Source organism: Falco cherrug, chromosome 7 (assembly GCF_023634085.1).
Source record: "Falco cherrug isolate bFalChe1 chromosome 7, bFalChe1.pri, whole genome shotgun sequence".
NCBI classification, from domain to species: Eukaryota; Metazoa; Chordata; class Aves; order Falconiformes; family Falconidae; genus Falco; species Falco cherrug.
This window is the reverse complement of record NC_073703.1, coordinates 34,925,767-35,055,353: the sequence shown is the minus strand read 5'-3', so window position 1 is coordinate 35,055,353 and position 129,587 is coordinate 34,925,767. Positions and strand designations below refer to the sequence as shown.

Below are 129,587 nucleotides of genomic sequence, written 5' to 3'. Positions count from 1 at the left end.
TGCAAAGGGCACCGGCAGGCATCTGAGCAGGACTGCCCGGCTTCTGGAAAACGATTCCTGGGGCAGAAGAGGTATCAAGCACACAAAGTCCCCAGGAACCAGGTCAGCATCTTGCTGCTCCATGTGTTCTTCAGGACACCCATCCGCTCCTCCCAGGAGCTGGGATGTTTTAGCGCTCGCAGAGGTGATTCACAAAGCCAACTGCAAACTAGAAAACCTTATGTCAGGAAGAAATCACAAGGCATCCTAACCAGAAACATATTTGGGGAATGAGTCAGTGAAGGGGGAAGCAAGAAGAAAGTTGCACCCTTTTACTTGATGAAAAAAGCATATGGCAACAGCCAATATTGTGAACAACATTCCCCACTCCAGCAACAGAGCCAAAAAGAAAATTCATGACTCAACCATTGCATTTCATCCAAATCTGAAGAAAAAACCTCGTTCAGGAGGAATATCTTCAAGGAGAGTCAGCAAGAACTGATTTAGCTGGTTAATTAACTAAATTGTTTGGAGAGTGTAAAATTATTTTGCAGAAGCTTTTAGGCTCATTTGAAAGCCCTGATTTAAACACAGCTTAGACTGGAGAAGCAAGTGCACTCTGCAGACATAGATAATGCACAAAATATATTCATCTGTGCTCGCAGACACACACAGTTCCTCCTGATACCACTGAACACACTCGGGAGGACCTTAATGCTTACCCAGAAACAGCTTGCATCCAGAGCTCCTGCTTCCCCCAGCGGGCTGTGAATATGTCACCATAAATCATAAATCCAAGGAGGCCAGGAATGCCATCGCGATTATGAAATAGAACTAAGAAATTGGCAAAACATTTACTGCAAAATCCATACAACTCTGATTTTCTTTGGTAGCTGGAATAAAAGAGTAGGATGCACTGCAGAATGCAGGACTGACATGGGCTGCAGATATTTCAGGCACTGTCACTTGCTAAGGCTACTCAGAATCCAAATTTGCTGCGGAGAGAGGCAGTCTGAAGCAGCGAGTCCTAGAGATTTTTTTCCCAAGACTTTGTGGTTGCAGATGTCAAAGCTGTAACCCTCGGTCAGCCCTGTGACTTGGGAAAGAAAATTAATAATCCCTAGAAAGCTGCTTGGCAATAATGGGTGGGAACCTATTGCCTGCAGGAGGTCGGGCAAGACACATAGGTCCCTCCTCACTTAAGCCACCCATCAGATGCGAAGGCTCGTGCTGCCCTGGCATGGAACTGCAGCCCAGCTGCTCTGTAGAGGCTGCCCACGAAAAATGGGCTGGAGAGTATGCACCAGATGATCCCCAGGACCAGGACAGGCTCAGAAAATTGTTTCAGTTCCCTGGAGACACATGTGTACGCCATGGGCTCGGCTCCTGGGAGGTGCCACCCCAGCAGGCAGGACACAGGGTGCCTTGCAGGACTGTCCACAGGCTGAGCGTGGTCACTGGGGCTGTTCAACACCACCAGGACAAGCCTTGCGATAGCAGTGCTTTGGGTGAGCAGCAGCACCTAAGCTCATGTGTGCTCATGGTGAGTATACGGGGATCATTCATCAGAATAAGAGGATGCTGAGGGCAGGCACAGGACAGAGCTCCTGGTGGGAGGAAGGATCCGTAGTTCTCGTCCCACTCACTGCCATCCGCCTTGCGCCCACGTCTCCTGGTGGGAGCATCAAGCTACAACATGTGTTGAACATGTGCTGGCTGATATGCATCAGGCTGTTTGTTCCACAGGCTGCCAAGCTTTGCCTTGATTTCATCAGTGCTTCTCCTGCCTGGTTTTTTCTTCCCCCTCCTTCCCGCCCCCCCCAGATGCAGATGTGGTCTCTCCAACATGAAGGAGATCGCAGGTTTCTTTCGTGACAGCAGGGCATGCATCGCTGGAAGGAATGTTTCTATCCTCTTCCCTTTTCTGCAACCACCACAAAGCAGCCTCACCTCCCTCCCTTTCCCCTGCTGGTTTTTAATACTCTAGCTTTACAGGAAAAATAAAAAAAACCCCTACACTCAATTGCATGCAAGGGGCAGTCTGGTAAGCATAAAGGAGAAACGCTGAGGAGTGTGCCAAGAGACACAACTGTCCCATCTTAGCATCGTGCTTTGTAAACACAGAATATTCAGCTGTCATTTCAGTGGAAGCCTCTCCTGCAAAGCACACAAAGCTGAACACCAGTGCCACGGCCCAGCTGTTTAAAGATTCCCTTTCCAACTATCTTACCGTACACAAAGCGCGGAGATTAATGGAGGGCCCTTCACAGTCCAGTAGCTGTAAAACTGATGGGGGAAATATTGGTGAGACGTAGCGGTGGCATCGGGGGGTGCACGTGGGTAAGCCACCAGCTGGGGGATAAATGGTGTTTGTTTTGGAAGTGGTCTGTCCTCCTTTGCAAATAAGTCTAACCATTTCCTTACTGAAAGTGCACCTAGCAATGCTGAAAGTACATGAAGTTATTTTTAAAGTATTGGTGACTTCAAAGGAATTATGAATGTGAAAATTTCTGACAATTCCTGCGGTATTAAACATGATGGAAAGTTACCAGAGTGGGACACTGATGTTTTTAGACTGAAAAAATGCATGCTCCTCATTTGGCCCTTCAGCTCAACAGCATGGGAGCGGGGTGAACAGGTGGGAAGATAAAACATCTCTGCACATTCTGCAGGGCTCTTCTCATTTTGCAGAGCTTTTTGCCATTTTGCATTTTCACGCTGACTTACAAGGAGAAGCACCTACCCGGCAGCTGGCGGCGCAGCCTGCCTCTGCCCAGCGGGACTCGCAGTGCCAAACCCCGTGGAGGGGGAAGCCCGCTCCCCCCTCACCCGCTGCCTTGCCCAGCACCGGTCAGCCTGGCACCCAGGTTTCCCAAGCACCACCGCCCTGAGACCATAGCCACTTATACCAGCTCAGCTCATCTGCCTTTTGCTCTTTTCTTTTTCTTTTTTCTGCTCATCAACCATTCACCATTGCCTTTTCCACTGTTGAGGATCATGGAAATTGTCTTCATGCCCAGCCTGCTGGGTCCTTATCCTACAAAACCTGAATATTTGAAGCCCAAAACCCCCAGTGCATGTTAGTGACTCAGTTCTGAAAACACAAGCTGTGAAAATATGCCATGTGGTCCATCAACCTCTCTCTGGTAGCAGCACAAACTCATTTTCAGTTTTGGGTAGGTGTGAGAGACAGCAGTAGGTGGAAAGATACCACAATTTCAAAACCAGCAGAGCTGCTCTCCTTTCCCCCTTCCTGTGGCTTCGGCTTCCAACTGTTCTGGGCTTTGCAGGCAGAGGAATATGAACAGAAAACCAGAATTCAACCCTCTGCTTGCTGAGAGGCTGTTGGGCATCATCTGGAGCACAGGGCAGCACATGGAGGCCAACACGGATCACAGCATGATCTCTCTGCTTGAGAGATCCAAGGGTTCAGTGCTGGCCATCTCAGTGCCAAAGCCTTTTATTCCCCCACCTAATCCATGCTGCTCACTTAATCCATGTTATAGATATTCACCTAAGAAAAGGCAGGAAGAGCAACAAGCACTAAAGGCACTCAGAACATGATCCAGCACCATCGAAGTCAAGGGAAGACCTCTGTTTCACCCAGGGTGGGATTTGGCTGTCAGGGAAGTAGCATAGGCAGGACCACGCAGGTAGCTGGAGGTGGTTCGCCACGTTACCAGGGGTATCATACCAGCGAGAAAAAAATCTGGATTCATAAGGCACTGGGTAATGTTAATTTCTAATTGAAACAGCTGTGAGTTCAAAACCCCGGCTTAAAGGAGTCTTCTTATAAACTGAACAAAGTAGTGAAACCCAAAAGCCTGAAATACTTCAGCACAAACATGCTTGAAAATCCTGTTTTAAAAAGGAAATCAAGGATCTCCTGTATCGAGGGGTATGATGAAATGGTGAGACCCTTTAACTAGCTGCTCTTTAAGTACAAAGTATGGGACCACTCCAAGATAGGATGCTGGCATTCAAGAAGATACTGAAAGAGCCATAAAACCAGCAAGAACAACAAATTGGATGGGGGGTCCTTGGAGCTTGAGCATCTGGTCAGGGCTGAGGTCTGTAGAGGAGTTTGCGCTTCCCCTCTCCCATGTCCATGCTTACAGTCAACGAGGCACCAGGGAATGGGCAGAGTAGCTGGAAGAAATGGTATTTTATTTAAGAAACAAAGAGAGAATTTAATCCATGGCAGCTGCCCACAGAATCGTCAAATGAAAACCCTCTCTTTGGATAAAGCATTGAGGATTTCAAAACCACAAGAAATCGCTCCTGGGACATCTCATGTTTGCGGGGAACTCACTGACTTTTCACTCTCAAAGGGACAGGGTTGGCCAAGGTCTGCTAGTCCAGGGCTGCTGCAACTGCAGCTGGGGAGACCGGGCATTTTCAGGGAAAAGGCTGATGTTGGAATTTGCTTTCCAACGGGACCAGAGAGCACTGACCTCCAGGGTGTCCTGAAACTTTGATAGGCAGGCGTTTCCCTCCACGGATTAGGGCTTCTCCTCTTATTCCTTGGATGTCAACACACCGTGAGCTGTGCGTGCAGTTTTAAGTGCTTCTGCGACGACATGCAGAGAAACACAAAACATTGTGTTTCTATAGCAAAGCCTGGCTCAAACAGGCCTCCAGGGATGCAGGAGAAACCCAAAGAGCAAGGAACCGGCCTTGGGAGATGCCAGCTCGCCAACATGCCAAAATTCATTGACAATGACAGAAAATGCTTTGTCAGTCCCAGAGTTAAGCTGACTGATGGCAGCAACCACAGAAGACACCAACGCAGTGAGACAGAACGTGCAAACCCATCCTGAAAGCTAAACACATCCAGCTGGGCTTTGCTAACACTAAGCTTTGCTGAGAAGTCTTGGGGATCACAATGGTAATAGGTGTCTCCTGGGTCTCAAAGTTTCCCTTAAAGTCTCGAGGATGCACAGGCACGAAGCAAGCTTCAGTTCCAGTGAACAGAAAACAAAGCAGGAATGAAAACCTAACACCTCAGAAGGGGCTTGAGTACAAGGGGCAAGAGATAAGCTGCACTAAGAAGTACCTACGGAAGAGGGAGGGAAAAACTAAACAAAGAAAAAGTTTTTTTTTTGGTGGAAAATCATTACTATATGCAGATCAAACATGGAATGCAAGAAAAAGGTTAGGCTGAAGTCCATCCAATAAACCAGAAAATGGGATTGTCACATGGGTGACATTTAAAAAAAAAAAAAAAAGAAAAAGAAAAAGGATTTTAAAGCTTTTCACAAGATAGGCAAAGACAATAGGCACAGACTCTGGGGAAGCAATGAAAAGGGGTCACTACAATTGCAGATGGAGCGCAGCCAGGATGATAATGCTTGGAAAACTGAAAATAACAGTACATGTGGCAGTCTGTTACTGGGTCTTGGTGCATAAAAGCTTACTGATGGTCACTGAAGACGTACAGCAGAGACTGGGGAGATGACCTTGTAGAACACCATAGGTCAATCGCCTGCAGTCCGAATTCCATAGCAAAATGATGTGTGGAGGCAGAAACCTAATCTCCAAGCTAGTAACAGAAAAACGGGGAACAATGAATTTCAAATAAACTTGCTGGGCAGAGGGCACACAAATATACATTAACTATCTAACTGCAAACAGTTGACACAGTGATTCATGAACTCACCTTGAAAAAAAAATCAATCCCTACCAGTTTAGCTACAGGCAGAGGCAGCTCGACTGACAAGCGGCACGGGAAACAAGCACCAGGACCGCAGAAAACCATAAAGGAAGATGTGGCAACCAGGCGTAATGCATGTACGAGAACGTGAAACACGTTCCAGTTCAGCCTAACAATACTAATTAGGAAAGGAGATAAGATAATTGAAGTTGGCCAGCTAGACTACCACGGTGAAATAAAGCAAAGGGCCTCTGACTCCAGAAACACTGGCAATAAAAGCAGAGAGAGCGCATGTACAGGAGAAAGGGAGGCTGCATTAGAACCGTGACATTATAATTAGGAGCAAAGGGATGGAATTTGGGGGGGAGGAGAAATAAAAAAAATAATGAAGCTGATTATCTGCAAAAATGGCCTCATAGCAAAAAAACTGTGTCAAATTTTGACTAAAGTACTCAAGGACAAGTTTCAGAAAACAGCTCACAGCTCAGTATCAGTCAGAAGACTGACAGCAGCGCAGTGCATTTCCCTTATCTTGGTTTCTGAAGAAAAAACACCAGTCAACACAGCTTATAAAACTAAACATCATTCTTGAAGAAGAAAACAAGTCAGTAATTGGAAGCCAGGACATTCCAGCTCTATTTTATGCCACAGACCATCTGACCAGAAAGTTTTAAGCATGAAATTTCAACTCTAGCATGCAGAGACGTGACCCTACTTGAATCTGTGTTATCCTGCAGAATAAAAATGCAGCAACTCTTTTTCTAACTTGAAAAATTAACTTTCAAATAGTATTTCATCTTTTTGGGAGGATAAGAGCTCTTCTTTTGAGGATTAAAAAGATGAAAGTCTGCCCACAGCATGCTTACCATCTCTGTGTACACTTCAGAATAAATCTCCACTTATTCTTTTGAGGTGTTTTATGTTTGCAATTAAGCTTGGAGATTAGTAGATGCTCCATGAAGTTACAAATTAGAACATCATCATAAACAAACACGTCTGTTAACTCAGGGGAAAATGCAATGCAATGAACAGACATCAGTCCTTATTATCCCTTCTCCTACCAGCAATACGGTTGACGTCTCAGCTCTACCCTCTCCTCGATTTACCAAGGGGCATGTACAGAAAAGTAGGATCTCACCCCTTATAAGGAGAGCAGTCAGCAAGTACCAGCACGTTCTGATGCAAGGGGAACAGCTATTCCATCAATCTGCAACATGTTCTGGACAACAGAAGTTTACACAGACCACAAGAATTATAGGAATTAACTCCATTTTGTTTACAGTAAAAAGAGATCTAGTGGAGATCCAGTAGTGTAAGGGGGTAACGCAGCAGGGACAGGTCCAACTCAATGGACTGATATGCAAACCATGCACATTTGGAAATGTTTTGCACGTTCTAAATATAAAAGGAGATTCTCCTTTTATGTTTGAGTTCTTCTAATTAGGAAGAGCTGATTAAACAACTTATCTGAGAAGGCACTAATGTAAACAAAAGCCTGTTTTCTGGAGCAGAGGTGTCAAGCTTCCTTCTCTTAGAGGGTTATTTTAATTTTTTATGCTTGTTCATCAACTAAGGTAAACATGTCAGGCAGGCGAGTTCCAATTCACCGAAGCCAGATGGATTTTTTCAGATCCACACTAAAGCAATGTCCTTTACACATCTCAACATCTGTGCTGGGTACGGGCTCACTGCATTTACAGGAGGGCTGCTTCTGTCATCTTCTTCCCTTCCCATTCCCCTCCACTCCTCCCTTACCTTTTTCTTTGCCTCCCCCCCCCCCCTTCATTATTATTCCTAAATCCATAACCCATAACCCCAACATACAAACATACAGGCCTAGCTCCCAATTCCTTCCCCACTGCACCACGGACCAGGGAAATGAGCAACAGCCCAAGCAATATTATTCCAGAGAGGAGCCACTCTCTTCCCCCAGAATTTCAGAAAACGACACCTGGGTGGTTTCCACATCTCAGAGCCACGGGCTGAGGCTCTCTGCTGGTGTGGGCTGATGTTGCCACATCTGTTTACACCGAGAACACCGCTATTCACCAACACCGCAGCCCGGTATCTTTTTTTTTTTTTTTTTTAAACAAAAGTTTAGATTCTACAGCTTCTGCATACGTCACACATATCATAAATACCTCAGCCAGAGGCAGCTCAGAGGCCATATATCTGACGCTGCTACTCCAGAGCCTTCCACATTGTTTTAAAATCTCAGCAATGACCTTTTAGTGTTTCATTTGGAGATTATTTCCTTTCATCACAACACTTCTCCCTTGACTTCTCCTGAAATACTTTCAGATACAAACCTATTCTAAGCTGTCAGGCCTCATCAAGTTTACTTTACACTGCTCTCTCTCCTCTTGATAAGATCCCTGCGCATAAATATACATATACACATGTTTTCATACAAACATGCACGCACACATTATACATTTAATAATGGTATGCAAAAGACAGCTGGATTCTCTGCAAACCAAGTCTAACGTGAGGTCAAAACTTTCATGTGCCTGAGAAACACTTGGGACCTAGAAAGCAAAGGCAGTTACTTATCTTTGAGAAGAATGTGACTGATGTCATTTGTGTGAAACCACAAATATTTATTTTTAATGAAAAAATACTTAAAGTGTGCCACAGTGTCATATATTCATTTGAATAGTAGTACAAAGATATGTATTTCTGAGAAAAAGTCTTAACACTGTAGAAAATAAATGTGGTTCTTAAATTATGTCAAAAGAAACCAGTAAAAAAACTAATGTTTTAAACACTGGAATAAAACGAAACAATTAAGAGATAACAATAAATTATAATTACAGTATTTCAAATATTTGCTTCATGCTTTTTTCAGCATTAGTTTCTAAATGTGTCACATACAATACGCCCTCAGAAGCCAACAGTCAGAATGGTCTTTCAATGGTACTGCGGATAATAGGATGTGGAGCTGAATAAACTCCTAGAAAAATGACACCACCGTTTGTTATTTACTGATACATAAATCATCAGAACATGGCAGTTTTAGGTTTGTACCTAACATATATTTTTGTTAATGAAAATTTAGTTGTTTTTTTTTTTAATCAACTAACCTTTTATACTTCAATGAACTAAACAGCAATTGTGGTCATTAACAAGTATGTCACCCAAGCACACTGCACAATCGTGCTTACGGGATGCTACACGTTGTATTGGCTTTTTATACAGTCAAAGTTAACATGAATTTGGAATAATTTCAAGTCTAATTAAGCACTGCAAAATGTTTAAAACCGTAAATGTTTTTAAATACAAACCATTTTTGCTTTTTAGAAATAGGAAAAAATCCAAACATGCATTTAAACCTGAAACCTCCATGCCACATATACTGTAGATGAACAGTAAAACATCAGTTTTGTGCCATTTATTTTAAAATTTCTTTTCCCGTCCCCAGTCAAAATTCAAATAGCATCTAAATTTGATTTGTCTGTATTTTATTGGTCGTCTTTGTACATGAAGGTTAGAAGGAAAAGAGCAATATCCAGAGATGACCAATAAGCAGTGTGCGATGTGACTGCAGACCAGTATCTGCTCTCCACGAGACCTTCCCTGAGCTCGAAATCGATCCTGTGCTCCAGTTCCACTAGAAATTGAACAAGAAACAAAAACGGTGTTAGAACTGTCTGTCAGCAAAAGGGAAACACTAGTACGTTTTTCCATCAACTTTGGGTTCTAATTCCACTTGTATACAAAATGCACATAATATCTCCATCTTTAACAGTGCACTCATCTAAATCAACTGTCATTTTTAATAATAACATACAAACATTTTGATGCACGTGCATTTAGCACAAACCTGACCTAAGAATGGTTCTTAGTTCAGGAAAAAAACCCCAAACAACTAAACCTAAAGCTTGGAAAAAGCCATTATTTTTTAAAGCAGCTGTTTTCTTTAGAGTAACTACATAAATACATTTATTTATACTCCTAATGATGACTACACAGAAGTATCCAGCAAATGCTGAGGCCTCATTAGGAAACACTGATGTTCAGAAGGTGGATACTCAGAACCTTCTGAAATAAAAGGACTGCTCGCATTTTCAGTGGCTATACAAGGGGACTACACCCAGTATTACAAGGGCTTTCGTCCCTACACAGCACTAGCCCTTTTAATTTCCAGATTATTCCAAATATATTTCAGCAGTTATCCTTTCATTTCAATGGCTGCTTTGATTAATACCACATTCAAAGCAATTTTCACTGCATGTTTAACTGGGCCAATGGCTAACCTACTGTTACGGCACTTTAGCGGTTAGAAAATCTCTACAAGGAGCAATAGAATGAAAAGGACAAAACTAAAAGCCTGCTTAGCTCCAAAAGCCAAAACCCCATATTGAGTAAAAAATGCAGTCATTTATCAAAGCCAATTGCAAGGAATTTTAATTCTTGGCCCAAAGAGCACATAAAGGGAGCATCGCACCAGCGCTGCTGCAGCAGTCGTGACACAGCGGCGCGCAGGGAGTGACATGCCCTTCTCTTTTCACTGCAGCATCACACCGCTTTGGGAATGCAGCGAGGAGAGGGAGTCAGAGACTTCAGATACCAGGAGACAACTGCAGCCATTTCCACTAAGACGCCTATATTAAAAAAAAACAGTCACTCCGCAGGAAGGACGCCCTGAATGACTCTGTCTCCCTCTGACAAGAGGCCGTTACAGGAGCCTGGGAGGCAGCCAAACCCCACCACAAGCCGAGCGGCCGCCCTCTCAGAAGCAAATACTTTGGCCACGGATTGCATCATTCAGTTTGCAGCCTCGCTGGCCTCTGCTCCACGTTCTCCTTCTATGGATCAGGGATGGGCTTTCAGGAAAGAGGGACACAGGAACTGTGCAGAAGGCCCTTGACATGCCAGCCCCTCTCAAAAGGACCTCATCGGCAGCTCCACAACATTCACTGTCATGCCACTCTCATTCTCCTCCAGTTTAAAACAGAGTCTCTGTCCTCAAATACTGACTCAGACAGGTTATCTGTTGAAATTAGCAGTGATGAATGGACAGCAGTCTATCATGTGAATGCTATCACAAGATACTTGTGACTCCTTAGATTGCAAAAAACCCTGCCTTGCAACAGTGCCGATGAGATGTTTAGAAAGAAAGTAAAGTATGAATTTCTGTAAAGGAAGTACCTACGCTTTCTCAAAAAAACAGCTGCTAAAATTGCACTTTCTGTTCTGGGTGGTTCAGATCAGGACAAGGCAGCTCCTGTTTCCAGTTATATGTGCCTTTAAATCCAGATTGCTTCAGAACTGCCAGTGTACAGGGAAATTTAAATAAAACCTTTTATGATAAATGGTGAGTGGGATTCTTTGCAGCAATTATATTGCTTTTCCTAGTGGGAGTCTAGAAACTACTGATATGCAAATTTCATTAGCCAAAACTCATACATGAATATATATATGGTGTACAAGTATGTACAAACACATATACAGATAAACCTTCCTTAAGAGGAAAAAAAAAAGATTAAAGGGAGAACTAAGAGTCGGTCCTTGGACGGTCTTAAGAGATTCAAAAAACAGGAACAGATTCAATATTTATCATTTTAGAGCAAAAGAACAGAACTAAATAGCGGCATATGTTGGTATGGTATTTCCAGCCTCCTACAACATACAGATGCAGCCCACTAAAGGTCCCGTTTCCACGGGTTTGTAAGGTGGACTCATCACTAACCTATGGGTTCGAGAAAGCCCGAGCTGCTGTGCGGGAAAGGTGGCGCCCCAACAGTTGTGGTCTTCTTGTCGTCCCCCTCGGTTCCTTCTTTTCCTGGCTCGAGTGTCTGTGTGGTGGCTGTACCAGATCGACCAAGTCTTGAGAAAAGCATCCCGCCGAGGCCCTTCCCGATACTTGCTGCTCCTGCATTCAGTACAGAAGAAAAAAAACCACAAAACCCAAGCACAAGGGCAGCTAAATTAAACTGCAAATTAAAGTCACTATAGCACCCATAAATTAGAGTTGAGTGACAAACGGAAGAAAAGACTATTCATGTTTTTCAAGGGTAGGAACAGCTTATCTGACTTAAGTGTACGCTGTTTATCTTCAGATTAATCTAGTGTACAAGCAAAAACTGTGATTTGGAAACTAGTTAGGAGAAAAAAAATACAGAACGCTTCTGCAGCAAGAAAACTGGTACTTTTAAGGATATGTTGTAATTCTTCTTTCATAAAAGAATCTAAGACTAAGACAAAACCATTTTATAACAACATTAGTATCTCCTGCACATACGAATCCCATCAGAAGATGCAAGACATTCCTCTCATTAAGGGTCCTTATATTGACATCACCCGTACAGACATTTAGAAATGCTGTATCGTCCTTTAAAAGGACTCTTTTGGTTGCTCAGGAGGAGGGCAAAAGTTAAGAACAGATGTGATGTTTTCTCCTGACTTTGCTGCCACCTTATGGACGAGACATTAAAGTTACCATAGTAACAGCAAAAAGCAACCCTGCTTTGAAATACCACATGCTTCTACTTAAGGACTAAACTGGTTTTATATACTTTACTTGTTTGATTGGGAAGATTCCTGGCACTAGCCTTCTTCCAAATCCCACATAGAGAGCTAAAGAAAAGCCTTGAGTCAACAAAAACTGCAAGCGCATGCTCAAATATAAGCTCTAGTGAAAGTGAATTTAAGCTCACTTAAACCAGGGCTTATTTTGAATCAGAAAGCCAGAAGAGGACAGACTTCGTATTAAAACAGCCTGAATTTCCTATTGTAAAATCATGAGTTAAATGTAACTAATCACTTAATTTTTCTATTTGCCAATACCAGAAAATGTAGTCACAAAACAAGCTTTAATTTTTTTCCCCCCCATGAAGCAGAGTGGAAACTATTAAACCACCAGGATGTTACTTCAGTAAGGCAGACAACAACAAGGCAGCAACAGCATCAACTCCCTGACTGCATCCCCTCCCCACAAGCCTGGACTCCAGTGTACGTAAACTGTCTTTTCTTCAAAGTAAAGGTCAGTTGGGATCAATACAAGCCATGCAACTATACAGCACAACCTGAAACAGCCAGGAATAGCTTGTTTATGGTTACACCTCCAACACCACACCATGGAGCAGTGAAGCTCTACAAGAAGATCCTATATAAAAGAAAGGACATAAAGAACAATTACCTAATATACTTGCTTTGCCTAGGCTTGTTATAGACTCCCCGTAGTGGGGTCGAGCCATGACTGGTGAAGCACTTGGGCTTGGTACAGTTGAAACACTTTCGCCATCAGTAACTGAGGTAGGTTCTTTTGTTGGGTTGAGAAAACATGGCTTCATATGCTCATAAGGTAGAGGGTTTGCAGTGTTGTACCAGTGGATCTGGACAGGTGAAATGTTGCTGTAGTGTTTCAGAATCAAAGGTTCTAACCTATAGGCCTGCAAGAGAAAAAAAATAAATCCTGTGTTGAGACCAAAAAATTATATTGCCTTCGCATAGAGAGTCCTCTCCAACCTCAAATCCAAAATATCTGTAATGAGTGAACCCTAAAAAGTGACAGAATGGTGGTGTTATGATCTTGTTCACTTTTATTTTCACAGCCTGGAAGATCTGTTAACTGCCCGGTTGCGTGTGCATTCACTTTTGCACAGTTCTCGGGAGCACTTCTACTACACGTTGTTATGAACACACAAGTTACTGTTAACAGATGTTTATTATGCATTGACAGAGCAAGTTTTATATACAGTTAAGCCGATTCAACACAACAGAGGGAGGAACTGGCTATGTAAACATTGTTTAATTACTCTTCTTTGATCCCTGTGCAAATAGCAAACTGGTGTATTTATTAAAAAAAATCATTTTCTATTAATTATTTATTTTTGTTTTCTTTGATGTAGAAAAGTATCTGCACTTCTTTATCTTAAAACTAAGTAAAGTTACTATTTGTGGGGTGGGACCACAGATGGTAGTCTGAGCAATCGTCCTAGACACTGCAGGAAAATTCTGGTTTTGGAGTAGCTGGACCTGAACAAGATCTCGAGATGAGTAGAACCAGTGTGTTTGGACTGAAGTCTGAATAATGCTTGGATTCAGGCAGAGTTTAAACACAAAAGTATCCCCAAATTACTGTTCTACATAGGCATGAAATTCCAAATCAAGCTTGCCATCAAAGAAGTTGCCAATGTGAGGCAGATCAAAGTCCCAACACCCTGCCTCTGATCACAGTGAACACTGGCTGCCTATGGAAGCGTGCAAGGACAGGGTGAAGCCGTACCAACATTGCCCTCCAAAGCATTACCCCCCACCCTCTAACAACCTGTGGCCCAGGACCCGTTAAGAAAAAAACATTGCTTTTCTACAGTATCCTGTAAACTGCTTCTAAAGCCTTTTTTAACAGCAGTAGGATCTTTGGACAGATGACGTTTAATGGAATTCACTAAGTTAAACACAAGCTGGAGCTTGACTGAGAAGGACTTTTTCTTATGTCTTTGCAAAAAATGAAAAAGCAGAGTCATCTCAAATCTTATGCTTACTAATATGAAAAGAGAATCAAAGTATATGGTATTTAAGGCAATTATTTATGGGAACTATTATTCTACAGTTACAAACCCCAAGACATTTTATGATAATCATTAACAAATAGTCCTGTGCTGGAACATACTTGTGTTGATTCACACACTTTGAAGATCACACATTATCACACAGCTGATGCTTAAAAACAGTCAAGGTAAAAGCTTGCAACTGCAATTAAAACTCACCACTGGATCTGTTGGATGAAAAATATTCAGTAAGCGGTTACAAATTGTTCTGGGCAGAATATGGTCTTGACTACCACTGTTTCCTGGACGGATGCCACGCAATGCCAAAAACACTGCTAATGGAGATCCCATACAGAAGAAATTCTCAACCTAAGGAGAGATTTCATCCACATTAATAAGGATGGAAATAATGCTTTCTAACATGGCTGGATTTAACTTCTTTCAACTGATTTCCCACTTTCAACTGACAGCCTTGTACAGTATTAGTATGTCAAAAAGCGGAAGACCACTATAACAGACGTACTGTAATATGAAGGTTAAGTTTCCCCTTTCCCTTTGCTGTGACATGAGAGTTGCATGTTGCGGTGCTACGTAGTTGTAGAACTGAAAACCAAGTAAGAAATCTGAAGTGAACGAGGTCTACCAAAACTGGAAAGGCTGGAGCAAGAAGAATTTGGAAGATACTAATGAAATGTGATGAGTTTCGCAAGACTGAAGTCTGATTTCTCATGAAACTTCCCAAAGCTTACCACACCTCCTTAATCTTACCCTCAACAAACAGTCCATGATTTGTTTTGCTATACACACCCATCAAGAAAGCAGAAATGCAAGCTATACTTGGTATTTAAAGTCTTATCTGATCTTAAATGTCTTTTCCAGCCTCAGCGATTCTAGGATTCTATTAGAGACATGATTTAGTGGTGGGCTTGGCAGTGCTGGGTTAATGGTTGGACTCGACGAACCTAAAGGTCTTTTCCAACCTAAATGATCCTATGAGTCTATGACTAAAGACAACCTAGAGAATGCTTACAGCAGTCACACACACATACAAGCCGGTGTTACATACAACCTCTTAAAAACACCTAGTGTTAAAATGAACAGAATGGTGCTTGTCAGAGGTGCCACCACTCACACGCTAGGAACCACTACCCAGGAACAGCACACTGAGAGACTCTGCAGGCTGGCTTACATTACCCAAAGCTACTGCGACTTTGGTCTAAAAGGACTGCCTCCAACAGTGACAGGCGACTGAGTACACCTGAACTGCGACCGCTAACCCATCCAACAAAGGTTACAGAACATGTATCGGTGGTAACAACTTTTGGTCACTGTCAACCTGCGGACAGGATTCAACACTGACCTAGAGGTGAATGGCTTCATATCACAGCATCACAGTATGGTCAGGGCTGGAAGGGACCTCTGGAGCTCACCCAGCCCACCCCCTGCTCAAGCAGGGTCTCCTAGAGCGGGCTGCACAGCCCAGGCGGGTTTGGATGTCTCCAGAGAAGGAGACCCCACCGCCTCTCTGGGCGGCCCGGCCCAGCGCTCCGGCACCCTCACGGTAAAGACGTTTTTCCTCACATTCAGGTGGAACTCCCCGTGTTGCAGCGTGTGCCCGTTGCCCCTTGTCCTGGCGCTGGGCACCGCTGGAAAGAGCCTGGCCCCGTCCTCTTGGCGCTCGCCCCTAAGATATTTGTAGGCATTGATGAGATCCCCTCTCAGTCTTCTCTCCAGGCTCAACAGCCCCAGCTCTCGCCTGTCCTCACCAGGGAGATGCTCCCGTCCCCTCATCATCTTTGTAGCCTCCGCTGGCCCCTCTCCAGCAGTTCTCTGTCTCTCTAGAATTGGTTTTCCATTACCCATCCTCAGACATTATCTCCTAGAAACATCAAACGTAAAACTCTGTAGTCAAAAATATTTTCATGTCAGAATTAATTTTTAACCTATGAAAAACTAACTTTACCATTATCAGACCTTCACTGCAACTTTCCCCATAGCAGTGCCCACTTTACAGGGCACTACAACTGAGCAACTCCTAGGCTGCTGCTACTTAACCAGCAAGAGAAATTGCTGCATTCTTGCTAAGTGCGTGTGGAGGATACTTGGGATTCCCATGTGCCTTCCCTATATGTCAGCACATGGAGCGCGGGTGTAGAAATAATGGTCCGTTTCATCTATCAGATTCCAGCACTGCACAAAACATTCCTCCTCCTCTGACTTGGCACTGGTACCCCACCTCTTCCTTCCAAAAGAATGCATAAGCCCCAATTTTGTGGAAAAAAAATAATCTAGGTCTTCAGCAAAAGCTATTCAATGTCTTATGCTGCAAAGCACTGCTCTGTCATGTAGACTGTCACTCTAGCGCAAAGCTGCTTTGTTATCATCAAGCTCTGCACAGAGCCTTACATTTTTGCAGGCTGGACAAAAAGCTTTCTCTTCTTCAAATACAATAGAAACAGATATGCACAATGCAATCCTTTACACTGAGTAAGTGACCTCTAACCCAGTCCACCTGATACTCCTGTACCGAGCATGTGAAATACAATTACAGTTTTTCTGCTTCAGAAAGAAACCAGAAAGCGACTGCCAGCTTACGCTTGCTACCAGATGCTTAAAAGATGTTTTCATGAATTCATCTTAGGCAAGCACAGACTAAAAAGGCAGGCAAAAATCTCAAAAGGCAAACCGTTTCTGTGGTTACATGGTGCATGACTTTTGCTCCAGCATTTCTACTGAGGAACACTAGATTGAGTGTCCACAGACAGATGCTTTATTTTTGGAGGACACTGTAAGCGTTTGAAGAGCTGGAAGACCATGTTGAAAGGCTTGAAAATACATAGTAAGGAACAAAGTACTGACTGGTGGGTACCTTAACAGGTAGCACCAGACCAATACCAAAGCAGTGAACACTAAGAACTCAAAATTTTAAGTCTTCCAAATTCAAGTCCTTTACATTGCAGCCATTATACTCTCTGCGCTGTTGCAAAGTGTCAGAAGACTGCCGTCTGACGAAACCTACTGGGAATAGAGGACTAAAATCCTTCTAGAAAACATTTATTAATTTTGGTGGTTTTCCTTGAAGCAGGAGTGGGACACTTCACATATACACCTGCAAACATTTAACAACAAAGACGACATGTTTCAGAACATGACCTTTCAGGATAGCATTATTTTTCCTAGTTATGATTCAGAAATAGAAGACTTATGAATTTACTTGTATTTTAAGCAGAAAGAGTCATCCATTCAACTTAAGACTGCAGTATTTTCAGAATTTTAAAAAAATAAATAAAGCTGAATGAGACAACAGAAGTGAGACAGCACAGCTCTTCTGTGCGTAGGTTGTGTGTGGGACAAACGAACAAGGTTTAGTGGTGATGTTGAAATAGAAGACACAGAAGGTGATTACAATTTACATTTCCGTGCTGCCTTTCAGCCTGGAAGATCCCAAATATTCTCTCAGAGCAAGGAAATACAGACCTCTGCAGCAGCCACTACCTGCCCCAGCACTCGGGAATGCTCTGCAGCCTGAGCAGACAAAGGGAACAGAGACTTACACCAGTATTACACGGGGACTTTAACTGGACAGTTGTGTGTTGAACTACTACGGCACATTTCTGCATTCAGTTTAAAGGCTTCCTCCTCTCAGGTAAGGCTGCATGTCAGCATCCCATTAAGCTCTCATAATTCTTGTACATGTGGTAAATCACTAGTGTCTTACAAATAATTTGTGATAGTTGTTATCAACATTGACATCACTGTCAGCTGATGCTACATAGAAACCACAAGGTTGTTTCTGTAACCCTGGGTGAATGAGAAGGGCTAAGAAATCCTGAAGCACTTTGGGCCAGCACCTTGCCAAGTCCAGATTTAAATGAATCTCCATCTCAGTACTAGGGAGCAACTGAAGTATGTCCTGCTCTCCTCCTCCCTACTGGGATTGAAAGGCATCCTACAACACTCTTATTTTCATGCACCACAGAGTCCTAAAGAGGCAGGTATCATGCCATTCCCCATGTTCTCATGTCGTTCAGCCCCTTTATCCTTTAACTCCGATCCCTCTTACACAACTGGTAGGAAGAAGGCTGTGCTTGTAAGCTTTACAATTACAATGGGGTGTAGGCTTTGCTTTTAACCCATGCAGCTCCTATTGATTCAGCAGTTTATTCAATCATGCTGTCTGAGGAGCAGTAGAGGACGAGAGACAAAAGGTACCTCAGTCCTCAAGTTCCCATTCTGGTGGCTTGTCCAATATATTATCAAACTACAAGACACACCGTATCTTCAGGTTTGGATATTTTTTTTCCTCCCAGAAGGGTCAGTCTATCACACAGATCACTTCCTCCAATATTAAATACCAGCCAAGTTTGCTGCTGTATTTATTCTTCCACTTGTCTTGCCAAAAGCTGCCTTTGTGCTCGCTCAACATCAAGCCAGCTTAACTCTGCTTAATGTAGGACTACTGACTCTGTCTCATCCTGGGAAGCTGAATTTGTTTCAGTCCATAAAAGAGGCAACACATCGACAGTGGGTAGCCTTTTTCATTACAGCTGTACATGCCCAGTTTGTTGTGTAATACAGCCTAAGGAGATCAGTGACCAAAAACTCCAGTCTCCTGCACCGCACAGACCAAAGAAATTTGTGGATCAAGCATTTATGGTAAATAAAAACTCAGGATCAAACCAGAGCTCTGGTCTGCCACGAAGAGCCAAGGTACCCCTAGTTGGTACCTATAAAAGCAGTTCTCCTTCAACAAGCTAGTCACAGTAAGCTGGACTGGCTTGCTGATGAGCAATCGTCCTTCAGCAATCCTCTTGAAATCCTCCCTTGGCAGAAGCACTTTGCCATCATGTTCATGGAAAGACTCTCTCTTCCTGGAGCTCTGCCTCAGGCATGGTACTCAAGCAATGGGAGTCCCTAGTGTGAAGTTTCACAGAAACAAAACATCTTCCTTTCAGTAAGGGTAAGGAAAAGGATGTACTGCAATGGGAAATCACCTAGCAGTAATTTACATACAGTCCTCTCCTCTTCCCTTTCTTTCCCCCTTCTTTCCTGCTCCCTCTAAAAAGCAACTGTTAAAAAAAATCTTCAGTTTAAACACAAATGAGTGAAGAATAATCTTTCACAGAGCTGGAGGAGTATCAGTCTGACTCCAACTTCCTTGATGGCAGAGATAATAGCGTGATACAGGCTTTTAAGCTGTGATGAAAGGAGAAGGCGGTGACAAATTGAATTATAGTTAGTTTCCTCTTTTTTACGGCTCAAGATTGACCTTGGCTTCTGGGAGTCCTTCTGAACTCAGAAGGAAAGAAAAATGGCAACTTAAGAAACAATAATCTATTTTGTTCTCATCTATCATGTCACATTTATATGGTTTAATAATTCAGGATACAGTTGAGCAACTAGAAAGTGTTGCACATCCCATCAAGAAGCTAGAAAATGCCTTTTCCCAACGATAAGAAATTCTAGCAATTTATACAGAAATTCTAGCAATTTGTACAGCTGATTAGCAAGTGATCTGTTTCATGAGACTAAAAGTAACTTGTGCTAACTGTCAAATCAGAGTAATTTGGAAGGAAAATCCCCTGCTGGAGAAAATTCAATCAGATTTGCTCAGAGATGAGACATGTTAGAAGTAGTCCCCAAGGAAAATGGATTAATCAACAATGTAGAAGTGAAATTGTTTAAAGTAAGTGTAAATGTAATTTGCCAAACTGCTTTTATCTTCCCACAGTTGTACGTGTTCGTGTATATTAACAACCTATACAGGTTTATATATTTACATATAAACATATATTTGTAATAAATAGTAACATATGAATCCAGTAACACGTTTACACACACGTACACACACTTGAAGCAATACATTAACACTATTCTACCAATATCATGTCTAGGGACACGGAAAAAACCCCTGAGCACAATAACTCATATTATGGGTGGATTTTTAAAGCAAGTAGAAACATTCAGTAAAAACCTCTCCAACATACATACCTTAAATCTTAAGACAGGTGGTTTTGATTTGGTGGATGCCTTTAACTCACGTAACCTCTCTTCTATCTCTCTCTTCCTAGAAAACAGAGATCTTTCTGAGATTCAATAAAAAATGTAGCCTTAACCTCTCCGACTCAAACGGCCATTCCTGTGGGGTCCAACAGTTTTGTCTGCTGGAAAGAGAAACTGATGGCATCAGTATTTCTTGGAGGCAGTCCACTGGATTTAGAAACAATGTGCGTGAAATCCCGTTTCTCTGACCACATAAGGAATCAGTCAAGACATGCCAGTTTCCTTGTCCCCCCCCCCCCAGCATCTGCCCACCCTCCTGACTCAGGAGTGACTCACCTCCTGTTTCCTTGGTGTTTCTGCAGCCAAATCACCTGTTTTGTGGGCTTTTTAAAAAAAAACAAGCTACAAGAATCTCCACGGCCCAAGCATTATTAAGTTTTTCTATATTGTGTTGGACTGGCGGACAGTGTCCCACCCTTTCAACTATCATTAAAAAAGGTTGTTCACCTGTTCTTCTAGTCAGCCTGAATTAAAGAAGCAGCTGCAATATAAAGCACTCGTATGGATTGGTAAAACTGCCCTCATTCCCAGCAGCAGGACATTATGCCCTCTTCAGAGCAGGAAACCACCACCTCCTCAAGTTCCACAGAAGTATTATGTAAACAGGTATGTTAAGCTTAACCTCTGCCATCCTGATTAGAAAGAAGCAAGCCTGAACCTGAAACTTCCCAAAGACTGTTTCTTCCAAAATGTTTGTTTGCTTTAATGAATGTGATTCAGTCTTAAAAAAGGAGGCGTGCAGAAATCTTGACCCTTGTGAACTGCTATGGAAGGTTTCCAATATACAACCTCACATGCTGTGTGTATGTTATTTTACAATGTAGAGTATTTATACATGCTACAACACACCCCACTCAGGCATAAGCATTTCCAGAAATCCACTGTGTGTTTACCAACCTTACAACACTAGAAATCCAGAAGTTACAAGATGTCAGCAGTACATTTCATATCATCTCAGACTGAATTACACTGAGATGGCTCACAAAATGGAGAGCCACTCTTTCTATACAGAAGTGCCAGTGTCAAATGGTATTTGGATTACTATGGATACAACCCGAAGCAACTTCAGACGATGCCTAAAGAGCTGGAGCATGAGTGTGAAAACAGCAATTTTTCCCTGATCATATGCTAGTGATATGCCTGAAAGGTCATCTTACCACTGGACAACTTCATTACATTTCTTACTTGCCTTCTTTCAGGAAGACTGCACTTTATCCAGACATGCCACTGACAGAGATGTCCTGTACCAATCCCTAATCACACACATGCTGATTTCAAGCACAGCAGATCTGATACTACATTAATGCTTCCCAAATACCCCCCAATAAGATACATTTCAAGAAGGAACCAAAAAAAACTGGTATCATGATTTATCCTCACCTCCCACTAGAAAGATTAAGCTACTGTTTTTAGATTATCTACAGGTGTCTCACAGCACCTCAAAACCCAGGTTAGGACAGGAAAATCACCTTAACACTGTGGAGCCATCACGATGATCTGCAAGGTCCCCTAATAAGAATCCCTACCAAGACTTACAGGTTGCTGAAACCGAGATCCTGTTTGTCACAGCAGGCAGTGCTGCCTTGCACTCCAAACAGCACAAGTGTTTCTAGATGGCAGGAGGAAGAAGCTAGTAAATGCTCCTCAGCACAGTAGCAATCCCATAAGCCAAATCACAGCAACTGCAACATCTGTGTCCAGCTGGCGGAACACAATTTCCAAGCTGAGCCTAGGAGAAAACCTCTTAGTCTCCTCTAGAAACTTAGGAATTTCACTGCTCAGGTTCTGCTCGGTATTACAGCTCACTGCCCACCTGCAAGCTCTGTTGTGTTTCCCCTCAAGTATCTGGAGGGCTAATGGTCTGCCCTTCTCCTTTCTTCCTGGCTATCACCTGCCTCCAGTGCATCTGGTCAGTGAGCAGGAGCTAGTTGCTTGGTTCTGGTACAGCCCTTAGGATGTGGATTCAGAGCTCCTATTAGCAGTACCAGCTCCCTGTGCCTGCTCAGTCCTGTATTTAGCATATATCACTGCTGTTCAGCACCAGCAGCAGAACATCAGCCACAGAAAGAGAACAGCTATGGTAGGTTCTTGGAAACACTCAAAGGGCATCATCTAGGGATGCAGTTTTCTCCTTTTATAATCAGAAGTGGATGCATTACCGTTGTTTAGTTATGCGAAGTTCTTCAAGTAAATGTTGCTCCTCATAGCTCATCCAACGGTCTTCAAGCTCCTCCTCTTCTTTCGGCAGCAGCTGTTCATAAAGGCTGACCGGATTCCAGCCAGTCATGATGTCGTAGGTGATGACACAGCCGAGCGAGTGGGATACAATTGAGACTTTCCCTCCTTTTTCCTCAAACTCTGGATTCCGGGAGCAGAAGAGCGTGTATAGCCGGTTCAGCTCCTGCTGCAGCCCTTTCACCAGCTATTTCAAGAGGGTAAGGAAAGAAAGTTTAATAGCAACATCTCATTACTCCTGTTCATGTATGTTCACATACTACACTGACCAGCTTCTCAAGCATGCATCTAAGGACGAGCATGATGATCATCCTTCAGTTAGGATGGTTCACTTAGGCTGGGAAGATAAGTGCTTGGTTGAGTGTCACTGACTCAGTGGTTCATCTCTCCCCTCCAGACCCAGCAGCAACCATCACACAGCACACATGGTGACCCTAGAACTGCCACACTACAGCCCAAGGCATTGCATTGAAATCAACCCTCAAAGAAACGACAGCTGTGCTGAAGGTACTTAATAGCATCCTCTGAGGGGAGCAATTGCAAGGTACTTGGTTTTCACCAGCATTCAGTTAGCACAACAGTGACTATTAATAGAGCTGTATTTCCCTTCTCGCTTGTTTCTCCCCCAGTTCCTCTGCCCTTTCACAGCACTGAATGATTTTCCTGTGTCAGAGGTTCAGCTTGTTTTTTTTAACCTAAGGAGGCTGGAGGCAGCCTGAGCCACACATGATCTGGAATCAACTCACACCTCTGCCAGGAGCTTGGCACATCACCCTAGACAAGTCATACTCTCTCTTCTCCATTTATCAAAATGGGCAACAGCGTTCCTACCTCATTGCAGGGGACTGGGAAGATAAATCCACTAAAATGGATATGCTCAGATACTGCAGTGATGGCCTAAATGAGTTCTGGGAAAATATCCTCAAATTGCTTTTGGATCTTTGCAAAGCATATTTGAACTCATCAAGTCTTTCATTATTCTGCCTGCTGAGTGGCTCCAAGGAGATGCCGCTTTCTGTCCTACTTCCCCTCCTACCGTACCACACCTATTGTAATTTCTTCCAATGGAATCAGAACAAAATGATGCTGTTAAAGAATAACAAAACCTCACCTCAGGCAAAAGGAAGATATGGTAGGAGAAAAAGCACAAATGAGACAGGCAGAGCCATTTGAACATTTGATATAAACAATGCTAAGAAAAACAGTTTTCTGGTTACAGGTTTCTAGGAGGCTTTTGGGGAAAAGCAGTAATGTAACGTGGATCTCAAATATCAATCCTATAGTACTACTGCAATAAATACATATTGGTCCTATGTTAACTGAGTCTTCGAGAAGCTTATCTCCTTCAACTCCTACACATGCATAATAATGTTCAGATTCACAGCATTTTTTAGGGGGAAACATTGAAAGATGTGAGATTTAGGAACTAGACAATACAAAAAAGGCAGCTTTGCTTGGGAAACTCAGCATGGTAACTGAGCAATGTTTCCAGACTATGGCATAGAGGAGGACAAACAAGAAACTGTAAATCACTCCCTTGTTAGCAACAGGAAATTAAAGCTATAGAACATGTAATTTGAACATGATTTTTCAAGAGCCTGAGTCATTACTCAATATAAATATGAATGGCACTACAACTGCCAGTGTTTGATACACATTTTACTGAGCAAGTATCCACACATCAAACCCCATGCCTGAAGTGCTATGAAATTATTAACAAAGCCTTGCAACAGCTTGAAGAAATAAGTATGATAATACCCATTTTCAAGTATTTTTGACTGTGACACTGCCTATTGTGTTTGGCTCTATACAGACTTTGGCACTGCTTTCCCACACGAACAAACAAGCAGAGGTTTTAGCAAGACTTAGAGCTGAAAACAGAAATCAGGACTAGCTTTGGCTGGCTGGCATTTTCTCCATTTAAAAAGGTTTTCATTTAAACCCTGAACAAAATAGCATAGATCTGTTGAAATCAAAGTGTTTTGGGATTCCTGCCAGGAGCTCAGTGAAATGAGGGAACACTGGTATCCAGCAGTGTGCATGGCTGGCTGCCGTGGTACCCTCCAAAGGAGCCAATATACACCGTCCTGCCGTCGGGGACCTCAGCAGGGAGCCAGGGACCCCCACCCATACAGTAGACAGTCTGGATGGAGCACTGGTTTCAGAGTCAGTGGTGTTAAAAATACCAAGCAAACTAATGCTGGACTTATCACGGCTTCCAGCATCCCTGTCAGTACATCAGGGAGATGAGCAACGCCATCTTGTTTTAATAAAATCCTAAACAAGCTGTGTTAATATATCTCAGCATCCCCAGATTTCTTCTCTGGTGGGAAAAGCAAGATGCACAACAACTCATGTACTTCCCTTGGTTTCTTGCTGCATAAAAGCTATTGCTGGCAATGGCCTGCCCAACTTGCCCAACAGCCCTGTACCCTACTCTCTTTGTCGCCTATTCCTACACAGCTTATTTCCCTGGAAAAGCAGGTATTTTCCAGGAAGAATGATATTATGTCCATCTCCCCCCCAGCCTGTGGCATTTCATTACAAAGGTCTTGTTCTCTTGCTATCTGGGGACGTAAGACAGAATATTCTTGGTGAGCCCTGGTTGGACACTGAGTCCAACCCTGTTTTTAACTGTCCTGCTCCTTAAAAACACACTGTTACTGAGACCTTAGGCAAAAACGTGGACAGCAACGAAGAAACTGGGCGTGGATTTCCACACAGATGCAGATTTGGAAGTTTTCAGGCCAGAGTCTAAGCATTTAATTCAACTAAATCATCTGACTGAGATTGTTTCTAAACTCCAAATCACTGGTTACCTAACTTAATTGTAGAGTAGAAGGTCTGCTGTAGTAAAGCCTCCAGATTTTCAGGCACTATGAACAGTCTGGTTTGCTGCTATAACAAACCCAGAAGCCCTCCACCTGCCATAAGCGCTTATGGATATCTGTATCTTGCCAACAGTTCTGTATCAGTACTAAGATTAGAAACTCAACCTTTTGGTATATAGTAAGGAAAAAAAAAGAAAAAAGCATATTCATTTTAAGTCCTAGCTAAAAAATTAATTCGTTAAGCAGTATAGGAAGTTAAGGTAGTATTTAACCCTGATTTACTTTCTTAAGTCTTAAAAAACATACAATATTCTAACTTGTAAAAGTAAAGCTTGGTTTGGAAAGGGCTTTAGTCCAGCAACATGAAGTGCTTTCATATTGCTTTTGTAGTTACAGCTTGATATATATCCTAACACTCCATATAAAAATACCTTCTGTAAACATCAATTGGCTTTATATTTGTTAAAATCAGTGACTTTTTTCATTGAAACTAAACATGAAAAATACAACTACCTATCAAATTTTCTTGCCTAGATGGCATCACAGTAACATTTTAAAAGCAGCTTTTTTTTTAATCCACAGCTTGTCTTTCTGTTCCCTCTAAAGGGTCCATGACAGTCTGTTTAATTAAAAAAGAAAATCCAACAAAATAACTCGCTTCTCAGCCTCCCAAAACCACAACACCCGAACGGCTGCTCCACATCTATATCTCTGTGTCAGGCTGCAAGTAAAGGGTGCCTCATCCTGAGCTTGCTGACAGCTCCTCCTGCTCTCCTCCATCTACATCAAATGATTTCCTGACTAAGGGAGCCCCTTTTCCACTGGTTTTCCCAGTGCTTCTGCCAGCCCCAAGCCTCACTGACTGCCAGTCCATGGGATCTATTACGTGCTTAGGAAGCACCTGCTGTTTCTGCCTGAAAACAGGAAAGCAGAAATCATCCAGGAAAAAAAAAAAGGGGGGGGGGGGGGGCGCGGAGAAAAAAAAAAAAGGGGGAAGGAAAAAAAAAGTGGAATGCAACATGGCCTCCCCCCTCTCTCTCTTTCCATCTCCCCTCTTGCCTCCTCCCTCCCAGTTTCCCAGTTCCCACCTTATTTTGGGGACCAGCGGCACTGAATGTTCAAAGATCTGCTCCTCCAGCCCCCACAGCAGTGATGCTCTCCAACAGCTCCCTCAGCAGGGCTTTCACTAGGCTTTCCCCACAAAAAGGCTAGAATTTGAGTTTCTGTCCAACCCATATTACTATCTCCTAAGGCTTCTCCCACAGACTAAATAAGCTCAAATATCTCACAGAAGAATAAATGCAGCAGCAACGTGAGTTCATTTTTTCCCCCCTGTGCAGCTGCTCCCACAAACGCCGCTCAGTGCTCTGACTGCTAATCTGCTAGCTGCTCTGCTCTGCTTCCTTACCCTCAGCTCTTCCAGAAGGACCAGTGAAAGGCAGCATGCTTCTATGTCTGTTACCAACGGATCAAACCACCGTAACAAAGGGAACACTTCCTATTTCTTTAAAAAATAGCCGTATCAAATCCCTTCCTCCCAGCTGACCTTTCCACCACAGTGTTAGTTTAGCGTCAGCCTGAAGACACTGCAATATTTCAGAGAAAGGTACAGAAAATCTTTCAGTGTCCCTATTTTCTTCCTTAGAAAAGTCCTCTCTCCCTGTTCTGATTTTTAGGGAAAAATTTCCTAAGCACCTTCTGCAGACCACTTGTTTCAGTAGAAAAGTTTAGTGCAGGGTTAAAATGCTACAAGACTTGTAGCTGTACCACTGCAAATACTTATAGATACCCAGAGAAAATTAAATACAAATAAAGCAGGACTTTGCAATGCCAGAAGCCTTTAATGCAATCCGATTTCCAAGACTGATTCTATGGCGGGTCATAATCGGGCACATAAGGCACCCTGCAATTCTCAGGCTGGGGAGAAAGCCCTTACACACTATTCAATTTTTAGACCTGCTCAAAAGTGGCAGAAGCACAGACACAGCCTTTGATACAGTCTGCTAGAGCAGCATCCAAGAAACTGATGTGTTCCCTACATGTTCTAGTCTGGTCCCAAAGGGCAAAGGAGAGACTTGATCTCCAGCAGTCAAAGATCTCAGCAAAACAAGAGTGAATGGAGAAAAAATGCCACCAGACAACTCAACAGATGTGGTATGATGCTGTTCCTCTCTGAAGCTCTTCTGGGAATGTGTTTCATTTTTGCTTCATGAAAAGGAGATTGATTACTAGTTGCCTGAAGCTCCCTTTATCAGCTGAAGTTTTGCCAATAAATCTTACATGCAGGAAACTCAAGCCTGCAGGATCAAATTACTCTGAATTCATCAGCTTATACTCTGACAAACTGAGGTTAAATACTCTATGCCCTCCACAAAACCAAATTAAAGGCAGAGCAAGGAATGGCCTTTCTGCACATCCACGGAGAGCCAGCGTGACAGCCATGCAATTCAAGGAGAAGCCAAAAACCTGACTGTTGCTGACTAAGGCACAGCTTGCCGGACTTGATCAGGCCAAAAATCCCCTCTGCTTTCCAGCTACATGCCTGCTTGGCAGATGGCTTCCAAGAAGTCAAAAAAATAACAGCCCGTTCCACCCATTCAGGAATGCTGGCGACAAGGGCATGTGTTTTATAAAGACAAGATGGGAGTCTAAGTCATATGAGACACGCCACTGTCATCTCAGGCAGAAGAAGGAGCTGTGGCAAGCCTGGTAAGGGCAGAAGGATCATGTCTCTAACCACCTCTTGGGTACTGGTAAGCCTGAACTGCTGGATCATGATGGGGAGCAAGTAACCATGTAAGCAGTGAAACATCCAGAGCTGCTGTCTGCCTCAGCCAAAGCCCTTTTACGCAGAAAATTAACAGCATCCTGTGCTGAGCTGGAAAAAAACAAACCTCTAAATCCCCAGCACCAGCATCCAAAACAGCTGTTCATTCCTCCTCTGATGCAAAAGCAGCTTTGTGAGACACCAATGTAAATAAGCACGCCTGTTCTATGCAGAGCAGAAGGAAGACGGCTGCGTGCATGGTAGACAAACGCCTTCTGGACCCACACCAAGGACAGCCAGGCAGGAACAACTTCATCTCCTACCCATTCTAATGGGCAGATCACTGTGGTTTCAGTGTATGCCAAAAGTACCAGGGTAGAAAATGACATTTCCCCCTCAATAACCAGGAAATGAGGTTTTTTCCCAAGAAAACCAGGAGTACAAAACCCCTGCTGGCACCCTGAGCACAGAAGCAACGAAGAACTCATGCTGCTCTTGCTCAAATCCTCAATGATCTGCCTACTGCCAAAACTTGGATACAGCACACAGTCAGAGTCAGTCCCAATCTCTTTGGTCGGTCAAAGCCAAAAAAAACACTTACTCTCCCATTGGGCTATGCTAACTGTCCTCTTCTGAGATTGCTCTCAGCTCTGACCACCCCCTTGCTGTAACCTTCAGAGGTTCTTTCTCTCTGCAATCTCCACAGGACCCTCACCCACTGGACAATCTTCTCACATGAACAGCTTGAAACCCAAGGGGAAAAAAAAACCCCAACAGCTACATATGAAAAGGGAGTGCAGGAAACCTGACCTCTGCACCCCCTCCAGCTTGAATAGCATGACTGTTTTTGTAGGCTTCGTGGGAAAGGAATTTTAAGGAGATCTGAGGAACAGGGAGTTTTGCAAGCAGCTCCCTCCAAATGTCAAGAGAACTTCAGGAGAAAGTGCACACTTGTTTGAAATTCCGCAAGCAGGCAATAAGAAGATAAATGAGCCAACTGGAGGCAGAAGGTCCTTAGAAGCCAATAAAAGAGCTGCAGCTCAAGGACGGATTGTGAAGGACCACAAAAGCAAAGATAAGGAGTGTTTGCTTCAGGTGAACCAGGAGAACATGCCAGTATGCAACGCAGAAATGGCGAGACTGTTGACCCTCCAGAATACAACAGCTGTCATGCTCCCTGACGGCATCACTGATGGATGCCAGAAGAGTGTCACAACAACAGATGAGAGACCAGAATGAGACTTAGCTGTGTGAACAGACAGCAACGGCTGCGTGTCTCAGTGATGTTACAGAAAAAGGATCGGCGGACCTGCCCAGACCTGAGTCTCTTCTCTCAGTACCCCTCTTGCTGTTGGAAAGTTGAATCTAACCCGTTTCTAACCAAGTTACTCTGTTCAAGACTAAGTTTAGGTTCAGGCAGACCCAGTAACCTATCACTTTATAAAATTGAGAATACATTCAAGGACAATCAAATGAATTAAGCAAGCCATGAAAGTGCTGCCAAGCAGCTCCTTGACTATTAGATTCAACAGAATAAGCAAAACCAGTGTTGAAATAGCCTCAGTTAAAAATTTCCTGCTACACATCTCTCTTGTTTTCAAACACACATAAAACAATTGCCTTTTATTGCTGAAAGCAGCGTGTGAGAGGACATTTCCATTGCAAAAGCTCGTATCAGAGGGGTGAAAGCTCCAGTAAACGTTTATACTTAACCCCAATTTCAAGAGTATAGTTGTCAATTCTCCTTTTCAATATGTGTATAAATAGCAAACCATCAAGCCGTTTTAAGGTGGACAGTGAAGTCTGCCCAAGGGAGCAATGCTAGGCTGGCTGCATTACGCTGCATTCCCCCCGGCCTCCCAAAGCCTGTAAGGTACCTCCAGCACCAAGCCCACAGCGCTCGTGTCCCAGACCTCAGCTTCTTCATTTCCTCTCCTCAGCTGGTGAGAAACGTTCAATGCCCACCACGTTCCCCTGCTCTTCAGCTGTGGCAGAAGTAATCCACAAACATTTCCTACTAATCTTCTGAGGCTACTGCAATATTTGCACTAAATCTTTAGCGATCTTGGGATGACAGATGTAAATAATATTTATATCCTGTACTAAAGGCATTTTCTGCCAAGACATAGATCAATAATTTACAGAATTACAATTAGCCTGCAAGTAAGTACAGTGAGGATCATTAAAATAAGCACTTAACAATATAATGAAGGTGAGAACACTAAATTTACTATGCATCAATTAGTCTCTTTAATCTCTGTTACAGCCATTTATTATTTAAGAAATATGAAGCTACAGTGACACAGATGTGAAATGAAGTCACCCACTGAAGACACTAAACTCCAAGATTACGTCACCATAGACGGCACTAGCAAGGTCAGAATTAAAATGTGAAACAACTGTTCATTTAGGAATAGGCATGTGTGCATCAAAATATCAATTTACTGCTTTTCCTTATTATCTGTGCAGTGTTAAAAAGGGATTATCTTTTACTCATCATGGACCACTATATAGATAAGGACGTGTGTAGCACAATTCGCTTGCAGCCACCCACAAACGCCACAGCCGAATCTGTTGGCTGCAGACACCCTCCAAAGTGAACTCTGAGACCAGACTGAGATGTTCATACGGCTGTACTGAATTATTAATACCTGTCTGGAATCACATTACATGTCAGAAGTCAGAGACACCTTTTGGGTATTCTCTTACCACACCATAGAAGAAACAATACTTGAAATCAGAGAGGGGGTCACATCCACCACGCTCCTGTAACGCTTAGCAGCGCAATCCAGCTGCACCTGAAACAGCTCCCTGCTATCTAATGTAAAAGCTGATACCGCAAGGTTTCTTCCCTCTGAAAGAAGATAGTGGCTACCCACTTGCAAATCCCTCAATGAGTTGTTAAAGAGTGGTTAAAAGCTTTAAAGTAGCCGTTCCGTTACTTCTAGATGTGGGGGGAAATCCTTGGAAGTAGAAAGAATTTCACATCAAAGCACTGCTGAGTGCTGTCAGGTGAACGGCGACTTTACCCTTCCCGAGGCTGAACTCACTGCACTGCTCAATTTATTTCACAGAGGCACAGCAAAGTTTAATGTGATCCTTTTCAGATACTTTCAGAATGTAATAGAAAGCATTAGAAGTGCCTACAGTATACAAAAGAATCATGTTGGTGTGACGAAGTGCGAGCAGGAACACTACATCTGAGCAACGCGTGACCATGTGGATACTTGAAGACAAGGCTCATTTCTGAGCTGGAATGAGCACTCAAAGTGCCCTAAAATGGCTCCACATTGAACCTGGTAAAAACCCCCGACCTCTTCCAGAAGAACGTTCAACTTGATACTATTGTGTTTGAACTCTGTAAAGTTAGGTCACAGAAAATAAAATGGGATGAGTAACAAAAAAAACCCCCAACCCCAAACCAAAACAAGTCTCCTTTCTGCACGTAAAGGCAAAATAAAAGGTAAAAAAATACACAAAAACTATTTAATGACCATGAGCTTTACAGAACTCCTAACCAAACAAGTAAAGTCAAAGTAGTCACATCCCTGACAACTCAAAGGCAGAACACAAACTCTGTAGCTGAATGAACACAAGAAAACCTGCATCCCAAACCTTTTGACTGCAACACTGAAGATGCATTTCAGAAACCTGTTCTTCAAGGTTTTAATGTTTCATTTGTAACAGCACTTTTTTTTTTTGACAAATACCTGCAATTCAAATTGTACACCTTTGCTTTGAGAAAGTTGTAAGATTATGAATGCAGTCTGAATATGGCAAGGCATGATCGACTTGTGCATATTGTTGCAAACACTCCAAGAAAATTCACTTGATTAGGTGAAAAAAACAACTTACGTCTTCTGTAATCAGATCTAAGCACAGCCACAGCACACTCATTTTATTTGTCAATTCTCAAACCTGAGAGATGGTGATATACCTGAAAAACTACAGTTCTCCTGAGCAATGAATTAAATTTTTCATGCATTGTTGGCCAGCATACCTGAACTTTACTCACTAATCCATTTCCCATAAAATGCCCACAGACATGCCAAGCCCCTAATGCAGTTTTTTTTTTTAAAAAAAATAATCTATTTTAAAGTTGCCAGAGAAGTTTTCATCACTTGCCACAACAGTTCATGCTGGTCTCAGCTCCACAACAGACAGAGAAATCTGACACACAGCAGCGCACCCAGGAGCCTTGAACAATGAACTCTGCGTCACTGAGCAACAGGAGAGCTACTGCTTTTGGTACACCTATTGCCAGTGTTGGAAGCTTAAAAGGCTCGTAGCAATCTCACCACCACTGCTGCTACCACGACAAGAGGTATTATTAGGTAGCTTAGGTTTAAAAATTATGTTGCCAGTTTAAAGGACTTAAACACACCTAATTTTAATGAAAAGGAGCATCAAATCCCCACGTAAGCTTTGGAAGTGTCTCTAGCTTTCCACCCCACCGCAGTGCACCAAGGCTGCAAAAAGATTACCATTACTTCATACATAAAGTAGTCAACACAGAAAAAACCCTACAATTCCTATAGAAACTAATCCTAAAACATCCCCACAGGGGTTTTCCCATAAGCGTGATACACAACGGATGCTGCTGGGGTGATGTATTATACATATATTGTGGGCTTTTTATCATTTATTCAAGGCTTTTCCTCTCGGGTTAATGGGGTCACCTATAGCTACAGAGCCTAAAGCAATACACGTGTGCCTACACAGAAATGGCAAGGTAAAATGGGAGCGTCCAGTACAGGAACAGTCCCCTAACAAACATGTCCACGGATTTTGCAAGAGGTAAGAAGAAACTCAGCTCTATGGACTCCCACTGCTCTGAATATGCAGATGCATGAAAATGCTGTAAAAAACATTCCCATTTCTAAGCTGCTGATACAGATCCATTTTGGACATTTCTGCTCTGAACAAATTACATCGATTGTACTTTTCCTGTTTTGCTACTCCTCTCACTCCTACATCTCTGTGTTTTGATTGCTACGGATGTCCATTACATACTTGCAAAGTGTTAGTTTCTTTATAGCAGGGTCTCCCAGAAGGAAACTTTGCTTACATTCCTAAGCCCAGTTGTTTCAGCCTCTATGTCCCTTGCTCTAGTAACACTTACATAAAATCACACTTACTTCATCTCTGTAAAGAGGACTTGTATAATACATGATATCCATTGCGCTGCTGTTCAGCATATCCCTTAAACCTCGTACTTTATCTGGAGTAATGGAGTCCACTGTGTCTGAGGGGGGTGGCGGGGGGAGGTGGGGGGGTGGGTGGAGAAAAAAGAAAAAAGGCTTGAGTTACACGTCTGAGAATGATAAAATCCCAACAAGGCACGTGCAGAGAACACGGCATGGAACTTCTGGGGACAATTTTGCAGACTGCAGCTACTGGAACAGCAAAAGAACTAAGTAATGTACCTCCATCAAGGGTAAGTTTTGATCTCCATTCAACCGGAAGAAATTCGACATGCGTTGCAAGATTGGAAAAATACTTTTCTTCTATTTTTCTTGCAGTATCTCGCATGCTATAACAAAGAAAAAAAAAAAAAGAACATGTTCCTGTAAAGACTACTGTTGGTGGTCTTATCAAATAAAGCTAATGCATCCAGCAACAACACATTTATTGCATTACTACTATTCAAGTATGCAATACCTGCTTACTAACATAGGTAATTACCTCAACCTCCTGTTTCTGTTATAAAGTACTTAAACTGTCATATAATGGAAAATTCTGTGTATTACATGCTCTAAACAGTTTAAAAACCTTTAAATATATTGCACTATGGGCTTAACATAAACCACTTAAATTCAGTTGAAAGGTATCTGTTAAGTCTGGGGGGTTTGGGGTAGGATGTCACTGAAAATTAAGAATTTTACCACTGCCTTGAAATCCTGAATCCACTGAAATCAACCATTTGGACTATGTAAGGAAGACAATTCAGTGCTTTTAAACAGAAATAAAATATAAAAAATATTGCTTGAAAGGTCAGAATTTTATTTTAATTTCACATAGCAACTGAGAAGGCTTGAGAGCTCTGAAGTGAGAAACAGGATCACTTACTGGTGTTTCAACTTGGAGAGGCTAACAGTCCTTTTAAAAGACTTCGTATTTTTAAAGCATATCTGAACATGAACATTGATGCACCTCTCTCAAGGGATGTGAAAAAAACCCAAAAGTACCTCAACCCCAAAGTACATCTGACCTTCTCTGTTGCTGGAGGGCAAGGGGAATAACAGTATGTTAACACTCTTTTAAAAATGCTATTTTACTTGTGTTGTATAAAAGACCCATCCGTAAAAAATGAAACCCAGCATGAAATGATACAAGATAGTATAATACCCATTCATTCTATCAAAATCAGCAACCACACTGAGAAAGCATTATATTTTCCTTTTGTTCCTTTACATTAATCTTGGCTCCCAATAGTATTAGCATTTTTAAAGATGAGCACGACAAACTAGCTCCAGCCAAGGGTCAGCACTGCTGGGTTTCCAGCAGCTGGTTCCCAGTTGCAAGCATCAGAGGGTTTTTTATTTCTGAGGCAAACCCCAGAGTTCCAACTTTTTTTTTTTCTTCTATTTTCAAAGCAAATCCCTTTTAATGATTGCTACAACCAAAGGCATGATGACATTAATCCCCCATCTGCACTTCTACCAGTCCATATACGGTTTTGTAAGTTTAACCCCCTAGCTGAGCCACTTTCCTTGAATATATTAATGCTCCTCTGTTCTTCAATAGAAATGAGACAGTTTAGCCTAAATCACTGCTAGCACCTGAGACAGTAATCACTTAAGCTGCTCCATTTGATGAGCAGTGTCTGCACCAACACAGCATTAGCACTACACAGACAACTCTGCCAAACTCCTGTCTTAGTTTCAGCCCCCTTTAAAACAAAGCCAGCAGCACACAGCAGGCAGCTGCAAGATGAAGCCAGGAGCTGCCCAAAGCTCCTCCGTGATGTTTGCTCTCTTGTTCTCCTGCACAAAATTTGCTCTTAATCTCTCTGTGTAGCTGTTGCCCCATTCAGCCGCAGCTCACTAGCGGGATTTAGGCTGTGCAGAAGAGCTGGAAGCCAGTGTCTGGTGGAACAAACACAGAGATGAATTTCAGGCACCACCAGCAGCTCCTGAGGGCTGCAGAGGTATGTCATGGTGGCTTTGGGCAAAATACCTTCCATCTTTTTACTTCAGCCTTACCGGCTGCACAGCAAGAGAAAAACACACTTCTGTGAAGAAGGGGTACAAAAGCCAACACCTTGCAAAAACATTATGTTTTTTTCTCCAGGGAAATGAAAAGCCCATTTTGCTACTCAAAAAGCAGATCAAGGATGTACCAAATTTCAGAAGCAGGCGGTCAAAACACTTCTCTATAACTGACACCTGCTTTCTGGGGAAGAGGAAGCCTCCTTTACACCCTTTCTTCCAAAGCAGTTACCGATGGCCTGACCAAACAGCCAAGAAATGCAACAAATCAGCACCTCTGCTTTTAAAGCCTGGTTTGATTGCACTCCTAATCTCCTAGTCTCTAGTCCAACAAGATGTCAAAGGTTTAAGTAAAGCAGAAATCAGCAAGAGGATCTGTTGAAATCAGGGTTGATGTACGGCCTGATCTGACCCAGCTTTGCAAAGCACAGAACAACCCTCCCCATCACGACCCTGCACAAACATGCCTCTAGGGACACTTATCTGAGAGCCCAACTTCAACCACATGGAATTTCTAGATTCTCAAGAAGATAAAAATTCAGTAAAGACACCAACATTCCTGGAGTCCCTAAGTAATCAAAACAAAAGAGGAACGCACCTGTCTGAACAAATCAGAGGGTTACTAGTACAAGGAAATGCAGGGACCTAAAATGTAAATGAATATTCTTTGGAAATGCTAACAATTCCTTGGTATTGCCAAATGAGCTTAACCTTCTCTGCATGAAGGACGGTGGCCAACTAAGATGATTCAGAAACAAGTTTAGCAGGAGACCAACCAAGCAGCAATCTAAAGCTGCTAAGCTTAAAAGCATAGAAACGCTAGATGAATAAAGCACAAAATTCTACAAGGCAACAACTACTTTAAGTGAAGGAACCGGTAAATAACCTGGTTCTAACAGTTCAGGGAAAACTACCCAAACTATTTACACATCAGTAGCAGCTGTAAACATTATGAAGAGAGCTACTGACATCCTCATCTTCAAACATGACAGCTACAGGGCTTCTTCCTGTTCAGAAGGGTCCAGATCTTACTAAAGCTACTTACAGGCAAACTGACACAGAGGACTTTTTTTTAACTGTAAGTCTCCTTTCTGAAGCTAGATATCTGAGTTGGGAAAAAACAGCGTAGTCTAGCAATTCTGCCAAAGCTTTTGGCAAAAGCTTCCAGTCTCCCCTCCTCAAAGCTGTGCCAGCTTTGTGTCCTTATCCAAATTTTGTGAAATGCAAAACCTGATTTTACTCCGATCTGGAGGGTTCCCCCTGACGTCAGCTGAGGTTGTCCAGACATGGCCCCGCCTCTGGCAGAATAGTCCGAAGCTTCTGCTAGAATGATTATGGATAAACATTCAAAAGCACTCAGTTACATTAGAAAACCAAAACCCAACTCTGCATGCACCTTCCTTACGCCTTGCAAAATACATTCTGGTAGAAGCGCACAAAAGGTCTGTTTCAATGAATTTTAATTACCACCTCACTGATGTAAAATCAAATATGCTGCAGTTGCATTTCTTGGTGTTTCGGGTGTGCCCCTCCACTACGACTCACTGCACTGCGCACTGACCTTATGAAGCTGGTTAATAACTGCTGACTGAAGTTTTGCAGATTACAAACCATGTAGTTACCAAAACATTTAATTTTTATGCCTTCCACTAAACTTTTGGAGGCAATCCAGTTCAGTGTTACTAGCCAAATACTGTCAGAGGTGCAATTTTTTCCTCTTTCATTATTTTACAGCAGCAATGTCACACCACTTTCCTGATCACAAGAATCATGGAGGCACTGAAAACACACCAGCAGAACAACTCCCAGTGCAACACATCTCATTTACAGCGAATGGCACCATACAACATCTCCTACTGATTCTGAGCAACACTTTGACACTATAAATTCTAAATACAATTGTGGTATAATTGCCAAGCAATGTGGCTACGCTCACATGCTAAACCTCAGCATATATACCTGCTATACACACACTTACCTGTTCTGCTATAAAGGTGCTTTCTTCTTTTCCTTCTTCTGGCTTTTTAAAAATAAGTATTATGAGCTATTTTATTAGATAGCAAGTCTCTCTACTCACTTGCTAAAATAAGACCAACTGAAGTAATAAATTCCCATCTAAACAGGCAGAGAATTCTTCTCCTTTCCAATACAAACGAATGGTGAAATACTGACCCCAGAGCAACAATTACTTCAATCTATATATTGAAAGACATGGTAACAACTACAACTCATGATTTTCCTAAGGGGAAAAAAAAAAATCATCTAGGTGCAGATGCAGCACATCTCTTAGAAAGCATTTTGACATATTGCTATTTTCCATGCAAGAAGTAATGGCCTGAAAATAGGTACTTTGAGACTCACCATAAATAAAATGTGCTTGGCTGCCTTTCTCTGATTAAACCAATAAATAATAAACCTGTATTTTCACAGGTATACATCCTTGCTTAAGCACGTATATTCCACAAATACGTTAACATATTTAGGATTATTGCTGTAGTTTTTTTAATCTTAGGCTACTAATTTTACTCTTTTGTAGTAGTCACAAACACTACATTAAAAACTGGTGAGCTGCAAACCAAGTTAGCTTCAGCTAGTTCACAAATTTTATAAAATGTCCTTGAGAGCTAGTAACAGAGCAAAATGCCTGAAGGCTTGAAGATGTTACTCATTTTATTCCCAAGTCATCTTTGCAGACTCTCTTCTGCCAGATGATCCATAGCCAAGAAAAAGGGAATGGTCTTTAATTTGAAAACCATTACACTAGCCAACTTCTTACTCTGAACTCTTGATTTAAGAGCCAGGGCAATGGGATGTCCCCACAAAAAACCCCTACACTCTTGTTTACTGCCTGCAAAGCTGTGTGGATCCATTCCTGGATTTTGGTCACACAACTGGTCAATTATGCTCTAAAGCATTCCTCAACTGCTTTCACCACCCTGAGTGCCCTCAAACGGAGGGCAGCACTCACTGACTCTTTGAGGAAACAATACCATGAGATATTGAGGAAACTCAGGGCTGGCTAGAGCTAAATTTGGTAAGTTGAAGTGAGAGTAGCAGGCACGAGTGATAAAAACTGAGATCTGTTCAAGCCAGAGGAAATGAAAAGGAGGCTGTTTTCAACAGCTTAGCTGCACCGCAGAAACAGCAACTCAGGTCTTGCTCAAGGAGGATTTCAAAGAGCAACTGCAAGACACAAGTATCTTCTGCCACTGTTCTTCAGGGATTTATCTGCTCTCAGACCAGACACATTAAGACTGCTGCTCTGTAACATATGCAGACTCAATTTTACTTCAGAAGAAAGATGGACATTCTAGGATGCAAAGTAAGCATGATCATGATTCACACTCCATCCTTCTGGAGAATAATGGGATGCTGCATGATCAAAGGAACTCAAGCTTCTGGTTAGTTGGTTACAGGATCCCCGAGACAAGCCTGTGGAGATCCAAGTGCTTCAAGTGTGAGTGCCTCCCTCTCCAATACTGCTTCCCAAATGGCAGGCAAGCTTGCCCTTCACAGTGAGATGTTGCCTTTGGCATAAAGCAGATCAGGCATTCCCCATTCCCGTTGACATCCCCCTGCCTCCTTGCCACTCACTCCTATCTTCCAGACAGGGTTCCAGTTTTTCAGACCAGCTGTAGTGATCCAGTTTACAATGGGACCATACAGATAGTCCTGCTGGTGCGGGCAAGGAAAGGGCAGAAATGAGGGCTGGGGGGAGGATGGGCGTGAGAACAGATCCAGAGATACATCTAAGTGCTAAACAAGCTGTTACAGCTCCTGTCCAATATGCAGTCATGTGTTAGATAACTATAAACGTACGCAAAACAAGCTCTTATGAAAGTATTTAATGTCCTAACTATCACCTTTTACCTCTTGGGCTGAACTTCTCATTAAGCTTGCAAGACAAACTCAAGTTGAAACCTGGAACACAATTTTTACCATTTGGATACTTAATTTCAGAAATATTACCAGCACTGAAGAATGAAAAACAAGCATGTAGTATGTATTTAATGCAATGCAAGCGTTTACATGGAAAATAAGCAAAACTACCACATATCTGAAAAACTAAAAACTATAGGAAAAATTTTACAGGAAATCTTGATTTAGGATTGCAGCAGCACATATTTAATACACTGAAAGGTCTCCGAGAGGCTCTGCACTCTGTAAGGGCTTGCATACATACCACTGGAAATTTACCAAAACGGCTATTCTGAAGTAGTTGTTATAATGATAATCCGCAATTAAAATGCTTTCTAATGGGACTGGCAATAAAACTGTAATTGGTGATTACGGAACACCAAGATGCTGCTGCTTGTGCAGACAGCAATTTTTTGACTATGAGCAGCAGCACAGACAAATACAATTTTCGAATCAAAACAGAAGATTCAGACAGAGGCAGACAGATACCACCTTTAGGGCAACAGCAGCCAAGAAGCATCACAACATTACAGCTATTATGAAAATACACAGAACAGTTACTTCATTCAATTTTCAAGCACAGGAGCTGATGAAATTTAGGTGGTCAGCCTAAAGGTCTGACCTTTACCCAAGTTAGGTAAAACAATAGGATTTTTTTGTAGAGCATGTTGGAAACATGGACAGTAACATTCCTAAATTCTATTTCATATGTATAAGGACACCCCTCCCCACCCCCAATCTAGATGCACAAATTCAACAAAATCAGAGGTTAGGCTCCAGTGAAAAAATGTTCCAAATAACAATAGAAAAGTGTGCACAGTAAAACAAAAGGATATCCCCAAATGATATTTTTTTAGGTTAACATTGTGCCTTATCAGAAACCTAATAATGTCAGAATACTGCACCTGATGGCAAATAAAAAAACCCTCCAATGAAGTACAGTATGCCACAATATCTTAAGTTTCTATTACACCAAAATACTGAATATACCATCTTCTTCCTTAAATATTCATCCCTGTGCTACCGAAGTGGCTCACAGTACATTATTCTATTCACGTTAGGTCAGCTGAATCACTGTTCCAGCCTGGAGGAGGTACTGTCTCTTCCCAGATGAGTTCTGCAGTTAATATCAGCACTGACAGGAGCAGCTTGTTGTACCAGCTGCCGTGCTACATTTAGCTAATAAATGTGTTTAACTACGCCGTGAAGAAATAAAATTATGTCACATCTACCAAAGACCTGTTCATTCAAGCATCGATAAAAGCACCTTTTCCATCCACCTACTTACAGGACATCCTGTGACCACAGCATCCAACGACATTAATGATTAGATTGAACTCCATTCCTTAATGAAATTAGCTCATATAATTTTAAATTACCCTGGAAGAAGAGTTCTGTTTTCACCTCTGTAACCAACAGGATCTACCTAATGATGCTGATACATCACATGAGCTGCACCAATTTCCTCTCAAGGCAGTAACGTGAGGACAGAGCATATCGGATGAGCTCTGGTAGGGTCTCTCACTGGCCTGGGTTACAGACAGAGTATTCCATATCTGGGTTATAAGCTGTATTTCTGCACTTTTTATTTCTTTCAGGACCACTTGTTCAAATGAGGCTACATTTTTGTGCTATGAACTGAAGCGTTGCACTCACACAGGATGAAATAAATACAAGCATTATCCCAGGGCAGAATGAACCCCAAAAGAAGCAACAATAAATATATGTGGCAAAGAAAAAATGCACAAGAGGGTTTTTTTTTGTGGATGCAGAAAAGGAAGGCACTTGAACAACTGTTCTCCTCTGCAGATTCCAGAGTCCCCTCCAAATACCATACAAAAAATGCAAGGAGTTTGGCTTACCCAACCTGCCTCATCTCTGTTCTCTCCCCATCGGTGTCCCACAGTCCACAGAGAGGACTGGTGGCACTGGAGGAACATACCCTGAACACACAGATGTGCTGTGGCCTAAACCGAAGGCAACTTTCTATTTCTAAGGAACGCCTACCCCAAGGTTCCCACTCCAGCATATGTATATCACAAGTGACATCCAAGTCCTTCAAAGCTACATGCACCCCAAGACAACTCTGAGGGCCAATGGTGACTTCTACATCTGCTGGTGGTACCAGATATGAGGAGGAAAGAAAAGAGTGGTGACACAGATGGGGCAGACCTATGGCTTAAGTTACAGATTGAGCATGACTGCAACTACAGGTTTCCTATGAGGAATGTGCATTTAAAAGCAAGAAAACACTGAAGTCTTTCTCCTTAGCGTCTACTTTAGAATGGGAATGGTCAGAAAACATTTATCCTAACCCATCTTACCATCTTTAAAAAGGCAACACTTCAACATTTGACTCTCTGTGTTCCTAATGCAAAAGAATGTAAAAAAACCCAACACCCCACCCCCCCCCAATATCGTGGATGAAGGTGCTAACAGAAAGTGCTAGGATGACTTATGAGAGCTGCCATTATGCTGGTCTGGCAGACATTTCTTCTAAAATCTCCTCCTAGAACATATGGGATGTTCCTCACTGGTAAGTTTTTTAAGCTATTTAAAAAGAAAAAAAAAGAAAAAAAAGAGACACACACTTCAATCTAAAATGATGCTTTCATTTGCAGATCCTGTACAGAATACATCATGATGCCAATAGTTAGCATCTTAAAAGGCTAGCAATATTGCCTGCTATTTCTTGAGGATATGAGCAAGACTTACTGAAGCACAAAAAGCCTTGCTTCCCATTTAGATAAAAGTTTTCACGTAACAGGCTGCCAATTAAAGCAGGACTTTTTACAGAATGAACACCTATGCACTGTGTCCTCAGTCAAAGTTAATCCACCCATACAACCCCTGTATGCATGTTCAAGGGAAAATGGGGTAGGGAAAAAGAAAAAGCAGAAAATTCCAAGGTTGAAGTGTGTATTTCTTGCTGCTGTTAGTGTAGTGCCAGAACAAGGGGAGGAGTAGCAGGTTGCTGCTTGGAGATGCAAATGCCACAACAATGAAATCAAGAGGTCTAACTCTACCACACCTGTGGACACTGAAGTGGAACAATGAGCTGAACACAAGAGCCTGCTGACATGATGGTACACACCAGAGCTCCAGCATGTCAGCACCAACCTGCACTGCTATTCGGGATTTAAAGGGATGTTCACAAAGCTCTTACCACGAAATCCGCAATCCCAGCTCCCCGCATACTTTCACAGGAGCCACTGGGTATGCCACTATTTCTGTCAACTTTGATGGAACGTGGAACTATTTGGGACACATATACTAAACCATCTGTGCAATACAGACCTGCAATTCACACTTTTTTAGGCTCTTCTTTTAGCTAATGAAGCATTCCTCTACACCACCTCGTCCCTCACAATACTGTCACCACAACTTTACAATTTCTTTTAATATTAAAAAAAAATATCTTTTCAGGTACAGCATTCTCAATAGCTCAGGAGTTTCTCTTCCTGTTCACCAGCACCCTAGCTGGCCTTCTGAGTTAGCTCAGGTGTCAAATCAAAAGCCATTTGCAAACCAGTCTTCACAAAAGACTCAAGGAAAAGATCCAGTAAGCTTTCACTCATGTTTTACTTTTCAACTGGCATCTATGCAGAGAACTCCATGAGCAGTCTCACAGCAATAGCTTCCAACTGCATGAAGTAACCTTGTCCTGTTAGGAAAGCCAACATTCCCACTAGCTCCCCATTTCCCCTCTCTTACCAGTATGCACTTCACTTGCCCACTATTCTCACAACCACCAGGAACAATGGAGATTCCCCTCAATTTTGACCAAATGAAAAATCTCTTCCCGCTCAGCAAAGTCATCGACCACAGGTACTAGAAATTCAGAGGCCAGTCCCCCGAAAGTCGCAAGTGCTGGTAACGAAAACAGAACATATCTTGACTCTTCTGCTTGCAGCAGCTCTCACTAAGTCCATACGTCCAATTTAACATAGAAAGCAGTGTACCCACAATATAAAGACTAATGACTTGGGAAGAGGAGGAGAAGGGAACAGGAAAAGACACAGCTTAAAGCAAAGGGTCTGCTGTCATTTATAACGGCAGCCTTATATTCAGGCCAGACTTTGTACTGCAAACATTACAAAGCACTCACATAGCTGTATTTTTGATGATCCTTCCTTGGTCCATTTTCTGCCCAATACCATGCACAACAAACACAATGTGACTAGTTTGTGGTGGCTTGTCTTCTAATGTAGCTTCTTCTACATAGCCTCTGTGTAGCCTTGTCCCACTACTTGAAGCTGTAGAAAAAACATTATCCTAGATCAGTTACATTCTGTAACGTGCAACAGCCTTATGTGTTGACAGAAGTTTGACTTTTCTCAGACCAATACATTAAAGTATTTGGAAAATAAGATTATACATAAAGAAATAGCACTTATTTTTTAATATCTGCAATTTTAAACTCCTGAGAGATTTGAGCAACTAGGTGACAGTAGTTTTATCAGTCAACATATTAGTAGGCTATTTCCGCTGTAAAGATAACTAATTTCAGAAATGTCTTGAAAAATAACTTTTTAGAAAACAGTTGTGTAATTGCCCATCCACTTTTACAACACAATACCCTTCTTCCATGTGTCTCAATCATTAAACTTCCTTATATCTCCATCTTATTCCCACAGCATGAAAGCATCACGGAGATGATCTTGCCACAAAACTGGTAAGCAGTGTCACTCTCTGACCCAATTAAGAGAGCTGGTTGAAAAGCTTTACAGTTTTTCATTTTGACAAGCAAAGCCTGTGTTTTGTTTCAAGCTGATCCAATCTCAAATATTGCCACTCATTCTCCAGTTCAGTGGCCAAACCAAAATCAATTACCCAGGGCAAATATGGGTATTCTCCCACTGCAGTGCTGATGGCTCGAGAAACCCACTGGCACAGTGTGTCTCCATCCCCCTCTAGTGACAGACCCACAGAGAGGACCACAGCCTTGCATGAGCACTAGCTCTTTGTCAGCCCAGCAACCCCTTCAGATGGGCAAGCAGGCGAAGGCAGCAATATTCCCCACCACAAAACCTGGAACAAACTGCTCGTTTTAAAGGAGGGGGAAAACACTCCAAAACCACTAAGGGCTGTAAAACACAGGGCAGGCTTTGTTTTCCAAGTGGGCTTCTATTTGATATTTCTTCCACCAAATTGTTTGGGACAGTTCTTACTATTTATTACACGCTATCCAAATCATGTTCTGGATACAGAATAATTCATTTCCTCTGGAACCGAAGCACTGAATTATACTAGATTTTGGCAAACATTAAATAAGTATCCACCCAAGAGCCCTGTGGGGCAAGAGGGCATTAATTACAGGACAGAGGTATGGAGATTAAAGCCAAACCTCTTAGCTGATCTTGTCTCTTTAGAGACTAAGGAACAAAACAGATGCGTATGTTCTTGTGTTTGTAGTTGTCCAGCAGTGATTAGGAGCACCATGACAGGGAGGACAAGTTCCAGTTTTCTAGGTTGGCAATAACCTGCCTTTTGCTTGAGAGACCATCCCCTCTTCCAACTATCTCAGCCTTGGTGGCTTTATGACTGGTTGTTTTAAGATTAAATGAGCCTGGATTCCTACTGCAAACAATTTCTGTCTAAACGCTTCATCCCTCCTCTCAGTTCATATGTCTGTTTAATGCATGGAAAAACAGGCAAGAGGTGGGGAGAGGGGAAGGTATGATCATGTACTTCAGGAATGCATCACAGTCTGCAAGTATGCAGTGGTAAAGGTTGCAAAGGGAACTGTAATTCTTATATTGTAGCTGCTGGACTCAGCCACTATAGTATTTTCATACACTTATTACATAATGGTAACTGCTACATCAAAAAAAAAAAAAAAAGTCATAGAAGTCAGTCATAGCCTATGTACATCTAGTTACAATTATGTGCAACGATCTAAGGACCCTCATATACTGTTCCGTAAAAACTGCAATGGCCGAAGTGGCCTAGTTACATTAAAACTTCAAACTTGAAATATCCCTCTAGCATTAAAGTAACAAACTTAAAATACCAGTATTTACAATATTCTTTACAAACTCTGAGAAATATTACCTTTGGAAAACCCCAACTTTTGTGTAACAGTTCTTGCAATTTTAGATGTTGTTGCATCACTGTAAAGATACACTTCATCCACACTGTGCCAGTCCACATGCTTGCGACTCAACTTTAGACTATGAAAAGCTGCAGCAAAAAGGAACAACATTTAATTTAGATGGGTAAGAGGGGAAAAAAAAAAAGCCTCTTCAAACAGAGAGAGAGAGAAAGAGAGAGAGAAAGAAGGGTAATTTACATACAGGTTAAAATCTAGAGCTCCATTATACCTCAATCTGTATTACTTCTTACCTTAAGAAGTTTTTACATTTAGGATTAATCTGACCAGGACAAGCAGCAGTTGGCAGACCGCCTCTAAGGACATTTCACATCATTCTCCTCCCACTCTCATTTTGGGATGGTAGGTTTCTAAAACATTGCCTTAGCTGAAAACAAAAAAACAGGGGAGCAGGGCAATGCATCCTAAAATATTGCAGGTTGGTGTGATGACCAGGTGGCTGCCCCACGCAGTGTCATCACTAGAAAAAGAGCAATTTCACTGCTGTCTTCTCTCTCCTGTGTCTGTACAGCCAGATCCCTGGCTTTGACTGTCCTCTGCAGCAGCACAGAGGCTTTCAAGGCTCCATTACTACAAGGCTCCATTGCATTTCTTTCAGAAATATTTAAGAGCTGGAAATGCAGTTTAATGAGAAAGCCTCTGAATGGGTAATTTCTGGAACAGAACAGAATCTAGCTCTTTCAAAAACCACTAAGAGCTCTAGTGATTTTTGCGCAGTTATTGTGTTTTCCAGATTTGGAACTGATTGAACTCTGGGACCAACCTCATGACACACTGCCTGATTGTCGGGACCAAGGACAGCAGGCATGTTATAATGCAAATCAGAATCTCTCATCTAATGTTTGGAGCTTGCATGAGCAAAGCAGTACCACAGCTGTATTACTAGGAATTTGGATTTCACCTAAATTTGGAAATCTGCTGCTTAGGTCTGGTCTAAGGTGGGATATGCAACATTTGGAGAGCTGACAACAGCAAATGCCCTGTAACAAAAAGTGTTCTTAACTGTCACTGGTCTTGCTAAAAAAGTTCAAAGTCATGGAAAACACCCAGAGGGGTTGTTCTGGGTTTGGGGTTTTTCCCCTTAAAAGTGGAGTTCTAACCTGTCCTCTATTTCAAGCCACTCAACTGAATTTTTTATACTCTTCTAAAAACATTCTGAGAAAGCCTGAGCCATCATGATTTCATCTTTTAACTCTGCAACTGTACGAACCAGCCATGTTAAACTAGATGTTGTGACCTGTACTATTTTTTGCTTCTTTGCTAACGCAGAGAGACCTGATGTAGTCCAATGAAAAACTAAATGAAGTCTGTAAGAAACAAGGGGATTAGAAAAGGATTACTTCATAATAAACAACTGATTCCCAAAAAATAACTAGAACTGTATGACTGTTTTATACTGACAGACCAAGAACAGGAAAGGAAGTAAGCCTGCCTTTGAAGAGCAGACATGTCAGCTTAGAGTAATGACTGGCCAGAGCAAGAAGCAACCTACTAAGAACTCAATGAACATGTTTTCATGAGCAGCCCTGCAGGTGCAGAGATGAGTCCACATCCAGTAATCTCAATTTAGAACTGGAAAAGGAAATTTCCAGAAAAAACTTCCTCTTTCACGCTTGGAGACAACGCAAGAGAGACTGTGGTGTCCTGAGACTGGCACTGTAGTCTAGTGGCAAAGGCAAGGGACCTCCTTGCAGATGACTCTCCAATCTCCTCCATCCTCAATTCCATGACTGATGTAGACTTTCTATGCCTTCCATTGTCTAGCAGGTCTTTAAGAGCTGTTCCACCTGCATTCTGTAAAATCCCTCTCAGAGTATGTTCCTGGGGAAGCTGACAGAGGAGGGCTGGAAGTTTGATGCCTTTGGAAAGCACTGTGCTAAAGGTCCAGAGCATGCAGAGGAAGAGATGGAGAGGCCTGTGGCCGAGTCACTTATTACCACTGGCATAATAGGCAGCTGATGGAGAAGCAATCCTCGAACTTTTTCTGGAATCAAGTCCAGCCTCTCTGTTGGAAAGAATATACAGAAAGAAGCAGGTTTTCCCCACCCTGCATGAATTATTCTCACTCGGGAAGAACAAATTCCTAACTTCTACTCTTATGGTGCTCTTCAAAAACACCTAAGCTGAAGGACACATTGAAATCAATTACAAGGCATGCAAGCATTGAGGAACTGCAAATGAAACATCCAACACTACTTCTCTGCATATTTAGTAATGCCTTCAAAAGGTAAGCTGAAAAATCTGGTCTACTGTTAACACAGGCACCACATGAAACTACCAGTAGCCTTCAGTAGGACCAAACTTCCTTGTCTCTTGACAACAGAGTAACTTACCTCTCTGACATGTGTTGTCAACGTAACACACTGCATTCAAGGCCAGATACATTTTTTACAGCACCTAGCCTATACACCCTTCCTTTCTACCCAGCACCCATTAAACAAAAAAAACCCAACCAACAAACAAAATACAAAGTGTTTTTTTGTCCTTGCTTCTCAGTGTTCCTTCAACCACAAAGTATCAGGAATTTTAGGGAAGTGGCACAATCCAGAACACGCATATAGACAATTCTTTTTAGAGAATCTACCCATTTGCCAGTAAGATGATAAATTTTGCCATTTTAATTGACATGTTTACATTTTATTTTGCATGTCTTAGTAAGTTTTGTTTACCATCACCTTCACTGCTTTGCTTTTGAGTGCTTGTCCATGTGCACACTCCAGAACAAAGTCCAAACCAGCGGTAGACTCAATCACAGTGGCTGCAGGACATTTCAAAGGCACCAGCAGTCCAGTTCAGTATTTTGCACAAGTCTGGATAGCACTTCCAGGGTGTCTATCTTACCAAGCAGGGCAGACACATTCCTTTAAAAGTTAACAAGAATCACCTGGGTCAAGACAAACTAAGCTGGGTGCTCCACCTTGGCACTCTTTTTAAATCCCATGGGATGCAGTACTTAAAAAGTCTGCCTGAGGATCAATGCACCCATTCCACAGACCAGAGCACCCTCTTACTGAGGTAGGTTGAGATTTTGTTTCCCTTTTTTTAATTTATATAAACATTGGGATGTCTGTTCATCCTCAGACCCTAGATGGGATGTCCACCAGCACAACAGAAGTCCCCTAATAAGGGAAAATCTACTACCCTGAGCTCCAGGCATGCAAGAATATCCCTTCAAAAACAGGAGTGACACCCCAGCTTGTGGCTACTGTTGTGCTTCCTCTATCCTTACATAAGGATCTGTCCCAGTGACGACAATGTCTGGGGAGAGAAAAATGGCACACCCTTGCAGATTTGCACAGCAGAAACCCAGCTGAGAGAAGAGCTGCCCAGCTGAGATCAGTCACAGGGCTAAATGATCCACAAGTCACGTCTGCATGCATAGCTAGGCACAGACAGACAGTGCTTCTCTGTCATTATGCACAGAAGATACTCTTTAGGTAAAAAAAACTGCCCTGCAATAAGGTACATCTTAATGAGGGTCAACACTGTGCCGATGACTGTGAAGACATTCTTGGCTCTCAAAGAGCCCAACCAAAAGGAGCTGCTGTGGTTCACAGTCCCAGGGTGTGTTAATAGTGAGGCAGGGAACAAAAAAGTGTCTTTGGAGAGGATTTGACAGCAGTCTGAAAATTAGCATCCTAAAAAAAAAAATAATCAAAATATGCAAACTGTGCTTTCCAGGTATGGGATAACAAGGGCTGCCACTGCTGTTTTGAAACTGAGCATGAGGAAGAGAAAGTTATGTTTTCCTGAAGATGATGAGATGATAACACGATTTACATTTTCTCTGCAGAACAAATGGTAACTGTCCATATACTCTTGCATGCTGTAGAGGTGGTCAAACTGACAACTCAGGAGCTCTGCATATCAAGCGATGTCACAGTGTGTCAGGAAGTCACCAAGGCATGTCGTAGTGTGACTGAGGAAGCCAAGTTGCAGAATTCAGATTAGGCAGTGAGTATGGCACAGGGGATTGCTCTTCATGTTCATTCCTCTGCCTTCTGGGTCCTTCAGAAGCACACTTTCTACATTTGCAGATTCTTTCCAGGGCACCAGGCTAGAATGTTGCTGAGCTTCACCAAGATAACTGTGCCTATGGCATCACCGAACATCAGGCACTGATGATGAAAGGTCTCCTGTAAAACCACGGGACAGGCATCTCCCTCTGGACTAGACTTCTTGCAGCTTTGTTTTCACATGAACTACTTCTTTGACACTGGTAACATGCCCAGCTTTCTTAGCAGGTGTCTCCATAGGTGCATCTTCCCCAGTTGCAGAAAACCCTAGGTGTTCTGCACACTGCTTAGCTTTCTAGTTTGGGACTGAAGGCCAAGCCCATGAAAATGAGACCAATTTTGGTTTCCTTTGCAGCTGGGAACTAGAAATACAACATTTTTCAGGAATACCAACCAAGACAGACACCCAGAGTACCCCACTGAAGATGGAAGACAGCCTGATGCTAGACAGCAGTGAGCAAGCCATGCAAGAACAAGGAGAGAAGCATAGGGGAAGCGAGAGGGATCAAGAAAGGCATTCTTTCACCTGAAGAAAGCAATGGTTACTATCACACAAACCTCCAGCTTCACTGAGATAGAGGAACACAGAGGGAAAATTCCCTCTAAAAAGCTTAAATATGAAAAATGAAGAAGTAAACAAAAATACAGAATACATATTCCCGAAACCTTGAAGAACCTGGTCTCAATTAGACTGCAGAAACACACCTTGAGTCAAAATAACTGGAGAGTAACTGAGGAGCAGAAAGTCTGCACTACTTTTTATGCTCGTAGCACAAAATGCATGGAGGAGCTGGGGATGTGCAGACTGCACATGCACTGCCAGTGCACACATCCTCCCAGCTCAAGTGCTTGAGGAGCTGAACACCAACCTCCAGCATCAAGTGCAGACAGACAGGCACTTGAACATGGCATTTCACAGGGCCAACAGTTTAAAATTAAATACCTTTTAAGGTAAGCACTGGTGGTTTTTCACTTGATACTTTCACCCACCTGCCCAAACCAAAGCATAGGGTGACTCTCTTCTACCAGAGTCTGACGATGCTCAAGTCAAAATCAGTCTAGAGGAAAGCGTCTCTCAAGTGCTACGGGCTGATATTGCCTCCATCTCTGCCACAAAGGCACTGTCATTCCAGTCAGGCTAAAGACCAGAGAAAGGATACATACTGTCCAAAAACCTTTTCTGCCCTCTTTTTTTTCAAGGATTTTTAAATTAGTCTCTCCTGCAATCATTAAACAGTAGTTTCTGCACAAAAGCCTGCCACATCATACAGGTAGCTGAGAACATAATGTGGCTGCTGTTGTCCTTTCTTAAACAACTCCGAAGTTATGCTATATAAACCGGATGTACAGCTGTGGATTTTAAAACCCTTTCTTATTTACTTAAAAGACAAACACAAAACCATTAAAAAGGCTATTGCTCTTAATTAAAAAGAGCTGTTTCACATTGCTGTCATTTTTATATTGCACTTCACCACCTCTTAATTCATTGATGTCACTATTTTGTTACATAAGCATCTCCTTTTAATTTTTTAATGCAAACACATTCATCACCACAACTGAACATGATTTGGAGAAAAAGAGAAAAAAACCAAAATAATTTCAAAGTTGCAACCACAAAATAGAATGCAGAAGTCCTTTCTTACTGCTCAAGGCAGTAGTTGCACTTATTTACCTTTAACAGAATTCAGTTCCATGTGCAAGAAGAGGCAGAAAAAGGTTTACTATTAAACATTTTGATTCCAGACATTTTTGTTTGGACATCCTTATAGAAAAATATAATTAAAGGAAGTCAAAAGGCAAACATTTATAATATTCCCAGAGCTACAAGAATGTATGGTATGGCAAGAAGAACTCTAAAACTACTATGTGCATTTAAATTTTAAATTGAGGGTGCAGTTTTCAGAAGTCTGGTTCCCCCGTCACTGAAGTCAGTAAAAATTTAATCACTACTGGCTTTAGCAGTGGCAGAGAAAGATCAGTGACAAATACTTTTGAGCCTTCTGCAATCATTCATGGCTCCTGGAAGATCTACTTCCACTTTCTGAAACAAAAGTGCACATCAGCTGCTGCAAAGTTCAAAGTTGTTTCTTGCAACACAGCACCCTTTATCATGTGCTCTATAGAGCTTCCCCTTTTCTATATCGTATGTCCAAAGTCTCATTTCATTCCAGTACTCATACAAAAATTGCAGTAAAAATAATTTATAACATAAAATTAACGATGCATGTGTTAACCAAAAAAAAGTGGCAAGCAAAATATTATCTAGTATAAACCCTCCACTCCTTCTCTGACATAATTTATCTTGTACTAGGTCTGCTGTGATACTAAAAAAGTTTTTAGTTTATCAAAAAAGCCAAACTACATATAAAGAGTGTAAGAAACAAATGTGTACTGTTTTCATCACAGTCACAAATAATTATAATAAGGATTACTGCATGATACTGTTAGCATCTACTTTTCTCTAAGATTCACAATGCTTCTACTTTTCTTCTAAGATTATGATGCTTTTTCCTTCCCTTTTGAAGGAAATGGCATGAATACAGCTCAAGAATTTGAAGCATGTAAATCTAACACATTTAACTGATATAAGCAAACTAGAATCTAAAGCTTCCTAAGTCAGGAGTACTACAAAAAAGAAATCTACAATTACTGTACCTTGGGAATGCTTTCGCTTAAGACATGCAGCATCTGAATTCTCCTTATGTCCTCTCCACTTGAACAAAGAAGGGAGGGAGAAGGGAAGGAGGTACTGGAGAACTAAAAGTAAAAACACTGAGCTTCAAAGTAAAATTTTTAAAAGGGATGTAATTTTTAAATTAGTATTACCATTTTTAGAAAAAAGTTGTCACATTTCCTGAAAAAGTATATTTCTCTGTATCTATGTACACTTAAAAACCTGGCTTTGTAGCCAAAGCGTTAGGTCACATTATCCAAATTCACTTTCTTTACTCTTCATACACAGTTATGACACCACAACACAGCTATAGGTGTTAGTAAAAGACAGCTGGGGCACAGCATCATCAGATTCACCGAGTGCCTTTGCATTTACGTGTACAAAAGCACAATCACTCTACTTGGTATCGTGTAGAACACAGTAACCCTTCTTACATATATAATAAACATTTGAAAACACAACTCAATTTTAAGCACAGCTCCATTATTTTCCCCAAAGAGTCTAAGAACATTATTATGTTAGACTAGACAAAATGTCCTACTGTTACCCTGTTAAGTCCTCAAGAAGCTGCCTTCACAGCGATGCAACAGCACACACGCTTTGCTGCTGAGCTTCCCCTTGATGGTAAGGCAAGCCTGTAACTTCCATTAGACTTTCAATTGTCTTATTTCACTCCTCGTGAGAATACCAAAATATTGCACAGCAATCCAAAAGATTATTTTTCAGGGTTTTAAATACTGGCGCTGTGTGATTACAGAAGAGATACTTTAAGGTAAGTGAAAGCTGCTGCTAAGTAGCAGGTAAAGTTACGTGAGCAGGAAGAAGCTGCTTTTGCCACTTTTATGTAAGAGGGGACTTGTACTGACTCTTGATGACGATGATGAACACCTTTTATGCTTCTTTGGGGGTTCCTGAGCAACACTGAAAGCGAGGTCCTACAAATCTACATCTTCTGTGTTACTGCTCTGTGGGCCCTCACTCACACAAATAGTCTTTTAATTTCAAAACGTTGTAGCCTCAAAAACCTGATAGAGCCAAGAGAGTGTGTTTAAATCCAGTGGGAAATCAAGAGGCTCCAGCCTGGCTTCTAAATCCACAAAGTAATTTAGCTGAAATTACCTGAAATAATTTAGCTTGCTGGAGAGTGGGGAGAAATGCAACTGAATGACATCTTCCCTTACAAACACGAGGAGTAGTTAATACTCCATGATCCAGTAACTTAGGCCAGTACAAATGAATGATACTCCACGCTTGTGTCAACGGCTTTGACTGGCCAGGAACACTGGTCCAGGATCATGCCACTTCACACCCTCAGCTAACAGCTCTGTCAGCAGGTGCCTTAATACAGATGCAAGTGAGGTATATTACTATTGCACATGAGTTTTCTAAGGGAGAGGAAATTTAGGCTCGTAGCTACTGTACTTGGGACTTGATGGAATAATTTAGTCTGTAAAGTATCTTACTAGCTGTGGCAATACAACACTCGAGAAGAATATACACAGGAAATTCAAGAGAAGTATAAGAAAAAATGTTTTTCACTGTGAGGATGGTAAAACACTGGAACAGACTGCCCAGAGAGGTTGTGGAGTCTCCACTGTAGGAAATATTCAAAATCCCACTGGAAATACCCTGAGCAACCCACTCTCACCGACACCGCAGCTTTGAGCGGGGAGACTGGACCAGACCGTCTCCAGAGATCCCTCCTGATCTGCATGACTCTCTGATGCTATGACTATGACTCTCCCATCCACAGGTTAATTCAGCCAGCTGGGACAAAAATCTATATAAACTTTTTATGAAGAGAGAAAACATTATGTGAAATCTAAACCAAAACAACATAATGCAACTTTTCTAGTTTCTCTGGCATCTAAGAAGACCATGCTGAAATTCTGAAAAGAAAAACTAATAAACTTCTGCCATTTCAAAATCAATGCATTAAAAAAAAATAATTCTGACTCACAAGATTTTTTCTACATTTCCTATCATCTATCACAGAATCATAGACTTGATCACATGTAGAGGAACGAAGGCAGTGGGTTGATTTGCAGTGATGATATGCAGCTGTGGCCATGCCTCAGCGGCAGTGGGCTGATTGACATGGATGATGTGCAGCTGTAGCTCATTCCTGCTAAGTGGTTAAATAGCCCTGAGGAGTGTGGGAGAGGGGACTGGATGGAGGAGGAGCAGTGTGCTCTGACCTCTGGAGGAAGGAGATACAGCACATTGGTAGAATCTGACCAACGGTAAAGCCTTGTTGCAGCCTACTAGCTTTTTTGTGCTGCAACAATCACAGAGTAATTTGTGTCAAAGGGACTGCTGGGATTCATCTGCTCCAACTCTCTGCACAGGGCAGGGTCAACTTTTAAGTTGGATCCAATTTCAAGTTTGAATCAGGTTGCTCAGGCAATTTCCAGCTGAATTTTGAGCATCTATTTCTCTGTGCAAATACAATGAACTATGTCTCTTCCTATCTTACTATCACACACACTGAGCTTTCAGCTTCACTTCACCCCAGTTAAATGAATATACCTGAAAAAGATGATGGAGCAACAGATGATAGGTACTCAACTGTATTTATGATAGCAACAGCTAACTAAGTGTTCTTAAGGTAGAGATAGCAAACATTAAAGCTGTTAGAGGATATTATTTATACCAGGGACCACTTAATGATGTACCCTTTGAACCACTGCTCAGTGGTCTTGAATGGAAGAATTGGAACTAGCCCTCAGGCTAGCCTAGAGCAGTGGGAAGTATCACCTCCTGCTACCTCCCAGGAGCATGCTCAGCACTTGCTGTTCCTGCTCTGCTGTTTGGTACCATCACCACTAGACAGAAGGCAATTTTACCATGTCCCAGGCAGCTGTGGGTCTCACAAATTAAACCTCTAGCTGAAAGTTTGACTGTGACAAAAGCTGCTCCTCCATCCTTGACCGTCTCCCTGCACTTGAAGCGGTGGGCATCTGCCCGCTAACAGCTCTTCTGTGCTTGAGGAACTCACTGCAAGGCATATAAGGGCTCTGGCCACAAAGCAACAGAGAAAAGTCAACACTGAAGCAGAGACTTTGACCCTCCATCAAGAAGCTCTTGGTCGGAACATCACTGCCGTTATTATGGTTAAATACTGTTAGCAGAATATCTAGACTGAGAACCCTTAAGCATCTTCTGTGATCTGAGTTCACAGTCTTGTTTTATCTTACAATGGCACTTGATACTAATGAAATCTCTTGAGAATGCTGCTCCTTTAACAGACTACTTTTGGTAGATCCTGAACTCACTGTCTGCCTCAGTACACATAAAAAGCAGTTTCTAAATCTTACGTTATTCTGTAAGTTTTAAGCTTATCAACTGCTAAAAAGGTATTACGGTATTCCCTTCAAATTGGTTTCAACTGAAATACTGTTTTACAGAACACATGCTATAACCTAGGTTCTTCTCGGAAATATTTATAGAATTATTTTACAGTAGTAGAATGGTAGAGTGTAATCACTGGGTGAATACAATACAAGAAAGGCCAGTATTTCTGCCAAAGGCACAAGGGTATAACCCATTCGCAGTGTGATCAAATAAACACCCCTGATATTTCCACATTTAAAGGGCTGAAGTTTGATTCAAGTATTCAAAATTTTGAACCTAGGAATTTACATGAAAATGTCACTTGGCATCTTGTGTTGATACTAATTTATGTATGATAAGTTTGAAGAACAAATTGTTCTTACGAAGGACAAGCAAAGCCAATATATTAAAAAGCCTAGTGTTACCTGGATGAAAAAAACCAAGTACCAGAAAAATTAATTTGAGGGCCTCAAACCCTCTAACTACCAACACCGCAGCAGAACAACAAATCAGACCTGGAAGCCCAAATATACTGTTACAGCAGTGCAGCATCTCATTTAGGGGTTTAAGGTATCATCAGTCAGCTGTTTTTAGCGTAGACTTGAGCAGCAGATGCCAAGCTCTACTCCTCAATACACCTATAAAATGACAATGTGCTGACTAACTGCTCAGAAAAATTAATAAAATTACTTTATGTAATGACAAGCCAGAAGATGCCTTCCTGAAATCTGCCCATATGCAGATTTGCATTTGTGAAAATTTGTGATTTGCATTAATTCAAACGCAGGCTGCTGACATTCAGTTTCACAACAGTGCAGTCCAAACGCAGCCAAACCAATAATTCCTCACCCTAAGCGTGGTTTCCTCCTGTAGCTGTATCAGTTACTCTGACTTAGAAGACAGAATAGTAACGCCCTTTCCTGTATTTATCAACAATAAAGTGAACTATTTAAACTGAAAAAAACATACATGGAATTTCGCCAGGATCAAAGTAGACTCTGGTGTGATGAGGTGTGAAATAGAGCCTGGTCAAGCTATGGAGGAGATGGGTGATGCCCTTGCAATATTTGTTTGCACCAGGACTTCAGCAGCATTCCTCTGGCCTGGTTTTGGGCACCTCGGGAGGCAGACCTTCAGGCAGAGTCAGTGAAGGGAGAGGCTCATGCCCACAGCATCCCTTCCTGACACATCCTGGTCCATGGTGGTCTGGGGTGTCAGCTGTCACATGCCAACACCTCCTGTCCATGCCGCACTTCAGAGTTCACTGGTCAGTGTAGATGGAGGTGTTCAGAGATGCCAACACATTCAGAACAAAGTATCTCTCCAGAAATCTCAGAAATTTTGACTTTCTGTAAGCAGCAGATAGAGCTATGGTACCTGGGAACCATGTCTCTGAATTCCTATGGGACATAACCTTCTTGGAGACAAATCCAGGTCAACTAGATATGGAAAATCTAAAGGTTGCATTAACCTGCTTGGACAGCCCTAAGAAATAAAGTGCCCCATCCCTGTGTTGTGCCGTAACAAATAATATCCCTGAGAAAGTCATGCCACTGCTGAGACCAACAGCTCAGCCGACCACTGAAAATGATCAGGCATCAACAGGAGTCAGCAACATCAGGAACCATAAATGCAGCCCATTTTGCAAGGCATGAAATTAAATACTTTTTAAGGATGAAAACTAAAATACCATCCCTCTGCTCTAAAATGAGCAGAGGGATCTCCTGCTGAAGCAGTGGTGTCCAGGCTGCCCCACAGAAAACAGGACTTGAGAACATCATTCACCTAAAGACTGTCATGTGCTTTCTGTTATCGTCAGCATCTACAGCTTCACATGCTCCCAAATGACACTGGAAGTAGCGTGGGCATTGTATTACTTACAGGCCACAGGTTGGAGACCCCTATTCTGAAATATTTTGCGCTTTCAGAGGCAGGTTTGCTTGGATTAAGAGTTTAATAATGGGGCATTTATTCACAGACATCTTATCATCAACAAAAGCTCTGGATGAAGCTTAGTTATTTCCCTGTTAACATGCTGCAACCCAAAAGCAGAATTAATAAATCAAATCGCTGGAGTGGGAAATCTTTTCTAGATGCAAGTGTACTCTCCTAACGTGGACCTCAAAACTAGAGACATGAGGAAAGAAGACAGGCACTGCTTGCTGAGCAGTTACCCTTCACAGGTAATGCACACAGTGCTCACTATCGGTTTTTGCAAAGACGGACTCATCTGTACAGATGACTCCACACACAGACGGGAAGCAGCATCACCTGCCCTGTGGTTGAAGAGGGTGATTCCATCGCCAGCAATGCACTGGGCAGGCTGCTCAAAAGTTGAAGGGGCTGAACACCTGGAAAACTCGCTAGCAATTCCATTTCCTTCACAAAAAGATTTCAGAGGACAATAAAGAAAGAAGTATGGTTAAACTGCATGTATATTGTCAACTGAGTCTTGGATACTAAGTTCCAGCATATCATACGTTACCCCGAGATAGCAGTCAATAAAAGAAAATTATCCAGAACACGAGCAAAGCGGAAGCTGCTCCTAACTTCTCAGCCTCCTGCCACCATTTAGAGCATGGCTGGGGTCACATCAAGAGCTGACAGGTTTGTCTACTGCGTATCAACAAGATGCTTGTTGACAAGCTGGTTTTTTGCTATTCATGATGGCAACTGGCACATTCATGTAAGAAAGTAATTATTAAAGTATAAGAAAAATAGGAAAGCGACTATGACAGCAGATTGTATTAATTTTGCTGAGGAATTAGAGGAGATGGCTATTTTTTGTTCATTTACGGTGCTTTATCATAGCATTGTGAAGAGTTACTTAGCTTCCCAATGATATTTACAGATCTATTCACTTTCACTAGTCTTAACAGCTACCTGTAAACGTCAATGGGACCAAAATATGTTTCATACAGGATACAATTTCAACAATCTGTAGCATTTAAGACATCTACAAACTGAATTCAGCACTTCCCCAACTAATTGTGTTTACTTCATCAGCAATAATGCAAATTGTAAAGCAACTCCCAGTGCCATGTGCAGATGGCAATCAGGGATGCCAGCTGATCAGGGATGTATTGAGAGGCATATTATAATGAGAAAACCACTTTTCACACTTACTGTTAGCCATAATTTTCCTGCAGCTCTATTACTACACAAAAAAAATCCCAAACCAACCCCTACTGAAAGTTACTGGTGTCTTGACACATGGTCCATTTTGAAGTGACTCCATACATAGCTTGGGGTTTTGGTTGTTTTGTGGTATGTTTTTTTTGCTTTGCCTTTTTTTTTTTTTTTTTAACTTCAGTTTTAGAAAAGGCACTGGTGCCTGAATTTGGAATTCCTTTTTCTGATCTTTTATGTTTTCATAAGTATCAGGGATTATATCCTTCTCAGCACTCTCCCCAATCTCACCAACCTCAAATCTGAAAAGTTTTGCTCCACAGACCAGACTATTTCTAAAAATCCCTGACCTCTCTTCCTTACTCGCTAAGGAGAACCCAAGTATAAATGAAGCCATCTTTCCTTCCATCAGAAGTTAAGCTACCAAAGGCTGGAAGCACCCAGCAGTCATAAAGATGTGCTTTTCCTATAAAAGCATACGAGCCTACCACAAACAGCACTGCACTCACAGCAGAGCTGCAGCTGTAGTAACAAAGCTGAGCTTTGTACCAGTACACTGGAACAATAAATAACTACAAACACACGGAAATACAGGTAAAAGTGCCTTTCAAAAGGGCAGTTGTGCTGGCACAGTGCTGTGGCTCAAGAGGTCACACCATTTTATGCACCTACTTGACAAAGCTGTTAAAGCAGAAGACTGTAGAAGTACTGCAGACTTGGCCAGAGGAAAAGGTCTTTTTTAAATAGAAGAAAAAAATATTCACAGAATCCTCACTAGCTTTGAGGGGAATTAGAAACTTCACTACTCTCTGTACTGTTGAAAAAGCTCCTTAAGTCAAGAAATGATATTCTGGTTTTCCTTACAGTAATTATAGAAGTACCCTGAATACTGCCTTGCTTCCAATTTATTAACAAGCTTTTAGTTGCGTGTTCAGGCAGTTCACACAAAAGAACTCCTCCATGTTCATGGCCAAAACACAACCATTCCTACGCTGTGTAACTGCTTTGTACAATGTTGTAGTTTAACTAGTTTAAGATAAAGCTGCTTTATGAAAAATAACACAGCCAAAACCCTACAATAAAATATATTGTGAAGCCTCTGTACTTGCAGCTCTTGCTTTGTAGATTATTCACCAAGGGACAACCAACAAACAGAAGTGAAGTGCCAAAGCCAAGAATACTGATCTTTCACTGTGCTATACTTACCCTGAGCAACCAATTCAACTGTGTACATTAAATAACAGATCAGTAACTTCAGAAGGCTGTTCTTAAAAATGTGAAGTGCATGTGACAGACTCCCAGGAACACTAACTGAATGTCCTCAGCCTGGTCATTAAAATATAAGGACTTCCATAACAGAATGAATGCCCAAGATTTACTATAGCTGAAAACTACTTCAATGAATTCACAGACTGAACAAGAATGGAAGAAGAAATGTGATCTGTAAAACTGGTACTCCCTTTAGGGCAGAACTAGGAACGCTGGCCAGAGAGCTAATAACCAGTTTGCATTTGGGCACTGACTCTTCTTGTCACACCAAGAGATTTCAGTTTTGCAAGTGCGATTGCAAACACAATTAAAAGATATGAAATGTGAAGCAAAATGGGAAGAAGGACTTTATCCACGAATATAATTTTTGCAGCATTCATCAAATGCACTGCAGCAGGAAATCCTGCAACATCAAGATGCGCTGAAAAACAGGAGAGCAAACTGATGCCTGTAACAATGTTCCTCACTATGTAGGGTGCAGAACCAGTACAGATCACATTATTTCTTAAGAAAACCAGACCCCAACTGTCCAGAAAACATACTGTAAGAATAGTGATCTAAACAATCTTACCGCCCTTCCCGTCAACAGGTTTTGATACTTTCATATCAAAGTTCTCTTGCACCTGCTGGCCTTTAAAGCGGTTGAGATGCTCCTGTTCTATTAAGTTACTTTCTTCTTCTTCCAGAGGTTGCCATGTACCATCAATAAACCACTGTCCACGCATTACAGGGATCTTTTCCGTTTCTGAAATCAAACAAGAGATTTTTTATGCACAAATCACAAACTGACAGTAGATAAGAAGGAAAGGGAATTCTGTTTGGTGTTCTGATGAAAAAGTTACACACTCCCACTGCTGGGGATGCTAACAAGGTAACCACAAATACCTCGAGTAACACCACCAGCTCTTCCCATGGGGCTGAAATGCGTGGTGAAGGTAGTACTAATCTGCAAACACCTGAGCTAACACGGCCAAATCTTCAGGGTCAGGATGTGAGAGACGGACAGAAAGATGAAAATTCTGCAAAATTTGTTAAGGGTTAAGTTCTAACAACAGTCCAGCTTTATTGGGATGTACTGCTCTCTACCCAGTTACCTTGAATTTTCAAAAAATTAGGAACATTGTGAGACTCATGCTCCTCTATAAAGTTTGACTGATAACAACCACTGGTTTCAAAGTTACCGAAAGGATGCAGAATGAGGAGATACAAAACCACTCACCATTACCCTGCCTGCAGAGTCTTCTTTCCTTTGGGAACTGCACTTACAAAATCCAAGTTACAGATCAATTAGTAGAAAGGATGATTTTAAAGAAATCGTTAAGAGACATTAAAGGGCTTTTTTTATTAAAACGAGTTTTTCACCAAGGGCTGTTCTCTGTCACTGCCATTCTAGTTTCAGTTTTGGCACTTCAATCGAGGAAACTGGGTGCTGTCCACGTGACAGAAGTCTCTCTGAAAAATGTATCCTGGTGCTTAATTCTTCATCAAACTGTGCTTGATACCCACAGTAACTACTGGACTGTAGGGAGCAAGAATTCTCTTTCTTATTCCCATTCTTGCAAGCAAGCTGAGACAGTAGTATCTAGTGTAGCTCAGCTCAGAATTTCTCCTCCTCCGCCTGGAAAATCAAGGAGAAATATTACATGTGCCTGTGCTCCACAAGCCTGTAAGACCCCAACCTCTGGCCTCATGGGGCCAGCAAAGATACAGGTCTGCTGAGACCCCAGAGCAGTTGGACCATGTATAGAGAGGACCAGCCAGATGCAAACGTCTCGTGTGTGTACATACTAATGGCACAAGTTCTCCGAAGCAGGTAAGAACTCAGCCACAAAAGAAGAGGCTTAAAAAAGGAGATGGGGTAAAAAATAGGCTCTACGAGTCAAAGATCTGCTTCTACCTGGAAGGTGGAAAAAAAGCTGGTAAGGACAGCTTGGAAAAGAAACAATAGATGCAAAGAGACAGCAAATGAAAATCAGGTAAAAAACAAACAAGAAATAATAGAAAGCATGGAGATTTCAGAATTACTGAGCAAAGGAAGGGATTTATCTGATCTACCACCAGCCCAGTACAAGCGCAGCTGGGCAAGGGGACCTAGCCAAGGGCAGTGGTTTTTAGCCCGGTCACACCGCCCTGGTAGCACAGCTACTAGCTCAGGTCATGAAAGCATCTGCTTCACAGAGCACTGCACCACAACTGGGCACGTCCTGCTAAGCTTGATCGTGGTTCAAAAGTCTCTGCACTGCCCTTCGTGACAGACATGCCACTAGTGTTCACTGTGCCCGTGGGCGCTAGTATATACCAGAAGTATTTTTTATATTAACTGCTTACAGATGAGAACTCCAAGCACCTGCATAATTTACTTGGAACCTCTAAACTATTTTGAATTCGTCACCTCTCAGATCACTGCACCTACAAGCTATGAATGTAAAAGGAAAATCCCCTTGCAATAAACTCCCCACAGGGCAAGTAACATTCAAAATGTTCCAAAGCCGATTCTGAATCCTTTCTGATAACAGATTTACAGGAACACACTATTTCCACAGTGCTAGAAATGATGATAAGCTCTTAAAACTACACCTTTGTAACAGGAGGGCACACTTGGGGGTGATGGCATCCTTCAGTTGGTCCTGCAGCAATCAGCAAGGAAAGATGAATATCAGGAAAGTTCACAGCAGGGAGGGAAGCAGATGCTGGAAGCAGATGATCTGGAGCAAGGAGCACAGATGACTACTGAACTCTCACAAGTGCTCACACTGGGACACATGCTCTCCCAGTTACCAAAGCATTCTCCTGACTGGGAATCCTGCAAGCAACCCCTCTATACACACGTGGCACAATACAGACTGAATTTTCCAGAACAATGGCTCCCAGCACTGCCAGTCTCTCTCATCCCAACTTCCCATAGATCCCAGGTTCCTCCAGCAGGCATCAGGCATGCTAGTCCACCCCTCCCAAGTCCCCCAGAGCACCATTCAAACTCTTTGATCCCTCCTGCATCCTCAGCTCTGCCTATATATAACACAGACAACTCGGGTCTTGTTGGCCTAATCAAAATGCAGACAGAAGTAGTGCAAGACCCAGTTCTGCCATTCAACTTCTGTTTGCACTGCTAAAATAGCTATTCCGGAGAGAAGCCAATTGTTATGCACTGAATTTCTAACATTCTGGATGTTGATGATCCATCAGATGAATAAAGAGGTTGGAGTGTTCAAAAGGCATGGTTAATGAATGAAAACTAATCCCAAATATCGGAAGAACAAAAGGTCCGAGTGGCTTTACACTGCAGAAGTTAATAGTCACTACAAATTACATACAAAATTCAATTGTTTATGAAAATCTAAACTAACTTTGGAGTCCACACCCCATCAATGAGTATTTAGCTTTCATGGAACTAAAGTTAACCACGGCAGCATTAGTTGTCACTGTATACAGCACCTTCTCATCATGCACTTGTCTTAACTTTTTACATTTTACGCCTGTCAGGTATCTGCATTTTTCCGTAAAGCTAATACACACAGATCCAGTTAGGCTGCCCTTACAAACAAAGCACTGTCTGTAGGGAGAACCAAAATGCACATAATACATAAGCGCAGATAAAGGATCCCATTGTTGCTGAAGCAATGACACTACTATGTCAGATGTTAATCCTTGCTGGGAAAATCTGTAAGCAACTCCTTAATTCTTCACTAAGCATTCTGATGAGGCTCCATTCATTGAATACATTAAAAGATATTTTAAAAAAATATCATATGAATACTATTTTGTACTCCAAACTAAATGAATACAAGACACCTCTTTTTCAGTTCTGAAGGGCTTTAAGTTTTTCACATGGGAATTTCCACCTACAGATTTCTAAAATTCTAAGCATAAAGCACTAAAATAAACATTTTCAGGCTCTTTTTGCCTGAGGGAAACTTCCTCGTAGTGGTTCTTTACAAGAGTAGACTGTAACACTCAAGAGCAGCTCCCAAACATAAGATGGGCAGTGCCTTTTCCAGAAAGGCTCAGCCAGGAAAAACTGGCATGTTTGAAACAAGAAAAAAATTATTGTAAAATCTTTACAGGACAGTTTAGTTTGGGATAATCTAATATACCTGGCTCACGGTCTGCATAGGATGTTTCTATGGAAATACAAATCACTTTCACATCCAAAGACAGATTATTATGGAGCTTTGTTTTCAGACTAAGGTTTTAAAACCTGAGTGAGGCAATTCTGTTTTCCACAGCTCAGTGGGGACCCAGGAGTTGCTTGGGTTTTTTTTTTTTCATCCTCTCCTTTAAACTGCTGCATGCTATGTGTGCAGCCACAGCACCCTGAACTGCAAGCTTGTCTTATTTCACGTTGCCAGCTGGATGGCAGGTTTGATCACGGTGCTACTGGGAAACCTCCAGAGAAAACCACCTAGTTGAGGAAGCAAGTAAGTAACATTTCCTTCCATCAGAAGCAGTTTAGTTTTAAGAAAAGCGAACACTGTCTTTCAGAACCAAAACAATCAAATTTGTGATCACAGCTCACAAAGAACCATTTCACCTTCTCATCAGAGAGGAGGCTCGGTAAAGTGGGGAAGTACAACTTCCCATTAACATTTGTGTTTTTAAAACTGAACAACAATGGCTATAATATTAGAAGCATGTTAATGCTGGATTTCAGTCCAGGTCAAAGTCTAAGTCCAATCATAACGATGACGAGAACCTATTGGTGCTAAAAGTCACCAGCTTCAAAAGCAAGTGGCATTTCAGTTATGAAGAAAGAGAGGTATATTAATGGTAATTACACTGAATCTGCATTGGGTGGGGAAACAGTGTGACTGTAACACAAGAGGAGATTTTTCAGTATAATTTGTTGACTGTGGGAAAGAGTAAAGGCACACCTTCATGAACACAATCCCTGGGTTTAATCTTGGATATGTGCTATTGCTTAAAGGTATCTCTGTGATTCACCTACAGAACTTGATGGAAGCTATTACAGTAATCACCATTAAAAAGTGATGAACTAAAACCGCCATTTTAACACCCAATTTCACTCACTCCTGTCCATCTTCAACAAATTCATTCATATCTTGGATATTAAGACAGTTTTAGAAAGCTTAAACTACATTCTTTCAGTTATTTTTGTTTTATGGGAGAATCAAATACACTGATATCTACATCATGTTGTAATTTAGCTTTTTTTTTTTTTACCAGTATAGAATCCAGCTCTGTAATATGAAGTGCTATTTAACTTTGTCCCTACAATCCTGATCCCTAGAAAAGGATTTGCCTTGATTTCTTTACTGCCTTAAGTCTTATGCCATATAATCTGCAGTTGGCAGTGTTTCAGACTGAAAGATACCGATATATTTGACTGGTTATACACTTGCATGTTTTATTTGGACAAGAATTTCTAAATAAATTTGAATGGAACGGCAGGGATTATGAGCTGATGAAAGGCACTTCATTTTAATTAGTCGTACATATTTTACCGCTTTTAGAGGAAATTAGTTTAAGAGATCTAGACTGCAACAAAGGATTTATTTATTTTTACACAAAAAGGTCTTTTTTTCCTGAAAATCCAAAGAATAAAACACAAGTGCTGTAATTAATGGTGTGATGTGAGAACATGAACAATTTGCATTACGATAATCACCTAAATCCTATGAATAATAAAAATTAAGTTAAAATAAAAAAATATATGCAACATGTAGTATACATGCAGTAATTTATATACGTATACCTCAGCTACTCTTTTTTTGTGAAGATCTTTAAACTGTGTGATCACATCCAATATAAACTGCATGCAAAGGTTAACTAATCCATAGAACACAGTATGAAAAGTAGTGAGCAGAACTTGCCTTCATTTTCCTTCTTTTACTACTACATCAATGCTATCACTTGTTTCTTTCCACCACACTGCCTGAAACAGTGTACACCTGAATTTAAATATTGTACAGCTCAAACTGTGGCTCACATAACCCTCTTTCACCTTACTTGAATCAGAACCAAAACGCTGAAAACCTAAAATGATACAGAGATGGTAAGTAAAGGTTATTAAACAAGCAGCCAAAAGGAGGACTGCTTTGGAAAAACCAACACCGGCTAGCATGCAACCTGGAAGATAAACAAGATAGAATAAAATTATAAAAGAGCAAGATTCCAGTGAACTTCTGTTTCATTGCTTCAAAGCTGAGGTCCTGCTGAGATAGCAGGGTTAAGGTGCTTCTGGCACTACTCACTCATAATCTGAAGACACCTGTAATAATTTACCCACAAATCAGATCTAAAAAGTTAATATAATATTCAAAGGCTCAGAAATTTAAATTAAAGGTAGTGTTTTGCTGAAGCTGACAATCCCAATTTCCCAGCTCCCCAAGCCCAAAGCCAAAAGGTTGAACAAGAAATACAAGCTCATAAAATGCAGCCAACTCTAGTTGCTTTTCAGTGTAGTAACTTGCCTTCCTTAAATTTGACTTCCTTACTACTACAGTTGCAAACAATTTGCAGTGCATGAGGATTACATCTGCACAAGTTGAACGTACTAGTGAGGCCACCATATGTGACATCTCAATCTGAAAGCTATTTAAATAATAAAGAAGTGCCCACACATTTACCAAGGATTTACCAAGGAAAAAAGAGTTTGGTGGTGTGGTGTTTGTTGGTTTTTTTTTCTTTTTTTATTATTCCTCCCAAGGCCTGCTAAAAGTGCTGAAAAGTGCTGAACATCATCCTGGAGCACAGCACTCCTAGCAATTGTAATACACACAAGAACTTGGATCATTGACATGAGCCACTGAAGTAAATGTATTCCAGAATAACATGCAGGGTACTGTTGGAGACTTTGTAAGATTTTCTATCTGTTCCTATTTTAACTGGGCGAAAATCATACTTTGGGTATATTAACTACTGCTCTGCCTGTAAGACTTTTCACTAGTGCAAACACTGTTAATTATAAGGATGGGTATTACTCGACCATCAGCATGCCTCCTACCTACGCTGCAGCCATGGCCACTGCTGCCTCTACAGCCATAACGATTTGCAGATTCTACTTTTGCCAGTGCAAATGCACAGAGTGCAGTTTGCAGGACAAGAACTGTTCCTCTTACTTAAGTTCCTTGTGGTTAGGTTTGTAGAGTCTCGCAAAGGAAAAAAAAAAACCAAAAAACTCATGAGGACAGGAAGCCTTATTATGAGAACAAGTGGTTATAGAAACTCATCGTGAGACTGAAGATTCCTGTGTTTTACAGTCAGGGACTTGATCATGCATGCTGGGTGAACAAGCAGGTCTTATAATAAAATAGCCCCAAACTACAACTTCATTATTTCATGTTTGCTAGGTAACATAACTGACTTGTAGAGTTTCTTTTTTCCCCAATAACTTAATGCTCTACAGCTTTCTAGCTATTCCCTAACATATTATTTCAGAATAGAGTAGGTTTTGTGACATTCAAGTAAATGGAGCCACTCATTTAATCGCAGCCCGGGTGACCTTCCTTCATTTAACTACAAACACATGCAATCTGTTCTGCTCTTTCAAAAGGAACAACATAACCTGAAGAGGAGTTCAAGGGTGAAATCCCGGTCTCAGAAAACTAAAGAGAGCTACATGAATTTACAGATCCAGGCTTTTATTTTTTATTCAGTATCTGAGATGAAAAGAGATTTCATTCACTGAGCAGTAAAGATTATTATTTTGCTGGTCCATCAAATTGCTTTATTAAACCAATTTCAAAATTACAGGTGGAAGTTACTTTTGACTTTCACAGCCACTAAGCACATTAAGAGCAATCTGATTGGCATAGATGCGATTTTCTTCCCAGACTCTGATCTACAGAGCAGCTACACATGCGAGCCGCCGTGTTTGCTTCAACATTAGATGCAGCAAGGAACACGTGCTTTGCTCCACTGCGAGTGTGAATTGCCCCTGTTTTACCGAGACCACTTGAAGTATTCAAGCAACAACTTCTGTTTTTCTCCTGAACCACTTTTAATCAGTATGCACTATGAACTGAGCAATCCCAAACAACAACAAAAGGCTGACCTTCGGGGCTGGTTCAAATGTCAAATGCAGAAGGAACCCCTCAAAAAGAGATTAATGCCCTCAAAGTCATCTCTCATCTCAATTGCTATGTATCACCCAAAAACACAGGGTGTATCATGTTTTTCAAGAAGGGTTTTTCTGGTTTAATAGTTTAATTAACATTTCTACAAGTGCTCTTTACACAGACCTGAACCCAATGGGCCAAGTCAAAATCCTAAAGCTCGCCTTACTAGCCACATCAATGATGAGCAGGCAACGCTCATCAAAAAAACTTCGGAGTGTTCAACCATGAAACAGGGCTACAGTTTTAAGTTTAGAGCTTTATTTTTTATTGGATTCTTATCAATTAAAATAGCTTGCCAAATTTCACTGCTAGTACTCTGAGGTGAAGCACTTCCACCAGCAGTATTTGCGGCTGGAGTCAACAAGCTGTAGGAGCTAGTCCCTTATCAGCTCTTTTCTCCCCAGAAAAACTTGCATTTTTTGAAACCGCATGAGATGAAAGCTAAACTGACCCACAAAAGAGCAACTGTGCCACATGACAAACATGTGAGTACCTCCTAAAAGGTAAGCACATGCTCAAATCCCATTGGAAGTCACGAGACTTTTGCACAATCACACTCTCTGCTCAGTGTGTGTGCTCTCCTGACAGGCGCTCGTCAATCAGTCTTTGTTAGCAAGCTCTCACCAGCACCGAGCAGCAGCGATCACCTACATACACTTTGAGCCAGTAGGTTCCTATACAGGAATATCTTAAAAAAAAAAAAAAAAAGCAAGATTTTTCCTGTGCATACCTCAGACCTACCACTAATGAACAAGATGGAGATATTCAAGGGCACAATAACCTTTGCACAAAATCCCTTCTCCTTTGCAGGGATTTTTTTTCTCCACTCTCCTAACCTTGCTTCCTTTTTCTGTCTACTCCACCCCAACTCCAGATTCCCCTATACTTTCATCCCCAGATTTCACTTATTCCTTGACATTTTTTTACCCTGTCCCCCAGAAAACCACCATGATTTTAGTTTCTTTCACCTTAAATATCACTGCCTGGGATCCCACTTGCACCTTGTATTCCCTTCACCCCAGCACTTGCTAACCATGCTATTTATAACACTTACAAACTCCTGAAGCTTCTGCTTTTCAGCTCCACACCAGGCACACTCTAGTGTGGCTTCAGCTGCTTGCAACCTGTTTGAGAACAGAACATACCACAAAAAGGTCACAAAAGCGACCTTTTCTCTGGCCAACACTCAAAACCACTACTTCTTATCTTCACTTTTTCAAGCCCTGCAGATATACCAGCAAAAGAACTGCTCATGCTTCTTATTTTAATTTCTTGCTTTTTTGCAAATTTTTTTCTTCCATCCAGTCCTTCTATTTACTAACCTATACAGTGTCAGCTCTTACAGATTGTCATGCTCCTCTTGGGGCAAAAAGGAACTGTGCCCAAGGTCTCTCTCTGCCTTCAGTACTTTTTTTTCCCTAGACGGCATCTCCCCCTGCCACATGTATGCGCAGAAATCCACCTGTCATCTATCCTCAACTTAGTTCCATCACCTCCAAATTAAATCCCATTCAATGTCTTTGATATTGCCACAGTCAAATTATTCAAGATGGAATTACATCAGAACAGAACTCCTGATCCTTCTCATCCCACAAACATTTTCTGCTTTCTCTGTTACAGTAGGTAACACCCTGTCCCCCAGAACTTGTAACCCAAGTATTCCCTGCATCTCTGCCTTACCTCCTGTTGGCCACATCTAGCAGCAACAAATGCTGGACCATATCAAAGGGCAAGCACATCTCACTTTCTAAGCTGACTCCATCTTAGCTACTCTGCTGTAGCTGACACCAGAGAGCAATTCTGTGATTCTGGTATCATTTACATAAGTAAGACAACAGATTAGTTTTGCTTAAATAATACTTGTAAGTCACAAACAAAAGCTGAGGACACAGAATAAACTTGCCCTCAAAGACACATCTGAGTGAAGCGCTGACATTTGCCACCTGTTCTCGTGCATGCATCCTAAATGCCACAAGCTCTCTCTCTACTGAAAGGAGGAAAAGTACCAGGGACCATAAATATAAACAGAACATACATAAACAACAACAACAACAACAAAAAGTGATGTGTGATTTAATACGCAGAGCACTGCAAACCTACACATTGTTTCATCTATGTGTGTGAAGCCTTCTAGTCAGGAAGGAGCTGGCCAAAACTAAGCTACCAGATATGTCTGGAAGGATAGTATGTTAAGAACAGAAGCAGAAAAGTAAAACCCAGGGCAGACTTTGAGTAGTAAAAGTAATGCCTTACCTTGCCATGTAATCTATCGGTATTTTATTTGAAAAAAAAACAACAACATACCTTGAGAGAAAAGCAAAGAAGACAGTATTCAGGAATTCAGTCTTTGATCGAAAGGTCCTTCACACAAAGGAAATTGTACCAACTGAGTTCAAAGACTGCCCAGCATACCAAAAGCAATGTTCTAAGCATGCTGTAAAGCAACTATCTTCTGCTGCTAAGTGTAGTCTAAAACAAATGCGAGCCACAAACATACTGATAAACTCCTGATTCTAAGCCCCCAATTTTCACCTTGCCTCCTGAATCTGTTTTAACTATTTCTGTTTCAGAATACAAAACAAAACCCATAAACTAAGCACACAGACTCAGAAGAAATACCAGACATTGATTAAATCAGCCAGGCAAGTCTAGTGGGGCTTCAAGATGGATTTAGGGTTCCCAGTCTGTAGTGTCAGCATTCAAATTTATCCTGCCAGCTCTAGGAAAGGTGCAAGCACCCAAGCCTCTTGCACAAAGCAGATGGCAGAGAAGCACCTTACGACTCTGAAATGTAGTTTTAGTCTTGACAGTGCAGAAAGAACCACCAGCAGCTGAGGTACAAGTGGTTTCATATCTTACCGCTAACATCTACCTCCTACATCAAAACAAGCACATGATTTTAAAAAAAATCCACTAAGAAAACAGCCTTTTGTAATCATTTGGTGCCAAGTATCAATTATAGTCCAGGAATTCTCAGTAATCTTCCTGACTAAGTTCAGAGGGCAAATGACAATGCCCTGATGTTCATGTCTCATTTCACAAAAGCTCAACCTGCAGTGGCTTTTCACAGGCTGGTAGTGACTGCCTCTTCTTCCTGTTTACAAAGCAGCTCACAGGGAGCTTACAAAAGAAAACAGACAGTCTTGGATGTCTCTTCCAGTCCAAGTTTAAAGGCAGCTGAAACAGTTTTCAATAGCTGCCCAATTCCAGCCTGAGTGTACAAATTTTAAAATTAAGACCCAGTGATCCACTCTCTATTCACAGGTATTTTTCAGACTAAGATCAGTAAAGTATCTGCTACAGCAGATCTTATATCTTTGCTCAGGGGTGGTAATAGCAAACAATTTTTTTTTAAATACTACAAGAGGTATTCTACTTAATAGACTTCTGCAACTATTAGGTACAAAACCCATACATGTTGAAAAACAAACAAAACCCCAACCCTTACCAAATCCGTGTCTGAGAGCGGAGTATTTCATCCTTCCCTAAAAGTCAATGCTCCACAGACTCCCCAAATGGCTGTAGAAACACATATTTTTTTTCTTGCTTCTCTCCACATACAACCAGATTTTACAGAAGTCCTACTTCAATTTTAAGAACCACTGCTGCAAGACAGATGCCAGCCAAGATGATAGGCATCCCCAACACACAGTCAAAATTCAAACTGGAGAACATGCTGGGATGAAGATGACTACCTGGAGAGTGAAAGTGGATTGATTTGTAAGAAAACACAGGGAAATTGACAATGTAACCATCTAAAAGCAAGGGGAAAGCAAATACCAGACAGGGCAACAGCTGCCCAGGACAAACTCACAAGCCAAGGAACACAATAGAACCACCCAGCAGCCCACAGGCTGCAGATTTAACAGACTCATCCAGGACTTTGAAAACTAAACTGTGTAATCCTATAGAAAAATGATTGTGAAGCAGCCCTCTTCAACCAGGAGGGCAGAAAAGGTCTGGATAACTTAAGAAGATTCAAACAGAGGAACCTTGTATAAAATATCCCTCATTACGTCCACTGAAGCCAAGAAGTAGCCCAACTCCAAGTTACTCACTTATCCAGGAGCCTATGCTAATAATTTTAGTCCTCTTGCGCCATCTTTGCTAGTTTTACAATATTCATTAAATAAATCCCAGAGGTCACAAGGTAAGGATAAAATTCTCAGTAATTACTCTGCTTAAATTGTAACTTAGTCTGATATTCCTGAAGTTACAAATGAACCTTGTGATGTGCTTAAGATGTCTAAAGATGCTAAGCGAAAAAATATTTCCGCACATGCCAAGCTACAATCAACATTTCCCTGTCATTAAGATGCCACAATAGCTGAAGAACTGTCAGCCCATTCAGGATTGGAGCTGTGATAGACAGCAGCCTTCTGGGAAGTACAGCACATACATGAAAAAGAACAACAAAAAAAGCAGTAACACCAAACATAAAAGCTTTTGACCTTCACTCTGAACTGAAAATGTGAATCAGCAAAACTGGATAGCAGTTTCTGTACTCTTTAACATGCATTTCAGCATATTTTAAGTCAGTTGTACTCCATTACACTTCATGCTTGTGTGATCAGAGAGCAAGATTCTCCTCCCTTACTTACTTCCTCTGCTAGTGCGAGATCTGGTTTGCTGCCACCGGCTCCCTCCCACACTACAGCAGACCAAGGTAGTAGCTACCCTTTGGATCCAAAACTACATGCACACTATCAAGTGGGAATAACTTGGTAATAACAGCTACACCAAGGCCTTCAAAAGCACAGATGTGACTGAATCCTTAGGATCTGACCTTGCTGTTTCCTCAGGTCTGGTCACAGCAGCTGGGAGCAGCTGGGAGAAAGGCAAGAAGGCCCATGTCCACAGAGAACAGAGGCAAGGAAATGTACAAGTGAAAGAGGAATTAAACCAGAAGACACTGACAAGCCTTTGAAACACCAAAAGTTTATCTTCAGTCTTGCAAAGGAGTGGACTTGCTAATAAGAAAAGACTTGAGCATTCTCCTTAATCAGCTTTCTGAGGACTAGAAAACATCCCCGTCACTAAGTCTTCTCAGTGAGTTTATTTCTCCCCTGCCTAGCACTGCTTCTGGTGCTAACCTCTGGGAATCTCTCCTTCCAAGCATCAGAAATCATCTCTGCACAGCATAGGTTGCCGTTTGAAACATCTGCTCCTCAGGCTTAATGAGACTGAGTCAGCTTCCAAAACGGACAAGGCACAGGGTCAAGAAATTAAACCTTTAAGCTGCTGACGAGTACAGCCTCTTGCTTCCATTATCAGGAGCAATCCTGCCTCACCTGACAGCTCCGCTCACTTGTTCCTCTCTCTCCCTGGGGCACAGTTACAAGAGGGATGGCAGCAGTTTCCTCATCCCTTGGATGACCTGCATCATCTCTTTCCAGTAACCACATGTTACTGAGTACCAGCCACAGGGGCTTCAGGGTGGTGACAGGGAGAACCACCTCTGCTTTTGGCTCAAGGAGCTGTGCCCAGCCTCCCCTAATTGAAAACACATGTGGACAGAGAAGTCTTGTCCCTCGAGCTCACTGTCTGTCTGCTGGGGCAGGGATCTGAAAGACAAATTGGCACACTGCAAGTGAATTGTACCATGTGGTATTGTCGTTTATGGATCTCCCTTCTGGAAAGACTGTTATAAAGAAGAGGGAAAACAACAAAAAGCCCTAGTTTTCCTATCTGAGTCAGTTCTGCTGTTCCTCTGTGACTCCCACCTGAGTCTCACAAATATGCAGAGGAGACAAGAGAAACCTACCTGCCTGCCCCTCTCCCAAGTCTGTGTGTCTACTCCCTGACTACTCTGCATCTCTCACTCTGCTCATAACACTTTCCAACTGCATTCCTTCAAGGACAAGGGAAATAAGTCCTCAGGGCCAGAGGGTAAGCAGTGGCACAGCTTGTCTGCTCTACAAGAGCAGATGCTCTCTTGTCCAGCAAGACCCTGGGAGACATGCCCTGCAAATGAAGGGGCAGAAGAGCTGAGGTGTCATGCTCTTCTTTCATTACCCCAAGGTCTTCTCTCCTCCAGCAAAGGACACATGAATGGAAGGGGAAGGGTGGCAGATGGGGTACATCACCACCTTGTTTTGAAGTTGAGGGGGTAAAACAAATTCCCTTCTTTTGGAAGCCTAAGAAAGCCCGTGCACGTATCTGAGATGCCTGTTGCATCCCCTCGACAAGAAAGGGGGAGAAGTCCTATTTCAGGCCCCTTCCCAGTGGACAGGTGATGGGAAAGGGAAGATGAACTACAGTATCATTTTCCAAGGGGAGAGGACAAGGGTAGCAGAAGGGAAACCTGGCATCTGCTCTCTCTTCCATCGTTCCTTACTAAAGAAGAGGGATCAGAAGTGAGTGTCGCAGGGAGGCAGAGGACAAATAATTGCTGTTTCTACCCTGCTCCTTCTGAAGGACAGGTATATATTGAGGAAGGGCAAAAGTGCTGAAAGCAAACAGCCACCCTCACTCACACTTTGTTTTGGAAAAGGGAAGCATAACCAAGAAGGTTCTTAGTCCCATACCCTCCCACTTTCTCCTGCACATATCAAGAAATGAGAAGACACCCAGACCAACTATTCCCGTGTCTCTGGACACCAGGGGTGAATGCCCAGATCCCCATGTCTTGCAGGTGCATGCACACAGGGCAGTGAGGGACGGAAAGATGTCCAGTTCCCTTTGCAGCTGGAAGCCACTAAAGAGGTGCCCAGTGCACCCTTTGCCATGAACCTGCATGGGGGGTGAGGGGTACCCTGTGCCTCTCATCCTCTGGGGGGGTGTGGGGGTGGTCCAGTGCCCCCTCCCTCACATGCATGCCGAAGGACAGCCAGGCTCAGGCTGCTTCCTTTATGATTGTGCACAGGAGGGAGGAGGGGATGCCCAGTGCTGCATTTCACACCACTTGGAAGGGAGATTCCCAGTCCCTCCTGGCTCAGGTGTGTGTTGGAGATGTGCACCCAGGCTCCCCTCTCCCTGGAGAGCATTTTGCCCTGTACCCCTTACCCCGAGGCATACACGGGCAGCAAGAGGTCAGTCCCCTCGGCCAGGTTTGCATGACAGGGAGCGTTCAGACCCCCGTTCACCCACCATGGTGCACCGGGGGGCGTTAGGATGGGCTGCCCAGTGTCCCCACGGAGAGGGAAACCCGGCGCAGGGTCTCTGCACGCAGGGGATACCCAGAGTCCCTTGCCAGGAGAGCGGGAGCCATCCCAGCCTCCCCCCCCCCCCGGTGGCCCCCTCCCCCGGTCTCAGTGCGAAGACACCGGGAGTCCCCGGCCAACCCCCCGGAGCAGGTGCACCGGCCACCCCCGACCAACCCCCCCCCCTCCCTCCCGGGGCAGGGGGGGCACCGGCCGGCACCGGCCACCCCCCGCCACCCCCACCCCCGGGGCAGGGGCACCGGCCATCCCCCGCCACCACCCCCCGGGGGCAAGGGCACCGGCCACCCTCCGCCACCACCCCACTCCCCGGGGCAGGTGCACCGGCCACCCTCAGCCACCCCCCCCCCCTCCCGGGGCAGGGGCACCGGCCGACTCCCCGTCAGGGCCGGCAGCACTCACGGTTCCAGTAGACGGGATAGCTCTCCGCATTGGCCACGTCCACCTCGTAGAGCCCGCTCCGCACGCACACCGGCTCCACGGCCTCGCTGTCCCGCCGCTCGGCCGGGCCGCCGGCTCTGAGGGCGCGGTACGCCAGCTCGATCCGCAGCGAGTCGTAGCCGATGAAGGGCTTCCAGGTTTTCCGGTCCTCCTGGTAGAACCACCGCACCTCCTCGGCGCCCAGCTCCCGCACCCCCTCATAGCGGGGCCGGCCACCGCCCGGCCGCCTCGTCTCGGGCAGCGCGGCGGCCGCCAGGGAGAAGCCGCTGCCGCCGCTCTCGCTGCTCGCCAGCCCCGCTCCCTCGCCCTCGCTGCCTTCGCCGTCCGTGTCCGTGAAGTAGCGCGGCGAGGCGCAGGACTCGGCCGAGGGGAAATCGCTGCCCGCGCCCGTGGAGTAGCGCAGCGAGGTGCCGGACTTGGCTGAGTGGAATTCGCCGCCCGCGCCCGCGGAGTAGCGCAGCGAGGTGCCGGACTCGGCCGAGTGGAAATCACCGTCGTCGCCGGCCTCGTCGCTCAGGCTGGGCTCCCGCCGCAGGGCGGCCGCCGCCTCCCGCTCCCCTTCAGAGGAGGAGGAGCGCTTCGGGGGGCGGCGGGGCGGGCCGGTGCGGGGGTGCTGCACGCCACGGCTCGCCGTCTCCGTCGCTTCCTCCTCGCCGCGGGTCGCCCGCTCGTAACCGCTGGCTTCGCCGGGCAGGTCCCAGGTGCCCGGCGGCGAGCGGGGCTCCGGGTAATCCATGCCGCTGAGGCGCCCGGCCCGCGGTACCGCCTCAGCGCAACCGTCGCGCCTCCCGCCGCCCCTAACCGCCGCCGGCTCCGTCTGGGCGGGGGCGGCGCCACATCGTCACGCGCGCCGCGACGCGGCCGGGGGCGGGGCGGCAGCACGCAGCCTGCGGGCCCGCGCGGGGAAGCGCAGGGGGCGGCCGCGGGGCGCGGCGGGGCGTGAGGCGCGGGGCGGCGTGAGGCGGCCTCGGCCAGCGCCCGCGGCCCCAGTTCTGCGGGTGAGGCGCCTCACAGTGCCGAAAGGCCTGTCCGTGTCAGAGGCACCCTCGGACGCTGCCTGCAGCCCCATCCGTGTGTGAGGCACCCTCAGACACGGCCTGCAGCCTCCTGTGCCGTGTGAGGCACCCTCAGACACCACCTGTGGCCCTGTCAGTGTGGGAGACACCCTCAACATTGTGAACAGCCCCAGTTCAGCGTGAGGCATGCTCAGACACAGCCAACACCCTCCTGTGCAGTGTGAGACACCCTCAGACACCACCTGTGGCCCTGTTTGTGTGTGAGACACCCTTAGCACTGTGAACGGCCCCGGTTCTGTGCGTGAGGCGCCCGCGAACACTGCCAACAGCCACAGTTCTGAGTGTGAGACACCCGCAAACACAGTCTACAGCCCCATCTTGTGCAAGACACCCTCAAACACAGCCTGAGCTCCACTTGGGACAGACACCTCAAACTACAACCTGCATTGGTGACACCCCCTAAGCCCCAGCCTGCTGCCTCATGGATGCCTGCCAGCGCAGCCTGAGGCACCCTGACATGCAGACTGCCACCCTGAAGCACAGCTGGAGGCCCAGCATGTGTGAGACACCCTAAAGCACAACCTGCAGCCTCACAGGCAGACAAGACACCCTGCAGCCTGGTGTGTGAGTGATGGGCACCCCCAGAAAACAATCCATGGCTTGGTGTGGTTGTGGCAGGCACTCTTAAAACAACCCTCTGTGCGGGTGGCCAACACCTCAGGATGCTCACTGATGTCCCATGTGGGTGACAGATGCTTTTAAAGCACATCTTGCACCCTTGTGTATGTGCATGTGACAGAACACACGTCCTGCAGCCCTGCAGGGGACTAGTGTCTGTGTGTGAGACACCCCCCAGTGCTCATCCTGCTGACTCGTGGAGGGCACCTGACACCCCCAGTGCTCATCCGGCTGCCTTAGTGGGAGTGTTGGTGTTGGTTTGTGTGCACGTGTGCTGCTCCCTGCAGCCTGCTGGGGGGAAACTGAGGTTTGGCCTGTGAATGTGGGTGTCGGGTGCAACACACACCTGGTAACTTAAAAGGTTGAGTGGGGTACACACATACGCAAAAGAGACAACCCCAGCCAACACCCTGCAGCGTGCAAGGAAGTACTGGGGTTCGGGCGGTGGGGGGAAGAGGACCCTTCATCACACCTCCAACACCTAACAGGGAGCAGCCTGTTCACCTTCATATGCACTGGGGGTTGTCACACCCTGCAACAACCAGAGTGCAACAGGAATCCCTCCTGTGTGTGTCCAACCCTACCCTCCACACCAAGGAAACCCTGCAGCCTAATGGTAGACAATCTTGCACAGGGTGACACTGTGCGTGAGATGTCCTCCCCCAGCTCAGCACCCTGACAGCTTGGTGGGGAGAAGCAGTCAGGTTTGACCTCTGCTTGTTGGTGTGACATCCCTTTTCCCTTCAGCCAGGGATTTCTCAGTTGTGTAGGGGGGGCGTGTGAGACAAGCATACCCCAGATACACACTCTGCAAACTAATGATGTCAACAACCAGAAATCACCCTTGTGCAAGAGAGACCCCACTCCTCCAAAGGCTAGCTGTGCCCTCCAAATTCAGAGGGGCTGGAGTTCACCTGTGTTTGTGTGTGTGAACGACAAACAGCCGCCTCCATCCCCACTACACATGTAATCAACAGGAGGGCGTGCTGACATGCATAGCTGTGCGATAAAACGCTTGGCAGCCTGTAGCAGGAAGAAGGATGAGGGAGGGTGCCTGGGGTTTACACCTGTGTGAGACAGCTCTTCCCAACACACACCCTTCAGCTCAGTGAGGGGCAGTGATGGATCACCTCAGCAGTGCCAGTTTCACCCCACCATCCTTTCTCATGGGTTTAGGGCTGTTGTGTGTGTGGGAAAGAGAGACTCCCAGAAACACGCCCCGGCTTACTGGCATGGGATCACCTGTTTATGAGACACCCCCCCACCTTTTCGCAACATGCCCAGGAGGAAGGAGGCGGTGAGAGGGTGAGTGATACTCCTATCTCAGTTACACCTGGAAGGGTGAGAGAGCTGATACCTGTGCATTTGCCACATCTGTGTGTACAACATCCTTTCTGCCCGATTCATACACACATCACAGCCGGCAGGCCAGGGTGCTGGACTGCAGCCTCTGGCCATATACACCCTGCAGCCGCATGGTGGGATGTGGCTGTGTGATGTGGGATGGGCTGTACCCCCAACCCAACCTTTATACACACACACTTGCACACTTTTTCCTAAGGTAAGAACAGAGGAGGTGTGACGCCTGGATGTCACCTCTGAATGTGACCTACCCAATACACCCAACTGCCTGTGCTGGCCTGTGGTGGATGGCTGGATTTTACCAGACTAATAGAGGCAGCTAGCATATGTGTGTGTGTGCGTGCATACAGCTGGAATACAGGAAGGTGAGTGTCATAAACATTTGTGTGCCCCCACCCCTAAATGTCTGTATGTGTCATTTTCCTTGATTCACAGCAAAACCCCTCACACAGCCCTGCTCTCAGCCGTTGGGGGGGGAAATAAACACAGGGTACAGTGCATGTTTTCCCTGATTCCCCCATCTCCTACGCAGTTCTGCTTGTCTCCATCCTACAGCCTCCAGCAACAAGAGGACTTCTGTGTACTGCATGGCATTGTATGTCCAGAAATAGGTTTGTGCCCTACCTCCTACGTCCACCTTCAGCTAGGGAATTCCATTCATGTTAAAACACAGAGAGAGGACAGATTAAGTTCAGGCTGGAAGGGTGGGTGAAGCTTTTAAAATGTTCACTGCTGGGGTGTTGTTTCCCTAAATCATTAAAATCATGCTGAAAGACAGCACAGGGATCCTTGAATGCATCAGCAACACTTTTCCATCCTAAAAGCTCCCAGAACTTTGTTAGTCCCCCACTGCAGGAGCTTTGTGTGTGCTTGTTCTACCTTTTCAAATGGAGAAACAGAAGGGGGGAAAAGGAAATAAACAAGGTACAGTCAAGAAGTCAGGGGAGGAGGGTGTCCTGAGGTGTTTGACCACATCACTCTAGCTACAGGAACATGATCTGTTTGTTTAACGTATCTTTTGCATTTCTAATGAACTCCACAAGGTAATCTCCCCATGAAGCCTGTCCCAGATTTTTCTCCACACTTATTTACCTTGTAGATTGCTTTGAAGATACAGATTGTAAAATTCTCCATTTTCATTCTCATTTCCATCGAAGCCAGGGGGATTTCACCATCTTTTCTCATTCAACAAGTGTTTCACTCTTCTTCATGTCACCCTACTCAAATTCTCTCTCCTTTTGCTCCTTGTCTGAGATCAAGGAAAGATTGTCCAAATGAACAAGCGGCACTTTAAATTTTCTTTACCTTTTTTATACATTCTTTCAGATGATTTGATTTATTTCTTGATGTACACTTCTAGGTGTATATGTCTGTTCTCCATAGGCAGAGGCTACATTCTTGTGCACAGTCTCTCTGTAGACAACAGGCAGAAAGACTGGGTGCTAGTGGTTCATCATCAAGCTGATCCACAGCACGGAGAGTTGCAATGTGACTGTTCTTCATTACAGCTGTCCTGGAGACCTATGGAGACACATGGCCTGAAAACCAGTTTATTAAAGGGAGCTCTAGAACCTGGATTCCCTCCCGACAGAGTCCCAATGGCTTTCACTTTGATTTTGTGAGGAAGGTCTTTGCTGAGGTGGGCTGGTATGAATGACGTTGAGAGCCCAGACCTCTTATTTGAGCTCAAAAAAGGAGTATTTTCCCTTCTTTTACTGTTAGCAGCTGTGAGCTCACACGTGTGGAGTAGTTTGAAAGTTTCTGGCATGACACAGGACTCAAGTTCCATTACCATAGAATTACATGAAATGAAAAGTAAGACCAAATGTATAAACTTCATTTACCATAAAAGGAGGAAAGTTTTGTTACAGTGGAATAAATGTGGAACAATATAAGTGTCTATGTGGAAGTTTTAAAGCAAAGTTACCTTTATTTTGCAATGCCCTTTATATAGCATTATGAGTGTCCATGGAGACTAGAAACAGTGAATACTGTGAACCTTCTATCATGAGATCTACACAGAGAACTTTCATAGCCATATATGTATACATGTCTCCCTTCTGCAGACTTGGTACAGTTGGGAATTTCCTGGAAAAGAGGTAGGGAGGTACCATGAAGAGCTCATAAGGGCCTTCCTTTGCCCAAGAGAAAAAGAGGTACCATGAGGATAGGGAGTGTGTGTAATGGAAAGTATAATGCACTGCAAATAATCTCTGAATATCCTCCAATTTTTAGCATTACTTAAAAAACCAAAAAATGCACACAAGAAACCGACTTTGAATTCCTGCAGCAACTTCACTGAAAATGAAACCTGTAGAGGAATTATAGAGGAATGAAGGCAGGTTAATTAACATTGATAATATACAGCTGTGGGCTTGCTTCAGGGGCGGTGGGTTGGCTGAGGTGGATGATGTGCAGCTGTGGCTGGTTTCTGCTGAGTAGTTAAATAGCTCTAAGAGGTATAGGGAGAGAGCCAGAAGAAACAGGGGGAGTTAGTTAGTTATTGAAGTTAACGTGGTATGGGATGTTAAAAGCCTTCTTGTAGCCAGCTGGTTTTGATAGCACTGCAACAGAAACCCAGCAATGACTCCTGTTTATCCTGTTCATTTGTCCAAGGTTGCTGTTGGCTCCAGTGGTCACAGCATTGTGCAGGAGTTAGCTCACTCCAGATGTCCCTGAAGTACAATTTTCTGTGTTACATGTTGCTGCTTTCCAGGGTATGGGCTAACCAAAAGGCACCTCTGCATTTAAAGGTTATGTCTATGTGACCCTGCACTGTGCTGGATATTTGTTCCGAAGGGCAGGACTTTTCACTCGCCTGTCCTAAGCCTTCCTTTAACTAAGCTCACTTTACCAGGTTCTCCTAATTATCCTCATCCCATCAGTCTTTGTTTACAAGACAAGCTACTGCCATTAGTGCAATTTTAATACTCTAGTCAGTTTTGAAACTGTCTCACAGTTCACAAATTATGCAATCATCATCTATTTTCTTGCAGATCCTGAATAAAATACAATGAGTAGCACAAGTGTAAGGGCTTGCAAGAGTCCATTAGAAACAGTCTTTATTCATTGATGAATCCTTTATAACAAAGCCATTTTAGATCTTTCCATTAGCTATTTTTAAACCACTTATTATGCACTCATATTGATTTTTTGTGTTTTTGTTCTCAGATCTGGATACTGTGCAGCACCGAATCAACGCAGTTATTTCTATCAACCATACCCAAGATTTTATTGAAGATGAAATTTGTTCTTTGACAGGAGCTGCTTCACATGAAAACTGCTGACGGCTGTTTCGTTACATCCCCGCTTTCCACCTTATTAATTGGTACAAACCACTTCATTATACCTAGGTCAGGAGCAATGTTGGACTAGCCAGCCTGAAATTACGTGGGTTTACTTTAGTCTTCTCACTTCTCAAATATTGACACAACACTCTTTTTCTTTTTAGAAATGGTCTCCTAAGCTGCTTCTAAACTCTTGTGTCCCCACCTTCTGTGAGAACAGTCATCTGAAGAACCAGCTCTTAAAATGCCGACATGCAAGTCCTCTAGACCTGCTCCTTTTAAAATGTTAGTTGTGCTGCTGGACGTTTTTTTTTAAGGTGCTTGAATAGGAAGCGTTTCATCATCATCATATAATGTAGAAATGGCATTCAACCTTGTCCCAAATACAGGCAGGAAATATTTATCAAACACTTCTGCTTTTTCAGTTTCACAGCTATCCAAATACATTTGGATACACTGAGAGTTTTAGTAATTGGACTCTGCTAAAACATTGTTCATGAAATTAAGCAGGGTTCCAAAAAAATCTTAGCTTACAAAATCATATTTTCTGCACAGGGAACACTAACTCTCTGGCTCTTTCAGAAGGCATGTTGGTCAACTGGGTTAAAAATCCGCCTTGTGAGTGTTTTACCCAACTGACATGGGAGGCTTGTCTATGTTTTCCTTTTCCTTGAACACAAGATATCTTGGTACAGTTCTTATGCCAAGGTCAAAAGTGCCTTTAGAATCATAGTCATTGCGGTTGGGAAAGAATTCTAAGATCATCAAGTCCAACTGTTAAGCCAGTACCGCCAAGCCCACCACTAAACCCTGTCCCTAAGTGCCACATTTGAAGTGTACTTCCAGATCCACAGCTCCATATTCCTTTACCCCTGCTGCAAGCAGCAGAAGAATACTTCTCTAGTCTTAAAGGCAAGAACTGGGGAGCGAGGAGAGGGTCATTTCTGTGATATCAGATACTGTGTCTCCCAATGCAGCATTGTTAAATTGTACAGGTGGTTTCTACTTTTTTTTTTTTAAATTCCCTCCCAAGCAAACGAAGGAAGAAAGCAAAGTAATGATCCCCTTACAGAAACATTTACCCTTTCAGGCTTTGATCTGGCAAAGTCCTAGTGTTAAGTTTTTCATCTGTGTGTTGGTGAGATTTGTGGAAAGCCCTGTACAGGCCAGGTGCTGGCAGCACTTGCAGAGAAAAGGCTGAACTGGCGCCATGCTGCTGGTGTGGGCTCAGCCACCACATCTCCTCCTGGCTCCTTTTATCTCTGGATCTCCAGGGGTACAGATTTTGCCATTCTTGCCAGGCTGAATGAGAACGGGTTAACTTGTTCAACAAGACAAAGTGGGGTTGATGGGACTAAGGAAAGAGTTTCTGATGGTGAGTCTATTATCATGCAAACTAATATTGTCGTGGAGATGTTGGATATGAATTATTGCTTGATTGTTCTCTAAAAAAAAATATCCTGGCCCTGCACTTGTCCCCCTGGTAAAGGAGGGGGCAAAGATGTGAAAGATATAGAAGTATCAAATGGAGGGGCCACACTCAGTCTTCTAGTCAAGACCCCTTCAGCATTCTTCTGAGGAGTGTTAAAAAAAGTTAGTGACAAGGTAGGCTCAATTACTAAAATAATGTCCTCTGTGCTCATGGAGGTGGATAAAAGGCCTCTCCCATAGATGTGGTTGCAATCCAGATGCATCTCCTCTGCCAGAGATAGTCCTTCAAACCCAGGTACTTTTTAGAGCGTTGGTATAGCCCATCTCCAGGGATGTCAACAGCTGCTCTGTGTACATACTGTCCTGTAAATGATGCCATCTCATTTCCAAGAGAGTTTTGTCACATGGCTCTTGGCTCTGGAATTGGGGCAGTTCCCAGTATTAGAGGGGTTGTTATCATTGATTATTTTTTTCCTTTGCTAGAGTTGGTGAGCAGATGAATGAAAATAATGTAGAAAATTTATTTCTCCTGGTGTTTTCAACCAGTTGTAACAGGATGCAGAAAGTGCCTGAAACTCCACTTTCCCAGGGCTTTCATTTAGCTGAACCCATTGAAATATAATCTGAGAGTAAACATATTTCTTCCCATGCTTCCCTCCCCTTTCCTGATGAGGTGCTGAAAGTGTAGGCACACAGGAGGCAAATGAGTTTTGTAGATCCAAGAACGATAAAGTGGACACAGATAATTTTTAGGGGGGAAGAGGGGCAGGGAGAGGGGTGTTGTGTAACATTCCAGTGTGTTGATTGTGGACTTGACCAGATCAAGACTGAAAACAAGGGGTCTGTATTCTTACTGTGCCATGGTTGGTCTAAGACAAGAGACAAAGCACAAAGACCCTCCAGAGGAAACCGTCGCAGATCTTGGGGAAAATGGGAAGCAGGTTCCTTCCTGTGGACACTGAAGCAAAGAGTAGGAGGCCACTGTCTCTCACATGCACCTTGCAGTTGGCTGGCTGTGAGGGTATGACACACACGGAACAAGCTGGAGGTGCCACAGGGAAAAGAAAACAAACTCCTTTATCCTGCACAAACCCCCCTGTCTGGTGAGTGCTGGAAAAGCCAAGAACAAGAGGTGGTTTACAAGTTGCCAGAAACTCCTGCACATAGGGATCATAGGGGAACAAACCAAAAACTCGCTCTTGTTTTGGGAGAGGGTTGGTGTACACAGGGCCAGGGTAAGGAGGGTTTGTAGGGGTGTGGGGCTGTGCTAGAGTTCACAGCTAAGGATCTTGAGAGCAGGGTCAGATGGGGAACGAGGAAATATCAAAGCCCTCTGTACCAGAGTCACAAGACCTGGAGGCTTACGCACAAATGTTTCGTCTCATAGTAACACCCAAAAGCACTGCTGGAGTTGCAGGACCTTGGGAACAATTGGCAATAAAAGTGACTTTGAGGTCACTGTGAGTGTGATCGTGTGTGAAATCCTGGCTTTACTGGGACTGATGGGAGTGTTGCCATTGATTTCATCAGGGTTCAAAATTCACTCGCTCTCTGTGGTTCATCCTTCTCCCCCCCAAGTGTTTATTATCGCCAATTGATCACAATCCACTGGATGTATTTCTGGCTCAAACTGGAGATAACTGTTATGCATGATGGATTGTAAGAGACACAAAATATATTACCTAGTCCCTGCAGTACATGCTGTCCTAGGAAATCATAGTAGCAATGCTTGTCATTGCATCCTTGATGGAAGTACTAAGGGACATATTTGACTTCAAGTGTGAAAGCAGTAGCAGAAATACTCATGTAAAGTCAGGTACTGTCTGACTTTAAGACTAAATATAGTAATACCTTGCTAAAACAGGGTCTGACTGAGAAGACCTTTAAGCCTGCACGTATCTGTAGGGATGCAAATACTATGTCTTGGTAAGGTGACACCTGATAGTAAGTGAGTGACCTTGGATCATCTGATGACGGAACATCCTTATGACTTGTGTTTTTGTAGGTAAAATGGGATCTTTGCTGCCTGTGTACCATGTGTGAAAATGTGTGGGAGGGTTGTGGAAAGCTGCTATGGTAGCATACCATCAAAGACACCGTGCTGTCATCTGGCTGGAGCTGTCTGTCGGTCAGGTGACAGCTAGGACCAGATTCCAGCTATAAATATACCACACTTTATTCATTATGTGGAAGTGGTTTCATCAAAAGCCTTCAATTCCTATGAGCCTCAGGACACTGTGGTTTTGCTCTTTGCTGAATACTCTAGCTACTTTGTTCTGCCTCCGTTGCCAGGTTTATTCACTTCTCTAATGCACCATTAAAAGGTCTCCTCTTTTATGTCATGTCTGGCAGATGAATTGAACTGTAGTTTTGCAAGCCTGAGAGGGACTGAAGGCCAACTGTTCCTACAGCCCAGGCCAGTGGTGCAGGCAGGAGATCTCCTTTCTATTTGTGGTGGAAGTACTGTTACAGCAAGTGGTAAAGGGCCTGGCGAGGAAAGTCAGGAGAGGGGCCTCAGAGAGTGAGCTCTTTCCAGTTAAACTTATTTAGCCTTCGCATTATCCAAGATTGCTGCTGTTTTATGGGCTGAAATGAGACAGTCTGTACTCATATACTACAGGGGGATCAGAAAAAAAGAAAAAAAAGGGGAAAAAAAAAAAAGAACAAGCATCTGATGTGGAAAATCTTCCTGTGGTAGAAAATCTGACTCTGGTAGGAAATCTGACGGTGGTGGAAATCTTCCAAGGACACAGATTATTGAAAAGGTCACACAAAGAAATTTCCTCCCTGTTTCTTTGCAGAGGTAGGCAACCATCCAGCTGTGAAAAACACCTTTTGCTTCCCAACGATTTGCCTTCTTTTACATAGATGTACCATCCCAGAATTTCCCATTTATAAAATGCATAGTGACATATCAGAGTATTTCCAGCACCTCTTGCCTGAGCAGCGTGGATGGGGACTGTGTGTGGCTGCTCTGGGGCCTGGATTCTTCCTGCTTCTGAGCTGTGGATCTGTCCCTGGGCTGGCATAAATGCGGTAACTGAAACCTTTCAGAATATCTTCCCTTCTTCAGTAGGTTGAATCCCACCCCTTTCCAGAGTCTTCTGGCTTTCCAAAGCCTTCCTAGGGAAATACTTATTGGCTATTTCACTCACAGGTCAGTGTAGCCCTCTCACTCCAGGTGAACTATGTGAGTCAGCTTACAGTCATGTACAACTTGTTTGCAAAGCACGCTGTAGTGGGTGGATCTGAAAAATAGCGGTGTCTTCAATGATCCTTGCCCTGTTCCCCAAACAGGTACTTGCACTGGAAAACAGGTGCCTGCCCTCTCAAATTGGCTCAGTACAAGTATGGCATTTTAGGTGGGTGAGGGATGAGGAAATGTTTTGTGTCACTCTTACCGCATCTGGTCTCACACCCTGATCTGAGGGATTGTTTTCCCTACAGGACTTTATCACTTGGATATTACATGGGATTTGTATTTTGTAAGGGAGGTTCTGGTAATAGAGTCACATATCCAAAGCTGGCATCAGCACTGTAATAGGCTTGTGGGGCAGCACGAGTAATGACAGGTTTAATGATGTGGACATCCGTATTCAGTCAGTAATGTCCCGTGCCTCATTCTCTTTTTACAGTGATTTTAAGTCAGCAGTTCCTGAGGGGAGGGGGAGTAAAATCAGAGTCACATTCTGTATTCTTATCCCTCCTAGCCTGAGTGCGTGGCCGGCGTTGCAGACCATGACTTGGGAAGGTAAAGAACAGTCAGCCAAAGTGGATATGCTGCAATTAGACTGCTCTGGGCAGATAAAACTCTTGAACAGAAGGTCTGTTTGTCCATCACTCTGTTCAGGTTCTTATGAAAATGGAGAGACAAACATTTCTGGGAGGGGGTTATCTGGATGAAGGTGAGTAGGCTTTATCATCATGGCTTCCACATCCATGAAGTCTTGAACCCCTAGCAAGTATCAAGGTGCCAGTACTGGACATTTCATTGCCTTGTACCTGAGATAGACCTCAGTAAAAACAGCTCAGCAAAAGTGATTGTCCTTTCTGCTGCCTCTTACTATTACCTGAACATTGCTCAAAATGAGAGGCACAATTTCCACTCTTGCTACTATTCTTGTGAGATTTTTTTCCTTCTCCATCAATTGCATATGCTTTCCCTCTTTCCTTTCCTAAAGCCTAGCAGAGCCAGCCAAGAATCCACATTTTGCAACTGTTGTAAATGTTGTAACTGTTTCTGATGCTGGAAAAGCAATATCCATGTATATATATCTATGTCCATATATATATCCAAAGATAGCAGAAATGTGTCAGGTTTCAGGTCCGCTGATAAGATGGGGAAAGTGTCTGCTCCCCCAGCAGTTAAATCACAAATGACAGTTGAAGTCAAGCAGTGATTTCTATTTTTATTCATCTTTTCTCCCTACTTTACCTTGCATTCATCATATCTTTCTGTAAAAAAGAAAGCAAGAACCTATTGCTTGTACTGTTTGGGGAAAGCCATGGATCTGGGCTTCTTTTGCCATTTGTAGGATCAAGAACAGAAGCAAGAACATCAGCCTCCCTGATGGATTACATGGCAGACTAAATGCCTACAACATGGGCTAACTCTGACAATCTCATTTTTATAGGATTTTGCGAAGTCTCACATGACCGCTTCACCTGGGTCAAAATACTAAATTGCTTTTTTTCCCCTTGTGGCTCTGATCATTAAACACCATTGGTAAGAGTCTGAGCATCTTCACCATGTGCTTTTAGGCCAAGGACTGCAAAACCCCCTGAGCCATGTTGTCCTAGCAGTGGGCTCGTGGCCACGGTTTTGGGTACAGCTACACAAGCAAACACAGGTACTGCAAACCTGCTATCCCCCCTCCTTTATCAGTCACTTCATGGCGGTCACTGATGCAAAAGGCCTTCACCAAGTAGTTTTTCCTCATTTTTGTGGTTTGCCAAAGCCTGGTTATTCAATCTAAATTAACAGCAATACCACGCTTAGGAAAAACAACCCTCTGCCTTGTGACTTTCTCTTAGGGCTGGCACTGCCTCCCTTTCTCTCTCGCATCCAGCTTTTTCTCTTTATGTGGCTTGTGGATGCTTCAGCTCATGGACATGCCAGTGAACAATACTCATCTCTGTGTGTTTGTGCTCAGCATGAACAAAACGCCTCCCCCTCCAGCTCAGCTCCCACTGGTATAGGCTGCTGCTCATGTTTTTGGTGGTACCCTCTTCTTCTGACAAGAAGCTCGCTCCTTCTGACAAGAAGCACTCCGTCAGGTCAGCTTGAAAACTCTTAACTCCGGGCAGTCTGGAGAAGCTCCTTGTTTTCATGTCCAGATGCTGGTGCTTGTTATACATCAGTCAATAGTGCTTGAGTGAAAGGTTTCTTGACCTGATGTGAATTCATTAGTGAGCTTCTTTAAGGGTTTGATTCAGTCAAAACAGCAGGAATCTTTCCAGGAGCTTCTCTGTGCTTCAGGACCAACCCCTCTTGGTTTGTTTATCAACTGTTGGTACCTGAGGCACCTCTAGCAGCTGCCCTTTCCACCCTGAAGATGACACGGTGTCTTTTCTCCCTTCTTCACCTGATCTGGCTGCAGAAGTCAGAGCAAGCCCTTTACAGCCATCCCCCATCCAGCACCCTGAAGGCATGAAACTGGTGGTGGAAGGATTGCCCCACACCGAGCACCCAGCCTTCTCACTGCATCCACTCCTGCGAGGTGAGATGAGGGAGCCCAGGAGGAGGAAGGGCTCCCCTGGGAGCTGGCAGGCACCAGGCTGGTCCTTAAAGCCATGGGACTGCAGGGCAGGGCAATGCAAAGAGCAAATACAGCCACCATGAAAACAAACCTCTTCATGCCACAGAGCAACACAGATCATGAAGGGCGTCTCCATACAATCTACTCCTTCCTGAACCACACAGCAACCAATCAGCAACTACCTTGGTGTATATAGAAAGATGACTCTAGGCAGCAAATGTTGGGAATTTAAGCTTCCTTCTGGGTTGATTTCAGCCTGGTAGGTGAAGCACTTCTTGGTTACTTGTTCTTTAAATCTGAAATGGCTTTTGTATCATAGTGTGATTCACACATGATGATGGTCATTTATTTCAGATTATGCTTTCTCCCCTTTTAGCAACAACATAGCTGGCAATCCAGAGATGCCTGGCCAAGTTGGAACGTATCTAGAATGTCCAGGAGGCGACAGAGCATCACTGTGTGAGGTGTGGTGCCAGAGAGGTGCAACCATGTTTGCTCCCCAAAATGTGTGAGCTCTAAGGAGAAACTGAAAAATCAAGAAAAAGGAAGTGTTTAAACATGTTGGCAGAGAGTAAAGTGAGGCACTGAATGATTGCATGGTTTGTGGGAGGGCACACAGGGCTGTTGCGGAGTCTAGATGTGAATCCAGATCAGAAGGTATCTAGCTGCTCTCCAAGCTCTCTGGCAGAACTTGGCACAAGTAACAGCTGTTGCCTCTCTCACATCTGTCTTTATGGCCCCTCTTAAAGAAGGAGCGGGGAAAAATCACCATGATGAACACAACACTACAAGAAAGGGCTGAGGGAAAGGGCTCATGTCTCCTGCAGCCCTGCTTCTGGGTCACTTCTCGCCTCTTGGAAGGAGGAGAACATTAATGCTGGGGAGAGAGGAATGCAACTTTAGTGCACAGACTTTTCAGCCAGCTCAGGGAAGGCAAAACTGTCCATGCTCTGCAAAAGGCAAGTTCAGACGTGTGAAAGTACAGCTAAGCTGGCTGCATTTCTGTGTTAGATAAATACGGATTGATAAAAACCTGCCAAGTGTTTAAATAACTGTCTTAGGAGTCTATTTTTTCTCTTTTCTGGAGTTCGCTAGTTTTTCTGCAGCAAGACCAACTCAAGCAGTTGGAATCCATCTGCAACAACTGTGCATCCAATGTTGTCCAAGAGGACGTGATGGAGGGATCAGAGATTCAAACTTTCTGTCCCCTGTGGCTCCTTACAAGCATCATTAAAAGCAGTCTTTTCACACATATCCTGCAATGAGCAGATGCTGCTTTTTTCCCCATCCCATCTCTGTATTTTCATTTCCAGATTTGCCCACCGGCAGAGAGGCCTGCTTATGGGATGACAGCCCTTCATTGCTATTGGTAAAATGCTGATTTTTTTTACATGTAGCTTCTGTGAAGCACCACCAGGAAATAATATAGTGAGTGCCTTTAGAAATCCATATAGAAATTTTTATTAAGAAGTCTAATTACAACAAATTGGCACTTAACCTGAGTATCACACACAAAATCTGTGCTTTTCAGGTGTACCTTTGTTCTCTGCAAGAATCTGACTGGTTAAATGAAAGAAAAGAAATATATAAGCAATTAGAACCTTTCTTTTTGTGGGATGTTTTCTCCCCAAGACACTCAATGTCCTAAAGACATCATCTGCAGCATATAATGAGAAATACATAGTCCTGAGGAATTGGAACTGCGCCCGAATCCTTGCTCTGCAAAGAGCTTATAGCTTATTTTCAGTGCAAAAATTGTATCATATGGAATTTTTTAAAGGTCAAATGACCATAGATAGAAATTTTCTTATTTGGCAATGTTAATCTGATTGAGGCTGATCTAATCAAAGATGTGAGGAGTCGGCTTCGGCTTTGCTTGGCAGCATGAAGCCTGCTAATCCAAGTGCCACAGATGCTGAGACATTCCTTCATATGGTATGAGCCAAGTCCTGCACGCTGCCAAGTGCTTCCTCTGAAATTCATGGGAACTGGGAGTGTGTGGCACCTGGCAAGACCAAGCTTGCTGTAAAAACCCTTTGGAAAGGACAGGGTTTGCATACCAGAACCTGGTGTAGTAAACTGACTGTGGCCCTAGTCTTGCCGTTTGCCAGCACGAGCCAACATCAGGATCATGGTGTAGGAAAGCTTGTAAACCAGGGTGGGGAGTCTGCAGCCTGAATATTTAGAGACTGGAATTTCATTCATAAAGCCCTAATCACATGGCTCATTCTCCCATGGTTTTACAATAAAATCTTGGCTAATGTGTTAGTAAAGCCTATTTTGCCCTGAGAAAGGAAGAGGATCCCCACCATTGTTGCTGAAAAACATCAGATCCATTGCACAACTCTGCTGGCAAACGTGCAGAGGCACTCAGCAACTACTTAGCCAGCTTATGCCTAGACTTGGCATTGACTTTGAAAGTACAAGAGGGCTGAACTTGATTAAACCTTCACACCAAATCCAGACACAGAATGGGAAGAGGCAGATTTTTCCCTCTTCCACCTGAGTGCCAACTTTTTAAGCTCCAAAGTCAAGATGCACAAAGCCGAACACGTGCTGGTGAGATGTGCACCCACATCTTAGCAGAAGGTCCTCACAGCTCACCAGCACCTCAGCTTTGCAGAAGGGTAGCTCAGATATTGCTGGAGTTGTGGTAGCGGCCAGGAATCACCAGGACAGGATGAGATCTCGTGGCCAAGACCAATGGCAGAGCAAAAGAACTGAAGGGCAGCACTGCCTTGCCAAATCTTTTTGTTGATGTTTTGTGTTTTGAAGCTCATCCCTTTAGGTATTTTCCTGAAGCCAAATTCACTGGTGTTGTCATAGGGCATTTTTAAATCATTCCTGCAGCATAATACTGCTATAAACCTTGCTCACATCCTTTCTTACTGGTCATTCTTATCTCTGAGTTGAGCAAAGTACATGAAATATGCTTTCATTTGATCTGGAAGCAGGTTGAGCTAAGAAGGAACTGGTTGGCCAGTGTGAGATGCAAAGGAGATTACAGGAACCTTGCACCAGTCCTGCACGAACAGTGAGCTGGCTGATTGGGCCTACAAGAAGCAATGATCAGAGATCACCTCAAAATGTTTGGTGTACCTGGTTTGCTTGGGATGTGACTAAGCCTCTGGCACAGAGGTGTTTATAAGCTTTGGCACAGATCCCCAGCTATCCTTCCTCCAGCACCCACCGGGGCCCTGGCATGTGCAGCTGTGCTCATACAGCGCTCAGCCCGGGATTGCCTGCTCTGGGCGCTCGTCTGAAGGGACCCTGCTCCTGCAGCTGACGGCAGATATTTTTGGGTGGTTACTCACGGAGTCAATGTGGATTCACACGATGGGCCCTATATTACTTGAATTTTTCCATTGTCTCGCCTACTGCAGCCCCCATGAGATGGACAATGAGGTTTGACCTAATGCCGAAGACAGGTAACCACAGCCTAGCTCTCTGGGGCATTAGGAGTCAATTTAAGTGACCTCTTCTCTCCTTACACATTTACAGCACTATTTCAGCCTGGAAGTCCCATTAATTTTGGTCTTTGCAGATCCCAGTTTTTCAGGGGAAAACTTTTGGATATTATTGTTATCATATGATGTGAAGGTTTGATCCAAAACCTACTCCAAATGAGAAAAGTGTAAAAAAGAAAGCAGTCTTTTCTGATATGAGGACCTTACACAACACAGCCATGAACATTTTGTAGCAATGGCTGGTCCAAGGGTCCTGCAGGGACGTGATCCTTGCTTTGCTTTTCACTCAAAATAAAAGTGCTCTTCTGAGGACTTTTTGTTGGACTGGGTTGACTGCCAGGTGATGCAGTTCTAGAACTTAAATTTGGTGCCAGCCCTTAGGCCCTGGCATCAGAGATCAGTCTTGGCCCAGGAATTAAATGACACTTAGTCAGGTGTTGCATATCAATTGTACGTAATGAAGCAATGGTTGAAAGTGACAAATGCTTGATGGACATTGCCTGACAGCTGGAGATGCAGTGAGGCACATCAGGTATAGAGTATACCTGTGGCCAAGCTCTTCCTCATTGGCCTTACCTCTCTAAGATGGTACACAGACACTCATCGTGGGTTATTTCTCAAGTTATTAGTGTGCTGCATTTACATCAGTGTAGTCATCTAAGGCAAGCCCTTCTCTAGACATCCATAAAGTAGTATTGCAAGCAGGCTTTCTTTCCTCTGCACTGAAGAAAGTTAATAGAGATAACGTGTAGATTTTGTATTCAAAAATAAATATTTTGACGGTACCCAAGCTTCTTGCTGAACTTCAGGTTTTGTCAGTGCTGGGGAAGAACCTACTGCTCAAGTTCAATTTCTCTGTAGAAAATCCAGCACATCTGGTAGCTCTCGATCAAGTTGGTAAGTTCTGTAGCACACAATGCTGCATCAAAGAAGACATAAATTAGAGTAGCCTGCTTGCTCTAGGGCTACTCAGATACCTGGCACTGGACATCAGCTTTGCTACCAGGCAGCTACAGGTCTATAGCTGACAGGCCACAGACAGCCCAGAGATGACAGTGGGAAGCAGGATACATGAACTGTTGTAGGAGTGATGGACCATCCACAGATCTTGTCTTCCCTTTGCAGCTGACTCCAGAAAGTACCAGCTAAAGGAAGTGTCTTGGTGGGCCATCAGCTATTTTTCAGATTGAAGATTTCTGGTTAACTCATGTTTGCAAAACATGGGCCAGAAAATCTCATTCTGGAGCTGCCAGAGCCTGGCTTCTAGCTTGTGGTGCAGTGCAAGTGTCTCTTACAAAGCACCATCCAGCCTTGGCCTAAAGCCTTCAGAAGCAAAGAAGTTTGGTTTTAAAGCCTGCAACATTTTTTTGTAGCTACCTTTAACTGTGATGCCATTGATGGCTGTCTCTGAAGAGGTACCAGCCACATCTCATGTCAATGCCCACATACCATTTATTTACTGAGTGTGTGCATATCAACGCACAGTGCATGAAGAATTCAGAGCTTTACAGTGGCGACCACACAGATGTCATTAAGTAAGAGCAGATTGAATTGAACAGGCCTTGTAGTCAGATGGTTGCTGGCTGTGATGACGCGCAGCAGGATAAGAGTGCAGGGTATGAGGTGGTGGTTGTACATGTCAGGTAATACTTAGACCAGAACAGCTTTGGGAATGTATGTTACTTTATGCATGGAGTATAGCCCCATGAGCATCTGTAAGTCCCACTGACACTCTGAATCACATTGAAACTGGTCTGGAAAAGAGAGCAAGGACAAAAGCTTTGTCCTGCTGAAAAAAAAAGCCAAACTCCCTTCAGCTTCACTGCAGCCAGGACATTACCCTAGGACTCTCCGTACCACAAGCTGCTCTGTGCAGATGGACCACTGATTTTGTTCAAAGCTTTGCTGGTTTTCCTGGGGCTGCAGATGGCTCCGAGATCTGCTGCACAAAGCAGGGCTGGAGCAAGTGCTTAGAGGAAGGAGCCAACAAACTGTGTCTCCAACTCGGAGGGGCTGCAGCACGCTGCAGCTCGGCTTTGCAGACCCTACAGCCTTCTGAAGCCTCCCTGCTTGGGGTGGTGGGCCAGAGGGTATTACCAGGAGTCAGGGGAAGACAGCAGTGAAGTTCAAACCTAAGTGTAATGCTGAACATTGCTTGAAATTCCCTGGAGCTTTCAAGGATGACAAGCAATGTTAAACACACCCCCTCCCTTAGAGTCCACCTTTTTCAAATGTCACTTGGTGGAAAATAAAGCATCCTCTCTAATGCGTAGTGAAAAGGTCAAAACCATTGCAATGTGGGAATAAGATGTTTCTAACCACTGCTTTCCTGGGGAAAACATTTCCCAGAAATTGTTGATGTTACTAGTCCTGGAAAAGTACTGCTTGAGCCATGAGTGGTGATAGACCAGAAGGAAAAAAATGTCTAATACAACCACGAGATGGCAGCTGGAGTCTGGGAAGTTTTTTGCAGACACAGTAGCTCCTATGGAAAACTGAGTCATTTGCCAACCTAGTTTTAAACCGCACAAGAGTCTGCATTCGGGAATACACACCTGCGCTGCTTTGGCTTTGAACATTTCACATGTGCGCTCAGGAGCGGGCGAGCTCTGGAATATCTAATTACCTCTTTCATTTCCCAGCTCCTCTGAGCTTTCCTCGATTAGTGAGTATCAAATAAATGGTTTAACCAATGTCATACCTGTTGATAGGAAAACAGCAGTGCATCTGGTGTAACACTGCTGTTATGATCTAGTCTGCTCCAACACATAATTCAACAGAGAACTGTAGCCAGACCCTCTGCCACCCCCCCACTCCCCCACCCCCACCCCCCATCCCATGCCATGACCATTTTTGTCTGCAATTTCTCCTGGAGCTCTGTCTTTCACTTGCCTCTTTAAATGGCCGATGTGTGCGTTGTTCATGGATGATTGTGTTTCATTCCAGAAGAGACCGCATTTCAGCAGCAGTTTAAGCTAAGCCCTAGGATGCCCTTCATCTCAATGCAGTTCAGTGGGGCTGGGGCTCTGCAAAGGTCTGTCATGTGGAGCTGCCCTCACCGAGGGTTGAGAGGTGGTTCACAAGCAGAGTGAAACTCCCCTCGACGCAGGCAGCATGAGGCCTGAGATTTCTCAGCCTTGTTAAGATCCTCATGGAGGCCAGAGAAATGTGAACTGGGAAGCGGAGCTTTAGGGCAGAAAGGAATGAGCATTTTCACAGGCAGATTTTAAGACCGTAGAAGAGGTACATGCGGTGGTTGAGGTAGTAATTTGGAAGTCCTGCTGTAAAGCCATTTGGTCTAGAGCCAGTGTACATGAAAAGTGTCAATGCATTTGGCTGCTTTCCCCAGAAGTGACAGCATGGTATGCTCAATCCCCACCTTTCACAGCTGCTCCCCATATGCCAACACTGCATGGGAATCCTGTCCTTTGCATAATGGAAAATATGCTAATATTTCCATATTTCTGCCTGTGGGAAATCTTCACATGATGTGCAGCTATCACTGCCTATCTTCGTTCTGTTCCAGCTCTGTATTTCCCTGTTGAGCCATTGTTTTCCCAGTCGGAGCAGTGATAATTGTGACACAGACTGCTGCAGTGCTGAACAATTTCTCAGCTGAGCCAGGTAACAACACCTGCTGCTTCAGAACCACCTTAAAAAACAAAATAAAAAGGTATTCAGTTTATGATCTGTGTTATTGTGGCACTCTGAGATGCTGGTTGACACAGCTGGAGCTAAAGGAATGTGGAATGATTTACCCACACCTCAAGCCAGGACAGACCTGCCCCCCCCCCCCCCCCACCTCCCCCAAGCCTGGTACCCCTACAAGCCAGCCACGTTGCCCATGATATCTCCTGCCAGAAGAAAACATACCTGCCTCTCCTCCCTGTACCATCTTGCTTTACATGCCATAAGCAGATAGTTCCTAGGAGCTGTCACACTTCTCGCAGCAGCGGGAGGGATTTCTTGGCAACTGGGAGGCGGTGGGAAGCAGTCGCAGTGGGAACGCTGGACAGAACAAGGGGGAAATTGTTATCGGCCGTGGAAAAAGGTGAAGAATCATCGCAGCGATTTCTGCGCTTCTTGAATGGTTTGGTTTGCGGAATGGAAACTACCACTGCTCTGGGTGAATTTGTTTAGTGAGCTTTCCTCTTTCTTAAGAGCGTAAGCTTATTTTATAGGACAGGGGAACACAGCCAGATATGAGCTGTTAGCTCCTTTTCCCCCTGACCTATCATGAGTTATTTACAAAGGTTTAGACCGAGTTAAAGCAAAGATGAATTTCTGAGCCTGCTGGTTAATATCTTGCAGCTGCTCTTCTGAGGCCTGATCCAAAGACCAGTAAAGTTACCAAGCACCTTCTCCCTGACATCAGGGGGCATCAGGATGGGATTTATGCATTTGGCAGAGGTTTTCTAATAATTTATGTAAACACCAGAGAGAGCAGCAGTGATTCAACTCAGGTCGAGGGTTCAAGATTAGATCTCTCTTGAGTGCCAAGTCTTGTGGGCTTGCATATTGTTTGTAATTGGGGCACTAACCTTGTGAATTATATGGCCCTCATGAGAAAGGGACAATTCCTGCCCCATTCTCCTCTCATCTTCAAAGCTGTTGTATCCTGATGGACACTTCTCTGTCCCTGGGGCTCTGTGGGCTCTCAGGAGCTAGGTAGTAGAGGTACTACGCTGACAGACTCACACTGCTCCTGTCCCACTGCTTTCTGAGCGTTATCTATAACCAGCAAGCTAACTGTCCATGGATGCAGGCAAACATCAGCTTCTCAACATGTTTCAGCTGTGCAATCTGATGCATTGAACCTGTGTGTCTTGATATGAAACTGGTTCTGCAACCAGGAGCTAGGATACCAGCTGATGTAGCATGCAGAAGAAAGAGGGGATTAAGAGAACAGGAAAGCAATCTTGTAGATCACTTACAGATGGTGAACTGCAAAGCTTGAAAGCCAGGAGGTGGTTAAGGAAGATACAGAAGCAAAAGATTCAACAGACAAGAGGTAAGGGAGATTTTGGTAATGTGAAGATGAAAGGCCACATTAAGAAATGTTAACCGACACCATCTCTTGGTCATTGTAGAGGGCAGTATCTCCCTGCAGCACCACTGCTTGCAGGCTGCACCGATGTCCCTGGGAATGCAGCTCTACTGCTTGCCAGGCAGCGCCTGCCGCGAGATGGGACACTGGAGGAGGAGTGGTCCTTTGCTCTGCTAAAACACACAGATCTTCTGAGGCTTTTGGGTCTTCCTCAGCACCCTCTGAGCACCCATCCCCTGCCGCTCAGTACAAGGCAGACACGCGTGATGACTCGTGTGTGTATTCGATCATAGCAATGCACGTAGGTGGGAACTCACAGATGCAGAGGGAGCTCTGAGCACAACAAAACTGGCCCAGCTGTGCTCCCACAGTGCAGAGGCAGCGAGCAGATCAGTGGGAAGAGGCATTGGCTGTAATGTCCCAATTATACCTGCTTGTAGAGAGGATCCAGTGCAAGGCTGCTGGAGTTCTTTTGCCTTCCTGTCCTGGTAGGACTTGAGCTGAGAGTCCCTGAACCTGGGGCATAACTAGCTGTATCCTTCACAGAGACAGCAAATGAACCCTTTCCTCCCATGCAAAACTGCAACAAGTCTGCATGACTCTATGAGTTGAGCATGGATTTGGCAAATCAGTGAGTGAAAGGCTTGGAAGACCTCTTGGTCTTAAGATCCTTACCCTTGAGCATGCAAAGAGCAGCTCCTTCATGCAACGTGCTCTCAGGAAGCTGTTGGGGCAACTGCATGCTTTTGTTGAGATGTTGCTTCTGCAGCCTGGCTAAGGGAAGCACTTGCACAACTGCCAGCCCATCCCTTGGCCTGGCACACAGAAGCTGAGCTGCTATGGGTCCTGCCTAACCAGAGGTGGGCTCGCAGCCGTGCCCCAGTTGTGTGGAGGCTTCAGGATCATCAACAGAGCTGAAAACTGGGACATCCCTGAGGGTTTGTTTCCACAGTCATCCTAATGACATTTCTAAACAACAGCCTCCAGCTTTCTTTCTGGTGGATGTCTGGGTCCTTTTCCCACTGCACTCTTTCACTTTCTCAGTGCCTGTTCACAAATTCCTGTGCACAGCACAGGGCAAGAGTGTAGACTCAGGGTATGCAGTGAGCAGGGTTATGTCACCCAAAGCAAGAGGCTGCTGAAAGCAAGAGGAGCAAGTGGATCCATTCCCAGCCTCTCTGGGAAACAGCTATCAGTTGATTTCTTCTCTGAATATGTGCTCTTTGGTGCCGCTTCCTCATCTTTTTTTCAGCAGCAATACACAGAAAGACAAATCAGTGTTTTCTCAGCAGTGCCCACAGCCAGAGTGAGGTTCCCAGTGTGGAGATGGCACCAGTGTCCCGAGCCCTTTGGCCATCGGAGAGTGCGCTCCTGCCATCTCATGGACGTCTTGCGGAACAAGGAGGAATTTCTCAACAGGAAAAGGGGATTATGATGAATTTTTCTTCAAATCTATTTCAACAGTTGAGAATTTAGCTAAGTATTAAATAGATTATTTTTTTTTTTTTTGCCTTTATGCAGGCTTTTGATTATGCAGTTTTCGGAATGAACTCAATGTGGTTGTTTCCGATTTGGCCCTGTTAGCATCTGGCAGGGAGCCTCCGTCTGAATGCGAGTCTTGCTGCATCCAGATTTGATTCCTTTTCCTTGGCACAGCTTTCCCTCCTGCTGATGGAAGCTTTAAAGAAAAAAAAATACCATGACATCTGAAACACTGCCAAAAAACATCAACATGCTTTCTGGCTGCCATCTATTGTGCAATGCAAACCTCTTAAGATTTAATATTTCTAAAACTGTGGTGCACCTGCTTGCAAGAAAAACTACCTTGTCACATGATTACATGTTTTGTTAAATCACTTTTTTAATTATTTATTAGCTTCAGAATGTGGGTTTCCTCCCTTTCTCCCCTTTTTTTCCTCCTCCACCCCAAGATTTCTCCATGAAAAAATGCTTCCTCCTAGAACTGCAATCTGTCATTATACGATGCATTTCCTCTGGTTTTGACAGAATCTTGTCTTCTATCTATGGTGAGAGCTTTGATGACTGGGTGCACTTGGTTGTGTCCTGAAGGTCCTGCTGCCTGCTATACCCAAGCACCAGATAAACCCCGGCTTGGCTCAACTGGGAGATCGCCAGTGTCTGCGAGGTCACATTGGTTCAACCAGCTTTTCACTACCCGCCGCTGGACTGAAGAGGGCTCTGCTGTCTGGCCAAAGCAAGCTCTCCTGCCTGCCACAAAAGGAATTTTCTTCTGTTTGATTTTTTTTTTCAGTTGTTTTTCAAGGTGGATTTCAGCTCCACAGGTGCTTTGCTGGGGTGGGAATCTGAGATGGAGCTGGATGTCACAGGTGGGCTCAGGTGGGCCAGGAGAGCCCGGAGTGGAGAAGTCTCTTGAGAAACATGTGGGATCCATTCATTTTGCTCCCACCTGGTAGATCAAAGTATTGCTCAGTGATAACGTCTAGCAAGTCGCCTTCCAGGTGTCACAGAGATAAGGTGCTTTGCTCAGGTTACACTTCCCGGTTGCTAGAGCTTGCTGTCACTACAGCAAGCACAAACAACGTGTGCTGGCTTTGGGGATCATTCTTGAAAGACTTTTTCCTCGTTTTCAGAGGGATGGCAGCATGGTCTCACCTCCATCTCCCTTTGTCTAATTGGTTTTTGCGCCCCTTCATGCTGCTTCTGCCCTCAGAAGGTGACACAGAGGCTGGAGTTCCCCATCGATAGCCAAAAAGCCATCTTGTTTTGCTTCACCCAATATCTGGCAACCTGGGCCGCGTGAAAGTTGGGACTGGGTAGTCTGTTGAGCTACAGCACCTGGGGACCCCCATTACCTTTATGGTCCTTGTTTTTTCCATTGCATTAGCCTGTTGCACAATGGCAACGAGCAGAAATCCCCTGCGGGGCAAACACAGCCTCTTCTCTTGCATGGTTGGGCCCTTTCTGGGACGTTTAAACAGTCTGCTAAGGCCACGGTGAGAGACTGTCAGGGGAGTGCAGGAGCTCTGGGCATCTGGCTTCTGGTCACTGAGCTCTCCTGGCTTACTGAGCTCACCTGTCAGCTTCTTCCTCACACAACCCACAAACTGCTTTTGATTCTCCACAACTAGAAAGGCAAAAGCACTTGTTCAAGTTTCTTCCCCTCTCTGGCTCCCTGGCCTTTGGGAGAAGGATCACGGGGAGCTTTTGGGTTGGATGACTGTAGCTGCTCCACCTGAAGAAAAAAAAATGGTTCCTTGTTGCTCTGAGGTGCTCCAGAGAGAGGATCTCAGCACCTGAACGTGGTGACTGTGGGTTTATTTGGAAAGGTCAGAAATAGCAGTTTTTCCTGCAGTCATTGTATAGGTGAGGAGCTGAGACACAGAAGGCCAAGGAGATCTCCCCGAAGTCCTGCAAGAACCCAGCAGCAAACTTCAGTGCTCCAGTGCCTTCTGGGTAGGTGTTAGCAGCTTCCAGAGTCTGATCTCTAGCAGCAAACAGAGGCAAGAAGGAGTTCACACTGCTGCTCTGAGCCTTGTGTCTGTGTTACCAGCCCCTGCGGTATTTAATTAGAAGAGGAGAACACAGGCAACCTCTTCCTTGCTCTTGGCTGTGAGCTGTCGTAAGGGTGGGTGGCAGCTTGTGGTGACAGAGATGCACCAGGCTACAAACCACCTGGCACTTCCAGCAGCTGCTGAATAAATGGAGAACCTTGCAAAGTTTGTCAATATTTATCCTTGCTGCATATAGCAGATGAGTGTTAGCTAATTACAGGCTGTACCACCACAGACAGGCAGGCTTTGGTTGCACAGAGCCGGGCTTGCCAAGTGTCTTCATTGATGTCGCCTTCCTCAGCTGTGCTTGTAGTAAATCGGCCACTTCAGCTCACTGTTTGCCTCTGTGGAGGGGCTGGGAATTATCTCAAATCACTGCAGACTTTCTCATGCAATCCAGAACAGTGTGGCAATACAGAGACCACTGTAGGAGGATGTAACTTACCCTGTGGTGGTCTGAAAAAGACACTGAAGAAATGCAGCCTGCCCTTATTCACGAGGCCATTTAGGTTGGCCAAAGTCTCTTCCACGGGCTGAAGCTGACCATTCGTGCCCCAAGCCAGCCCCTCCTGTTCTCTCCTCTGTAAAAGTGGGAAGGCTCTGCCTAGATCCATGCTTAAAGCATGGCTGCTTGGTGTGTATAAGGGGTCTGGCAATAATGTATGCCCAGATGTGACTAAAGCACCCACTCTCCCCAGGACCAACTATGGTCCCCCCCAAACACCTCCCAGCTTCTCCCTTCCCTGCTTGTGGAGAGCAAGTTCTGCTGCTGCTGGTGGTGTTGGGACAGGTTGGTGGATGCTCTGTCTTGCCATCCCATGAGCGTAAGCCTGACTCCTCTCTGTGTGCTCGTTGGCCCTGAATCACTGCCTTCAAATGGCAGTGGAAGATCTCCCCTCCCGCCTTTTCCATCCTGCACTTGAGCAGACACAACATTTCTCTTCGTTTGCCACAGAACAGCACAGGTCCCAGTTCCCATATTGTGAAGCTCTCTGTCATAAATCAGGCTGATAGGTTTATTCTCTACGTAATGGGAAATTATGACAAATGCAGCTGTATAATCTAGTTAGTAACTCACCATAATGACTACTTCTAGGGTGATTTATGGGTTTTGTCATATGTGAGCTTTCAGAACATTAGAGATTACATTTTTCACACTTTTTGTTGGAATCTCAGTTTATTAGACTTCACTGCAGCATTAATCACTTGCAGTACAACTCCGGACTTCACAAATGTATCAGATCAGCATGGAAAAGGCAGAGAAAACAAGAACTGTTGTGAATTAATGAGCCGGGTAACACATGTCTCACAACCAGTGATGAAACAACCTGTGTTCTTCTTCAAGCAGCAACAGAAAGCCCTGAAGTCTGTGAGTTTTTCACATAAAGCAAGCAGCAGCAAAGAACAGAAACACGCAGCCAGGCTTGAAACCTGAAAGATCTGCGAGGCTGAGTCTGGCCTAATTAATGGTAAAATGATGTGTGAATCTGTCCTAAATGTTCAAATAAAGAAGATTGATTCCCAGTTATAATACAGCTTATAAGCAAAACACTAGGATTATATAGGAGAAATGCATGTGTCATGAAACAACCGATAAATTAGAGAGACAGTTCCAAGGTCTACTGTGAAGGTCTGGGAAATGTTCAGAATTGCCATCTATGGACTTTGGTGTAGGATAAACCAGGCCAAAAGGCCATCGTTACCCAAACTGCTTTGGTTTATGCTGTTGTGTGGTGTTTTTTTTTATTTTGCAAGAGGCCCATTCAGGTAACACTTTATAATACTCCAGGAAATATATTGAAAAGGTCACCATGATCCGTCAGAAGCAAGCAGAGGGGAAGGCTGGGGGTGATGCAACATGTTCTCTGAGCTGGGAGGGTGGGAGAGGGAAAGCCTGTTTTGGGGTAAATCAGCATGGTTTAGGGAGTCGGCTCACAGCCCAGCTCAAACCTTGGCTGGCAAAAGCCTTGGCATGTGCTGATGGGCAGTGGCACCCACCTGACTCTGGTTTTCGGTAAGTGGGTAAGATGATCTGCAGGTGATGAGGAGCAGCTCCATTCCCCGAGCACCTGGAGAGCTGCAGACACTGATAACTGATAACAGCACCGGCCAGGGAGGTGACCTGGGTTGGTGAACTAGTCCTGGTATCTCCTTTCTACTGCTGCTTTCTGCTAAATATAACAGCCTGTTACCAAGCTCTTCTTGCTGAGGCAGTAAATGACTGGTGAGATTCAGTGCTGCATGTCCCTGGTTTTGCTTGTGTTATTTCTGTGCTCAGCACCAGGAAGGATTGGGCTGGAATGGAGGGTTTCGGGGTCTCAAAGCTTCAGCTGAGGTAGAGAGCCAGGCAGAGCAGCTGGAGGTGTCACAAACCCCCTGCCAAAGTACAGCCCCGCTCTGTTAATGCGAGAAGGGCGTACTGAGCTGCACTGTGAATGTACACCTGGCCACGGGATGCCACCGTGCTCAGGGCAGTGTATCTTCAGAGGAGGCGTCCTGCCTTGGGCTGAGCTTCTTTGGATACTCAGGGAGCAACTCGGGCACAAACCTTTGCACCTTCTGTGAGCCAGAGCTTTCTTAAATCCTTTCTCTTTTACTACAGGAGTACCACAGACATGGGGCCACACAGTCCTTCATCCCTCCATAAGACTGCTAATCCCATCATAGGTCATGGTGACCATGGCTGTTGGGCCCATGGGTGCTGTGATGTTGGGTCTTTGCTGGGAGAAAAGAAGGTGTAAAATGAAGCTACTGTGACTGGTAGGTGTCCTGGAAGCTGGCTAGGGTCCACCTAACCACAGTGCTTGTTTGGCCAGCTGAGCTTATGACAACTTATTGGGCTGTGCATGGACATCTGTCTGTGGAAATGTGGGTATGTGAATAGAGTATGATGGGCATGAAATGTGGCTTCATAGCAGAAACAGCTGGGCTGAATGTTCTTTCAAACAGGCCCAACTATGCGTCTTTGCTGTCAGGAGCAACAGACTCTACCCTTCATTAAAAAATAACCTTTTTTTTTTTAGTTATTATTATTTTGAGGAACACAATGGACCATTCTTTTTTATTTTATTAGCATTTTTAATTCATCTTGTTTGGGTAGTGCATTCTCTATTGCATGAGAAGCATGAGACAGCAGATATTGCCAGAGTGTGGCATTTGCAATTAGATGTAAACGTTGTTGAATTTCTTTTTGTAGATGTGGGAGTCAAAGGCTCAGACCCTTCAGTGACAAGCAGCAGATGGGAGACCGGCACCGCACAGCCACAGAAGGTGATGTATACTGCGGGCAGATCTTTCCCGTTAGGTAAAAGCAACTTTTCTTGTACAACGTTCCAATTTTAAAAACATTGAAGGAGACAAGAATGTGCTCCTGTGTTTTTATCTTCAGCTTGATACAGGCTGGGAAAGGCTTTTTCCACAAATCTGATGTACCCATTCCAGGCTTCAGGCACCAGTGCTGGTCCTGAGCAGATATAACTCTGCCTCGCAGAAGGCCTCGCCAGCTCAGGTGCAATTTGGTGCTGCCTGTGCAGAAGTGTATGGTTTTGAGTTGCCAGCAGAGGGGCTGAGCAGAGGCAGCCGTGGCGGGCAGACCGGTAGCCAAGGGCATGTAGGCAGGGCTGGGGGCATCGTTTGTGTCCTGCTGGGAAAACGTGGTGGGCAAGAGGGTGAAGGCAAGTAAGGAAACAAATCCAGTTTTTGGCAGCTCTTCAGCTATCCAGAGTGATATCAATGTTGTGAGTATGAAAAAGTACAGACTTCAGTGGATGAACCCCAGCAAGTACCATTCTCTGCAGGTCTAGGATGATGTTAGTGCTGTCTCCGTGGAAACCCAGGGATGAGGCAAGCAAGAAGAGTGTCCCAGTGACTACGAAGTTGCAAGTGCTCACTCCAGTATCACCTTGAGCCCAGGGGACCAGACTGCCCCACCGAAGCTCCTTGTTGGTGCCAGCCCCTCTGCACAGTACTCAGCACAGCCAGAGGCAGGGGCTGGGCAAAGTCCTGCACCAGCTCAGCCCTCCTCTGTCCGTGCCAGCTGTACCAGGCAAAAATATGGTTAAATCCCGGTATCAGTCTATGTGATGTGGGACAGATCTTAGGCTTGATTGTCACAAGCATACGATGGCCAGTTACTTGTCCTCGGAGAGGTTGCAGGCTTTGCATCCAGAAGTAACCTATGGATTGGCATCGACACAGGAGAATGCACCAAAAAGCACCTCGCAACATCAGATCTTTAGGTCTAAGCAGTGTGGCGAGGGACAAATCCAGCTCAGACCTGCTCAGTCTGTGCCCGCTGGTCCTCAGGAGGAGAGTCAGGGCAAGGATGGGGAGCAGGAGAAGATCTCGGTGTGCTGCTGATGCAGGCAGCTGTGCATGCACCTCCCCTGCTTGCCCTTGGTGGCAGGATCCCACTGGTATTGCAGTGCTCTGGCACAGGCAGGGAAGCCAAGGCTGCTTTGGGCAGCTGCCTGATTTGCCTGTGCCTCAAGCTGGCCTGGCTGGTTGCTCTCAGCTCCGATGTAGTCCAGAGGAGAGAAAACAAGAGGCATTCTTGCCGTGTGAGGGGGAGCGCAGGGAGCAGAGCTGTCACGCAGTGCCGTACGTCATCTCCCGCTGACAGATACTGGCTGCAGCAAAGAGGCTATAAACCAAAAATAGCCCCTTCCCACACACATGAAATAAATAGATGGGAAGGCGTACGTGTGTCCAAATCTCCATGTCCTGTGCTGTGCGGTGCCCCAGCAAAGAAGCTCGGCAGCAGGAAGCGGGGTGCACCCACCTGCTCCCCAGGAGCCAGGTGGATGTGGCATGGCTGGTGCAAAGGTGCCAGCCTGGCCTGATCCTACATCTCCAATGCCATGTGTCCGAGCTTGGTGTAGGCCAGCTCTTGGTCTGCAGTAGCATGTGCAGCCCCCACCTTCCACCATCTCTGAGGCCTGTCCCCACCATCTCAGACAGCTTCTCCTCCTGGAAGGTGTTGCTAGTAAGTCCCATGTGATGCTTCACCCCTATTTTCTATGCAGCAGAGAGCAAAACCTCCCCATTAGGCTTGCTGGCATCTTGCTGTTGTTCTACTGAAAGCCAGTTTCTCCCCTGCTTCTTCCCTTCAGCTTTCTTGGGGGAAAACTTCCTTTTTATTTCCAGCTAGGGAAATCCTCAACCCCAGCCCTGAATTCCGGGGAGTAAAGCATAGCTGGTGGCCTAATGCCATTAAAATTGCTTTCTCCCCATGCCTGTGGCTCCACGTCTCCATCTGCTCCCAGTCCGGGGGTGCTGGGTTACCTCCTGGGGAGCAGCGCACAAAGAGTGGAAAACTGAAGGGGCTGTGTCGGAGCTCGAGTTGACGGATCTGCTCTGAGGTCAAGGAAGCAGCAGCTTTTGCCAGCAGAAAGAGCCCAGATGTTTTTCAATTTACCCAGGCAAGCTTGCCGAATGCAGGTTAGCGCTATCAAACTGCACGTTTGCAATGGCAAGGACCCCCTCTTTGCAAAGTCCCCAGCATAAAACACATGCTGTGAAACGGGAGGTTGGAGTGCTGAAGTGATTTAAGAGCCTTTGCTCCGACTCAAGGATTTTGAAGGGGTCTTCGTGTTTGTTGTGTTTCTGGGTTCTAATATCAATGAGAGAATTAAATCATTATATTAAAACATCAAAACACTAATGCTTTGTTTTCATTGGCATGAACCAAAATGATCTAACTCAAAAGCCATGAAATATCAGACTTTTTTTTTTTTTTCTTTTTTTTTTTTTGCCGATGAATAATAAGATCTCTGGCTGCCTGTGATAGTAAATTTAATAATGTCAGTGATTTGAAAGGTTTGAGTCCTAAACGTGAAGAAATGTGTTTTACTCCCTCCACCGTCTGCCTTTTTCTCCCCCCCACCCCTACTGTCAGGAAGTTCTGTGGTAAATAAGCCAAAATGCATAGATTTGAGCCCATCGGTCTCATATACCAGGTGAGTGCCAAACTCTACATACCCGGTGCAAACCTCCATCTCCCAGGTGGTCTGAATTTGCTTATAGCTAGGTCCTGTAAGCAGATTTAATATTTCATAAGCACTGCTCCATCTCATGCCTATATTATTGACACCACATGGAAGTCAGGAAATTGGTTCTTTCTGGGAACAGTTTGCAGAAATATGCAGCCTGTCAGCTCCTTTCTCATGGGGTGCATTAACAGAGGGGCTCGCAATTACAAGTAATGAACCTTCTCCAGATGTCTGCAGTGACTCAGCTCCAACTTTATCTTCGACGTACGAGATGGACTTGACAAGATGGATTATTTGTGGATATAATATAACAACTTTGCAAAACGTGGAATTCCCAATTATTGCAAGGCAGGCGAAGTATTCGGTAGGAGAGGGAATGCCAAAGTTTATCCACTGGATAAACAACAACAACCAAAAAGGAAATAAGCTGTGCCATTTCCCCCTCTTGAAACTACAAATGTTCCCACACTGTTTTAATTCTTCCTCTTTACGATGCCGTTTATGTTACACACATTAAAGTTAAGTCATGTCTTTAATAAGATGGAAACTGGAAGTGAGATTTTGAAGGAAAAGGAGCTCGGCGTCCTAAATTTACTCTGTACTTGGAGAGCACAGAAAAACAACAGAAAGGATGGGATACACCAAAGAAAGCAATTTTAATTGTCATCTTCCACGGAAAATTGAATCCAGTCATTCCCCACTGCTGTGAGTGCCAACGTACTGTGCTATATATGGCTGGGTGCTTATTTTAGCAGGTCAGCTGTACAGAAAAAGTGTAACCAAAGTGAAATTTCTTGGGTAAAGTTCTGGCTGCAAATGTTGCATAGGGTTTCTTGGGTTATAAATTTTAAAATGGGTATTTCAAGGCCTGCATCAAATAATTGGGACAAATCTGGTTTACTTTCGGTTTGATTAAGAGCGATAATTTCATGCTAATGCCCTTTGAAGGCATACTTGTCAGGCGTGAATAAAGAGATGCTGAATTATCTTTCTTTTAAATCACAGGTCTCCTGGTACCCAAGTTGTAAGACTGGGGTCTCCTTGGGGAAGTATTTGTATATCTTCTTGGTCTGAGCTGCAGGTTTGTTTGATGTGGATCTTCAAGATAAAATTACTGCACTCCAGATGTTACAGTTTAAATGTTTGTACATAGGGATTTCCTTGGTTGTTGAAGAGAGGAGACTCAAAACAGACTCGATCATTCATGCATCTATTTCTAGCACATGTTTTGCTATGTTTGAGGAGGCGAATGTCAAGAGGAGCTTTTATAAACAGGCCTTTCTTTCTCAGAGCACAGTTTGTTTACTGGGTAACGTGCAGAGCAGGCTTCTTCAGCGCTAACAGCAAACTGTTGATTTAAACTATCACGCCTCTCCCACCAGCTCCAAAAATCTTCGTTTCTGGTCAGGATGAAAAAATAAAGGAGGGAATTCTACTCCCTACCTGTTGCCTGCCAAGGGTGAGATGTGCTCTGCCTGCATCCCTGCTGGCTGCCATTGCAGCTTCTGCAGTGGCTTTATCCAGGCATAGCAAAGCTGAGCCCTGGGGGTGCTGGACCCTGCCCAGCCCTGGGTTGTGTTGATTGGAGAAACCCCGCTCCCATCCCTGCTGAAATCAGGCTCTTTGCTCCCCTTGCGGTCTCCCTGTGCTCCCCCTGTGCCTTGCCACTTTGTCAGCCCTGTGCCGTGTGCTGCGTGTCACCAGGGTGGTGCGGGGACCTGGGTGGGAGCATGCGCAGCTGCGTGTGCGTTTGCAGGCTGCGTCCTCTGCGTTGCATCAGTCTTAGTGCTGCCAGCAGAGCACAGTCGGGACATCAAATTTAGAACCATAAAACACCATGCCATCAGCCAGCTGATAGGAGGGAAGGACAGATGCGAAGAGTTTCTCTACAAGAAGTGCTTACTCAGTATCATACCTGCAGGAGACAAGTGCTGTTGGCACTTGTTGGGGAAACCGATACCTGTTTGGGGAGGAGCAGAGACCTCCCCCATGCAGTTCTGTGCCAGGGAGGAGGCAACGGGGCCATGTGATTCTTTATGGGTGTCCTCAGCATTTTGGGACAAAAACACATCTCAAAGCAGCAGCAAGCATGTGTGGAGACACAAATGACTTCAAAGGGAACAAAGGCACATCAGCGTGGTTGATAATTATCAAAAGGAAAAGCCAGCCCTTTGTAAAGAAGAACAAAAAAAAAGCCCACTGCAGGATGGGGTCTATCCTGACGCCAGTTTTGGTGACATCGCATGCAGCAGTGGGGGAGCAGGGCTGGGTCCCCTCTCCTGGATGTCTGTGGAAGGCAACACAGAGGGTTGTGCCGCTTACTTGGGGACCGAGGGAGCTGAGGGCTAGCTCAGCAGTTGTTACTCTCATCTAGTCATCTGGGGTGGCCTTGATGTCCCAAGTGATGGCTTTGTCAGCATAGAGAAGCAAAGAAGTTGTTTAATTCTTCTCTTCCATGTATTTACAAACCCTGCTTTTGACAATAATTCAGAAATTTTGGGAAGAATAGGCAACCCTATTAATGGGACAGAGAAAAGGCAGCGACGGGGGAATGAGGAACAAGGTGGCAGAAAGGAGACCTGCCTTGAAGTCAGTCCCAATTGTCTGTGCCCCATAGTAAGGGGGGAAAGGGTCTGTAAAGCCCCTTTTGAGGTGCAAGCACAAAGCAATCGCACTTCTCCCCATCTTCTGAGGAAAGAGGGGAAGGCATCCAGGTGTGAGCACTACATGGAGCTGCAAAACACATCCCCGCAGCAACACGCTCCCTTCTCCCTCCTTTTCCATGCATGCAGCCGAGCTGATCCGAGCCAGCACCAGCAGACACAGGCGAGGTGAGCCTGCAGCGTGCAGCCACCTGCACCTGGCACATGCCGTGATTTCCAGCCAGAGCATCTGGAGCTCAGGCTGCCTCTTTCCGGGCACCTCATCCCTCTCCATCTATGGTGGTGGTCTCGGATGAGCTTGTGGCTCTGTGGCGCAGCATCTGCCTGCGAGCAGGACCCATGCTGCTGGCCCCAGGGTGCGAGCGGGCGGCCTCGTCGGATGTTTCCCAAGCGGCTCAAGGCGTTTGTAGTGAGAAAGGAATGTTCTTCCTGTCCCGCCCCATCCCCTTTCAAAGCCCTGCATTTCCCAGCCAGCCATATGACTCCCTTCCCAATATATTCTTCCCTTCAGCTGTACTTTACTTTTTTAGGGGTTTTGCTAGCCCATAGTGATATAGGCAGCCTTTATGCGGTGCTCAGGAGAAACATTTCCCTGCAAAACCCCACAGAGGAGAGCTCGCCTCCTGCCACCTTGCCCAGGCAAGGGGTTGACCTGCAAAGCTCATGCGGACACCTCCATGACCTTCTCTGATACAGCCCTTGGTTTGTCCCCATTCAGGCAGGTCCAGGTGGGCATCTGAAACTTGGGCTTCCATACTGCCATCTCCCACTGGAGTGGCAAGAAATCTGGTCTTTTAAATGGCGCCGCAAACTAGACCCAGCAGTCTTCATCCTGAGGAGGGAGGAAAGTGGAGACTTTTTGGTTGTGTTGTCACTGCTGCAAAAGTTTGCACCCTCCTTCATTGCAGCCAGAAGACACACATTACCCAATCAAGGAGGCAACGTGGGGGGAAAGGAGAGCAGCTGTGTGCTAGTGACTGTCCTCTGCAAGGTGGCCTGGTGCGCATCATGACAACCATGCTCCTGTCCTAGCAAGCCAGTACCTGGAGAGCTGGTCTGGCCGTTACTCTGAGCTCCTGGAGTTTGGTCCAAGGTTTGTTGCTGTACTATGGGTGTCAAATTCTGGCTGGCCAGAGGGTGTCTTGATAAACTGAAGGCCTGAGGGGAGTAATAGGGCAACAAAGAAGAAGTAAGCACAAGGAGGGCCATAGCCCAGAGATGTGAGCTTTCTGAAGCTGGGTGAGGAAAGCTTATTCATGCTTAGACTTACCTGTGGATGACAACAAGGTGCATTTTTGTTCGGTCTAATTCTGCCTTTTGCTTTCAGCTTGTGATGGTTTTTAAAGCAAAAATATGCAAGAAACTGAGCTGCACTTTTGCTATTCTGCACAGGCTTCCCCCATATCCTCTATAGGACATCACCCTGCAGTTACCAGTAGTGGAGTTTTGAGCCCAGAAATGTTTGGTGTGTGTGGTTGCCAAAAAAGACAGTCACAGCCTAGACTCCAAAAACTGGGAAGGTTTCTTTTATGGTGGTTATGGTGACCTTACATATGTGAGAGAGGCGGTTTGAACCCTTTCACAATATCTGCTCTAACGTGGCTGCAGTTCCCCAAAAAGCAAGATCTTCCCTAAGAGACTCCCACAGGGTGAAATAACGCTCACACTGCAGCCAAGGACGGCGTTGTATTTAAACAGGAGGGTAAGGAGCAAAGTCACTCAGCCATCCTGGGCACATGAAAAGCAGCTTTGCTGCAAACCTCCTTGACTGATTTTTCAGCAGCTGCATATGGCCATGCAGTTGCTGAGCTTGGTTTTCTGACCACCCCCCCCACCCAGAGCACTCATCTCACTCAAATGATCCTCTCGAGGCAATTTGCACGAGGGCTGCGAGCCCTTTGCTCACTGGCAGGAAGACTGAGTGATCAAGTCATCTGGGGGATGTTCAGGGTGAGCATGGAGAGTAAAGCCCTTGGGCACACACACAAAAGTAGTACCTGCCAGCGAAAACCTTGCAGTTTTTTGGGGAAGAGCTGTCTCAGGAATGCCTCATTGCCACAGCCTGAGAACACTGCTCCCACATCAGACCTAGCACACATCAGAGCAACGCAGGTGAGTATTTTGAAGAGAATGGACTTTGCACGATTCTTGACACCTCCCAAAGCACATATAAAGAGCTGCCCCAGGTATACAGCCCTTCTGGCTCCATCCATAGCAACTGCTCAGTCACTCCAGGTATTGCCACGCCTTACCTGGGCCAAGAATGGCTGTCTGCAGCTTGTAGGTCCCAAAGAGGACAGTTCTAGACTCCATAGCTGGGTTTTGCCCACTGAGTGGGTTATTTGGTTCATTCCTGAGGTGAAAACTGGCATACATGCAAAATGGGCAGCCAGGAGGCAAAACTGGTTTTGGGGTAAAATCAGCCAGGGAATGATGGGGTGAAAAAAATGGGGAAAATAGAGGGGAAAGCAGCCTGACAGTATAAATGTAATTCTTGGGGTTACAACCAGCGTGCACAAACAGGTACAACTTTTTCTGGGATAAAAGAAGCTGTGCCACTTCAAATAGGGTACAAAAATTGCCTGCGGTTCTGCGGGCGCTGGGCAACAATCCCTTTAAGCCATTGGCATGGGAGACCAACACCACAGTGCAGCACGGAGGATGGTCCCAGGTGACAGTGTGGCTTGTGTTTCTGTCCTTGGCCAGCCAGCGGGTCCCTTTGTTCCCCCGGCGTGTGGCACTGGAGGAGCAGACCTCAGCATGGCCGTGCAGCCGGAGCAGCAGGACTCCCACCGTCCCATCCCAGAACACTTTGTCCTTGGATGCTGCTTGCGGTGCGGCTGCGAGGACAAAGACCTACGAGCCAACATAAATCATCGTTTGAAGTCTGCAATGACAACATGGAGAAACATTAATGGGATCGTTTAATAAAATCCACATTGTTTCCATCGGGAAGCTGTATAAACAGCGCTATCAGGGGCTGCCTAAGCCAGCCCTTGAAGGCCGTGAGTGCGTGCTGTTCAGCTCATGCTCGTTGCATGCGGAGGGAGGCAGAGAGCTGGATCGAACGATTGATTAATCAAACGGTAGTTTGGCTCTGGGGCAGTGCACATGGGAGCTGGGATGCTGCACTAACACACCCTTCCCTTCAGTGGCAAGCTGGCCACCTCCTTTCTGAGCCCAGCTGTAGGTGAGGGATGCACAGAAGAATGCGTGACGCCTCTTGCTTGTGTTTACCCTCTCATCCAGCCAGCACCCATGGGTCCCCCCTGCCGCTGGTCCTGGCTGAGAGATCCCCCCTCACTGCTCTTTCTGGGAAAATCAGCTCAGTTAATCAATGCCAGCTTCATCTCTTCCTACTCGCTGTCATTTAGGGACTGCGAACCCCCTGTCCCAACATGTCATGCTTGGAGTAAGGCTGGGTGTGGATATATTCATGCATTTTGGCCTCAAGCCAGCACCTAAATCCATTTCAGCTTAATTACTGTGATCGTGAGATGTGTAATGATCCAGGGTGCTCAAGGACTTCTCAAAGCCTACCTATGGCAGACGTCACCCAGGACAATGGACTCACTTCTCTGCCAAAATTCCCTTCAGGACCATTTTCTCAGCACAAGATGCACAAGCTGGCACAGGGTTTTCGCTGGAGGTTTTACTGATGCTGATGGGCCAACTGCTGCCTTAGCAGAGAGTGTTTTCCCACAGAGGAACAGGAGAGTGTAAGCTGGAGGAGGCATGGGCTGTCTTGTCTGTATTTTGCAGAGGGATGAAGCATTTTCCTCCACTGGCTCATGGCATTTGAGGAGTGCTTTGATTTTCCTGGTGTTTTTAGGAACTGCAGATTTGAACTTGATTGCTCCAAGCAAAGCCTAAAGATGGGCAGAGCTGCCAACTCACAGAATGTTATTGCAAGCTCTGTGGTATTTCTTAAGTCCCAGTTCTTGGAGTCATGTGACTAAGTGAGAATTTCAGTATTTGTTTAAAAAATTTCCTCAAATCAGGTGTGAAACCCGAGATCACCTTCAAGACTCAGAAAATATAATGAATAGAAAATGGGCCATTAAAAAATATTGGGGTTTAAAAGACTGTCACAGTTTCAGGGAGCCAGAGTTGATTTTAAATATGGTAGATTATGCTGAGAAAGTGTAATTTTAGTAGCAAGGTAACATCTGTAGGGAGAGGGCAATATGGGCGATGGTGGAGCAAGAACAATAAAAGCTTATCCCTAGGAAGACAGACCCTTCTGGGTCTTTCCTGCCCTGAGCTTGTCTTCTACCACTTGACATGGGTCCCTCTCACCTGCAGCAGCAGAATAGCCCTGGAAAGACAATATGGGCCACCCCTGAACCCATGGCACTGCACCAAGCCTGGGTGCCCTCTGCAGCACACTTCTCCTCTGCTCCTGGAGATGGATCAGCATCCATGAAGGTCTGGCTGCATCTCATCAGACTTTAGATTCCCAGATGATCCAGTCCTCTCAGGCTCCCTATGGAGCTGATGGGCAGAAATAGGTGCTCCCAGGGCCCCATCCACCCATCTGCTGCTGCAAAAGAGGAAAAGGGCACCTTCAGTTTGCCCATTTGTCTCTGATAGTTATAGAGGGAGCTTGTGAGAACCACCACAGATGTAGGTCAGACATACCTGCGCCAGGTCAGAGGGATGGGAAAGGTGGCCATCCTGGCTTGACAGAGGTGACAGCGTGGTCCCCCCTGGCTGGCAGGACACAGCTTACAGGTGACAGGGTACCCTGTAAGGCAGGTGACTACAGAGCTATGTCAAAAGTGTGTCTAGCAGAAGATAAAAAGACAGCCAGGTCATTACATATCTGCAAGAGGTACAAGTCTGAAAAGTGGGACAGAGCTCGGCCCTGTATCCATCTAAGAAGAATCCTCAGACATTATCAGCCCAAATTTCCAGACCCCCATAGCTACGCCTGCTGCCACAAAACCTGGGGAGTCCACAGCCCCATCAGTGTCATCCCTCCGCTTCTTTTGAGGACATCTTCCCTCCTTTTTCCTACTTTCCCATCTTAAAGCAGTAGCTGAGGGAGCTGGAGGCAGTCCTGCTGTTACCATCACTCCTGGAATTTCCTTGGCAAGGCTGGTTTTTCTCTCCTTTCTGCTCCCTGCTGTCTGCATCTTTTCAGCCCCTTTCCCACCTCTGGGGGTCTTGGTGGACTCCATTACCCAAAACCTCACCTGGCCTTTCAGCAAATCTAACATTTCTGCCTGTGAGTCCTCAGGTGAAACCCTGTGGCCATTGCACCTTTCAGCGAGACCAAGAAGCTCAATTTATGTAGCTTCAAAGTGTTCCTGCCTTCTGTAACTAGTTTATCTTTCGTTGATGACCACCATCCATGCTGGATTACAGATCTAGCATGTATAGCTAGTTCTATAATGTATAAAGCAACCCACCAGTTCCTGCTGGGCTTCCTGACTTTTGTTAGCATTTGGCTTTGGGCTCCATGCCGGTGCAGTCTGCAATCAGTTTCATGGCTTTGCTGGAGTCTGTCACGGGTATGGACACCTCAGAGTAGATCCCTCCTCTGCTCTCTGGTCTTATCTAGTTTCCTGGCCATCTCCAAGAAAATTGCTCTGCATTAATCTTTTTTTCATCAGTTGCTTTTTATTTGTGCAGCAGCAACTTCCTGGGTTTTCCTCTAAAGCTGTGCATTGCAGTCCCAGATGTCTTTGATCAGCCAAGGCAAAACACTTAGGTGTTTTTATTTTCTTCTGAACTTTGCTTTTCTTTTGAATACAGAGTGCATCCCTGCTTGCTTAAGAGGTTCTCTTGTGAGAGTACGGCTCTCCTTCCTATCTTATGGACAATGTTTTGTCTGTTAATCTCTACTGGGGTGAAACCTCAATCTGGCAGAGTCAGGTGATTTCTGCATTTGGATCCAGTGGGACCAGGATTTCCAGCCCTATACTCCTTGGACTCTAGTAGAAAAAAATGGATCATAACATCACATAGCAGTGTGTTCATGAAAAAAAAACAAACCCAAAACCCAAGCGATCCACAAGCTCTCCTGCACTGTCATAGCAGCGTTTTTCCTAGGTCCATCATTAAGCCCAGATACAGCCTTGGGGGACTGGACCAATGCCAGCAGCAAGCTGAAGGCTGCTTCTGCCCCTGCTACGCCTCCACGGTGCACTGGGAACAACACATGGCAGAATAAGATGATCTTTCTGAGAATTTTCTGGTTAGTTTGTTAACTGTTTGGCAGCCTTCACCCACCCCAAATGACACCGTAACTTTAAAGAGCATGAAGGAAAACAGAAGAGAGAAAGAAAAATCTTTGCTGAATCTAATTAGTTGAATCTAATCAAGGGCTACAAACATAACCATGCTTGAATTATAACTGCGTCATTATTTCTTGACTGTAGGGCAGAGTTAAAGAAAGAATATCCTGAATGAACACACCCTGGACTGGTTTGGATTTCTTTCCCGTTTCAATTTAATTCTGATTTCTCTGACCCTAGCTCCTGGGGCTTGGGATGAGTCCAACATCTCTGTAATGGTGTTACTCCACCTGCAGCCTCCACTTCAGCCTGGATGTCTGTTTGACACTGCATATTTTTGAAATTGCAGTGTTATCTGAAGGCCCCCTCCAGGACAGCACCCCACTGTGCAAGAACATGCACCACCCCCTACCAACAAGGTGGCTTCAGCCCAAAAGGCATGCGGCTGCATTTGAGGGGGCAGCCCCCTGTGCCAGCTGCCCTCTGTGTGCTCTCTTTGCTTCATCCTCCTGCCAACACAGTGACTTGGATCCTACTGCACAACGGGCATCCCCATCTGTCACTTAATGCCACTTTATGACTATGCTCTGGATAAAAGGGGCAGCAGAAGGGTGAGTAAAGCTGTAACTAAGGTCTTAGGATTGCTTCAGGTCTGTGTCTAGGTTTTAAGATTGGGACAAATGCATGCAGAGAATATACTGAGTGTGATCTGTGTGTATAATCTCTGGATATATAGAAAAACCTTTTTCATGGTGAGGATAGTCAAGCATTGGAGCAGGTGACCCAAAAAGGCTGTGCAGTCTCCATCCCTGGAAGTTTTTGAGGCTGACTGAATAAAGCTCTGAGCAACCTGAGCTGAACTCAGATGTTGTTGGATCAGGGCTTCTTCCAGCCTGAGTTACCCTCTGATCCTATAACACTTGTTTTTATTGGATCATTTTCTAGACCATGTGGTCACCCACAGGTGATGCACCCTTCAGTTCAGTGCCTAGATGCGGTGCAGTCTGGCACAGCAGTGCATGAAACTTATTTTGTCCCCTGGTCCCAGCCCAGCCATGCTCTGGGAGCTTTCCTGGGCATCTGGCCCTGGAGATCAGGGTGCCAGCCCACCAGTGCCCACCCCATCACCTCCTCTTTCTCTGTTCTTCTACTGTTTGCTGCCGTCTAAGGCAAGAACAAGCCTGCAAGGAAGAACAAGTCAGGATCCAAGACATCTTCCCATCCCAAGGCAGTAGGTAGCTCTTAAGATTTGTTGGTGTGACATGGAACACTTAGGCTGGATGAACATGACCTCAAAAGTCAAGTCAGCATAGCATCTGTAGCATCTCTCTGGGATTAGGGTACAGCTGCATCAGGGAAGGCAGCAAGCTCTGCGAGAGAAGCAACAACTAGCTTGTTGTCCCTTCTTGGGACAAAACCATGCAGGGTCTGAAATAAAGTGAGGGCATGAGTGTGAATTCATGACAATATGTTTAAAGAGCTATAAGCCGTCTTCCTTTCCTCAGTGGGAACATGGCCCTGGGGCACTCAAACCTCAAGGGATTGCTTCTACATTGCTCAAATTGCCAAAACTCAGCATGAGCAGTAAAAAAAAGCTGTAAAGCAAAGCCAAATAACCTTCAGTCAGAGGACCCTGCTGATAAGAAGAGACCCTGTCTGGTTCTCTGACGCTTTTCGGGAGGGCATAGCGTATCACAGGCTGAAGAGGAGTCAACAGCGCTCTGCCTTTTGTGAGCAAAACAGACATCAGACTTGCAGCTCTGTGCAGAAGACATGCAAAGTTATCCATCTGCTCCTCACAGCCCCAGGAAGACCTCGGCTGGATATTGAATCCAGCTTTTGGCACTACACTTGAGAAAAGATGTGGACTTCTTGGAGAGGGTCCAGAGGAGAACAAAGAGGAATGGAGCTCTAGAAAACATGACCTGCAAGGGGACACTGAAAATATTGGGGTTGTTTAGTCTAGAGAGGAGAAAGCTGAGGGAAAACATGATAACAGCCTTAGAGCATTTAGAATTTCCCCACTGGATATGAAATAGAAAGCAGTCCTCCATGTCTGCTGGGGCTAGCACATAAAGTAATTAGGCTCAGGGCAAGGGTGACTGAGGTCAGATTTTAGGAAACATTTTCCAAGGGCGAGAACTGGGATTCCTTGTGTGGGAGGTGGTGGAAACTCCATCACCAGAGGCTTTCAAGATTAGCTATTTGTCTGTAGAGACTAGGTGGACAAGAAGACCCGCAGGGATCAGAAGACCACTTGAGGGCTCTTTGGCTGCCTGCGTCCTGTGTGAATTCACAAGCTGAGCTACTCTAGCTTTGTCCATGTGGACTTTTAAAAGTGCTGGGGAGTCATCCTGTCTGCTGGAAATCATGTCCACTGCTTCTTCCGCTTTTCACACAAGCGCTACCCCAGCAGCTCTGAAGAAGGAGCAAGGACAAGAGCTTCCCAAAGCACTGGTCCCTGGGCTGCCTGCAGTCGGTGTCTCCGCACGGGAATGCCGAGGCATGCAGAGAAGCTGGACGTTGCTGCTGCAGAGCTGGGTGTTGGAGGAAAACAGTCATGTTGGGGGCGGGAGGTACTGTGGGTGGTTTCATTGTAGTTGTTTTTGTAATTTATGGCTGGTGAGCCTGGAGTCTGGGAGGAGTGTTCCTTTTTATGCTCTTTTGTATAAATCCAAATAAATAAATTCAGGGAGAATCTCTTAGGCAACCAGGGCCCGGCCAGCATATAGCTGTTAAGATTAGTATCTGCCTCTTGAACTGCGCCAGAAGACCAGAGAGGGAGCTGGCAGGGATCTCAAAGCACTTTGTAGAGTGTGTTGGAAAGTCTGGCGAGTTACATGGTGCTCTAGTGGGAGCTGAGTCGTTGGGCAAAACCTATCCCAGCAGAGGGTGAAATACGGGGTGTTCCAGCCCAAAGTGTTTACCTTGAGCAAAAGCTATGAGCATTTCTAAAAGGAGGGGACATCCCAGCTCTGGAAACCATGCTGCTTTGCTCAGCTCTGAAAATATCACCAGTATGTGGGGTGGGGGGCTGTCACCCCCCTCTGTCTGCTCAGATGTGCTAGGAAGGGGAGTGAGGAATGAGCCAGGCAGCCCCAAGACCATGACATCCCCACCATGGTTTTAGCAGTCGGAGGAGGACACCAAGGGAGCGGTGCGTTAGTTTGTTAGCAAAATAGCCAGAAGGCCAACCTCTTTCGGAGGGGAACAGGGTGCCGCCAGTAAAATGTCACCGCCCAGTTGAAGCAGAGGCAGAATAATGGATAGGGGTGAGCCCCGAGGAAATTTTGGATCCTGAACACTCTGAAATGCTGTGTTCAATAATTTTATGACACGGGTGTTCAGGGGAGTTTCTCCCGGAAACATTTGTTTTATAAATGGCTCATTTTCTAATTACATTCTGCAGGGCTGAGCAGCAACAAGAAAACGGAAAGGAAAAAAAGAAAAAAAAAAGGGAGGGCCATGAGACTTGCCAAAACTGACTTGACACACACTTGCCGCAGCTTCCACTTTGACGCGAATCAGAAATCTCCACCGAATGCAAGTGATAGCCCTTGCGGGAGATCTCCCATACGGCGAACCCCGCACCTGTGGGACCAGGCACAGTGGGGTGGCCGAGATGACTTTAACAGGGAGTAGCCAGGGTAGGAGGTCCTCTGCTGTGGGCGGTCGTGGCTGTTCTCTGCAGGCTTCCCACCGAGCCCCGTTTCCCTCCCACGCAAGCCATCTCTGTGGTCTGCTTGCTCTTGATTGAAGAGTGCGTTTGCAAATGAATCCCATCATGGGGCGGTGAAGGAAGAGTTAACCACTTCCTTCCAAAAAAATAAAGAGAAAGGCCACCGTTTCCTGACACTGGGCAAGATGAGCTGAGCAGCAGGGGCTTGTGGGGTGACCCTCGCCTATCCCCTTCAAAGAGGGGCAGGGAGAGGTTAGAGCATTGCTGGCTGGAGTGAGGGCCCCAGCCATCTCCTTTCGGCATGTGCCCTTATTTACAGGACTTCTCTGGCAAGGCCAGGCATCCTGCGAAGCTGGGCAGGAGTGACTTTAAAGCATTGCCCATAACAGGGGAAAGAGAGGTATTAAAGGATGCAGCCCGTCTTCATGCTGGAAGGGAATCTGGTGGCCACATGTATCTACATCCTCCGACTTGATGATGATGATGAAAGATGTCATGCTAGGAAACTCTGGAGATCAGAGACACGCGGACCACATACCGGCATTTCAACACGAGAACACAGCTTCCAGCGTCTGCCGAACCTCGGAATTTGCACCTTGTAACACTAGAAATGGACATCTGTAGACGAAAGAAAAACCCTTGTGTACACATGAGTTTTATGAAGCAAGGAGCGGGGGAGGCTCTTTCATCCCTCCAACACTGCAAGGGCAGCCCTGCTGCCAACTTTTCCCTTTTGGATGTGAAATGCAAGTTTACCAGCACTCGTGTGTGTGTGTGTGCATGTCTACGTGCATGGGTGCACGCGTGTGTTATTCTGGGATTAAAATCTTTTCCAGGCTCAACAAGAAAGGGTGGCACATGGCAGCTATTGTCCCCGCTCAGCCAGGGTGAAGCTGGGGGAGGTCACAGATGTCCTGACCATATTTAGTTCTCAGAACAGGACTAATTTAGTTTAGCTTACATTTTTTTCTTATTTTCTCCCCCCATTCTGCTCCCCCCCCCCCCTTTTTTTTTTTTTCTTTAAGGAAGAAATTTCTGGCTGGCTGGCAGGAATGCAAGTCACAAGTTTCAGGACCAGTGAAGTTGGTTCTTATCCTGGAGAAAAACTCAGGAAAAGGCTATTTTTCAGGGGAAGGGCAAGATCCTGGTGCCCTCTGGAGCCAGGATCCTGGCAGTCTAGCCCACCTGTCACCTTTGATAATCAGGGAGCTGTTTCATACAAAATCAGGAATTTTGGCTGGAACCTTTTTGAGCAGCATGGCTATCTCCTCCTGACTCTCTCCCCTGCAGCCATTAATGTGGGGGGGGGACAACATTCCCCCGAGCAATTTCTTCCACCAGCTGTTTGCAAGTCTGCCCCCTTAATGAAAATAAGAGGGAGGAAAAAAAGCCCCAACCCAGTGACCCTCCTTCTTCTTGCCAGATGAGCTGTTCCTCAAAAACACCTGTCTGCTAAATTAGAGTGGGAATTGTAAACGCCAAGCACAGCATATTTTCCTTCGCCACTAATATATTGAAGTTGCATATGGTGCCCTAGGGGGAAGGCGATTGTTTCAAGTCAGATTTTCAAATCGTGAGCAAATCCTAGGGAGAGAGATTCGCTGATTTACAGTGGATCTTGAGAACATATCACCATCCCATGCCTCAGGTAAGGAAAACACAGAGCAGCAGCCTGGGGTTATTTACCAGGACCAGCACCATCTTTTTGGCCAGGTCAATGCAGAGGAGGATGGTATTGTACGCACAGGGGCTGGAAGCAGAACCCAGGTCATTTCCAACTAGAACGCAGACGTGAATTTTAACCATTATAAATTAAAAACCAGGAGGGGTCCCCTCTGCATTCAGATGTTCAAGTTAAAGCTGGGGAAACGCTTTAGCCACACACAGATTGCCAGCTCTGGTGCAAAGGAAAGAGAAGTAGGAGAGAGAAGCTCAGGGGCACACGGGGTGGTTTTATGTCCCCTTTTTCATGTCCCCATAAGCCATGAGTCTGGTTAACCCCACCACCCCAGCAGTGGGAATTCCCACGCAGGAGCTGTACACTAACTCTTAGCAGATATATGCATAAAGCCAAAGTGCCCAAGGCTTTCAGATCATTTCTGAATAAATGTTAATGCAAATAAAAAGCATTTAGGTAAGTGTTTTGTCGTTTGGTCCCTTCATAGCTGGAATAAATGATTGTTTTAGATTTATGCGCTACGTGTTGTTTTTCTTGGCAGTTTGCGGAGTGCCGTGGTCTCCAAAGGCTTGCAATTTTAGGGATACTTTCTGATATTTAAAGAGAATGTTTTGGCGGAAGTCCACAAACTGCCTATAGTCACAGATATTAAAACTTCTTTCCAGTGACTGCCACTAATCATGCAACACTTTCGTACTTAACATCTTGCCCTTCAGTTGACCCGGGGACTAACGGATCCCCATTCCTGTGTGCTGAGGTGGCGGCTTCCCCCAAAAACGGTGTGTGGGTAAGTCCAGCAAGGCTGGGGCAGCCTGAAAAGCTGCTGCCTCTAACAGGTACTGGTTGCAGGCATTCAACTGGAAAATAATAATAATAATAAAATATATATATATAGCTATAGGTGGTTCAGTGAAAAAAAGGAGGAAAAAAAATGCTGGTTCTTCCTGGCACTGTGCAAATGTTGACACAGAGCAGATGCACAAGCTAGTAAAAAGCCATGATGAGAAAAAGAGGTTTTTTTCTGAGCAGGGGTCATCGGTGGGGTTCAGCTAGTAGCAGAAGGGAACATATGAAAGGCAACATGGAAATAATAACAATGAAGGTAGAAGGTAATTGAAGGAAGGACAGGTGTTTTTCAGTGTTATTACCAAAAATGGTCCAATAGATTATTTTTTAAATTTTAGTTTCTTAAAAAAAGGACTTAGACTTTGTATGTTGAGCTCAGGCACTTACAACCCAGTTGCACCCACCAAAGAGAAGGAGAAAACATGGATGCTGCTCCCACCTGTCCCCTGCTCCAGGGAAGTGGGGCCACGCCATGCTGCTTCATATGCTTATTACCAATCCTGTTAATTTTATTTCTGATTATTTATGTTTTTTCATGAGCAGCCATTAAATGTTCATTTGTTAAAGGCTTAACACATTCCATTACACCACAAAATTTATATTTGTAACAAAACGATGTCTCAGAGTGATTCAGAATTAAATTAATGTGACACGGACTATTTATCAATATGGCAGCTTGGCTGCTTAGGAACAAGGGATGATTTAGTGGCGTGTATGTGTGCAAACCTATGGGCTCTGCCCTGGTATTTCTCTTGTACTGCAGAGGAACTGATAAAATAATCCTCCAAAGTACCTCAACATATGGTTTAGATCATCAAAGAGAAAAATACTTGTAAAAGCACAAAGAAGGAAACCAATAAACATGTACATCTTACCAGTTAACTCCCTCTGTAGGAAATGTAAACCATGAAGGATGGTGGGTATTGAGTCAAATTCTGTCATTTGTGTATTTTTTTAATTACAGTAACATGCTGGCTTAAATTACAGCGTGTCCATTCAAACAATGGCAGTGCAGGAAGGAGGCAGAAGCTGGTGCAGATCAGCAGTGCTATGCTGGTTCACACTAGCAAAAGACACAGCCTGTTTTGGTTGCTGCCTCTCTGAACCTGCGTGGGTTTGTCGCTATTCCAGGCCTCACTGGGTTGTTTTTACTAAAAGAAGAAATTTGTGATATACTGCTAAGTGTTGCAGCCTTTTTTATTTTTAAGTAAGCATGGCTTCCTTGTATATAAGATTCAATATTTCTTTTTAGAGAGGTGCAAGGCTAAAATCTATCAACACTTACCACAAATGTTATCAGTTTCATATTTTTTAAGGAAATCTTCATTGAAAACATGCATATATTTAGGATTTGCTCTACCATATAGCAGAGTTTAGGCGTATTGAGATTGTTTTTTTAAAAAACACATTCACTTTGGCTACACGACACTTAGCAACCTATTTTCAAACATGCAATTAAGTAAAAGTTAAAGCCTCCTTGCATTTGCTTGCATATACCAGCACTAAAATAAAGCAGAAACTGTCTGAAGTGAAGCACGTCCTGATATCCGAGGCACTACTATTAGCACACCTGAGTTAATATTTCCTGATTTTCCAAAATAAATGATTGTCAAACATTTACCAAATTTGAGGTGTCAGATAATGATCACAACAGATGAGTTCAGGAAAGGATGACTCTTTCATTTGGTGGAGTTGTCTTTATTTTCCCATGTATTTTTAGCCACGTGGAAATTAATCTCACTTTTTGAATTTCCAGCCATGTATTGGAAGATCTGCTCCAACACTATGTGCTTCAAATACTTTCAAGATCTACTCTTTGGAAAGAATATCTAGCGTTCTTTACAGGCAAATCATCCATTTCCCAACAAATTTCTCTGGATTCTTTTCTGTTTTGTCATATCAAACTGTGGTTATAGCAGTGCAGGGGTTATTTATAGCTTCCTTGAACATCCTCCATTTCCTAGAAGACATTGTCTGTCACCTGCAGTAACTTCAGGGAAATTTATGAAGGGCATCGATAGCTCCATTTGTGATGATGTCACTCTTTAAAGGGAATGACTCCTCCACTTATTGTCAATATTTCAAATTGAAAGTACCAAACTTAACCTTAAATGGATTCCACTTGGATTTCTTTCCCATCGATCACATAGACAAGCTTCATCATTTTGTTATCCCACAGTCTCAGTCTTCAAAAATAATGCAATCAGCTTCCCTCCAGGTCTGTTTTGCACGGCTCACCCTGAATTCAGCCAAGAAACCCCTCCTGCATGCCCCCCAAAGCCCAGCACTGATCCAGGATGGGAGCCCGGTCTTCGCATATACCCCCACAACACATCTCGTCTGCTCGTTTTGCAACAGGTTTCGTTGCACCTGGTACCTAAACACACTGGTTTTAGATCACCGTCATCTTTGGTTTTTAATATGAAGCCTGCCGGTCTCTGAAGGAGATGGGAAATTCTTGGGCAATGCAAGGAAATATAGCTGAAAAAGCTTTTTAGCAGGGATTTACACATTTGCCATCAAACAGAAAACCACACAGCTGTCCTAGGGAAGCTTGTTTTTAACCCAGAATAACATTTATCAAAAGATCCCAGGCTGAGACATAAAGCTTTCAGAGTTTAGAAGCCCAGTTTGTACGTTCAATGATTTCACACCAAAATGAGGAAAATACATTAGCAGCTGGAAATCCTCCTGACCTGGGAGTTTCACCTACAATTAGAGAAAACTGACAACTGTGTTAACCATCTGCTATTCCTTTTCTGAAGATGATCAAACACTTGAGAAAAATGCTCCTTTGTAAAGTGTTGTTGGGGGAACAAGTGCATGACGTGGGTCCATATTTATCTAGGAAAGCAAATAAACCACTTGTCTTGCAAAGGGAATTAAATGGAAACTCCCGAGGACACAGATCATGTGTGAAGTCAGCCGCAAGACCTGTTTTGGGATATTCATGGCCTCAGCGTGTTTCTGTTGTGTTTTTCTTCACTGCACACCTGATGTAACTAACGTGATTCAAACGCTCAGCAGCTGCTTGCTCTCCAGCCAGGCCACCACGTCTATATGTGCACCTTGAAGTTTTTAAATCCTCAGTCCCTATTCACGTTTTAACTTTTGCTTTGTGCAATAATCTTGTGACAACTTCTTTTTGTAGCCCATCTTTCTGAAAATAAATGCACTCTCTCTGGTGCCATTCAGTGACTGCCAGCACTCAACATGCACTCGATCAGCTGAAGACCATGGCACTTAAGAAAACTGATGGACACTTACTGGAAGAAAAAGGGTAACATATATTTTTGCACTCAAACACCAGATTTTTCATAAAGTCTTTTTTTTTTTTTTTTTTTTTTTTATTGAAGGTATTTATTTATTCTTTGGAGGCTGGCTCCCCCAGGACCATGCCCAGTGCTTTACTCTCTTCTCCCAGCTGCCCTCTCCTGCCTGATGCTCCAGACAACCCCAGTGCCAAACAATGCCCTTGGGCAGCCTTTGCATTTTCAATCTGCTTTGGAGGAAGCCCATGTGGTGGTGTCTGAGGTCATTCTGGCTCATTCTTTCCATGAGATGAGGGCTTTTGGCTAGGGTTTCTATTCTTTCAACTCCCTTTTTCTGCTGAGGAGCTGAGCACCTTCCCTGAGGTCAAGGATGAAGGGGTGGTTCCTCTGTCCTCAGGTTTGGAAAGGCGTTGCTTTCCTGCAAACATGAGCTTTTAATGATTTGCCTGGAAATCCTGCAGGTATCACATACTTGCATACCCAGCCACAAGCCAGGAGGTCTTGCCATGCAGGCTGGGAATTTGCAGCTACACTGTAGGCAGCAAGGGCGAGGGATCATCTCCCCAGCCGTCCGTAAATGCTTGAGCAGTGGGTATCTCTCGGACTGCCAGCTGCTCAAACTCAGGCTGCCTTCATGGAGCATCGCATCTCCACAAAGAATGGCCCTACAACCCAAGCATGTCCCACCTTGGCTGTGTGGGTAAACACGAGAGCAGCTGAGGTGTAGCGGGGTGCTGAAGTGGGGGATGCCATGGGCAGGTGGCCAAGGGGTGCTCCATGGTACCCCAGCTGCATCCACACCACGTGGAGGTGAGTCTGGGCCTGTGTCTGGCCAAGCCAGAGGAGTGCAGATGAAACCTCTTTCCAATACATAATAAAAGGAGAGTGAAGCCAGCTGGAATATCCTGTACATTAAGTGTGATGACTAACTATAGCAGATGTTGGTGCATTTGTTAAAGTTTCCACCAGAGAAGGAGGGACTGGAATATGAGCATTTGAAAATCAAAGGTAGCCCATGAGTTAGGGAGGAGAAACGGGAGATGAAAGGGAATGGAGCGGTGGCAAGGGAAGGCAGCTGCTGGATTGGCAAGAGAAATGATGGGGGAAATTGTGGTCTGGGGTAAGGGGCCAGGGGAAGTTTGCAAGGTCCAGGGAGTGGGTGTGCGCAGGGCTCCTTCATCGGGAGGGAAGGGCTGTGAAGCCTTCTGCAGCAAAAGGATAAATGGCTCCATTCCCAAGGGTGAAAGGGATGGAAAAGCTCACGCATGACTTTGGGCAGACATGGAAACCAGTGTTCAGGAGCTGTGCATGCATCTCCCACCCGTGCCACCACCAGAGGAAATTCTGAGCTCCCTTATCACAGCTCAGCCCCAGCCGTGCTTCACTGGAACACTAGAAACCAAGAACCCCTCTGGCAAAACATCTCTTTTTTATTAGGAAGGCCTAATAAAAAAATATTAGGCCTTCCTCCTTAACAGGTATATTCATGTTGGTGTAGTTACACTATACACGAGCATGAGCCCCGTACTCACATCTTATGTACAAAAGAAAGGATAAATGCATTTAATTAATGTTATCGATATATAAAGGTACTTTCTTATCAGTACTGTTTTCTGAGGAGTGTCTATCCAGGAAGCTGAGCCAATTTCTCAGAAATATGATGTGACCTTTCCTGACTGACCTCACTTTCTAACACACACAAAAAAAAAAAAAAAGAAAAAAAAGAAAAAATGAGTGGATCGTAGAGTTGCTCAAAAGAAGTAAAATATATTTTAAAAAAGTGCTAAACCCCAATTTTTGTGGCTTAAAAGAAACCTACATTGTGCTGTTTTATCTGGTTTTTTTTTTTCTCCGACACCATCAAGATTAGATTGCAATATTTTGTTAGCAGAAAAAATTATATATTAGAGAAAACATAGCTTCCAGTGAGCAAAAGTAGCCCTACAAATAAAATCACAGTTTTACTGAGAGGTTAGCACGCTCTTTATTTCTTCAAATTTTGTAAGAAATTTGGTATGTTTTTAAAAATGCAAGCTAAAGAGCATAACCGTCACTTGGCTTTTACCTTCTTTTTCACTGGTCAAATATTTTGCAAGCATAGGTCTGTGAGCAAATATTTCAGCAAAATTCAAAGAGAAATCTTATCCCCTGAGAAAAAGCTAATGCGAATGGAATATGAAGCACCCAAAAATAATTTATTAATATGGCTGCACACCTATTCAAACTGATTTTTCTCCCTTTAATGTTAAAATAATTATAACATGATGTATGAAGCAATTTCCCGCAATATTTAGTAATTGCCTGCTGCGGGTCTGATTTAACAGTTTCTCAGATTTATTCAGCCAAGCATTCCTCTCTGCACAGGGCAACACAACTCAAAGTTTAAATTCATTATACACAAAATTATAAATGGTAACGACTAGAGAATACATGTAACTGATCTAAGTGTTCCTGGAAAAAATACCTTCTAGTTATTCCACACAAAATAGTAATTTGTCTGTGTTACATGACAGTGCTGGTGCTTATATGTGAGTAGTTTCAGCAATACCCAAACCCCAAAATGTCTCAATTTAAATTTTATTTTATTTTTTTTTTATTTTTAGAAAGTAGACAGTACCAGCAGTTTAAGTTAGTGATTTAGGTTTCTTTCCTTGTCACTGTTATCAAAGTTAAAAGGCAAGGCAAATGGTCAACCCTGGTTAAGACAACTTCTTCTTTTCACCCAGTGGGCTACACTAATAACATAATTTTCACTTTGGGTATAATGCAATATTGCCTTAACCTTTCCTTAGCAAATGAGACAAACATCAGGGGAAAAAAAAAAGGGGGGGGGGGGGGGGGGGGGGGCACCAAGATTCAGCCTGGAAAAATGGAAGTTCTGGAAGAAAGATTAAAATAAATGAAATATCACTGGCTTGGCTAGCAGCAACTGGGGTAGAATGAAGCAAATATTGGAATGACATAAATTCTGAGGAATTACAGTTATAAGGAAGGGCTGAAAGTGAAGAAGGTAAAATTTTGGCTGTCTAGCCACAAAAGTTTCCTGGTGCAGATATCCATTAGCGAAGTGGTCTTATGAGGAAATGGTGAAGGATATATAATGTATGACATTTATAACTACACAAAACAAAAACTACATAGTCCTTCCTTTGCAGACAAGTGCCCCAAAAATCCACCTTCACATCCCATGCAGTCCCATGCACCGTGTGAGCAGCCATGTCCCACATGAGCCACAACCCCCTGGAGCAGTGACATTTTTTCTCAAACCGCATCCCAGCCAAACCTGGGCTGTGAATGATACTGAACTCTGACTGGATTGAGCTAGAGCTTCAGTCACACCAGCCCTGAAGCAAAATATTCAACTCCCTGCTACCAAGTCCTGCTTTGACAAGAGGTAAAAACATGCTGATAATGAAGCAAGGGTGATTCCACCTTTCTTGATGGACCTGCATCAATGATCTGTTGGGGTTATCTTGGGTTTGGGCCATGCTGAAAAATCCTGAAAGTCTTGGGATGTTTTAATAGCTTGGTCTTTCACAACAGCAAACATGACTTCAGGCCTGCCTCTACATCTTTGTGCTTAACCACCTGCTTCCTCTCTTTTGATAAGTTTTAGGTTTTGCTTGGTTTGGAGTTTTGTTAGACCCCACCACTACCAGATCTGAGCATGCTCACTGGTTCCGTATCTCTCATATGACTTTCCTTTCTCCACTTCCTTGTGGGGTGAGTAGGTCCGTTCACTGGTGTGACACCATTTGCTCTGTGAAGGTGAAGATGGGACCTCTCCCCTGCAGCAGAATGTTAGAAGTTTCCTTAGTTCAGACTCATCCTTGTTTTTCCCAGTGTTCAAGACCAGGAGAAGGGTTATCCGATGTGATCAATAGAACTGTGATGTCCTCCTGACTGAACACTGTAGGTGGTGTAACAGTGAGATCAGCTGGAAGAGGTTTCTGCAAAGATAAGTCCAGCTCTCAGTCCTGTACCCCAGGTGCTGGTGGTCTTTTCCCACAGGCCTGCTCCCATGTGAGACTATCTGAATGCCGGGACAGTTTCATCACCCCAGCCATTGTGCAAGATCAATGACCAAGACTGAAACAATGACACTTCATTGGTCAGCTGCAGCTTCGTTTACTTCCAGCTTTGTCAATGAGTTTTCCATGACAGATAGAGAAACTATGTCACTCTGATAACCAAAACAGATAGCACGCATATCTCCATTAACCCCGCAGTACAGCGAGCTGGCCTTCATGAGTTGTTGTTGTTCGTGGCTAAA

At 44.3% G+C, this 129,587-nt stretch overlaps 1 protein-coding gene across 2 annotated transcripts; it reads right to left on the bottom strand.

Moving 5' to 3' along the window:
- Positions 1–8,206: 8,206 nt before the first annotated feature.
- DDHD1 (DDHD domain containing 1) lies at positions 8,207–76,207 on the bottom strand. 2 transcript variants are annotated; one of them, XM_055716653.1, is made up of 13 exons: positions 75,326–76,207; positions 60,257–60,430; positions 51,936–52,037; positions 45,207–45,335; positions 43,261–43,408; positions 33,450–33,556; positions 33,162–33,268; positions 22,350–22,612; positions 20,119–20,194; positions 14,347–14,496; positions 12,774–13,026; positions 11,325–11,507; positions 8,207–9,242 (listed from the first exon to the last, which is right to left on the bottom strand). In XM_055716653.1, exons 1-13 carry the CDS (start codon positions 76,098–76,100, stop codon positions 9,094–9,096), a joined length of 2,616 nt encoding a protein of 871 aa, XP_055572628.1. In that variant the 5' UTR covers positions 76,101–76,207; the 3' UTR covers positions 8,207–9,093. The 2 variants fall into 2 exon arrangements, with proteins under 2 accessions (XP_055572628.1, XP_055572629.1); XM_055716654.1 differs by lacking the exon at positions 51,936–52,037 and having other exon boundaries at positions 8,208–9,242; positions 75,326–76,205.
- Positions 76,208–129,587: the final 53,380 nt, after the last annotated feature.

Excerpts from the sequence above, each read along its gene's own strand:
- DDHD1 (XM_055716653.1), bottom strand. The coding sequence starts at position 76,100 with ATGGATTACCCGGAGCCCCGCTCGCCGCCGGGCACCTGGGACCTGCCC. Across the intron at positions 14,497-20,118 it reads CACCTGTCTTAAGATTTAAG|GTTGAGAATTTCTTCTGTAT; the intron begins GTATGTATGTTG and ends ATCTCTCCTTAG. Across the intron at positions 13,027-14,346 it reads TTCATCCAACAGATCCAGTG|GCCTATAGGTTAGAACCTTT; the intron begins GTGAGTTTTAAT and ends TTTCTCTTGCAG.